At 41.4% G+C, this 103,441-nt stretch overlaps 2 protein-coding genes across 8 annotated transcripts; both read right to left on the bottom strand.

The window, feature by feature from the left end:
* Positions 1 to 2,661: 2,661 nt before the first annotated feature.
* CEP192 (centrosomal protein 192) lies at positions 2,662 to 74,779 on the bottom strand. 6 transcript variants are annotated; one of them, XR_010662904.1, is made up of 45 exons: positions 74,707 to 74,779; positions 74,267 to 74,437; positions 69,692 to 69,859; positions 68,478 to 68,603; positions 66,260 to 66,435; positions 64,203 to 64,252; positions 63,267 to 63,387; positions 61,662 to 61,810; positions 58,332 to 58,692; positions 57,755 to 57,898; positions 56,737 to 56,801; positions 55,960 to 56,169; positions 53,973 to 54,099; positions 52,674 to 52,792; positions 49,248 to 50,079; positions 49,025 to 49,151; positions 43,499 to 43,670; positions 41,742 to 42,648; positions 41,266 to 41,414; positions 38,969 to 39,199; positions 34,460 to 34,585; positions 34,128 to 34,271; positions 33,970 to 34,027; positions 33,414 to 33,553; positions 33,179 to 33,271; positions 32,609 to 32,727; positions 31,793 to 31,969; positions 30,431 to 30,521; positions 30,107 to 30,283; positions 27,440 to 27,700; positions 27,092 to 27,207; positions 25,480 to 25,589; positions 22,600 to 22,750; positions 20,122 to 20,297; positions 19,450 to 19,573; positions 17,984 to 18,089; positions 17,378 to 17,582; positions 16,543 to 16,622; positions 15,628 to 15,723; positions 11,970 to 12,089; positions 11,465 to 11,586; positions 9,923 to 10,052; positions 9,407 to 9,465; positions 5,006 to 5,091; positions 2,967 to 3,097 (listed from the first exon to the last, which is right to left on the bottom strand). XR_010662904.1 is itself a non-coding variant. In XM_065932621.1 (44 exons), exons 2-44 carry the CDS (start codon positions 74,374 to 74,376, stop codon positions 2,956 to 2,958), a joined length of 7,467 nt encoding a protein of 2,488 aa, XP_065788693.1. In that variant the 5' UTR covers positions 74,377 to 74,437; positions 74,707 to 74,779; the 3' UTR covers positions 2,662 to 2,955. The 6 variants fall into 6 exon arrangements, 4 of the variants coding, with proteins under 4 accessions (XP_065788693.1, XP_065788694.1, XP_065788695.1 ...); XR_010662905.1 differs by lacking the exon at positions 2,967 to 3,097 and adding an exon at positions 3,104 to 4,866; XM_065932621.1 differs by lacking the exon at positions 5,006 to 5,091 and having other exon boundaries at positions 2,662 to 3,097.
* A 2,955-nt stretch (positions 74,780 to 77,734) lies between these two features.
* Positions 77,735 to 99,816, bottom strand: SEH1L (SEH1 like nucleoporin). Of its 2 annotated transcripts, none has more exons than XM_065932626.1 (9): positions 99,573 to 99,816; positions 96,802 to 96,852; positions 93,978 to 94,124; positions 91,712 to 91,923; positions 85,396 to 85,494; positions 83,425 to 83,565; positions 82,567 to 82,724; positions 81,196 to 81,343; positions 77,735 to 78,533 (listed from the first exon to the last, which is right to left on the bottom strand). In XM_065932626.1, the coding sequence occupies exons 1-9, from the start codon at positions 99,681 to 99,683 to the stop codon at positions 78,335 to 78,337; spliced, it is 1,266 nt and encodes a 421-aa protein (XP_065788698.1). In that variant the 5' UTR covers positions 99,684 to 99,816; the 3' UTR covers positions 77,735 to 78,334. The 2 variants fall into 2 exon arrangements, with proteins under 2 accessions (XP_065788698.1, XP_065788699.1); XM_065932627.1 differs by having other exon boundaries at positions 78,390 to 80,135.
* Between the last annotated feature and the right edge of the window lie 3,625 nt (positions 99,817 to 103,441).

Genomic DNA, 103,441 nt, shown 5'->3' with positions numbered 1-103,441 from the left:
CAGGGAAGTTACGTTAACCTCTTTAAAACATTTTTTTATTACAAAAATAGTTACTAGTTGAACACGGTAGAAAGTTCAGACAGTCCCATGAAAGGCAGCTCCCCCTCCCCACCTCGAGACAGGGTCGTAAGGAGAGGAGGGGCCTCACAGGTGCCACTGCCCAACAGTAGCGCCCAGGTGGCCCAGGCATCACCCCCCACCCTCCTCCCCCACCAGCCCTGTGGAAAGTGCCTGAGGCAGGTCCATCCTCCTCACTGGAGGCACCTGGAGGAAGGAGGGAAGGGAAGAAGTGGCTCCAGGATGTGCCTGCTGGGGTGTGCTCTGCTCCCTGAGTCAGAGTCAGGTTACCTGTCAGACCCACCTAGTGGAGTGGGAAAAGTGTGTGCACAGATACTGTTTTGGCAAAAATGTAAAGAAACAGGAGCTGTTAACAGAAGTCTGGCAGGACAGCAGTTGGGAATGTCCACCAGGTCACACTGACTGCCCTGCCGTCCCATTGACCGTGCTGCCACGCTCCACCCGAAACAACAGCTACACAGGGGTCTTAGGGTCACTGTCTGTAGTAGGAAAAGACTGCAATGGTCAATGTGTCCATCAACAAGAAACTTCCAGTTTGTCCTCTGTATTTTGACTTTGGTTATGCTTTCTCCAGTGTGGGAGATGTAGGTTTGATCCCTGGGTCAGGAAGATCCCCTGAAATGGCAACCCACTCCAGGATTCTTGTCTGGGAAATCCCATGGCCAGAGAAGCCTAGCAGGCTACATGTAAATATTACAAACATTTCTTCATACGTTTATTCCTAGAGGATTCCTCATGGATCTTTTCTTCCACTACTATTTTCTTATATAGAAAGACTACTGATTTTATGGATCAGTTGTGTATCCAGTTACATTACCAAATTTGCTTTATAATTTTTAAAGGAAACTCTTGGAGCCCCAGGTGGACAGCTACATCACTGTCCTGTCTCACCTCCTCCCCCTCCACTTGCCAGGGTCGTGCCTCGCACAGTCGGGGGCTGAGGGTCCCTGCCTGCTCCCGGCTCAGCCCTTCCAGCACTTCGCCATTTGCACAACCTGCTTCTGACTTGAGATAAACGTAATTATTGTATACATTTACCATGGACTCTTGATACTTCTATGCAAAGATAAGATACACTCATCCATTTGTTCAGACCATGAACCCTCCTCTTCCCCCCTCCCCGCCTGCACTTCACACACTGAGACTTCAAAGAACCAGCCTTCAGTACAGGTGCCTGTCAGTCAGATGGGCCACCTCAAAACTGAGCACCCGGATGGCAGGAAGAGAAGGTTCCCTGGGAGGGGAGGGAATGGAAGCACTACCCCTGACCCCCAAGGACAGGCCTGTGGAAGAACAAATGAGAGGGATCAGGCCTGGCCTCAATGCATGCAGGCCTCTGAGAGTTTAGGAAGCTGCTGCAGAATCAGCCTCCGGGACCCAAAGGACCAGGGTGACACTGACAGCCATGGCAGCCCCGGGGTTTGGCATGGCAGGTCTGTGGTGCTCCCTGTGAGTCAGCTCAGATGATGGGAGTCCCTGCCCAGATTCAAGGCCTAAGGGAGTAAGTCTCACATGCGGCCAAGTCCACAACATGACACGTCCCCAGGTCAACTCAAAATAATTTCGTTGGTCAACCCAAGGGCAGGGAGAACTTCCTGAGTGCTGACCTGTGGGGAGACCCAGAAGGAGGCCTGGGCCAGCCCTGCTCAAAGTGGGTACACAAGCACCTCCACATGCCCATGGACATCTTCTGGGGGCAGCAACGAACACACAATACAGGACGTCTATAAGACACAACTGGCTCCTCCTCCACCTGCTGTCAGAGCCCTGCTGCTCTGAGTCCACCACTGCTCTCAGGGCTCACAGTGCAGATGAAAACTCACAGGGTCCCTTGGTCCCAGACCACTTCCTGGGGATGAAATTAAAAACCTAAAGAAGAAACAAAACCAGGAAGTATCTGTGTTAAGACTGAAGGGGAGGTTTTAACCAAAAGGATGGGCAGTTGCTGGCCTGCCTCTGCTCTCACCTGTGGACAACAACCCACATGGCTGGCAGGTAAGATGTCCTGAGCTTGCACACAGGAATGCGTGCACTGTCTCAGGTGTAAATGATGGGGTCAGAGCCCTCCCGGTGGCAGCTCTGCACACACTCCATGATCCTCCTGCTCTGTCAGAAACATCAGCCATGACACCCACGCTGCTGCACAACACCTACCAGCAATGGCCACAACTACTGCAACCAGGGAAGTCACAGTACGGGGGCAGATCCCTTCCCCTGGGTCCCAACGGTATCTGATGGCTGTGCCCTTCTACACCAGGTTCTGAAGTCATCCTGTTCACCTTTAACTTCAATAAATGCTCTCCTAAAATACACCATCAACCTCTCCCATGTGTCTGCACTGATAAGGACACTGCCCCACTCTGGAGAAATGCAGTTTCTTTGGAAGGAAGCTTTCCTTTCTATTCTGGGCAACTAGCTAAAAGACAAAGGAACCAAGAAGGAATTGCTTAAGGCAAACAAAACTTTGTGATGGAGGAGAAGATTCACAGAACAGAAACCCAGGAGCTTGGAAATAATCAGCAGAATAAAGTGATATTCTAATTTCTACATGACATCATATAAAAAAGACAAGTTCACTGGAAATTAAGTTTATTTCTGGATATACCAACTAAAACACAGGCCAAATTTATTCAGATTATCATCATCAATGCAAAAATAGAACTCTCTTCTCCCCTATAAAAGTTAAATACAAGACTGTAGGCTAGATACATGATTATTTTAGTCAAGTCTTCAGTATTAGCTTCTCAAAGCAACAAATCTACAGTTATACACATCCAATTTATCATACAAAATATATACAAACGCGTAACTGTAGTGTAGAAAAAATGAAATTACCAAAATGTAACTTAGGTCAATTTACTTTACACACACTGGATTCTAGCTGATGTTTCCAAGAGCTTCCCCAATGAGTCGGATGGCGACACTCTTGCCTTCATCTGTTTGAACAACGAGCAAAGCGTCAAACTTGCCCACGGACCTGGGCTTGAACTGCACGGGCATGTTGATGTAGTGCTGGGCTCTGCAAAGAAAAAGGGGTGTCAACACGACATCAGGGCACACAGAGGCCCCTAGTCACACGATGCCTGGTAGAGAGCAAGCCTGGTCAAGGAAACGGGAGCTGCAAGGCTTGGAGCCTGGTGCCATGTCTGCGGGAGCAGGAGGCAGCCAAGCCCAGGTTGCACGTGCCAGCGGCCTCCCCATGGCTGCAACCAACGTCTACTGGGGCTGGCAGGTTTGCTCCAAAATTCTTAGGAAACCTACTAAGTTTCCTTGAAAATTTATGATTGGATTCTACTTGAGGCACGTACAAGTATTATGTTGGCTGGTTTGTTTCTGCTCACAAAATGAGGTTCCAAAAGCTTCAAAAATACACCTTTATTCCTGAGAGGAATGAGATGCAGGCCCTTCCCACAGCCTGTTTCATGCCACCGACCTTTCGTCTTAATGGTTTTTAAGTGAAACATCACAGCTTTCAGACTCTCCCCAGAGGGCAGGTCCCTCTGATCTCAGCCACATGTGTGCGGGCTCAGTAGAGGGACCAGACTGCACTTCTGTTTCCAGCATGTTTCCTGACCCGGCACAGTGGGCTAGAAATTCAGAAAACAGGCCAAGTATTTCAAAGCCCTTTTCCTGGATGTAACAAAATATACATATTGAAAGTCTGGGTCATTTTCCACCAATGCATTTACCTCATTTTTCCACATCAAACAAAGCTGCTTTTGAAGAACTGGTACCTATTGATGGCACTGACAAATGACAACTTTCTCTTTCATGTTAGCATCTTAATCCTCAGAATAATGTAGTACAATCTGCCAACCTAAGAGGTTTCGTACTTTATGACTTACTAAAAAGCATTAAAATATCCAAAAATAAATCTTTAGATGATTCCATTATTAACAAAGTTCAACACGGAATACAGAACTCTATATTTAACTGAGAAAGAATTTTTAAAAACATACTATGACAAATATGTATCACCTGCTTTAAGTTAACACACTGAATAAACTGGGATGCAACCTAGGAAAAACCAGGGTCCCCACAGCTCCAGCGCCAGCAGTGTGGTGACCAAGGGGGCTTTACACCCACACATACATACACACAAACACACATGGGAACATGTAACAGGAAAGCATGCTGACACAATGTGGAGATCCTCAGCTGAGGACAACTTTTGCAGCAGAGGCATGAGAGCCAGTGCCCGACGTGCAGAGGGAGGGCTGGCAGAGCTCCCACTCGAGGAGAGGGGCTTCTTAGCCCCAGGGCAGGCAGCCCCCTGGGAAAAACAAAGTGACCACCAGGGACTGGGAGGGTCTTCCCTGGAGCCACACACATACAGTCCACCTGCTGAGTCCAGCACTGTCTCTGCACCAGCCCCTACAGCTCATAAGCCCCTCCAGTGGCCTCACCCCTGGGAGGAGTACAAGCCCCTACCCTTACACCGGGAGTAGCCCCACCCGTTTTTGAGAGGATTCTCAGGGAGCTATGGGAAGAAGGCTCTACTTCTCCAAAGTCGAAAGAAGTCATCCTTACGTATGAAGAGGCCAGCTTGCCGCCTTCCTCTATGTAAAATCTAAGCCTATGCACATGTCACGAGGGAAGACTTTTCTACAACATAAAGAGTTTACTGGTTGAACAGATAAGAGTTACTGCTTTGCACTCACAGTTTTCTTATTCAAATTTCACAAAGTTTATACCGAGTTGCTAATTATTAAAGTTGATGCTGGAATCTGTAACATTACATATTTATCCTAAGTCCCATAATGAAATGTATCAGAATAACTTCAGTACCTGCCACCAATAAAGTATAAAATTACGTTATTTAAATCTTTTTTCAAAGTATAAAAAGTTAAAGACATTTTAAAGTCATAACATGTTCAAGAGTATAAAGCAAACATAATGTATCTTATGAGGCAATTTGAAACGCTACCTTATGTATACTGTCCAAGTTTTGCTTCATTAAAAAATATTTTCTCATGTTTCTAAGTTCTCTCAGATGCTGTGACATGACCTAGGCTGCATAGAAAAGCAGTGAGTATTTCATTTAGGAAAGCTAAAAACGTTCTAGCACTGGAATGGCAAGTCATCATGTTCAACTGTATAAAAATGTCTACTTTGAGATGGCAAGAATGAACACATCTTAGATTTTAAAACTGTTTTTTAGACAAATTGAAACTAAGCAAAATGCCATCTCACTGATAAAAAGTTACATGTTAAGAATGCTTTAAGTACCACCCCCATCACATCTACAGCACTGCAGGCAGCTGTGCGTGAGGAGGAGGAGGAGGAAGAACTCAGGGACAGGAGGACAGGCAGCCAGGCAACCAGGAAGGATGCTACCAGGGTCAGATGAGGAAGCTGACGGTGGCAATGTGAAAATACTTTGACCTGTTCACTGCCAAAACTACATTTGCATTTAGGTCATGTGGTCTCCTGTAAGGTCTCCCGGCTCCCAGGCAACCACAAACTGCCCGTGGACCTCACTCAGCTAGCCTTCTCACAGACTGGCCAGGAACAGAGACTGCTGCGTGTGATGCTACTAGTATCGAACAGAAACAGGTCTTTTCTCTGCAAAGGATCAAGAAGAAGCTGATTTACAAATTTCAGCTATAATAGTTTAAATTTTTAAAAAGTCTGTGAAAACAAATTAAGTGAAAAATGTGAAACTATAGTGTATTCAGGAATGAAAGCTGGAAAAGGAAAGTTCATCTCCAGGTTGACTGCACCATCCTTCAGTCATAAAATCGGCAACAGTAACATAAGGCCTTTTCCCTGGTAGCTCAGCTGGTAAAGAATCTGCCTGCAATGCAGGAGACCCAGGTTCAATCCCTGGGTCGGGAAGATACCCCGGAGAAGGAAACAGCAACCCCCTGCAGTATTCCTGCCTGGAGAATCCCATGGACAGAGTAGCCTGGCGAGCTACAGTCCACAGGGTTGCAAACAGCCAGATACAACTGAGCGACTAACACACTGACATAAGGCCAAACAATTTAACAAGTTACTGTAAGTCCTGAGTCTTTATCAAAACTCACAAAGTGATTCACTTCAAGTGAATCCAAATTTTGTTTCTTAAAAAGCTGTCAGCTCTTCAAATAAATTTTTTTAAAATCTGAAGGTGTCTTAACTTTTTAAAAAAACAAGTATTTTTTTTTAAAGGTAAGTGCTCCTTGAAACAAAGATCTGAAGCCCCTCCAGTAAGCTCTGACAGGTGTATGCTGGTTTACACAAAAGTGTTCCATGACCCCTATGCTTCATACTTAAAGACACAATGCCTGTGAAACACTGATCAAGCTCAGGGATGTGAACCAAGCAGACAGCAAACAGGAAGCAGAGTTATTCACTAAGGCCATTATGATAAGGTTCAAATTCAGAAAACAGCAGTGTTCAGGACTAATCACTCACTCAGATCAATTTGTCCTCAGTTACTAAAAAGGGCCCCAACTGGGAATTCAAATGACTATCTGTTAACATCGAACTGCTCCTGCAGCTCAGCCTCAGCCCGGCAGAGCCAGCCTGGCTCTAAGCACCCTGGAATGTCACCAGTCTCAGGCCCCCGGGGAGGGACCCACAGACCAATAAGAGAGAAGAGCTCAGTGCAGAGAAGCGGGAAAGTTTGGACTAGGAGTGTTTAAGGCCGCCATCGTCCACGTTCTCGTTGAAGAGACTGGCTGGGAAAGCGCTAACAGAACTGTGATGCTCTGTCAATACCTGTGGGTCCTGCTGGGGCTTCTCGGGACCCCCAGGACTGCCTCTCACGTATCCTGTAACAAGTCCAGGCTGCCGGCACCTTTACAAATTAGGACACTGAGGCTGAGAGAGGTCCAGGTGTATTCACTGCTGACTCTGCACAACCTGTGCCTTTGGGCTGGGCTCCTAAGAGGCAGGTTTCCTAGCACAGAGGATGGGGGAACCGGGTTGAGTAGGGGAAGAAAGGATGAGGGGTAGAAGGAATGATTCATCTTCCAACAACAAGAGGAAGCGTAAGCTTCTGAGTCAGGACTGCTGGGCTAGTAACTCAGCCAGTCCTTGATTGCCTGCAAGGGGCCTAGTTTTCACAGAATAGAACATGCTTCTAGGACCACTTCCTGATGCTAAAGTGAAAGAGTTTATAATAAGGTTTAATTAAAGATTCAAACATGAAGATAAAATTATTTTTTAGTTTTAAGTGCAATGCAACCCTAATGTTAAAATTGTGAATATCAGTGACAACCCAGTTTGAAATTTCAGCCTGTAAGGTGTCATATGGAAAAATAAAATTAGCAAGACCCCAAAACAATTAGCAAAATTGATAGTACATACCTATCAATAATTACTTTACATGTAAATGGATTAAATGCTCCAATCAAGAGAGTGGCTGAATGGATACAAACACAAGACCAGCATATAGGCTGGTTACAGGAGACTCACTTTAGATCTAAAGACATACACAGACTGAAAGTGAGAGGACTGGAAACAATGTTACACGGAAGTAACCCAAGTGCCATCAACAGGTGAACAGATGAAGATAAGGTGCAGACACAGTGGGATACACCCAGCTGTAAAGGAGAATGAAATCTTACCATCTGCAACAACATGAATGAACTGAGAGTATTATGCTAAACTGAAATAAGTCAGAGAGACAAAACATTGAATGACCTCACTTACATGTGGAATCTAGAAAACGAAACAAATGAATAAACATAACAAAACAGAAACAGAGTCATGGATAAAAAGAACAAACAGGTGGCTGCCAGAGAGGATGGGGTACAGGAGGAAAGAAACAGGTGAGGGAGAGGACAAGGCACAAACATCCAGTTCCAAAATAAATGACACCAGGTATGAGATGTCAGCTAGGGACACAGTCAGTAACTATGCAATGTCTTTGTGTGGTAATGTACCATCCTAGACTTAGTGTGGTGAAATCAGTTTGAAATGTACAGAAACAAAAACAGAATACAGTAACTAAGAGTGTTGTAAGTCAATTACATTTCCCCCTCAAAAAAAAAAAAAAAAAAAAAACCCAATGGTAAAAAAAGTATTAAAAGCAGCCAGAGAAAAAGACACATCAGGCAGAGGAATGAACACAAGGATGACAGTAGACTTCTTGTTAGAAACAAGGTAAGCCAGACAGTAGTGCAACAGGTTTATAAAATGGGAATGGGGGATAATACTGTCAGAATTATGTACTAAGCAAGACTGCCTCTTGGAAATGAAGGCAAGGGACTTCCCTGGCCGTCCAGTGATTAAGACTTCGCCTTTTCACACAGGTGGTGCAGATGAGATCCCTGGTTGGGAAGTTAAGATCCCACATGCCTTGTGGCCAAAAAGCCAAAACGGCCAAAACATAAAATAGAAGCAATATTGTAACAAATTCAATACAGATTTTTTTAAAATGATGGTAAGATAAAAATATTTTCAGACATTTAAAAAATGCATAGAAAAGAACAGATTTGTGGTTGGAAAAGTGGTGGGTGGGACTGATAAAAAGTACATCAAAAGTCAGAAAGTACAACTTCCACTTGTAGGATAAATATGCACCAGGGATGTGATATACAACATGAAAAATACACTGAACATGTTGTTCTATTTATGAAAGTTGTTGAGAGAATAAACCCTAATAGTTCATGTTGCAGGAAAAAAAAGCATTTTATTCTGTTTAATTTTGTATCTATATGAGATGAGAGTGTTCACAAAACTTACTGTGATAATCATTTCATGATGTATGTAAGTCAAATCATTATGCTACACACCTCAAATTTATACAGTGCTGTGTGTCAATTACATCAATAAAACTGGAAGAATATATATAAATACCTTAAAAATGAATAAAAACAAACAGTAAAAAAATAAAATAAGCAAGGATGGCAAGAAAATGAGACCCTGATTTAAGAACAATATAGGATTATTTCAAGAATTACACTGGAAAACAGGATAATGAAAGTTTTTCCAATTAATCTGGGAAGATTTTTGTCCAAATTAGTAAAAACTTAAATCCTTGATTCTCAGTGTGATGAAAGCAACACCTGATGCAGAAATTATTATAAAGTTAATCATAAGACAACGAAGGTTCTATTTAAGTATGCGGCTGTCAAAATACTGGGTAACAGGAGTCACACCCTAAGTCCAAACACTGCGCAAATCTGAGTTGTTACTCGCCACATACACCCAGTCAGACTGTTTCCCCTGCAGGCTCCTCATCCCCTTCACCATGTGCTTAGTGCTCTGGGTGTTGGTGATGAAGATGAGGGGCTGTAACTGAGGGAGACCTCACAGTCCTAGCCCCCAAGAGCAATCTCGGGGTCCTGAACACAGAGAGCTGCATCAGGATGAGAACACTTTATGATAAACTCACCTCAAAGAATATTTTGAATGTTTGACGTAGAAAGGCTCTCTGGGACTTAAAAACTTGAGCTGGAATTTAATATGAAACATTTTATGAAGTTATACAAGTTAGATATCTGTGCATATTTAAATCAACACACCATGCATTTGCTTATGTATACCCACGAGATGGGAAGTTAAAACAATAAATGCTCCTGAAAACACTTAAGGGAATTTTAGTGAGTTTACTATAGTTCTGACTGGAGTAAATGTTATCCAGAAATATGCTCATAGGATCATACAGAAGAAAACAAGAGCAGAAACTAAAAAATGAAAATATGAAAACAAATACTAGATAATTTTCAGACAAAGGATCATAAACTTCCCATGAGTTTCTCTTCAAACACAGTATTAAGGTATTTTAAAAATTAACTATTATACCTTAAATACCCATCTATAAAACAATCTTCTAATTCTTAGGAAAATGTTTATCAAATAGAAGAATACATTTATTTTTCCACAACCCACAGCAGTATTTCCAACTTACCGAGTGTGTAATAAAAGAATTATTTCGCAAATTGACTTTCAACGTCCTTGACTCCCCAACTCTCGTTGGCAGAAATTGATACACGTCTTCTGGGGCATAAACTCCACGGTGGGTCAGGTCAAGTTGCCTGCTATGGAGACAGGTTTGAAAGTTAACTATTTGCAATCTACAGAAACTTAAACTATTTGTATATAATAAATTATACAAAGTGTGGCTTTAACTTGTGTTTTCTCCCACATTTCAGTTAAAGTAGTTTTGTGAAGGTGACTGGCTGATCAGTATTAACACTGCTGGTGCCAGGAAGCATCCAGGCATTCCTGGCAGCAGCTGATACGGGCAGAAGAACCTCCTCTCTTGGAGAGGTACTTAACATGCTTTTCTTAAAAGCATCTGCCTCCAGAACTAAGTCAAACCTAAGTATGAGTTAACTAAGGACTATAAGAAACATTTTCATGTAAGTCAGAAAGAGAAAGATGAATACTATATGATATCACTTGTATGTGAAATCTAAAATATGACACAAATGAACAAACCTACGAAAGAGGAACAGACCCACAGACATAGAGAACAAACTTGTGGTTGCCAAGGGGGCGAGGTTTGGGGGAGGGATGGACTGGGAAGTTGGGATTAGCACATGTAAGCGTTTATATATAGAATGGATAGACAACAGGTCCTACTGTATAGCACAGAGAATTATATTCAATATCCTGTGTAAACCATATGGAAAAAAAATGTATATAACATTGTTTTGCTGTACAGCAGAAATAAACACAAAGCTATACATCAACTATACTTCAATAAAAAATTATTAAAAAAACACATCCCTGAAAAAAAATTTTTTCATTAGGTAAAACATTTACATATTATCATTAAAGCTCTGCAAGCCACTGATGTAACATACATTTTATAAAGTTTTTAAGAATCTACTTTCATACACTCTTTTTGGGAATGTAAAATGGAAAGGCTACTTTGGGAACATTTTTCCATTTAAGGTTAAGGTTAAAAAAATTCCTACCACATGACTTCGTAATTCTACTCTAAGACATTTTTACCCAAAAGAAATCAAAGAATATGTCCACAAAAACACACATATAACAATGTTCATTGCATCTTCATTCACAAGGGCTCCAAGTTGGAAGACACCAAATACCAAAGGATAAAGAAACAATAGTGACATGCCCCTGTGATGGGGCGTGTGAATCTACACGCAAAGGTACCCACCACAAGTGGACTCACCAACACCAATGATCCCGACATCACCACCTAAGTGAAAGAAGCCAGGCAAAACCTGAGTGCAGGTGTGCATGAAATCCACAAAACTAAGGCAACATACAGAACAGAACAAACCCCGGGTAGGGGTAGGGGTGGGTGTAGAAGCCACGTGAGAACTCCGATGAGAGGAACTGGGAGTCAAGTCTCTACCTTGACTGCAGCGCGGTGACGCATGTCAAGCACAGGTAAGCCACTGGGCATTTTGTCGAATGTGATTATACCTCAATAAAGTGCTGGGAAAAACTCATGAGAATGAGAGAAATAACATACCCAGGTATGAGGGCAGAAGCCTCAGATACAGCCTGTCTTCGGAGTTTAAGTAAATTATCTATTTTAATGAGGCTATTTGTGGAAATGCGTGAAATTCCAGGCTCACTTTCTGCTCTGACACTCTGTATAAAAAAAAAATCACAGGATGGAGGAGGAGAAATAAATACATGGACATTAACTCAACTGAATTTTACTACTTCCTAATTCTTAAAAAGGACACTTCTGATTTTTTAATTCCTTTAATTACAAATGCTTTATCTTGTACTGTTTCTCTGTGTCTCACACACACACAAGACATTACCTAATTAAGGCAAACAAAGATTTCACATAGCCAATAAATAGACACATAAGAAAACTAAGGTGATAAGCAGCTACAGTAGAATTAATGGGATTATAATAAAACCAGGAACATACTTAGCTTTCTCAGGCCAGTTTTTCAGGCCAGTTTCACCTGGTGTCTTCAAAACACACCCAGTAATTTACTTAAATTCAGTGTAACACTCACATGTCCAGAGAGCTGGAATCTTAAGGTGTGCTTCAGGTGAGGTTCTTTAAGAGGGTGACATTCAACATCCCAAAACTGGGCATAGTCCCCTCTATCTCTGGGCAAAAACATGATGGAGACCTACAAACAACGCATCCAGGAGAGAAATTTAGACTCTGAACCTTACACACATGCACTCAGGTTACCAATTTGAAGTGTGGTATGAAAAAATTAAAGGGAAAAACTGTCTTTGTATTGATTAATTTTGCACTAATGGAAAAAGAATTTGAACATTTTTAGTGGACTTGTTACTGTACCTGTACCAGATCCAAGTACATTTTTCAAGTCAGGGAGCCCGATTCCTCCAGCTCTATCTTTCTTTCTCAAGACTGTTTTGGCTATCTGGAGTGTTTAGTGTCGCCAAACAAATTTAAAATTTTTTTTCTAGTTTTGTGAAAAATGCCAATGAATTTTGATAGGGATTGCACCTAATCTACAGATTGCCTTGGGTAGTACAGTCATTTTAACAATACTGATTCTTTCAATCCAAGAACACAGTATGTCTTTCTGTTTGCATCAGCTTCAATTTCTTTCATCAGCATCTCACTCTTTTCAGAGGACAGGTCTTTTGCCTCTTAAGCAGGTTTATTCCTAAGTATTTTATTGTTTTTGACTCACTGGTGAATGGGATTATTTCCTCAGTTTTCCTTTCTGATAGTTTGTTCTCAGTGTACAGAAATGCAACAGATTTCTGTATGTTAATTTGGTATCCTACAACTTTACCAAATTCATTAATAAGCTCTGGCTTTCTGGTGGTGTCTTTAGGATTTCTTGTGTATAGCAAGATGTTCCAGTAAAACCCAAACGAACTTTTTGGCCAACCCAATATCCTGTCAAACAGAAACAGTGAGTTTTACTTCTTTTCCAATTTGGATCTCTTTTATTTCTTTTTCTTCTCTGATTCCCATCATTAGGACTTCCAAAACTATGCTGAATAAAAGTAGAGAGTGGTCATCCTTGTCTTGTTCCCAACCTAAGAAAGAATGCTTTCAGTTTTTCAGTGTTGAGTATGATGTCACCTGTGAGTTTGTCATATGTGAACTTTATTATGTTGAGGTATGTTTCCTCTATGCCCACTTTCTGAAGAGTTTTTAATTATAAATGGATGTTGAATTTTGTTAAAACCTTTTTCTGCATCTACTGAGATAATCATACAGTTTTTATTCTTCAATTTGTTGATGTGGTATATCACATCAACAAATTATGATTTGCAGTCATTGAAAAACCCTTGCATCCCTGGGATAAATCCCACTTGATGGTGGTGTTTGATCCTTCCAATGTATTGTTGGATTCAGTTTGCTAGTGTTCTTTTTTTTTTTGACAATTTTTACACCTACATTCAGAGATACTTGTCTGTAATTTTCACTTTTTGTGTGTGATTATCTTTGCCTGGTTTTGGTAACAGAGTGATGGTGGCCTCATAGCATGAGTTAGAAAGTGTTTCTTCCTCTGTATATTTTGGAACAGTTTTATAAGGATAAGTGCTAACTCTTCTCTAAATGTTTGGTAGAAATTCACTACACTACAAGTCTACAGTAATCAAAATAGCATGGTACTGGTTCCAAAACAGACACATAGATACTGGAACAGGACAAAGAGACCAAAAATAAATCCCCATTTATGGACAATTAATCTGCAACAAGAGAGATAAGAACATAAAATGGAGGGAAAAAGTCTCTTAGTAAGTGGTTCTGGGAAAACTGGACAGCTATTAGTACATGCAAAAGAATAAAATTGGAATATTCTCTAATACCATATAAAAAATAAACTCAAAATGGATTAAAGACCAGAAACCATAAAACTCTTAGACACAGGCAGAATACTCTCTGACATTGATTATAGCAGTTTTTTTTTTTAAATCTGTCTCCTAAAGTAAAGGAAATAAAAGCAAAGTTAAACAAATGGGACCTAACTAAACTCATAAGCTTTTGCACAGCAAAGGAAACAATCAACAAAATGAAAAGACAACCTACTGAATGGAAGAAAATATTTTCAAATGATATGACCAGTAAGGAGTTAATATCCAACATATATAAATAGCTCACAGAACTCAAAAAATCAGGCCAATTAAAAAATGAGGAGAAGAACTAAATATACATTCGTCCAAAGAGGAAATGCAAATGGCCAACAGGTATGTGAAAACATGCACAACATTGCAAACCAGCAGGGAAATGAAAATCAAAACCACAAAAAGCTATCACCTCACAACTGTCAGGATGGCCATCACCAAGAAGAATACAAATAACAAATGTTGGTGAGAATGTGGAGAAAAGAGAACCCTTGTACACTGTTGGTGGGAATGTAAGTTAGGGCAGCCACTGTGGAAAACAATATAGAAATTTCTCAAAAAACAAAACTGAACTACCAAATGACCCAGCAGGGCTTCCCAGGTGGTTCAGTGGCAAATAATCTGCCTACCAATGCAAGAGACATGGGTTCAATGTCTGGGTGGGGAAGATCCCCTGGAGAAGGAAATGGCAACCCACTCTGGTCTTCTTGCCTGGGAAATCCCATGGACAGAGGAGTCTGGATGGCTACAGTACATGGAGTTGCAAAAGAGTCAGACAACTTAGTGACTAAACAACAACAATAACCCAGCAATTCCAGTCCTGAGTATTATTCAAAAATAAATACATAAATAAAACACTACTTTGAAAAGACAGATGCACCCTAATGTTCACAGAAGCACTATTTACAGTTGCCTAGATATGGAAGTAACCTAAGTGGCCATCAACAAATGAATGGATAAAGAAGGTATGGTATGTGTGTACACGTCCACACATACACACACACACACACACAATGGAATATTAGTCAGGAAAAAGAATAAAATCATGCCATTTGCAGCAACATAGCTGGATTTGGGGGGCATTGTGCTAAGTGAAAAAAGTCAGAGAGAGAAAGACAAATACTGTATAATATCAGTTACAAATATGGACTCTAAGAAATGCAAGTAAAAAATAAGCAGACTCACAGATGTATGGAACAAACTAGCAGTCACTGGTGGGAAAAGGTGAGGGGCAATATAGGAGTAGAGGATTAAGAGGTACTAACTATTCAGGCATAAAATAAAGTATTGATAGAAGGATGTATTATACAACATGAGGAATATAGCCAATATTGTATAAAAACTACAAATGGATTATCTTTAAAAATTGTGAATCATTATATTACATACCTATAACTTACATAACATTGTATCATAATCCAAATAAAAGAAATAGAAATACATATGTTAAAATAGTGCAAATCCTTTAAAAAAGTTATTTTAGAGTGCAAGATCAGTGCTGATAGAGCTTTTTGACTGGCTGGTTGACAAAACCACTGTCTGGATCAGTCCCCTGGAAGCATGTTCCCAGCACAGGCAACCGGGAGCCAGGTGACAAGCTCACACCAGAATGAATGAGCACCAATCACACACCAAGCATGGTGTTGTTACCTAGCCAGCATCCTGCCACAGGAGCACAGTGCAGATTTGTGCCACTGCCAGTTTCGCAGGAGCCTGGCCATGAGCAGCACCATCCAGGTGGAGTGAACTCTTCTGGGTGGAAATGAGGCACTCCTGGCCAGTTGACACTGTGTTCCCACCAGACGGCTGTGAAAAGACGTCAGAACTCACCTTTTGGACACGATGGCCTTCCAGTACACCAGAAATAGGAGAACATCTGAATGCTGCATAAGTAGCTCTAAAAACATCTCCACTCTCATCAACTCCCTACAAAGACACCATTTAAACAATCAAATTTAAAAAGCAAAAAAGTCAACAGATCAGTTCCACAGTGACACCATTGCTTTCACGATCATCAAGGACAAACCTGTTTCCTGGAGACCAGGAGCACCCAGGCTCTGCTCACACCAGGCCTCATTGGACACAAACCCTCCTCCCACCCAAGCCGCAGTGCTCTATAAGAGGCTGCGCCCTTGTCGGAGGACTGCTGCTTCCTCAAGAACCCTGCTGAGTGTGCGTTCCAAGCACTTCATTTCCTGTCAGAGGGTCCAGCACTATCTTTTGCACACATATTGTTAACATTATGGCTCAGAACCATGATGGTCACACCAAGAAGAGAGCAGAAAGGCCATACCACATGTGACAACATGTGACCATGCATGCAGCTTATGCGGTGTCCACTGGCAGACACCACATGTGGGCACACAGGCTAAGACTCCTTGGCAAGTAAAGTTCAGCCCTGCCTCTAACACACAGCAGCACTCAGAACCAGGAGAAGGAAATGCACACACGTCTGGGATAAAATCTGTATATATTTTCAGGATAAAATTATATCAGATAAAAAAATGAGCTGAAGGAGACAGCACTAAACAGACCAAGCACGTACTTTCACATACATTCTCTAGCCTGACTCTTAAAACCACCGTGTGAACAAGACTGGGCAGGTTAGTTCCACCCACAGAAATAATAAAGTAAATGAAGCAGATTAACAAAAACCCAGTAATCTCAACCTATGGTCCTAATCCAGATTTTTAAACATCCTACATAAACATTAAAATGAGTATATTCAAGGCAATTATCACTGACCTTGACGTAAGGTGGGGCTAAAGATGACAGGTGCCACCTTACTTCCGTGTCACCATGATTCTCAAGTTCGAGGTAATTTCCTATAAGGAACACATTTCACAACTCAAACTCTTTGAGGGGTAAGTAAATAAACAAGCAGATCCCTATGATAATATGTGATAAATACTGTGACTACCTTACAATAGAGAAGAAATACAATCAGATCCCTTTGAATCCAACAAAAAGGACACTATTTTCTAACTGTTCTGTTAGGTTCTAACAGAACCCAACTTTCTAGGTTCTGTTTGACAGATGCTCTGTCTTGTATTTCGACATTTTTTAAGTCCTGTTTGACAGATACCCTATCTTGTATTAAACCAAAGGGAAAAGTTACTAAGGGACTAAATCATGTTCTTCATCACGTACTGAGGAAGCTCAGAGGAGCTTCATATAGCACTTCACTATTCTCAGGCCCTAGATGGAGGGCCGGGGTGGGGGGTGTTGGGGGGGAGGTGGAGCAGGCAGGGAGACTCAGAACCTGCAGTCACAGCCTAAGGGATGAGGCCTGGCTCCACCACCTTCCTCTCCTCTCTGGCCACTAACTTAGCAGCAGCTCTAGTCAAAGATCTAGTGAGAGTTGGAAAAGGATGGCTCTGACAAACAGTCTAAGCCTCCTAGAATAGAGAGAGTTACTAAAGGCCTAGTTTCAGATTCCCTGAATAGAGCTGGTCACTGAAACAATTTCCAAGAACTGCTGATTTTCTCTTGAAGTTAACACTGTCTCGAACTACAGTTAACTAGGAGCCGTTAGATCCCACATATCAACATTTGAAGACGTAACTTTGTGATACAATACCTGAGGTCTCACCAGGTTCTGTTGGAGGAAAAGTAACTGTCTTGTTTCTTAGCTCAACTTTCGTGGAAGGTGGTTTTGTTGCTGGTTTTACCAGATTAACTACAGGCTCGGTTTCCTGGGAAAGAATTCCAAGTGGGCTGGAGGTCAAATGAGTGAAAAGCTCTTCTTGGGTCAAGTCTTCTCGAATTTGAACCCTCACAATTTTCTGTAATGAGACAAAGTGAAGTTATTGTTTTTTTTTTTATTCCTATTTTTTAATCATGGTAGACAAAAGTAATGCCAAACAACTGAAACACTGATGAATTTAGAAAGTAAAGTCTATTCAGATCCCAAAGTATTTGACTTGATCTTTTTTCCCAACTCCCCTCTTTTTCAAAGCAGAATTTTCAAGTTAATGGTAGCTTCCAGGCCCTACTCTCCACTGCTGCACCAGGAAACTTTCTCAGCTCACCAGTGGAAAAATCTGCACTAAGTGCTCTAGTTATATAAGCTGTTTGGGCTGAAAGGACCTCAATTGATTTCTGGAATGTAAGTGCCATCAACAGGATTACAACACTTAAACTGCAAAAAAAATATTGATTAAAAAAAAAATTTTTTTTTAAGTACCTTCTGTCCATTGTCACAGTGTATATAGATCAAGCCACTCCACGGGAACATTGAATGTTTTGTGGATAAGGAAGAGTTGGGACTCACAAGAATTTGCATCTTACTCCTTTAAAAGAAGAATTGAATACTGAGAACCAAGAATAGTGTAGACTGTAACAGCAGTAACCACAAGAGTTAAAACACTGCACCATCAATGACCACCAAGAGTTTCCCCATTGTTCAGAAAGAGCAGAGAACAGAGGTGAGCTCCCATGTGCATCTGATTTTACCTCAATCCCAGCTTGGTGACTGACAAAAAGCTGAGTGGTGTAAAGCCAAGAACTTGAGGGCAAAGCTCATGCGAAAACAGACCACACCACAGAAATGCATCTATACGGTAATTTTGACTAAATATTTCTAGAGAAAGACCACTACCGTGAATACTCTGAGCTGTCACTGTCACACAGAGTAACTGGAATGAGGGTGGGGAGAAGAGTGCTTCTCTGCTCCCGCAGTGAGTCAGGTTTCTGTGCCCACTGTGCTCAAGAGCTAAGGGATGACAAAGACTGAAATGTGGAGTGTGACCAGATCTGTCACTTAAGAGACACTACCAGTTACAGGAAAGATCTATACCCACATCCAATACAGCTGAGCTAATAGCTCAACATGAAGGGCCATGCACAAGTTGCTGTGGGCAACCTGCCCTGTCACCTCCAGTTTTTCACCCATTAAGAAGCAAATACTTAACTCACTGCTTTGGTCTCAGAAGCCTTTCTCTGGAGTGTCCCTAACCTTACCTCAACCCAGTCTTGGCCAAATAAACTCTTTTGTAGTGCATACGCCATAATTTTGCAAAAGCAAATAGATTCCAAGTTGCTCTCTTGCAAAGCTGCTATTGCAAAATGTGAAGTAACTCTCAGGTGTGCATGTTCTGTGCCAGTCGGCACTGTTCCCACGAAGTGGAGAGCTGAGGCTTACCCCACCAATAACCGTGTTGCACAGAGAGGGCAGCTGCTCATCACCACTCGGCCCCCAAAGGCTTCTTTTTAATCCTTTGTGGAAAACGGTAAGCTAGACTCTAGCTAAGTCAGGAAGCCATGTCTGTAAAATGTCCTTAGACAAAACCAGCAGAGTAAGCTGCCAGGCGCAAGGTGACAAGCCAGGACCACTGGCTTTGGGGACCACCACCCTCACCCCGTGCACAGATGTATCCCATGCTGTAACTCTGTAGGCATAGCTGTGTCAGGAGATTCCACTCTAGGAATTCTCTCCTGCCTCTCTCAGCTCTTGACCCTCTTAGGCTGATACTGTAACTGGCTGTGGATGGGCCCCACCGCTAAGCAGTATGAGTCTTGAACTCAGTGTGTTCCCACAGAACCACGCACGGTGCTCTGTAGAGTCAGCACACTGCAAAATCCTACTGAGTAAGTTTAAATGGCCTATGAAGCATGTGAATAACACCCAGTGGACAAGGAGGTCATACTTACTCTGGTGCGATAAACCCATGTTGTGGAGTCACTGTAAGGCAGTGTGCTGGCCAGTACAGCTCAAATTTCAGCAATCTAATAGAATTATTTAAAATCTGGAAACGCCCAGTTTTTGCCGTATCACCTATGACAGCAGATAAAACGTTACTTACATTTAGCATTAATAATAAAAAACAAGATTAATAAATAGCAAAAACAAATCCTACATAAATAATACTATAATATCAACTTATTTTGCTTTCTCAACTGCCCCTAACAGAAATTTCAAATTCCTGGTAAAGCAAGATCTTCATTCAGTCTTGGGAACTACAAAGATACTGAATAAGATCAATACTGAGCAAAGACAAAAAAGGAAACCTGAAAAGTGTTACCCTTGTGTTATCTTGGGCAAAGACATAGGTACTAGGACTTCGTCCTACTCTGGACCAACAGTACCAATGCTAAGGGTAAGAGGCCAAGCGTCAACTGAGTTCTCAGGGTGGGAGGGAGGGGTGGCAGGAGGAAGGGTCTGTTCATGGGAGCTTGGCCTGGGGTCCGTGGCCTCATGTCAGGACAACACTCTGGTCTTCCCTACAAGAAGCTCTTCCCTACAAGAGCTTTGTGCTTTGTGCACAAAGCAGGACAGCCTGGATCCAAGACAGAGTTTCGTCCTGCCGTTGGGGACACACTCACATGAAGGAGCAACCAAGACCAGGTGCTCAGGGTGGACAGACCACACTTCCTTCGAGGCCGAGTTATCCTGAGGTGGGTGAACAGCTTGTGAAAGAAGGGGAGAACCCTGAGGACCCTTCACTGGCAAAACATCCAAAGAAATGTTACCACCATGTGTCTCACAACTGCCAGATTCACTAGAGAGAGAGAAAAGAGATTAAAAATGATAAAAAGCAGATTGTGTCATATTTTTGTATTAATTACCCATAAATCTGAAAACAGATAAAGCTACAAGTGGCATTATAAACTGTATATTTTTCAGCAAATAAAAATCCTTAACATTGGGTATTCTTAAAGTAATGTATAAAAAATAAAGTTCAGTATAGGTTAAATATTGTGTGTGTGTGTGTGTGTGTGTGCAAATGTTTAGTCACTCAGTCATGTCCAACTTTTTGCAACCCCATGGACTGCAACTGTAGCCCACCAGGCTCCTCTGTCAATTGGACTTCCCAGGCAAGAATCCTGGAGTGGGCTGCTCTTTCCTTCTCCATATAATCTTCCAGACCTAGGGAATTAAACCCCCATCTCTGGTGTCTCCTGAATTGGCAGGCAAATTCTTTACCAATGAGTCACCAGGGAAGCCAGGTTAAATATTACTAATCTTCAATTAGAATACACAACAATTTCTTCCCTGCTGTAACTTCTGCATGCAATCTGAAGTATCTTAAAAGATTCACTACAAAAATGCCCAATATTGAGAATTTAAGAAAAACAACAAAACTCTTCATGCATCTTTAAGTGAATAATAATAAGCAGCTTCACAATGCTAATAACACTAACGACTATAAGCACATTGCCGCCCGTGTCCGGGTTTCCAGGTTGTAGAGGAAGTGAAGGATGAGTCTGTGGATAAATAGGTGCCCACAGGTGCTATGAGTACAGGCACAGGACCGGGGAGCAGCTCAGGGAACCACACAGTGACAAGGGAACTGGTCCTGAATCCGAGTCCACCCTGAAACACGTGAGTAAGAGGGAAAAGGACACTCCTTCCTCAGAGTGGAAAGATAACTACAGAACAGAGAAAGAAAGGTGAAATCAGAAAATCACCAGTCAGCAGCCAAGACAGGAATAACATGGGTCAGTCAGGAAGCCATTCATCCTCACTGGGCAAACGAAGTCTGGCAAGGTACAAGATCATCTACCATCTCTAAGTCACTTGCTGTAACACTCCTTCAAGATATTTATTAACTAACCTTACAATAGAGAAACTTGGCAAACACCATTTCAACAAAGTGATAAGAATCTTCCCAGTAGTGGGACAGCCAGCATTGCTCAGCACCACTGACGCTGCGCTGAGAAACAAACAGCATCACTCTGGGTGTCCTGAAGTTGACACTGAAATTAAGACTATTTCATTAAGTAACTGGCCTGCACTCTGTAAGAACAGCAAGGTCCCTGGCCTATGGCCTACTTTACCCCTTTTACCAGGAAAGCACAGGAGAAATAAAGAAAGATGGCTTGGTCAAATCACCTGTCATCTTGAAAATGCCAGATCCCACAGCAAACGCACTCAGGTCCTTACCTACAAAAGGCCTGACACAGGCAGCACCTGGTCTGTCTCCCATCGTCCGTGGTAAAGAAATATGAAACTTACTAATTTATGTGGTACAGTTGTTTGAAAAGATTCACACAGGTTACATAATTATCAAAGTATGAAATACTTTTCATGATCAAACTAGTTTCCTCCTGTGTCACATATCAATCCAGAACTTATGGATGTGGTGTTAAACCTGAGCTAGAGGGGAGAGCTGATGCTGCAAAGGGGACCAGGGGCAGTCCCAGGTTCTCCTTGTTTCACCCCAAGTCAGCACCAAAGCTTCACTCTGGATAATGCCTTTGACTCTGTAGCTCTTACTTGCTAAACAACCTTGTGTTTTCTCAGTCATGAAAAGAAGACCAAGGAACTATCTTTACTGAAAGGGAGCAAAGGGACAAGATAACCAAACACGTGTAATCTCAGATTCTGGACCAAAGAGGAAGTGGAAAGAGGCAGTGTCCTTTCTGTTGTTTGCCTTAGCTACACAGGGCACCACTGGGGAACTGGCAGGTACATGGGGAATCCACGGACCAGACGGTGGTCCTGGATCACGTCAGCGTCCTAACCTCGACAGGTCTGCCACGGCTATGAGGAGGCTAATTTGCAGCAAAATTCAGGGCTGACTGGTCACCATGTCTGCGACTCAATCCTAAATACAGTGCCACATATACATAAAGGAAAATAATAAAATGTTATCAACTGGGGAATTTCTGTACAGACAGTGTGTGGAAGTTCTCTGTACTATTTTTAAACTTTTCTGTAAGTTTGGAATTATTTCAATTTAAAAATAAAGCTGAAATAAACATTTCGAGACAAAAACCACAAAGTACAAGGGAAAGGATCAGCTCTACTATGAATTAAATAATCTTGAAATCTGGTGAAAGATGTTTTGTTAGTTTTACCTTTTGAATTCCAAGCTAGGTTTGGTAGAAGGTGGAAGAAATTCTCTGCTGGAAATGGAATCTCTAAATTCTCCAATTACTGAAAGTATGATTTTACGCATGTTTCCATAAAAGAGCTGGATGTCACTGGGCCGCTGGGGAAGGTCATACACTGAAACAGAAAATAACATGTGAAATACATGAATCTTCACACAATCACACCATTTACATATATTCTTGTACTTTCTTAGTTGGGGTCAGGTGACATTCAGATTTTGATCCTACAGATCAGCATCGATGACTTGCAGCCCAGGTTCTGTCCTGGACTTGGGTGACAACGGCACCAGCGCTTCATGGTGAGCTGTGGCCACCTCCTTCCCCGCTCTGAACTGCAGCCTTCCCCTCCTGTAACATGAACAACAGGCGTCCTGCCCCCTGACATAAATTACCCTGCTCGGTTTCTGCAGCACTCAGAGGCAGCACCGCCTCATTCCAAGAAGCGGCATCTGCAGCGTGGATCTGAGAGACCGCCTCGGAGACACTTAACCTCAGCAAATCCAGAAACCAGGCAGTGTCAGCGTAACTGCATGTATTGAGACTGATCAGACAGTTTATCTAGAGATAAACCCGTCTGAATGAATGCATACATACAAGAAATTTCAGAGAACATGCCTGTATTCTACATATAAATTATTAAGAATTATACATTTTTAAAATGAAACTTCAGAAATAACACAGGAAGTACAAATTAAAATTTATATTAAGATATCTCGACTATAAAAGCCTAATTGTGAAATTATTTGCCGCAATCATTACACATTTTGCAAAAGATCACTATGAATGCTTATCACAGTAATATGCTCAAACAAATGTTTTTCAAAATAATCATGTAAAAATTTCAACTGCAACATTCTCATGGGGATCCACTATACTAATTAACACAAAACCAAGTGGGCTGCGTTTCCCCCTCCACCTGGCAGCGCGCACAGCACCTCCAGGAGGCCAGTACACCCTGGGGTATAGCCTGGTGACCAAGGACCCACCTGAAGCCCCCACTCAGCCCCACTGCAGGGGGGCTCAACAGGTTACCTGAGCGCTCGGCTGGGTTTGTCAGCATGACCCTTAACACATCCCCTTCCAAATGCTTGCACACCAGCTCCCTCTGCCATAACATACCTCCCCAGGCACCATGGTGCACATCTTCTCTTCCTCAACCACTCCCCGCTCTCTCAGCAAGGCACACTTCTTGAAGCCCCTGAGCCCTACAAAGGGTCTCTGTCAGAACTTTCCTGCCGCACTTCCCCACCTGTCCTTGGTCTTTTAGCCCCCAGAGGCCAGATTGCCCACACGTTCCACTCCTGTGACCGTGCCCTGTACTCCCCACCCACCAAGTCCATCCAATCAGTCCTGTGGCTGAGCTGAGAGCTGCAGACACACAAGGCCCCATTCTCATCGGGGCTCACTGCTGCTGCACCATGGCATCCAGGGCACAGTCAGGTTAACCCTGCCACATGGCTTCTTCCATCCTCTGAGGAGGGACACGCAAGGTGAAGCTTGGAGGAGCTGAGTTGAGAGAGGTGGGCGATGAAGTGAGGTTCAGCTCCAAATTTGAGACTCTTCCCAGCCGTTTTCAATCTTTCCACTCTTTGTAACTAACCCACCCTTGAAGCAGATGATCTAGACTCCCAATCTGCCCGAAAGGTCATAAACTACTCTCTGTCAGCTCTACACAGGAATAAATACCCTTTTCCTTTATCATTTCCCACTTCAGAAGAAGCATGCACTTCATCATTAAAAAACTAGAAAATAAAAGTTTGGGGAAAAGACAATATTGCCTGAAATTCTACCAGCAGAATATAACCATTCTCAGTATTTTGGTGTGTATACTCCTGCAATTTTACCCACTTAACTATAAATATTATTTTTACCATATGTAGATCTTACATCTGAAATTTAAAGATAACTTTTTTCCTAATAAATGAGGAGCTTTTCATGTCATTTAATACAGAATCATACTGTTTGAATGGCTTCAAAATATTCTTTTGCAAGATTAAACAATCCTCTACTCTTGGACATTTAGGTTACTTCTAACTGCTTCCTATAATGAACACTGTAATGAAATCTGTACACGTATTTTTACACAATTTGCTTGTCTCCATTCTTATATTTTGCATGAGTAATAAAGACCACTAAACATTTGAACTGTTCAGCTCAAACAGGTTTAAATATCTAGATTAGAATCACTCAACCACAATCACATCCTCCAAAAACTGCACACCCAGCACAAGAGCAGGGAAATCTCAAAATAAGCATAAGTGTGAAATCATGAAACCTTAAGCAGTAATAATTTGAGTTTAATCATGACCATTCTCTGCCCACAAGTCCACCCAAACACTAAGTGCAATAACATATTAATATCTAACATTTACAAGACAAAGCTCTTCTCATCTGAACTCACAAAAGTTCACAAGAACTCTGTGCAGACAATACAAATATTATTCCTCTCATCTTACAGCTAAAGAAACTGAATTTCAGTGATGTAATCTGTCCAAAGTCATATGGCAGAGCTGTGACAAATTCAGCCTGATACCACATCTAAACCAACACTCTTCTTCCTTATATCACATCACCGGACCCAGAAGATCTAAAAATATATTGAGGGACTCCCCCGATAGTCTGATGGTTAAGAATCCACCTTGCAACGCAGGGGATGCAGGTTCAATCCCTGGTTAGGGAACGAAGATTCCACGTGCTGTAGAGCAACTAATCCCACATGCTCTGGAGTCATAACTAGAGAACCCGTATGCTGCAAGAAAAGATCATACACACTGCAACTAAGACCCAATGTAGCCAAATAACAAAATAAATGTAAAATAAAATAAAATACACTGAAATTCCCACCTTCAGTTACAAGCAGCTCGTCCTGAAATGATTCTGCAAAGTCTATGCTGTGCAGCACGCTCTGACTGGGCAGGACCCGCTCTCTCACCTCCGGCATGTGCAGCACGGCTCTGTCAGGAGAGATTTTATTCAAAGGCATTTTACAGACAAAAAACCTTCATTAGATTTTATTCATGCATCTGGCAATGACTGGCAAATCCCACTGACATCATGGTGCATTAGTACATAGATATTATGCATTAATTCACAATATACGTAATTTAAGAAAACTTGTTTTGGAAGTTCCCTTAAAAGCTATACATGGTGGTATATATACATCATCATTTTCAGTTAAACATGTTAAAACAACAACTCTCTAACAGAAGGGCAGAAAGAAGATAAAATTAGATTCTTTCCAAGTCATGCATTTACAGTATTTGTGATAATTTGGTCAGTTAGCAATTTGTCTCAGGAAAAAATACACCAAGAATATGATACAAATAATGCATCAAATGAAAACATTTAAATTGCCATGTAATTCTGTCAGTCTGACCTGTTCTAGAGACTTTTGAGGTGACAGAACTGAAAAGTGAATTTCTCTACAAAACTGAGAAGTTCACAAACAAAAGAAATCTCATTACTATAAATTAATGGCAGAAAGGATTTATAGAGCAGTACACTGATTTCTATATTCCAACAGAGAGAAAGGAAAAAAACCAAAAAACTGTGATCTAATTTCTCCAAATGTCAGTTTCTATTTCTAAAATACTCAACTGAGAGACAAAACCACATTCCAAGTCGAACCCTTCACATCTGGTCTGTGCTATTATTACGTACGAACTCATCACTAAACTCTTTTTAAACATTCTAACAGTCCTCCACAGACTGACAGTACAGTTTCCTGAACTGTGTATCAGGAGAAAACACAGCACAACACAAAGCACTGGAAGAAGGCAAGACTGGCCTACACACACACCACCCTCCCGGGAGGCAGTGACTTCTCATGAACGATGAATTGGCATGACCTCCACTCACCTCATACTCAGCTTTAGGCGAGGAAAAAGATTTTGTGACATAAGAACTCTGATTTCAATTCATAAATAAGTCTAAATCATACTTAGACCTAAATAAAAATTTGACAACACGCCAGCATATAAAACTACATTTAAATTGGTGTACTAAATTTTTTTAGAAGCACAAGCTTTAAGTAATTAAACACCCTACAGTGTCTAAAACACAGCTTGATCCATTCAAATAATTCTCAACACTTCCAGAAATGTTCCATGTCAGGTGTGTTTACACAATATACTTTCTTCCAGTAGTTTTTAAATCTTTTCTGAAACTGATCTGCCATCATTATCAAGATGGTCCAAGGATGAAGTCCTATCTGAACAAAGGAGCAGAGGCCACTCTCTAGAAAAGGACACTGCAAGGAAACCTGGAGATGAGCTATTTCTACCTGTATCTCTCCTACAGGTAGCTTATTGGTCACACAAATTTTACCAAAACTGTTCACCTGCCAATTCACTAATAAGTAGTAAAACATCTGCCATAAATTACAAATCCCAACCAGTGTTAAGCCTTCATTACTTCCATGAATGCTTCCCGTCATGGTCTAAGGTAAGTAACCCACCTTCGATACTGCTGACGTGAAATTTCATCTCCACCAAAAAAGTATATAGTTGACAGTTCTGTGGTGGTTTTACAACTGCTTTCTCTGTTTGATGGATTATATATTATAGTAACATCCTGATGCCAAGAAAAAAATCAGGAGTGAATATTAAATATTTCACTCTGAACAAATGTCACAGGAACACAAACAGTGGCTGCAGACACTGATGCACATAAACAGCACCTCCAACATCAGATAAGAGCCTATATTCCTTTCAAATAAGATGTTAGCTTTAGCCATAAAATATATAATTTTTACTTTAACCTAAAAATGAGCTCATATTTTTAGTGCAGATACTTTCATACTTACTTCCTGTGTTCTTTCCTTGAGCACAAATTTGTCTGGAGAAATCCTTAATACTTTAGGATCCAGCAAAACTTTTTTCTGAGAATCCTTAAAACCTACAGCTTTAACAAAAGCTGCTCGAGAGCCAGTATTACGGACAGAAATAATAACTCTACTTTCCTGGCCAGGTACTAAGTCATTCAATGTTACCATGTAACTGTCAGATAATTTCTTAACATCTTCCAAAATGAGGTTACTTGTGCCTCCATATCCAGACAAAGGTATCTAAAAACAGAATACAAACATCTGGAATTATTTTTACGTAAGCAGAAAACAGAAGATCAAATTACAGGCAGAGAAGACAATGAAAACAGATTTACTGAAATTAAAATTATTCGTCTTTGTGTACTTTGCCTAATAGTTACCCCACTGTCAATCAAACCCTATCTATAGTAAAGACTCTGCTTTAAGAGAAAAACAAACCAAGGAGCTGCAAAATTATTTACCTTCCCATATCCCAAGAATAATTATTTTTCACTGTTACAGAAACCAAGCTTAGATGACAAAGGAACAATAAGGTTAGTATTGATATGCTTGCTTAAGAAGTGTTCAGCATGAAAGACACTGATATTCAAATTTGTCTTTAAATGCATAAAAAAGATAAATTGATAGATGGTTGAATATGTGATAGAAGAAATACAGCACATGGTTATATTAGGGTGTAGAATCTAAGAATCTAAGTGGCAGGGTATGTGAATGTCTGCCAAGTAATTCTTTCAAATTTCCAGTAATTTTAAATTTCCAACATGAAAAGTTTTGGGGGGAGAAAAATCTATGAGCATATAATCTTGTTAACTTTTGGTCCAGCAGAGTCAGGAGTGTGCCAAAGAGAAGCCAGAATTCAAATGGACCTCAGGGGACACCCAGCCTGGCCATGGAAGTGCAGAGTGGAGGCTCCAGGGTAGACCGGGCACCCTGAGCCATGGAGCCCCCAGGGGTACAGCACCACCAAGGAACAGGAGTCACTCCTATACATAGGAGTGCAGGAAACAGGTACCCTGCAAGGATACAAACTTTTCAAACTCTTTAAATGCACTCCATTAAATATGCTCTTTCATTCCTAATTATTAAAATAAGTTCCAAAGAATCCTTTGCAAACTTGAAAACATCAGTAGCTTATTTCAAGTTGTTATGTATTAAATACAATAACAACATTTTGAAAAATTAAACTCAGGCTGATGAAAACTCAGTATTCCATGCCTTGTAGTAAAGATTAACAGCATTTAAAGGGCTTCAGATCTGAACTCCTGCAAAGTCTACCTCATCCACAGTGAGCTCTGTTGGTTCCAAGGGCCAAAAATATTTCTAATTTTTCTTTTCCCATAGAAACTTACCAGTGAATCTTATACAAGAAGCTAGAAAACAACAAGAATCAGCTTTTGAAAACACTCAATACCAGTATTCTTCCTATACTTTCAAAGTCTAAGAAGTCACAAATGACTACTGACTAAAAGGTTAAAAGATGAAGAAAGATTAAATAAAAGGAAATCTGAGTAATGCTCACAGACCCAAAGATTCAACCAGAAATCTGCTCTAGAGCAGGCTTCTCAGGGACTTCACTGGTGGTCCCGTGGTTAGGACTCTGTGCTGCCACTGCTGGGGGACCAGGTTTGATCACTGGTCAGGGAACTAAGATCCCTCAAGCCTACATAGCCAAAATTAAAATAAAATAAAAACCCAACTAAAGCAGGCTCCTCAGCCTAGGCACAGTGGACCCTGGGCTGGGGCCATCTGATGTGGGGCGCCCTGTACACTGGGGGATGTCTGGCCACACCCCTGGCCTCCACCCATCAGGTACTAAAAGTCTAACTGCAAAAACCACAAATGTCTCCAGAAACCACCCAGTGTGCCCTGGTGGCTGAGACCCACCACTCTGCAGGCTGTTCGGCACATCACAGCTCATGGGGCCACATGAAGAGCTCCACAGAGCATGTGTCCACCTCCAGCATTAAATACAGTTAAATTTGCCAAAAGTATCTATTCTTTTTAAAAAAACCTTTAGGTGGTGTTAATCTTGTGACTTTTCTATATTTCCTCTGTGACACCAGGGCAAAGACCAGCTTTGCAGTCCCAGCTCTACTGCCAAGTAGCTGCTCGGTTCTGAGCTGCTTTCACAGAGCTTGGGTTTCATCCAACTACCTTGTCCCTCTTTCCTCTCCTCCAGGGTTTATCACTTTTCTCTCTTAACGCCCTGAATCTAGCTAAAGAAGTAACTTGAAACCTTCTGAAATTTTGCTGGAAGAAACAACACAGAAAAGTCCTATCTGTGTATCCCTTGTGTACAGAACAGAGTCTAACATGTAATGTCAGGAGACACCCTGCTGAACTGAAAGAGGAAAATTTACTTGAAAAATCAACAACTTCAATCTGGACTTAACCAAACAATGGGTTCCTGAGAAGTTCAAATTGAAATGAAACAGACAAGACACATTTTACAGGATCACTACAGTGGCTGCTTTTAAAATGGACAATTCTACAAGGTATACAATTACTCTCTAATTTGTCCGTAAATCTAGGTAACCAATCACATATTTTGACTTAAAAAAGAGTATATGTTATTTACCAATATTTAACCAATAGTTACAATACATTATAAACTCCATGGGAGAAAAAAAAGCAGAATTATTTTACCGTGAACTTAACACCTGGTTGTGATCGAACTCCAAGTTGTTTAATTTCAAGTTTGGCCAACATACAAGACAGGCGAGTAGGTGCAAATAACACGGAGATATAAATGTCTTCTTTTGGACGAATCCTGACCTCACAGTTACTGGTCAATCGCTCTTCTGAGCCAAAAGTGTGCTGCAGCTACAATTCAAAAACAACCTCTGCGTAAAACAGAGCAGCAGCACAAACAAAACATGCCAGTAACACAGACTCTTCAAGGACGAACAACACAAGACAGCCTGAACGTAAAAGAACCTGACACAGAACAGAGCCGTGTACTCCACAAACCTGAAAGCAGTCCTGGTCTTGTCCTCTGACAAGCAGGCGTAAATGCTGGGTTGTAGACGCAGAATTGTTTCTTAAAGCTAGTTTCTGAAGCCTAGAAACAATGGCACATTTTAAATGTGGTTTTCTTCCATGGATGCTGCTACAACCATAAAAGCAAAGCCAGTTAAAACAGACTAAAATGCATTGAGGCAGATGGACTGCCTGAGCCAAGTGGCGCTCCACAGTCCTCGAACTCCGCATTTCTGAGAACGTGCACTCAAGACTCACCACATTGGAGAGGATTTTCAGTTTAATCTCTCTCCTGTTACAGCTCCTTAGCTGCCCTTATTATCCACACCCTATGTGTAGGAATTACCTGTTTTACAAAATAGTCATCAGAAAATACAGATGAACTATTTCATTTAGTCAAGACCATGCTTAGCTCCAAAACCTACCTTTCATGGAAACAAGGGTCCTAAGCACGTTGTACAGATTTTTTACTTTAAGAGGCTCATCTGTACAAAGTGGTCTTTTAAACACCATACTGCAATTAACCTAACTTTTAAAAAACTTACAATGCAAGTAGCACTGCAGCTGGCTGGCAATATGAAAATCCTCCAGCCTCTGCAAATACATGCATTCTCTCTTCACTGGAGAAGAGAAAATATGTGAATAAGTATCTATTTTACACAAATTTTGAAAATTAACAGTTAAATTATCTAAGCTGTGGTCTATGCCTTGTGTACCTTGTATTAAAAAGGAAATGCTGCTGCGTTTAATTAACCTCAGAGTAAAATCAAAGACCTTTTGTTATTAGCACACCCAAGAAAAGTCTTCCACAGGTACTCTGCCTGGGAAAGACTTGCAGAAAAAAATTTTCTCATAAAAACAAAGTCAATTAAAACCAAGTGCAGTGTTCAGAGACAGACTGGCTGCATGGGCACAGGAGCCGCTGGGGAGAGCGGTCCTAAATCCCAGGACCACGCAGGACAGTGCAGGAGTCTAGGTGAGAGTGCTCTCACTAGAGCTGCCCACAGAAAACCACCCTTCACTAGTTGGATTGTAAAGGCCTCTAAGAGGCGACGTCTCCGTTCCTTCTTCCCACTGGCCCCCAGTGCTTTCCAGAGAAGGAACCAAGATATTTGTAGCTGCCTAAGTTTGGTCATCAGCAAAGAATTCACCAAAGAGCTGAAGAAAACTGAAACCTAATATTTTTGGCTTGTATTTTAAAAACATGAAAAATTTAACTAAAAGATATGAATTCATGGTAGGATGAATATTGAATATAAGATAGTTTTATTTCAGTTCTAAGAATGTGAATATGGTCGTCATGGAGACAGCGAAGAATAGCAGTCGGTGATGACAGCTGCTGTGCATACTCACTGTGTTCTACCAAGGGGGACACCTCCCCAGGCCAGAAACTGCTTGTTGGATAAAATCGAAGGAATATCTGAGCTGAGAGATTCAGGCGCCAGAGGCCTATTTCCCGAAGAAACTATTTCACCTTTTAACATCACTTCATACTGAGGGCCAAATGGCTGCACGAATATTTTCAAGATCCTAGCAAAGAAAACCATTTAAGTTCAGTGTTCAGAACTCAATTCTTTTGGCAACTACTGTCCTACACGCTTCCTTCGTCCAAGAGCCTGAGCTGAGTGCTGAAGGCACAATGCGCACCCTTCCTCAGAGCTCATGTTCCAGAGGAGGAAGCCAGTGGGGAAGAAGACAGGTACGTGCCTCAGTGCAGATGAGAGGAGTTCACAGGCAAGGAATCCAGGTAGGGCTGAGGAAAGCCTCTGGGTGGAGACTCTACCCGGCGGGAGGGGCCTGGGCTAAGCTACGTATACCAGGCAAGTTCATAAGCCGGTGACAAGGATACTCTGACCACTGTATGGTGATATTCACTCAGGATTTGGGGAAGGAGTGTGAAAATATCTTTAACAACTGACAAGGTCAATGGATGGTATCCTTGGAGAGGAGAGGTTAGTGAGAAACAGTAATACTTTCAAATATATTTGAAAATAGTGATTTCTTACTTTCTAGTCAGTTGGTTTACAAGGAGATTTTCAGTGAACAGAAAGAAGGTCTGAGACAAAAGGAAAGAGCTGTGCTGTCTGCCACACGAAGTGAAGCATGTTCTCTGTCCTCCTACCCATAGACTAGAGAACAAACTTGCCATGGTGAACAGCTTTACATTACCTTTCCTCACAGCCCGTGGGATCCTTTGGAGAAAATGAAACTGTAACTTCATGCTCTTCTCCAGGTTTAAGGAATAGTTTCTCTGGATCCACTGAAAACTGACTTCCTTGATCTGGGATCTAAATGTTGACATAATAAGTCACAGCTTTCACACATTCATGCCCTTATCTCCCACTGATGACCATACATCTTCCCTCCTCCTGGTCCAAAGGAGCCCCGCCCATCCTTACTTCCTGACTGTGAACACCCCCTCACACACCCAAACATATCATAAGTGACATCTACACATGTGGGTCCTGTCCTCCACCCCACCAGCTACAGGGTAACACGTCCTCAGGAACTAATCTGGGGCTTGGTTCTTAAATGTACAATGTGAGGCATCCCAGCCGAAGTTCTTTGTCATCTGCCTTATGCTAGGGCAACACTAGCTCTGATTCTTCCTCCTGACCCCCACCCCCCTACCTCCCCAGCCCTAGACAAGGTGGGAGGACAGCAACCTTCAGAACCTGAGGGGTCACTGATCATCTCAGTCCAAGAGAATAAGCTACCATCTCCGATACAAATTCTTACCTTGATATCCAGGTGTACATCAATATTCCCAGCATTTTTCAGAGGTAAGTACTGCCTTGCCGAGGAAGTCACACTGGCAAACAAGTGCAGAGTCTAGGGGACGGAATAAAGCAGGCATTTTTTACACTTGATCTTAGCCAAAAGGCCGATAAGCGATGGGCATTTTTTAAATATTATATTTAGCATGGAATCAACGTGGACATATGGTAACAGCAAAGGGAGGAGCCCAGGGTACCTGGAGGTCTTTCGGGGCATGGATGCGGGCAATTCCTGTTCTTGCTCGAAGACTGATGCTTTTAATGACTGGTGTGGGGTTTGGACTATCAACTTCTATATCGACTCTTGCCAAAAATTCTTCTGCTGAGTCTAGAAGCTCTATAAAAGGTCATTCTTTTAGTTCAGACAGTTATTTAATTCTAAATGCCACACATGGACCAACACTATGCCCTTGGGGGTACAAAAAAATCTTAAGCGAAATGACTTTTTAAAGAACTCAGAAAGAAACAGAAAAGAGTGGAGGAGAAAAAGGAAGAAAATACCTGATAGATTAGATATTATCAGTTAAGAGAAAAGATCCCAAAAGGTTTTCAGTGTTACTTGCTTGGGTTACCCACATTTGGAGGAGTTTGACACAAAAGAGCAAGCTGTCTGCTCAATTTTAAAACATCATAGAACATCTGACAAATTACAGGGAACATCTGACACATTCATTGATGGAAGAAATAAGCCTCAACTTACTAGTTTATTTAGCTACAGAGTAAAGCAAATACCATAAAATGTAAACATGATACCTGTGATCTGTTTCTTTGGACTATGGAAAAGAACCCAAATTACCAGAAATTCTGGATCCTGTAAAATAAAAAAATGTTTGCATATATAGCGAAAGAAAAGTAGTTTGAAGCTTGACTTCCTCCTTAACTCTAAACCAGCCCCTCCAACTCCCAGTTACCTGTCCGTCGTCACTAGCAGGCATCATGTGGTTGATCACCGATGGGGCGGCCAGCTGTGCGATCGCGTGGGCGTAAGGCAATGCTCTCAGAGCTGCGTGGATGGGCTCCTTGGAAAAGGTGAAGCAGCGCCAGGCCACAGCATTCTGTCAGAAACAGGAGGGGCTACTTTAGCAGAGCCAATGATGTCATGCTGGTGGGAGGCTACATCTGTTCACAGAGCCTTAACAAAAACAGTGACATTCTAGACAGAAGTCAGTCAAGGATGCTACCAGCTGTACGTACACCTGTCCACAAAGCTCTGTGAAAGGTCCCTCATGAGCAGCGTACTTACAGCACTGATAATCAGTCTGATGGGGATGTTGGCATGTGTTTTGTTCACCAGTTTCAGAGGCAGAGCTTTCCAGCTTCCATAAGTCAAGTCACCAAAATCAAGAACATCTTTCTTTTCTGTTTCTACCTAATTATGGGGGATAAAGAGATTTATAGAAATATATTACTAAATATGACAGTTTATATCACTGACCTTCTAACCACAAATAGTCAGTATTAAAGGTAAGCTTACCTGAAATTCCAAGGGCTACTTTACAACTGCTACTTTCTACCAAAAAAATTCTTTTTTTTTAATGTAGTCCATGTACCCAAATATACTACATAACTGTGGCTGCTTTGAGAAGACTGCTAGTCAAGCCCTCAGGCCCTTCACTACCATGGATGCAGTCCTGCCTTCATGTGCCCACAAAGCCAAGTCTACATGTACATCCACACTGAACCCACAGCACTCCTCAAATCTCTGGTGATGCTGTCACTGGACATGGTTCCAAGAGAAGCCCTCCTTCAAAGAACACAGGAGGCTGTCCTGGTTGATTCTGTGATACTCCAGACTTCTCACCTAATCACTTACCACACTGCTTCTTAGAGTGCAATCTAAAAGGTGAATGTATAACATCCAACATTTACAAAGCACCGGGAATAATTCCTGGATCTGCTTAAATTTCTCAGTCTCCCCCACTTTTTTAAAAAACTAGTTCTATCAAGTGACTTTATTGAGCATTCCACATGGTCACCCATTCACATGGTCACAGGAAAGCTAACCCTGACCCTCAAGAAGTGAATCTGAAGCAATTTTCCAAGGATTACTTTTCTGGGGGGAGCAAAATCAAGCCTTGTTTCATGTGTGGGAGATAGGTTCTTGGCTAACTAGGTTATACTGAAAATTTCAGCACAACCAAAGGGGAAAAAAAAATCCATAGTTTTGAAGAACCAAGAAATAGGAGAAAATAATCACAAAGCATAACTACTGCCAGGGATTTATACTCCAGAATACAAAGAACATCTACAAAAATTGATAAAGACGTTCAAAACAAAAATGGGCAAGAAATATGAACAGGCAGTTCAGAGAAGAGGAAGCCAGGACAGATAACAGACACAAGAACTGATGCTCAATGCCACAGTCACATAAGCCTGAGAATCACAACTGGAACTTCACCTCCACATAGGAAGCAAACAGTTCACAATCTAACAACAACCATCAGCAACAACAGGCACTCACATCTTTTTCCTCAGGGAACACACATCAGCAAGCGGCCACAGAGAGCCAGAATAAAAGCATACATACATAAAATGTCATGTTCATTACAGCCACCTGGGACAGCCTCTAACAAGTCAGGAAGGTTACTGAGCTGTCTCACAGATGCAGCCTCTGTGTGAAGTCCCTGAACCACCACTCGTGGGGACACTGCTCCCCATCATATCCTGCTGCACCTTCAGGTCCAACTACTCCTCCTGGAAGGCTCTGCCCCATTGGGCTAACGCTGAATCATCCCTTACACTGAGGTCCCCAGGCTCATCTGTGCGCTGGACTCAGAGCTCAAATGACACCCCGGAACAGTGAAATCGCAGTCTCTAGGGCTGGGACACAGCCATCACTGTTTCTTCCAAGTGAGTCATGTGACTCCAAAGAGCAGACCAATCCACTAAGCGTGACTTACATGAGCCTGTCAAAATAAGACAGCCTCAAACACTACTTAGTATCTGTTTCTGCTACAAAAATGTAGTCTGAATGTAAAACCAGAATTTACAACTCTTGGAGAAAAACAGGCAGAACACTCAGTGACATAAATCAAAGCAAGATCCTCTGTGACCCACATCCTAGTGCAGTGGAAATAAAAACAAAAGGAAACAAGTGGGACCTAATGAAACTTAAAAGCTTTTGCACAGCAAAGGAAACTTTAAGCAAGGTGAAAAGACAACCCTCAGAATGGGAGAAAATAGTAGTAAATGAAACAACTGACAAAGGATTAATTTCCAAAATACACAAGCAACTCATGCAACTCAATACCAGAAAAACAAACTACCCAATCAAAAAGTGGGAAAAAGACCTAAATGGGCATTTCTCCAAAGACATACAGATGGCTAACAAACACATGAAAAGATGCTCACATTAATACAGAAATGCAAATCAAAACTACAATGAGGTATCACCTCACACCGATCAGAAAGGTCATCATCAAAACGTCTACCAACAATAAATGCTGGAGAGGGTGTGGAGAAAAGCTCTTGCACTGTTGGTGGGAATGTAAATTGATACAGCCACTATGGAAGATAGTATGAAGATTCCTTAAAAAACTAGGAATAAAACCACCATATGACTCAGCAATCCCACTCCCAGGCATATACCCTGAGGAAACCAAAATTGAAAAAGACACATGTATCCCACTGTTCATTGCAGCACTATTTATAATAGCTAGAACATGGAAGCAACCTCAATGTCCATCAACAGATGAATGGAGAAAGAAGTTGTGGTACATATACACAATGGAATAATACTCAGCCATAAAAAGGAACGCATTGAAGTCAGTTCTGATGAGGTGGATGAAACTAGAACCTATTATACAGTGTGAAGTAAGTCAGAAAGAGAAAGATAAATATCGTATTCTAACACATATATATGGAATCTAGAAAAATAGTACTGAAGAATTTATTTACAGGGCAGCAATGGAGAAACAGATGGAAAACAGACTTATGGACACGGGGAGAGGGGAGGAGAGGATGAGACGTATGCAAAGAGTAACATGGAAACTTACATCACCATAGGTAAAATAGATAGCCAACAGGAATTTGCTGCATGGCTCAGGAGACTCTAACAGGGGCTCTGTATCAACCTAGAAGGGTGGGGTAGGGAGGGAGATGGGAAGGAGGTTCAAAAGGGAGGGCACATGTGTATACCTATGACTGACTCATGTTTGACAGAAACATGAGTTTCTGTGGGGTTTGACAGAAAACAACATTCTGTAAAGCAATTATCCCTCAATAAAAAATAAATTAATTTTTTAAAATGTAGTCTGTTTAAGGACAGGTTCAAAAGCCTGGTCAGTGGAATGCATTGAAACACAGAAAGTCAATGACACTGTCTCAAATAGGGGTAATTTGGTAAAGTCATCACAACTGAGGGAAAGTAGGTGCTACGGACACCCAGTGAGTAGAGACCAGAGCTCTGCTAGGCTCCCTACATTGTACATGACAGCCTCCACCATGTAACAACCACCCAGTCAGACATGGCAATGGTGTCAAAGCTGAGAGTCCCTACCCTGAAACAAGCATGGCACAGCTAATTGAAAAATTCATAAAATGCCACTTAAGCACAATGTAAAGCACTACGAGTTATAATAACAGAACTTCCACAAACTCTACTTCCTCCTCCATACCATGGACAAGTAAACTGCTAAGCCCAGGCAGTAAGCACAGCCCCAGGGAGAACAAAAAAAAGCATGTGCACGCAGGAAAGGAGGCCCAGAAGGTGTCCTCATCAGCCTCCTCTGGGAACCCCACCCGTACCTCACCTCGAAACAGAAGCACAGTTAGAGCTTCTCTGAGTCAAAGAACAAAATGGGTGCGGGGGAGCAGTTCAGAGCCCCAGTGAAGGTGGCTAAACTCACCTCAAGTTCCACCACAGGCCCTTCAGTCTCCAATCACCAGGAAGAGTGTTCTGCTTGTTCTGCTCTATACCCAGCCCACCCCCTCGCTGGTTCCCGAATCGTGTTCAGTGTGCTAGTTCTAATTCTACTCACAACCAATAAGAATAAGACACTGCGTGTGCAGTCACACATGTTAACTAATGCTACAACCTGTAATCATCCAATGAGGTTTAGAAATCACTGCTACTTGGCCACGTCCTCCCCCTCCCATGATTCTGATTTAGCTGGTGTGGGTGGGACCAGGCACTGGGGTACACCTAAAACCCCCAGTTATTTCAATGTCCAGGGTAAAGAGCCACTGTCCTAAGGAGACTCCTATCCAGAAGGCACTCCATTGTCCCAACTGGGTTAGACATAATTTCTTTCACCTCCAGGAAAGAAGAGATTGTAGAATAGGAATGCTTTCAGGTACGGAAAAAAACAGAGGACAGAATCTGAACGTGGTGCTTTACCCCCACACATCAAACTACAGGATGGAAACCAGCTGGAAAACTGGGTTTAATGTTATACTTTGTTTAACTCTTCTTAGCAAGTACACCTGTGCTTCTGTAAAACAACAGAAATAATCTTAAGTGTCTTGTTTTTGGCAGTGCTCTGCAGCTTGTGGGACCTGAGTTCCCTGACCAGGGACTGAACCCATGCCCTTGACAGTGGTAGTACAGAGTCCTAACCACTGGACCACCAGGGAACTCCCAGAAATAATTTTAAATTTTGGAATAAGAAGATATTAACAGCCAATGTTTATCTTGATTATAACTTTCTGACACAGTCATCCACAAATTCATTTTACCCAGATATTACTTCTAAAGTTTACACAGCCTCATTAAAATATCAGGTGTGACAAAGACCCACTCATAGACAGTCACCTCGATCATGGGGGTCTCAGCAATAGCCGTGAGGACAACCCTGCTTGCCAGGGCTTCCGCCTGTGCCACGGTCTCTGCGTCGGCTGAGAATGGCCAGGAAGCAACACTGAATATACATCGGAAGATCCCGGGGTCAGACGGTATGAAGAGCACTTTAATCTCTTCTGTGGCATGAGGTCTTATGATGACTCTGTTCTTGAAAACTAAACAAGGATAAGCTGAAAAATCCACCTTAAAAAGAAGAGACATGTGGTCTGTTAAGAAATAACTTCACATTGAAAATCAGGAGGAAAAAACAATGAGCTTAAGATCTGTTTTCACAGTCAAATTACCAAATCTACACATGTTAAAGCTTCAAAAGCACCCATGCCTCATAATTAGATATCTGGAAAAATAAAATCAGTCATATTTATCAGGACTTTTTTTTTCTTTTTTTGGTCACATCGCATGGCTTGTGGGACCTTTTCCAACCAAGGACTAAACCTGGGCTGAGGCAATGAAAATGTCAAATACTAACCACAGGACTGCCAGGGAACTCCCATAAGGACTTCTGAAGAGAAGTTATTTTAACCTCCACTTTCTTTGAAAGGGTGCTGGAAATGGCAGCACTTTCAGCCCTGGACATCACCCTAGGACCCGCCTCCCACCCTGGACATCCCCTGGGACCTGGTCTCTGCAGCTGTGTGCAGACTCATCTCCAGGGTTCCTCGTCAGGCCTCCAAGTTTACTATTCTGACTCATTCAAACCCCTCCCTCCTCACCCTAAATGAGAATCTTCTTTACTCCCACTTCCAGAGACAACATTACCTCCTATGTACCCCTCCAATATCACCACCTCTCACCCTCAACCCTTTCCTCAGCCACTTGTTTTCCTCTGCCCTCAGGATCAGAGGGGAAGAGTCAGGAAAAAGGAGAGAGAGGGTAAAGCCTTATTAATCAGGTAAATCAAGGTCATCACTAGGAGCTAAGAGGAAAGAGTAAACCCGCCCACCAACATCTGTATGTGAGGAGCTGCTGACAGTGCTTCCCATCCTCCCCACTTGCTGAAGCCCACAGGGTCTAGAGTCTAGAAGTCAGTGGCTGTGACTGATCATGTGAGAGACTCCTACTCTCATGTTGAAACGGTGTTTCCAGGTATTTCCAATGGTCATGTAAAGGACTTCCCTGGTGGTCCACTGGTTGAGTGCCTGCCTTGCAATATGGGGGATGTGGGTTTGATCCCTGGTCAGGGAACTAGGCTCCCATATGCCTCAAAGTAACTAAACCCATGTGCTGAAACTGAGGCCACATGATGCAATGAAGATTCCAAGTTAGGAGACCTGACACAATCAAGTAAATAAATAGATATTAAAAAAAGAAGATCATGTAAGAACACAATCAGATAAGTTCACTTACCAAAAGCAGGTATAGGTCCCAACAGTAACTTGTTTCTTTTGGGGGTTTTGTTTTGGTTTTTTGGATAAATGTAGCAATTTATATTCAATCACACTGAGCAAAACCAGCAGAGACCAGAAACTCAGAGCTCCAGTCAGGGTTTTAAATGACAGCACAAAAAGCATATTTACATGATTTTATAAACAAGTGACAATAAAGTATTATGGTTAATAAATAAACAGTATTACTTTGCCAACAAAGGTCCGTCTAGTCAAGGCTATGGTTTTTCCAGTGGTCATGTGTGGATGTGAGAGTTGGACTATAAAGAAAGCTGAGCGCCGAAGAATTGACGCTTTTGAACTGTGGTGTTGGAAAAGACTCTTGAGAGTCCCTTGGACTGCAAGGAGATCCAACCAGTCCATCCTAAAGGAGATCAAGCCTGAGTGTTCATTGGAAGGACTGATGTTGAAGCTGAAACTCCAATACTTTGGCCACCTGATGCGGAGAGCTGACTCATTGGAAAAGACCCTAATGCTGGGAAAGATTGAGGGCAAGAGGAGAAGGGGATGATAGAGGATGAGATGGTTGGAAGGAATCATCGACTTGATGGACATGGATTTGGATGGACTCCAGGAGTTGGTGATGCACAGGGAGGCCTAGAGTGCTATAGTTCATGGGGTCGCAAAGAGTCGGACGTGACTGAGCGACTGAACTGAACACCTGGTAATATCGGAAACAAACTCAGGTTTCACTTTCACTAGAAGTACCACAACAAAAGGAGAACCAAGATAAAGACACTTTCCAACACCTCTGTGTCAAGCGCAGGGTGGGGTCAAGCTCCCATCATCAAAGGAGAGGTAGGGAAAGAAGTCCAGCATCAACAAGGTGACCACTCAATCAGGAGAAAGACACAGGGAACTCACCTTCTCACCGTCAACACTGACACTGAGAACCCCGATGCTGACCTGCAGCCAGCGGTCAGTGGGGTTCAGGACACTGAGGTAGGTTTGTGAAGCAATGCCAACACAGCAAGCATGAGGAAACTTCAATTCCTCGGGCACATTTACTCTCCCTGGAAAGAGAAAAAGCAGAGTCAAAACCACACCCAACCTAATTAAAATAACAAAAGAACTCCAAGTTCAGAGCCTGAGACAGAACCAGAGAGACAAAGACGGGAGTTTGACCTGCGTTTTTACATTTTTCTAGGGCTACTCCGGGACCCTTGCACAGAAATATGGTCATGTTCCAAATTCAGGATAAAGAAAAGAGATCACATGAAATTCACTCTAATCCTTACTTCCTTGAAACAAACCAGTTTTAAGGTCCCAACTGAGACAATAATTCAACCTTCAAACAACAGCAACCAACAACAAGCAGCATCAGAGTAAAAGGGTCTTACCAAGTCCTGACACCACTGTTGAATCCCATGGCTCAATTCCACAGTCTGGATGGAGAGACTGCACAGGAAGCACTTTGGCCGCATTCAGAAGGTTCTGACTGAAGGCGTCAGAGTACAGGTTACAAAGGGAAGAGGAGGCCATCAGCCCTGAGCCAATATCCTGTCCCAGGCAGAGGCCTGCAGTCACCAAGCGCTGGACACGTTCTCCCACAACAGCAGGGTGACAACTTCCCGGGAGCCCACAGGAGAGCCCACAGGCGGTGGCGCCACAGGCCCGGCAGCGAGGCAGGGTGGCACTGTTGGCTGCAGGCAGTGCCCCAGCGTGCGGCTGGGCACACGGAGCCACGGGGAGGGGATAGCACACTGAGGTTGCAGGGTCTGTGGGGGGCATGTGCTGCCTCATGGGTGTAGGGCCACGGCCCTCAGTGCTGGGGACAGATGTCTGGTAAGGACCCTGGCCACTGAATTCGCTATCAGTCGCTGATGTGTCTCTAGGAGTCACATGCCCACCATCGAGCACAGGTGCCTGGCGGGACAGGGGGAGGCACGGTATGCCCGGTGTGGCCGGGTAGAGGCTGGATTCACTCGGCAGAGCCAGGCCGACCTGCTCCAGGTCACCACGGTCTGAGGTCAAACCCGTCACACTGGTCTGTGACTGATCTTCACTCTTGGAGGAAGGCAGTCTACTGGAGCTAAAGTCCAGTTTTACATCTTCAGGTCTGCTGCTCAGAGAAGTCGTTTCAGTCACTTTTCCTGTGTCCAAGTTCTTCTGGATAATATACAATAATGCTCCTTTTTCTCTACTCTGAAAAGGACTTTTTTCTCTCAACTTATCCGCAGCCGGCTCCTGAGCTGGAACTGGACTGGCCTGGATAATTGTGGTGCTCAGCTCACTGGTGATACCACTCTGTGTGACAGAAAATGTTTAGAAATTATCCAAAGATAAAATGAATATTACACAAAAAAATTTTTTAATGCAAACCATGCTCTCAAAGAGCAGCGATCTACATAACACCACAACTCTAAAAAAAAATAGAGCCATAAGAGTAGTAGTTGCTGTAGCTGTGAAAAGCAGGATTAAGAGTTAGAAAATCTGCATTCATTGTTTTTTGGCATCCCACTCCAGTATTCTTGCCATGGGAGAATCCCATGGACAGAGAAGCCTGGCAGTCTACAGTCCATGGGGACAGAAGAGTCAAACACGACTTAGCGACTAAGCCACCACCACCACATTCCCTGTTTTTACCAATTACAGAACCAGAAACAAGTAGTTTTGTTTAGTAATTAAGTGTCTTCAGACACCAAATTTTACATCTACGACATCATGGTTTGGCCTCCCTTCTTCTCTCCACATATACAATTCAGTGTGGCCATGAATCAAATGCAGGGTGTGTTCTGTGATTCCCTCTTCCCCCACACCTGACTTCAGGTAGGCCCCATTGAGCTCTGCGGGACACACTATCAGCTGAGGCCGTCCGTTGCCTCCTGAAGCTCCCACAGTGCACTTCACTGCACAACATGTCTTTGTGTGCTCCACCAGACAGAGCTTTTTGAGGGCAGACACTAAATATGTGTACCTGCAATGCCAACCCAGCACAAGTAGCTGTTTGAGCACAACGTGTGTGCATGCACGCACGCACACTTACTTTAAGGAAAAAGAGGAACCAAAATTAGTCAGGCCTGAATTCAAGTCTGAGTCCTACATCCGGAAGACTTCAGAGGTAAGTGTGAGTAAAGAAGTGACAGAAGCTGCTTACCTCGCAGTCGTCAAGGCCATGACGTGAGGCCATGGAGGGATTGATGCTCTCCTGCTCAGACACGTACGTCAGCCTGCTGACACTGGCCTCCGGACACGTCAGCTGGGATGACTCCCTCTCAGAGGGGCGCTTCTGTGGATGAGTTGCTGAACCAAAAGACTCCAGGGCACACCTGGAAGAGAGAACACCTGTGTCTGGACTTGTCCACCCCTTCACTTAATATCATCTACATGGCAGAAAACCCTTCCTGCTTGCCTATAACCCCATCAACCTTCACTACTGTCTGACCCAGTTACCATATGCAACTCAACCCTGGATTCACTCTTCTTACCCTTGATTACACCTTCTTACCATTATCTAAATCTGTGAATTATAGTCCTATTGAATGAAGTATATGGTAAGCTACTGAAAAAAAAAATGTCATGGCAGTTTCATTAATAAATTCCATATACAATACCTTAACAGTGCTAGCTTTTCATTCAACAGTTAATGATGATGTGATAAAGACCAACAAACAGAGTACTCGTCAACTCCTGCCCCAAAGAGCAAAGCAAAAACAAGAATCTCGTGGACGAGTACACAGAAATGGGCAGAGCTGCACCATGGTTGAGAGACAAAGGGCACAGCTCCTGGGTGACCATCAAGCAGGCACAGCCAAACCCCTGTACTCAGGGACTATACATCAAGAGATGAGTCCTGCAGAAAATATCAGGGCTAACTATAGAGATTCACTAAAACGATATGTCAGACACCACTATCAGTACTAAAGCAGGGCATCTTAGATGTCATATAGGAGAAGGAGGCGATGGCAATTAGGGTACAGACATACAATAAAACACTGGGCAACTGTTTTAAATCATGCAGCTGAATACTACCAACTGGTTCAGAAAGATGTTCAGGATATATTAAGTTTAAAAAAGTTAGTAAGCAATAAATAGTAAGATCCCACATACATGTTCCACATTCCATCAATCCCCAGCACAGAGCCAGGCCAGCCTGACAGAGGAGGGACCAGGCTTCCTCTCAAGGAGGGGTAGGAGACACACTGGGTGGGAAACACCATCAAAGCCACCTCTGCAAACAGCTGCTGCACCCCTGCAAACTCTGCATTCAAGTCCATAATTAACTGGACTGAATTTTACTCCCACCCCCCTCCCCACCCCCCCCAACCCCCGCAAAGTTTGGAATACTCAGGTGGGCAATGGATACAGAGAGAAAATCCTATTTTGAATTCTGTATTTTTACAAGGACCAAATCAAGACAGCACTGACCCAACACTAGTGAATCTCTAACCAGTGGAAACAAAATACTAACCAACTTGCTTCAGGCCCACTTTAGCCCTGAAAGACATGCACCTGCGTAGGTTCTGTATGCACATGCACACACACGTGCACACACTCATACTCACACAGACAACATGGGGCAGCATGAAGAAGAGTTCTGGGTACTGTGGCGCATGCTGAGTCTAGCTCCTCTGGTCAAAAGGAACAGAAGCACTGAGGCTGTTATTACCTAAAGCAATGAGAACTGAACTGTAAGAATACACAGAAACAAAAGAAGAGAAATTCAGGATGCCAGACTGGTGCCAGCTACACAGAGACTCAAGGCAGCACTGGTCCTGCCAGAAGGTGACTGGACATTAAAGACCAGCAGCAGGAGTACTGGCAAGTGGCACGGTCTGGAGACAACACGCTCTCACCAGAAAGATGTGGGCACTCAATAGATCAATGTTTTGACCAACATTTCACTGTGAATGTTAAGAAACTTAAAGAAAATGAGTTGGAAGAAACAAGAAAAAAAAAGACTAAAAACATGAAAGCCATTTTACAATAAAAAAGTACATGTAGGATTTCAATAAAAAGAAATGAATACAAAATGAATATTCATACTGGCAGCCATGAAAAGCATAGTTGGTACAGCAGAAAATCAGTAATGCTGAGGAAACACTTGAATAGCTAGGCTACTCCATGATACAGGGAGAATGCAGAGATATGAAGATGAGGAGAAAGAAACAGGCACGAATGCCCCAAGAGGCAGTCCCAGCTCTGGGCATCTCAGGAGAAACAGGTCACAGGAAACAGAAAATGAATTCTCCTCAGGGGAGAAGAGTAAACGCAGTCATGAAATTAAAAGATGTCTGCTCCTTGGAAGGCAAGCTATGACCAATCTAGACAGCATATTAAAACGCAGAGACATTACTTTGCCAACAAAGTTTTGCCTAATCACTATGGTTTTTCCAGCAGTCATGTATGAATGTGAGAGTTGGACCATAAAGAAAGCTGGGCGCCGAAGAATTGATGCTTTTGAACCGTGGTGTTGAAGAAGACTCTCTTGAGAGTCCCTTGGACTGCAAGGAGATCCAACCAGACCATCCTAAAGGAAATCAATCCTGAATATTCATGGGAAGGACTGATGCTGAAGCTGAAGCTCCAATACTTTGGCCACCAGATGTGAAGAACTGACTCATTGGAAAAGACCCTGATGCTAGGAAAGATTGAAGGCAGGAGAAGGGGACGACAGAGGATGAGATGGTTGGATGGTATCACCGACTCTAAGGACATGAGTTTGAGCAAGCTGCAGGAGTTGGTGATGGACAAGGAAGTCTGGCATGTGGCAGTCCACGGGGTTGCAAAGAGTCACACATGACTAAGCGACTGAACTGAACAAAGGGAGAGACCACAGTGCACAGAGAGCACAACCCAGGAAAAGCAACTACAAGACGCAGACATGTACACTTACACTGATGACAAGAAAAGCACAGGGCCAACAGCAGGAAGATAAACTGGAGTCAGAAGTTCAGCCTTGGCAGGAAGGGCTGTCCTGCAGCAGAAAGGACAGGAGGACGTGGCATGCCCACCCACAGAGCGTGAGGCAGCAGCAAAGAGGACAAGTGACAGCAGAATGAACCTCAGAACCTGCTGTGACCACCTTCTTTCCCACCAAGCCTGCCATCTGGCCCTGGCTGAGCAGTGGGGATGCAGGTGGCTGACCCCTGGAGAGAAGGAAGCTCACCAATCCCATGGTCACTTTAGAAAGGGTCAGCAATGCCGTCGTCAAAGTATCTGACTACATGCCAGGTTCATGAGAAAGTTTAGCATCTCCCTAAAGCATGTTTCCTACACTTAAAGAGTGAGTTTATTTACTTAGGCACACAAAAACAGGTGGGTCCAAGTGTAAGAGCATCCAGCCCGGCATTTTGTCTCTGACCAAGCAGTAAAGGGCAGGGTGAAGGGAAAAAATTATAATAATATGTCTTTATATGGCACTTAGTTTTTATTAAATGCCAGCATATACAATTTTTTTTTTTGCATATACAATTTAAAAATATAAAAACCATAGAAAACAAGATAATATTGGAAGGTACACAGGACTTAAGAAACAATAAAGGGAATACTGAAAGGAATCTAGAAAGAAGAAATGTAAAATGCAAACAAAATGAAAAAGAAATTAAGAAAGAAGCATTACTATTGTGAGGGAAAAGCTCTGTCTCTCAAACTGTGGAGGTGGTTACACACATTCACACCTGTGATAAAATGGCACAATTCTAGCCGCACACCATGCCCAGGACAAGTTCCTGGTGGTGATTCCGTGCAAGAACTAGGGGAGCTGAGGAGGGACACAGGGTCTCTCTATACTAGCTTTGCAACTTCCTGTGGCTCTAACAAGTTCCTCAAGAAAGGGGGAAAAAAAGAAAAAAAAAAAAAAAAAGAAAGGATTAAAGAGAAAATAAATGTAGAAATCAAGCAAAATTTGGTCAGAACCATTATTTTAACAACTAAAAAAATAATAATAATAAACCTTTCTGATAAAAGGAAGCTTGACTCCAAATACTAAAAGGGCACTGCATGACAAGGCACTGCAAGGTGGCCATGAAGTCAACACAGAGACACAGCCTAACAAAGTCACTAGACTCAAAAGATCTTATTAGACTCGAAAGCATATTTAGCATAAAGATGTAAGCATAAAGCTTACAAAAAAATCACGTCACTTGTGAGGCAAAAACTGCTGTCATATAGAAAGTTTACTTAACTAAATGTACGGATTCTTTCTTTGATGGCTTTACAAAAGATCTTTTATATGTTTAAGGAAAGATTTTAGTAAGCTGGAAATTTTACCTAAGCAGCGAAATTATCATGAATATTCAATATTTTCAAACAAACTGAAATTACATTTGATATCCAAGTTACTTACTAAGTGCTGCCCAAGCTGTTCCTGGATTTTGCATATCTTGGGAAACAGTGTGGGTAAGCTGGACCTAAGAATTCACAAGAGCAAAAAGACCGAGAGGAAAAGCTTTCTAAAGACTAGGAACTGTACAATTCATGTCACAAAGGGCCATTCACTCTCTTTAATACATCCAGGGATCCAAGAAATGGAGACAAGAAAGACTAATAGTCCATGAGGGCAACAAACACAAATAGGTATTTGACATAAAGGAAAACACAAAAGATGCTCATCATTGCTCATGATTTAAAGTTACACTGAAATAGTATTTTTTTCACCTATCAGATTGTTGACAATAAAAAGTTTAATAACACTCTATTGGTGAGGTTGTGGAAAAGCAGGCTCTTCCCTAAACTGCTGGTGGAAAACTAGACCAACACAACCTCTAGGGAGGGGTTGCACTAATTTAAATAGGAACATGAACACATATACTCTTGGTCCCAACAATCTCATTTCTAAGAATTTATCCTGTAACACATCCACCTACACATCTATACATAAATAGAGATAGACACATCAGATAAAGCACCATATTTAGACTGTTCAAAGTTCCATGGACACACACACGTACCTATATATGTGTAAACTTTTGAAGCAATGTTGACTTACATCATTTTTGAAAAATTAAAAAGTTCCTATAACTTGAAGATTAAGTTAATCTACAGACTGTGTTCAAACATGCAAAATATTAGAATTTTTATCCTAACCTTTGAAAAAGTACCTACCAATCTCATTAGTATTAAGAGCATAAACTAACACTGTTAAGATAAAAAAATAAATCCAAAATTAAGTTATTTAAAATGCTGATAAGAAAACAGTGAAATGCACACCTCCATCACACCCAGATATAAGAGCAAGTCAGTAACACCCTTTCTAGAAAACAGGTTGCCAATCTGGAAAACCTGAAAATACTCTTATTCCTGACTTGGTAATTTTACTTCTAAGGAAATCAGTTACAACACAGAGAAAAATTTTATGAGTAAAGTTGTTCATCTCAGTATCATTAAAATGGAAAAAAAAAAATCCAGTATCCCCAATATCTACCAAAACCACCAAGTAAACCATGACAGATCCATTATGCAGTTTATAACATTAATTTTCTTTTAAATACGGGGAATTACTGTAAGTGAAATCAGCAGAGTATGAAAATTTGCAAAGAAAAACGACTTCAAAGAAACTCACAAAAATATAATTGTTAGCTTTGAGAGATGAACCTACAGAGACTAGTTTCCCTTCCATTTTATTCCAATTTTCCTATACTGAGCATGTACTTTTATTACAGGAAAAAAAAAAAGCACCTACCCTGATAAACTAGTTCCTGAAATTTCACTAGGAGAAGAATGACTCAGCGGAGAAGTGGAAGGTCGGAAGCTGTCCTCGCCGTTCTCTGAGCCATGTCCACCGCGCTCAGGAGAGGGACTTTTCAAATCTATCAGAAGGATGTATTTTCCAATGAGGACAGAAAAAGACAAAACAAAACACTCCATGCAATTTCTTGAGTGTGACCGATTACTCTGACACTTACCAACACTTTTAGGTGAGATTATGGAATGGTTTTCAAAACCCACGTGCTTTTCACTGTTACTTGTCTCACTAATGCACTCACTTTGCTTCTGGTAGTCTCTACTCTCCTGTAGGCCTTTACACTCTTCTGACAGCCACAGAGATGCTACTCTGGGGTTCCCAACGACAGAGCAACTATCAGAGGCTGGAATGGGTATGGAGGCAGCTTTTCCGCCATCACCGGAATCTGGGGATTTGTGGTCAATGGAATGTGTCTTCACACCAACCACTGTACCCTCTCTATTGCCCACATTTGTAAGAACTGAATTTGAAGAGCTAATTGTTCTCAACGATGCCTGATCCACGCTGTCTCCACTTTCACCATAAAAACTGGCTGCAGTGTCTACCTCTGGCTCCCTCACGCTTATGCTAGTAGCACTCCGGTCCACCACATGGATGTCGTGTGTAGTCCGTTCTTTGGACAAAGATAAATCCCAAATACCAGACACACCAGCTCTTGAAAAGTTGTCCAGTCCACCTTCATATTGACTAATTTCTGTTTTTTTAAGGTATCTCTCCATATCAAATGTGCTGGATCCATTACTTTTTTCCAGATCATTAGGTAAGAAATGAGACACGGCAGAATAGCGCCTTTGTTTACCATCCTCCTGACAAGTCTTCTCTCGGGTTTTATTTGAAAGTGCCTTGATCATGGTGGCAAGCTGGAGGGGGTCAGCGCTCACTGATGCTTCTGCAATGGCAGAAGCAATGGTGCTTATCCTCAGCACAGAGTCACTCTCACTGGGCAGCTCATCTGTATGTCTCTGAGGTTTGCTGCTGACAAGGAAAGTGTCCTAGAGATCAGAAAGTTCACATCAGTTCCATGCACATGCACATATTAATCTTTATTTGTAAGTGCTACATAAGATCTAACAGCAGCAAGAAATTAATGGTATACCAGTTGAATCTCCTAATGAAAAGAAAAAAAAAAATAGCTGCTATCATCTTTAACTGCAGAGTACTAGTTCACTTACAAGGTCTGATCATCAGCTGTTTAAAAAACATCTTCAGGAGTTAAACGCTAAAACTGAATCAGAGAGTAACTGTAAACCAAAAAATTAAACTACTGAAACTGAGAAGCCACTGAGTCACAGTGATTCCATGTATATTCTTGGTAATTTCAGTCAACTGTTAGAATTATTTATAAGCAAAACAGAAACAGAAGCCATGGGTAAAGCAATGAAATGGAACCAACAAAGCAACAAAAATCTATTTAATATTTTTTAAATACAAATTAAGACTTCAGCCTCCAAGAATAGTAGACTAAGTAATGCAACCCAACTCTGGCTGAGAGCAATCAGAACAACACAGCGTGTCCAAAAATAACTCTGAGAAGGTACTAGACAGCTAAAAAAATGGAATGAAAAACTATGGGGCCAAAATCCAAGAGGAAAGAGAATCCCAGAGAGGTGAGCCCAGTCCTGGGCTCTGCTATTCCTCAGGGTCTCTGCTGCAAGAGGGGGCTACTGCTAAGACATCAGGAAGCTTAAGAAGCTAAGAAAATAATAATTTTTAAAAAAGAAGCTAAGAAAAACTGCTGTTAAGGGAGTAAGAGTACAAAAATCAGGTTCAGAGTTTGCCAATGATAAGGGAGAGGTGGTGATCACAGTGAACATCCATGTTTTAGGACAAGACCACAGAGGGCTACACCCGAGGAGTAAAGGTGGCTTAGCTCCGAACACCTCGATCCCAGGAACTGAAAAAGCAACGTAAGACTGCTGGTGTTCCTCACTCAGAAGTAAGTAAAAATCCTGTCTGGAAGGTATCTCCCGTGGACTCAAATATTTCAGCAACTTTTCCTGTAAAAATGTACTCCTCACAATGCTCCAAAGTAATGTGTCCCACATTCCAGAAAAAGAGAACTGCAGAGCATGTATACGATGGACTCTCAGGGTCTAAAACACATCTAAAACATCAAATCTAACAAAACCTAAAATATACTTAAGGGAATAAAAAGTAACATTAAGGGACTTCCCTGTGGTCCAGTGGCTACACTCCCAGTGCAGGGGGCCCATGCCTGATCCCTGGTTGGGGAACTAGATCCTGTGTGCTGCAACTAAAAAGATCCCATCTGCCATAACCAAATACATACATACATATTTAAGAAAAGCAATAATGACACTGAGAACACAACAGAAGATGAGAAATTATCAAGAAAGAACTAAATGTAAATTCTATAATTAAAAAACACAATAACAAATTAAGAACCCAAAGGACAGGTTTCACAACTTGGACACAACTGAAAAAAGAATCAGACTTGGAACAGAAGTCTGAAAAAAATAATCCAGAATGCAAAAGAAAGTAACAGAGAACACAATAGAACAGAAAGAATATCAAAGAAAAAGATACTGAAAAGTCTAACATACTTGTTAACAAACATATAACAAACAAAAATATGTTTCAAGAATAAAGGTAAAATAAAGATATTTTCAGACTGACAAAACAGGATTCATTACCAGTAGTCCTTCACAAAACAAAATTGTAAGGGTATTCTTCAGGCAAAAGAAAATTAATCTTAAATGGAAGATCAGAGATACATATTGGTTGTATGTAATAATAGTAATCACCATCAACATCATCATAATCTCTTATGGGGTTTACAAAGGAAATAAATATAAACAATAGGCACTTACAAGACTGGAATAAAGTAAACTGAATGTTTTATGATACTTTTAACGTTAAGGAAGAAATAGGGAAAACCAAAAAACCCCATCATGAACATGAATTTGAGCAAACTATAGGAGATAGTGGACAGGGAAGCCTCAAGTGCTGCAGTCCATGGGGTCACAAAGAATTGGACATGACTTAGTGACTTGAACAAAACAACAACAAAACAGCCAACATACTTTTACTATAAAACTACACTACTTAACAGTGTCATACTGATATAAGAAAGATTTCAAATATCCATCAACAGTAGACAGGATATATCAATAGCAGAATATTCAGAGTAGAATACTATACAGCAATGAAAATTATCTACTTATCATAGTTGAATCTTACAAACATAAGTAAAAAAAAAAAGAAAAAATATATGCTATTACATGATTTCTTACACATAAAGTTCAAAAAGAGCTAGAAAGGTGACAGCGTTAGAGGTTAGACAGGAGGAAGGAGTCTTCAGAAGGGACAAAAACATGGCTCCTGGGCTGCTGACAATGTTCTTTCTTGACCTTGGGTGTATAAGCTTTGATAACTCACTAAGTTTATGTTTTATAAACTCTTTTGTACATTTATTATACACTGGCAATATTTAAATGATACTTGTAGTAAAATTTAGTAAAAAAAAAAAAAAAAAAGTTATACATTTTTACATGTGACCTTATCTTGATCTTGTAAAAAATTATGACATGGATTTTAGCTCTCCCTCATGAAAGGCTTAAAATACCTCTGCTTTTCCTTTATTGGCAGTTAATGTCACATCATTTTCATCCACTTGTGAAATACTCTCCAGTTCTTCAGCCTGAAGTGTAACTGATTCTTCACTTAGCTGTGCCTTTAAATCTCCTGTAGAAAATATATAATACTCAATTTACATCCATAAACTATGTCACAGAGACAATGCATGCAAAGTGTGAGGTGAAAGTCACCCAGTCGTGTCTAACTCTTTGCGACCCCGTGGACTAGACAGTCCATGGAATTCTCCAGACCAGAATACTGGAGTGGGTAGCCTTTCCCTTCTCCAGGGGATCTTCCCAACCAAGAGATCAAACCCAAGTTTCCCATATTGCAAGCGGATTCTTTACCAGCTGAGCCACAAGGGAAGCCCAATCCATGGATAATGACCACTAAATATAATTAACAAGGAAGAAATCTTTATATACCAAATATCAGTCAGCCTCATAAAAGCTGTTTAAATGTACAGTCACTAGGACAAAGAACCATACCATTGTTCATTTAGCTGGATTCTTCAAAGTCTAAATTTTGAAGTCTAAATTTTGAAGAAGATTGTGGATTTTAATCTCTTCCTTGCAAAATACTGACAACTTCATTTAATACTTTTCACTTTGAACCATTTCATGAATATGCAAGTTGAATTTTAAAATGAATAATTCTTTATAATAACAGAAAGTCAATTAATACTATGTACAGCCTCTTTATCCCACCACCCCACCACACTCCCCAGCCTCTGAAATATAAGCTCTTTAAGGACTAAAGCACATTTTATACCATTTCATAATATAATACACTAGGCATTATATTAGCAAAAAGCAGCTGTTTGATAACTGTATATTAATCATCAAAGTATGGCTTTTAATATTCAGAGATATTTATCATATTTATACTACCACAGCCCCAATCTGAAACTCTTCTTTAAAGTCTACCTAAATGATACATATAGTAAGTTATATGTAATGTATATGTATATGTATAATGTATATGTATATATATATGTATAATAAGTTATATTCATTAACTCAATAGTTTAACATGCCAAAGTTTAGCTGATCGATCACCTGAACAAATTATATTCCATTCACTTTGGTTTTTAACAGAAGGATTTAGGTGAATTTTGGCTGACTTGTTTCAGCTTTAAACTGAAAAGGCAATGTGAAGTTGTATAAAAATCAAATCAGTAACTAATACTCAAAAAATTCAAATACTTTCTTCCTCATAAGAACATGATCACACCACTAATTTACAGGTTAAACAAAAAGTTCACTAAAAATTTCATTTAATCCATTACCTGAAAAAAGACCATGGTTAAGATCAGCCACTTCTTTTCCCAAATTACTTCTTGATAGGTCTGATTTTCTTATTAGGGCAATAGGTTCTCTTTTCTCTGGTGATCTAATAAAATAACCAAACGATGGCTACAAAATAAACATGTGAATTATTTTCTTTATATTCAACTCCTCTGAGAAATTCTAGACTATTTTATCCTAATACTCGTAAACTAGTTAAACAGATTTCAACAAAGTAATTTTGATTTTTCATTTAATTGTAAGTTGCTAGAAATGAATATTACAAGTCCAGACAGGACCTTTTATTTCCTTACTGCTAGCTATCTGTAATCATCAGAATGAATACTGCCAAATAATTTGCCCTTACTACGAAATCCAAATGAAAACAACCCAGAAACGACACATTGTTCCTTCAGCAATTATTACTGAGCACCTACTATCTGTAAGGTACTGTTAGTAACATATCAGTAAGAAGAAAGATAAAATTTTCTGCCTTCCTGGAACTTACAGTACTTAGAAGGGTTTTTATTTTACACAATAAATAGGTCCCTGAAAACCTGTATTAAGATTAGGCATGTTCCTACTGCCTTGGATGAGCATTCAGAAGGTCTGCATTCAAGGACCTTGCTCAGGGGCAGGAAATTCCCCATCCAGCTTCTTTCCAGAGCTCTCACAGAACAGACCTGAAATGCAAATTCACTAAAGGCACTCAATTTTCAACTGATCTTCACTTGGGGATTTCTTCCCCTGATCCAGCAACCTGAACCAAGCAACATTTCACAACTAACACAAAGTGACAGAGGCATCTTTCCAGTACCTGGTGTTTTGTCCAGCTGTTCAGAAAGGAATTCTGTTACTCTTCAAATTCTCTCATAATGTCAAAACCAATCAGTCCAGGAAGAAATATCTGCCTAGGTATTTACTCTCATTTTTTAATTCACTGCACATTTAGGACCCACAGTTCAAATTTTTCTGTAAATCGGCAGTGTTCTAACTCACCAACTGTTTCAAATTACACTCTCAATGAAGTTCAGGTTTAGCATACACTCACTATGACAGCACCAAGTCCCAACATGGAATTCTCTGGAGGCACTCCCACACCCTAGACTCTTGTGTTTCCTACTGCCATCCTATTCCCTGGCCTTTGTGACACCTACTATGTGGCTCAGTCTCTGCCCACTGATCCTCCAGCTCCTCTCACATCTGGGTCTGAAAACTACTCCCTGCCTCCCTGTCCCCGTGAGATGCCCCCAAGCCCTGTGAGGGCCCCTCACGACCTGGCCCTTGTTTACTTCCACCAGCCATCCGCCAGCTGCCCCACTCACAGGAGCTGTCTGCCTGCTCTCTGCTCCTTGAATGTGCCACTGAAGCTCCACTTGGCATCTCCAGGCCTTCACTGTGAACACGCTGCCTCCTCCCCACCTGTCGGGCACCAGCACAGTGCCCCTCCTCAGACATCGCCCTGACCCTAGAAATGACATAGCTTCCCCTCCTGCCTCATACAAGTTACCAATAACACTGGCATTTAAAACTTTTTACACGTACATCCTATTAAACCAAAACACTACTATATTTCGAAACATGTTTTTAGACCAGAGGTTTAAAAATTAATGAATCTCTGAATTCTTCCCACAACCAAGGATGTAACAACAGCAACAAACATTAAGTACTTCATGCATGTGAAGCTGTGCTAAACACCGTAATGCACAGTAACCCACAAACCCTGTAAGACAGTATAGCATCCTAGAAATCGGAAAATTAAGGCACAGAGGAGTTACATACATTATTCCATGACACAGAACTAGTTAAAAGACAGAGCTAGGACTGGAGCAAGGGTACGACCACTAAAAATCGAAATGTTTTCCCATCACCCCACCACGCCCCTATTCTGTCTCTGCTTTAAAGACACTGTGATCTGGCTACACTGTCACTGCATTCAGTACATAAGGGCTGGTGCATTTAACCACTCCCAATATACATGGTACTCACTCTTTTCACATTGTAACCACCACCAAGGCAACCAAGAGCTTCAGACCTTTGAGCAAAGAACTCCCCTAAAGACAGACGTAAGTAACTGGCATCATCTCTGTCCACATCTGAGGCACTCAGTGATCTCCTCAGCAGACCACAGTTGACCGAAGTTCCCCATGATGTATCTCCAAGGGCAACCGACATGTTCTGGGCATCTATATTTTCTTCCTAGGAAGAAAGTTATCATTCCATTTCTACAACAAGCCTTCTGTTTTTCTAACACATAAAATACTAATATAACTAAGGAAATTTAAGTACTTAAATTTTTAAAAAGTTTGGACAAATTCAAGCTTAAGCAGCTAAGAAATGCAATGAAGTCCAGAAGAAATTTTTAATACTTAAGTTACAATACACATTGCTTTAATATACTGCTTAATCAAATACTGATTGTCATTGATACAAATCTTTAGAGAGGAATGTCTCTTCAAATAAAAACAAACAGCACTACTCAGTTGAAAACATGATTAAAACTATGGAAATATTTTTGAAGCCTATTCAGGCAATTTTAAGTGAATTAATAACCATTATTTCAGTAGGCCATTTATTTTTCAATTAATAATTAAGTATGTGAAGGAAAAGGCAGAAACTATCTAAACATAAGGAATATCAAGATATAATTCTATACTATGTATCTATGTATTCTCACTATGTATTCTCAGAAAGAAATGAACATTTTACCTACATTTAAATACAAGAAAAATCTGAACTGTTGTTTAATGTCAATAAAATACAAACCTGCATAAACTGATGTTCTTTATTAAATTCTTCTTCATCTCGTGCAATCAAATCCAATGCATCAGCTTAAAAAAAAAGTTTACATAATTATATTGTACTAATGCTCAATTAAATACTAGCATATAAATACAGCTTAGCTAATTAGGAAAATGAAACAGTAAAGAAATAAAATTGAAAGAAATATGTGAAAGCTTCCATCACAGAATTGATGACACATCTGCATTAAGCACGTAAGAGTATATGGTTCTGGAACTTTTCATAATGAATCCCCTACTGCAACTGATTTCATCAGGTACTAACTTGCCCTAACTTACTAACAGGGCTTTACAATGTAAGCTTTTTATAAGATTCACATTAATTTCAGCCTTGCAAATCTGGCACACGAGAGTTACAGCAGTTGTCCATGATATGCATGTAATTTCATCTGGAACCATCAGACTGACAAGCCCCTCTATAAATTCATCATGGTGTGAACTACCTATTCATCCCAACACCCAGGATTACCCCAGTTTTTGAAAGGAAAAATCCCACATCCCAATAAACCCCACAGCCTGGGCAAACAGGGACAAGTGATCACCCAGTGTCTATTCCTCAACGTTTCAACTAAGCAACTCAGTTCACCTTAGGAAACCAACGGACACACAGCCCTCCATCTCTAGGCCAAGGCCACAAGGCCAGGTGAGTGAGCAGAGGGCCAGGTGTAACACCACAGGGAAGGGGACAGAGAGACAGGACATCAAATGACCCTGCTTAAGGCATTAGAATTAACAAACCTGACTGAGGTTCCTAATGCTCTCAGGTGCTAAAGTGACTCACTATCCTAGATTAGGGAAGGTTCGGCTCAGTCCCAGTGATGAGCAAGGATGGACGTGAGCCTCTGTTCCTAGAGAAACAAGTGAGGAGCTAAGCACATCCTCCAAAAGGGATTTGATGTGGCCAACCAGGATGACAGACTAACCTCAGAAGACCGTTAGAAACAATGAAAATGGTTAAAAGCAGAGGCTATCAGAACACTTACAGCCAGATCGGAAGTCTTCGTTCAGTTCATTATTGAGAGACACACTGAAATCTTGTTCTTTATCAAAAGGTGTGTAATAGGCGAGATCAGTGACCCATCTGCCCTCCTCATCCTGATAGACCACACTCTGTGGTGGGTCCGCTTCTAGAAAAGAGAATTCCAGACACATCCAATGACACACAACAAACAAAATGATATGATATTCTTAAATGATTTCATTTAGCTGACTTATCTTAGTTATCAATGGTACTGAAATCTGCCCCAAATTAGGAAACCCATTTCCCCAAAAGAAAAGCCTCTCTCTCATGGTGAAATCGCCAGTCTTAGTCCCAGTAAAGTCCATCACAGAGGATGAGGGAGGAAGGAGAAGACGACAAACACTGACAAAGGCACTTTTCAACCAGATAAGTACACCATTTTTAAATCCACAGATTTAAAACACAGAACATGTATATATATTTTAATGCGAAAGATTACACAAGTTCCACTTGGAAATACAGTATATTCAAAATGTGTATTTTATATATTTCTTACTTTTATTTAAAAAGAAAAAAGAAAGAAACAAAGGCCCACTCACGGTCCTTGGTCTTTCCAACCAACTCGTAACATTCACAGGTTTGCCTTTCACTGGTGGGTGACCACAGAGCATCAGTGGAATTAAATGCATTGTCACTAACAGGCTTCAAAGATGCTACATCCGCATTTGTTTGAATGGACACTTGAGGCGTCTCAGTGTCTAAAAATCTATCCACAGGCAAAACAGTTTCTGAGTCTGACGCCAAATGCTTATTTTGATGAGGAGACCCTTCCTCCAGCTTTAGAGAATCCATCAAATCAAAATCATCTTTACTGGCATTTGTGTCATGAAAGTAAATGGGGTTAAGTTTCGCATTAGGAGTCCTAAGAGTCTTCACCAGAACTTCTGCTTTTCCACTTTCCTTTAAAAAGTAAATAACAGACCAGAAATAAGTTTTGTTTTTCAGAACTTCTTTCAAAAAAAAAAATTATGCAGATGACATAAAATATTTATTCTACAAAGGAATGGACAACACAGTATTCTTCTAGACTGTATGTGAACCAATCATAAAGAATTTACCAAAATCAATGGCAAATATACACCAACAGACTCAGATACCAAAAGTATGGCCAAGGTGCTCACTATAGTTCAGGATTTTAGAAGTATAACTCTTGTAACTGCCTTCCTACCCTATCTAAAAGAATAGGAAGCCCATCAGTGTGGCTAGACTAAAAGAATTAATATGATTAACAGACTCTGAAAACATAAATGAATGACATTTAATAGGAGTAAAACAGCAAATACTACAAATGACCGTCAGGAGTCCAAGAACAACTGCATCAGACATGGCAGATTAAGCCATGGCCTCGAAAACACACTCTCCAACAATCCTTCCCAAATGACACTCCTCACTCTTTCCTAGAATAACAGCTGCTGAAAGGGACTTGTGTGCCCACAACACACTTCTCAGATATTCAGCCACCGCTAACTATCAAGTGCCAGCAAAGCCTTTAACAGGCTTCACAGATAAGGCTTTTCAAAGTCAGGATACTACACAGAGATAGTTATATATAAAAGATGAGCTACTAACTTTGAAATAAGGTCATACATTTAAATTCTAGTGACATAATTTATTAACTTGGTGATTTTCCAACAATTTTTTATACAAAAAAAAAAAACAATCTCCACTTTATCTCAAAATAAACTCCAAATGACTTAAAAGATTTAGATACAAAAGCACTAGGAGAAAATACAAATGGACAGTTTTATATTCTTCAGTGAATAATAACTTCTTAGTGGAACACTTCTGTGGGTTAAACTCTATCTCTTGGAAAAGATGTGTCCAAGTCTTATCCCCAGGTGGTACCTGCAAACTGTGGCCTTATTCAGAAACAGGGTCTTTGCAAATGCAACTAAGCTGAAGATCTTGAGACGAGAACATCCTGGATTTGGGGTGGGCCTTCAACCCCACAAGCACTGTCCTTAAAAGAGAAAGGAGAAGGAGACCTCAGAGGGATCAGAAAGACAGGGACAGGCCAAGTGAAGATGGAGCAGACAATGGAACGATGCGGCCATGAACTAAGGACACCAGGGCCCCAGAGGCTGCAAGAGTCAGGAAAGAGACTCGGGAGGGGGCACTTGGCCCTGTCAACATTTTAGAACTGTGAGAAAGTACATTTCTGTTAAGTTACAAAATTTTGGTAATCTGTTCTGGCAGCCCTAGAAAACTATCACAAACACCTAAAAAACTACCAAAAGCCTGAAAATACACGAGGACCAGCAAAGGGAGACCCAGTGGGGTCACAGAAGTTGCCGTCTCCAAGGAGAGAAGCCGCAGGAGCCCACCCTGCTCACACCTGGATCTAGACTCCCCACCTCCAGAAAGAACTGTGAGGAGATATGCATCTGTTGTTCAAGTAAAAAAAAAAAAAAAAAAAGTGCACAATGATCAAAGTTATCTCAACATAGAAAGTTTATTAAAATATGAATATTCCAATGGGGAAAAAAAGGAGACAAAGAACTGACATTTAAAACTATTTAAAAAAAAACAAAAAACTGTTTTTCATATAGGATACTAGCAAAGACGAAAAAGAACCAGAATGCAGGAAACCAGCTCTCTCCTCCACAAAGCACCTGAAAACAATGCTGAAGAAAGAATGTTCTTGAGGTTAACAGGGCACAGCTACCACCTATGGGACTGTGACCGATGGTGGCAGGTGGAAGAGGACAGGACAGCACAGGGAGGAAACCTGGAGCAAAGCCACTGGTTGGCAACCCATTCCAGGTCAGGGCTTCTAACGGAGCAGAGCAGCCCCTCGTTGCAACTGAAAGTCACAAGGCTTTGTGTTTTTTTGTTGTTGTTTTTTAAAAAAAAAACAAAGGCAGGGGGTCATTATAGCTGCTCTGACAGCTTGTACACCTAAACACAAAAACAGAGGTCTCTGTCTATACTTAAACACTGTAACCCAGCAAAACTTGAGAGTAAGGAAATGTGAAACAGGAAAAAAATAAAAGCAATCCAAAGGTCTCAGGAGGTAGGGTTTCAGGAAGAGGCAAAGAAAGCACATGAAATCCCACAGACCACCTCCTGATAACAACAGAGGAGGAGGAGGAATCTAACCCCACATTCATCAAGATAGCAAAGAGCACCACCAACAGGAAACAAATGGAATGACAGGCCTTCCCAGAGGATGTAATCAGAGTGCATAGCGCTGCCCTATGTTTCAACTATTCACACAGGGTGAATGTTTAATCAGGAGGGGAAAGCAGTCACATATATCTAGCATACAGATCATTTTACAAAACAACAGGCCTAAACTTTACAAAAAGTTTAATGAAATGAAAGACCTCCATGTCACTGCAACCAAATACAAGTGTGATCCCTGATCAAAGCTTGGATCCAAAACCAAAAAATAAAGGACATCTGTAGACAGTGGATAAATGTGAACCTGGATTGCGTATTCATTTAAATCAAAACATCAAAGTTACACTAGCAAAAAGAAATTGTGATTATGTAGGAAAATGTCCTCATTCACAGGAAGTAAACACTGAAGTGTTAGGGTAAAATATCTGCAACTTACTTTCAAATGACTCAGTAAAAAAACTACTTTTTCGAAGGACAAAGAAAACACAAAGATAGCAAAAATGTTTACAACTGGTTGACCTGGACAGGAGCATACAGATGTTCAGTGCATCACTCATAATTTTTCTGCAGGTGAAAGAAAGGTAAGAAGCAGCAGGAAAGAACAGGAAGGGTATTTCTCATCAGTTTGTATCTGGGAAAATAGAGCCCAAGGAAAACCAAAAGTTTTATGTTAATAATTTTCTAATGAGTCCAGTAATAATTTTCTAATGTCAAATTTCTGAAAAATCATAAAGACTGGAACATACCTGACTAGGATCACTCGTAGGTAACTTAAAATAATTTTCTGGAGGTTCCTGTCCTTCTACGTCTTCATACATCATTCCTGGAATCGCCAGTTGCTCAAAATAAGCCTCCAAATGATCATCATAAAACTCTTCATCATCAATATCATCATCTATCAGTAAAATGGAGGAAAAGTAATCAATAAGGTTGATAAATCATTTGCATCAACAGTCCATGTGATTCTGTCTAAACATCTGACATGAAAAAAACCCATTGTTTTCATCTATAAATCACTAAAAGCACTCTAATATTTAACCAAACTAAATACTTAACCTTCACTGAGAAGACAACACAGAAGCAGCCACCAACAAACACAGGAAGTTAGGATAGGGCAAGTATGGCCATGGGAAAAACGCCATGTATTCAGAAAGCAGTGTGGCAAATGAGCAACTATCAACAAAGGACAAATGAGCCTGCCACAGGAGAAATAAAACTAAATTCCAGTGAATTAATGGTTAATGCTAATATGAAACCACAAACAGTATCTGATCTTAAAAATGAGGGGAAAAAAAAAAAGATGTAACAAAGCTGAGTACTGATAGATATGATAAAAAACTCAACTTCCACTAAACCCAGAAAGCTACAAACAGACAAATAAAACCAACGGTGGCAGTGCTTCTCAATGTTCTACACACAGCCTGGCAAGTGCAGGATGAAACTAGAACTGTCAACCACCTGTAACAGTATTGTGAGCCTTTTCAAGAGGGCAATTTTCCTACTGCCTCTGAGAATCTAGCATACTAAAATAAGAAACTATATAAATTCAGGTCAACAATTCCTCATCCACAATTTCATAATCTAAAAATATTTTTAAAATTTTAGCAGCAAAACCTGTTTTGATTTTACAGTTTGATTTTATAATTTATCCCACTTGGCTCACCAGTCTGGCCTCCAAAGCCATGGATAATTTGGTCTCTGCCTACTTTCTGGGTTTATTCCCAAGTTCATCTTTCCACAGGTGCTATAAACCTGCCACACAAAAGCACTGGCTACTCTCTCCAAATGTCGTCTTTATGCCCCCACCTTAGGGTCTCTGCTAAAGTCAATCTTTCTTCTTAAATGAACATTTATTCCAGTGTCTATGTTAAGGCCTATCAGAGGCCTCCTTTCTCAAAGAGGAAAAAATAATCTTTCATTGAAGCCTCACAGACACCTTCCTCAGTCAGAATTAACTTGTCACCCTCCTGTGACCCCCACAGTTTGTACCATTGAGACACACTTCACACAGAGGGGAGCCATGCATCTCTCTGCCCACTTGGCAGGACTTTCAGAGCACAGGGGCAAAATATTTCATTGAACCCCAGTGTCTTAGCATGGTGCTTTATCCATTTATACGGTAATGATACTCAACAGAGAGATGAGACTAAGCCTATCAGGAGTGCTATAAAGAAAAAAAAATTTAAACTCCCATCGCTTAACGGGAGTGGCCATTTGAGTGCTGGTGGATAAGTGATAAAGAAGGCAGAGAAACAGAAAGCTGCACAATCACTACGGCAACAAGGCAATAGAAACACATGGAGCAATAAGCTCAGGATGAGGAAAAGATGAGCCAAGTTTCGTGACGCTACCAGAAGAATCTTCCAAGCTGGCAAGTGATATCAGTTTCTCGTTTTCTAGGAAACTAGTAAGGCTTAAGTTACTGTTTGGATTCCTCTCTTCAAAATGTTTTCCCACATCAGGAACACCAATCTGTAAGAAATAAAATCCAATCATTTTACAGAAATAATGTTAAAAAAATTCTTATGAAAGTAAAATAAAAATTGCATTTCCTTTTTGTAAGATTTTTAAAGTACTGTGTTTACATTTATAAACATGAGACTGTTGGACACAAACTGTTTATCTGTTCAGCATCTGTCCTCCAAGGAGTCGGTCTCTTTTCAGTTCAGGGGGGCACGCAGTGTGATTCAGTCACACCTCTATATTTGTATATATACACGCACTGATGCCCAGAGGCACGCACACAAAGAAGTGGATGTAAGGTCCAGAGGCTCACAGAATGAAGTTTTACCCCAACCCACCACCTGGTACAGTGATTTACAGAGTGGTGGATGGACCCAAGTGAGCTCATTAAAACTGTGATTCTTTTTTTTGTTAGTTTTTAAACTCTACACTGAAAGAAAGATGACGCTCTTCTTTTTGGTCATGAATGTTAAAAGTATACACTCAGGCTGCCTACAAACAAATTCATCCTCCCTACCATTCAACAATAGAGTGCCAGCTCTGTGCTGGGGACTCAGAATGCAATAAACCAAACAAAGAGGAACCCTCACCCCATAGAGCCAGTACTCCAGAGGATCTGGCGTGAAGTCAGGCAGAGCAGCAGTGCAGACAGCCCTGGAGACCCAGGGAGTCCCAGGCCAGCCCTATTCCCCAGTTCCTGGTTACTTATAGCAGTTCACAAGTACAAGACTTCTACCTAATATTAACGGTACTCAGCATTCACACTTGTGAAACAAGAACTTTCACTCTCCTAACAATAGAAATTGGTAACATAAAAAAATTACCTCGTTCTCTTTATTCATCCAGGATTGTGAACAAAAATCAATAGGTGAGTCTGTTAAGAAAACAAAAACAAAAACTGACAGACCAAGGTATTTTATCAACTAAACACCTAACAACTCTCAAAAATATTAATAGCAAATTAACAAACTAAACAATTTTTCCCATTAAATAGAATAGAGCACTTTTAAATGATAGTATAGAAGCCCATCACTGGCAGTTAAATTAAAAATCTGTTAGGATAGAAAAGCTTAAAAAATTATACACATACCAAAAACACCTGAAGAGGAATTTTACCAAGTCTTCAAAGCTAACTTCTGCTTTACAGAGGATGTGGGAAAGACAGAATCAAGGAGAATGAAACCATGAGTGAGCAAACAGCAGGACAGCTCCAGGATGACAGGCCTAAAGACACCACAGCAAATGAAGCAAAACAAAATGGACCCTTCCTCGGACCCCAATTCAAGCAAGTCAACCAAGATAATCAGTAAAATATGGGCCAGGGTACCATATGCATCAATAATAGCGCTGTGGTTATCCAGGAAAATGTTCATACTTTGATTAGAGACGCAAACTAGTATACATAGGAATAAAATGATGTCTGGAATTCTTAAATATCAGAGGAAAAGGTAATATAAAACAGAAAAGATGAAGCAAGTGTGACAAAACTTTATCAAACTGTGAGAGAGTTACATGGGGAGGTGTTTTTTTTTTTAACTGATAAACTTTAAGTCATCCTTTTAAAGTATACAATTCAATGGTTTTTAATACAAAGCTGTGCAACCATTATCACTCTCTAACTCCACAATGTTTTCATCACATCAGAAAGAAATGCTGTACCCACTAACAGGCACTCCTCCTTCTCCCTGCCCCCCAGGCTCTAGCAACCACTAATCTTCTCTGTCTAGTGGATCTGCCTATCTGTACCAACAAGTAAATTGATTCGCAGTATGTGGCCTTCTGAGTCTGTCCTCTTTCACCCAGATGCTTTCAAGGGTCTTCCGATTATAGCACATACCAGTACTTCACTCAGTTTTAAGGCTGAATGATACTTTACTAAATGGACACACTATGTCTTATTTATCCATACATTAGCTGATCCATACATTAGCTGATGGTTATTTGCATCAGTAGCTTTTTAGCTACTGTGACTAGTCAAGTTATGGACACTCAGGTATATGAGTTTTTGTGTGGATACACACTGTCACTTCTCTTGGGTATATGTCTAGGACTAGACTTGCTGGGTTGTGTGGTGATGCTACGTTTCATGTTTTGAGGAACCGTCAAACTATCTTCCACAGACACAACACTTGACTTCCCAACAAGTAAGGTGGTTTCCACAAGAAAGGACACTTCAGCTTAATCAAAAAGGACAATGAAGAGACTGATTAAGAGATCTTCTCTTACAGAAGTATTATGACATTAATAAGTAAATGCCAAATCAAAGCATTTTTATAGTATCACAGTTTAAGATAAATACTGGTCCAAACCCAGAGAAACAAGAAAGGAAATTAAAACTGTGTGATATCACCTATATGTGGAATCTAAAAAAATACAACAAACCAGTGACTATAACAAAAAAGAAGCAGATTCACAGAAATAGAGAACAAACTAGTGGTTACCAGTAGGGAGAGAGAAGTGAGGGGGCATTATAGGAGCAGGGGATTAAGAGGAACAAATTAGTAGGTTAAAATAAGCTACAAAAGCATGCTGTACAACATGGGGAATATAGCCAACATTTTATAATAATTATAAATGAAGTATAAGCTTTAAAAATCGTGGATCACTATATTGTACACCTGTAACTTATGTAACTGTACATCAACTACATTTCAATTAAAAAATATATTTTTAAAAAGGAAATTAAAACACACACATTAAGAAATAATTTCTCAGGACTTTCCTGGTGGCCCAGTGGTTAAGACTCCACACTCCCAATGCAGGGGCCCAGGTCTGATCCCTGGTCAGGGAACTAGATCCCACATGCCACAACCAAGACCCATAGCAGCCAAATAAAAAAAAAAAAAAAAAAGAAAAGAAATAATTTCTCCCAGTGGCATACCTTCCTCTTGCCCCAGGGGTGAGGCTCTGTCAGAAGGACCCTGGCTCTGGAAGGGCTCTGCAGTTCTGGTCTGCTCCCCTTCTGCTCCTGCTCCATCGCTGGGAAAAGCGGACTCTCTGAAGACAGCATCCGACAAACACTGACTTTCTGTCTGGTTCTTTTTCTTAGCGACAGAACTTTTAAATTAGGGAACAGGATAATAATGAAATATTAGTTACCTTGCATATATCTGTAAAATACCCATTAATCGTTTATTTCACAAAAAGAAAAAGTAGACACAGTGGAAAGAAAAATTTCTGGGCCCAGCCATGTCTGGGGGACTACACCATCACTTTGGCCCAGCAATGTACATCTACCAAAACCAAATACACTGTTACTCTGCCTCTCAAGTGATAAAGTGAGGTGCTTTTTTTTTCTTCTTTCCCAGATCTGTGAATCTATCATATCTAGAGGAAAGCTCAGGTTTTAAAAAACAAGACAGACAAAGGATATTGGGATATTTGCCAAATAGTTACTTCTCTGAATTACAAATGCTTTTAAGTCATACTTCAGTCCCTGCCACTGTTCTTATCCCTGTCTTCCTTCTGTCTCTGTTGTTTCATATACGGATGAAAAGGTTCTTCCTTAAAGGCAATTTTCCACCCAACCTACTACAAAAGCTCCTGGTTCTCTCACTGTTCCCCAGGCCATTTCACCAGCAAAAGAAGGGGGAGGAATGGAAGTTCAGGAAAAAGTTGCTAATGTAACAAATTCATCATGTGACAAATGGATACCCAGGGCCAGGCTTTTATCAGGCCATGATGAATGAAAATAAAATAGCTTTTTGATCAATTCCAAGTTCTAACCCTCTGTCCTAGTTTCTCCACCTTTTTATTACAGCTGCAGTAGATAGCTGAATCAAAAAACAACCTGATTAAAAAATGGACAGAAGACCTGAATAGACATTTTCCCAAAGACATACAGATGGTCAACAGGTACATGAAAGATGCTCAACACTGATCATCACCAGGAAAATGCAACTCAAAACCACAAAGTGGTATAGCCCTTATACCTGTCAGAATGGTTAGCCTCAAAAAAGACAACAAACAGCAAGCGAAGAGAATGTGGAGAAAAGGGAACCCTCCTACACTGCTGTGGGACTGTAAACTGGTACAGCCACTGTGGAGAACAGCATGAAGGCTACTCGAATAGATGACCAGTCCAAGTTCAATGCATGAAGCCAGGCACCCAAAGCCAGTGCTCCTGGACAACCCAGTGAGGGAAGGTAGGTGGGAAGGTGTTTAGGATGGGTGGGGAACACATGTATACCTGTGGCCGATTCATGTTGATGTATGGCAAAAACCATCACAATATTGTAAAGTAATTATCCTTCAATTTAAATTAATCAATTTAAAAAAATTGAAAATAGAATTACTATATGATCCAGAAATTCCACTCTTGGGTATTTATGCAAAGAAAATAAAAACACTAACTGGAAAAGATACATACACCCCTATGTTCACTACAGCACTATTTACAATAGCCAAGATATGGAAGCAACCTAAGTGCCCATCGACAGATAAATGGATAAAGAAAATTTAGTTGTGTATAGTACTCGGCCATAAAAATGAAATCTTTTGATTCAAAGCAAATCTAGAATGAATATACAGAGTTAACAACTTTTATAAAGTATTTATGCATGCGTGCCAAGTCATTTCAGTTGTGTCCAACTCTCTGCGACCCTATGGACTATAACCCACCAGGTTCCTTCCTCTGTCCATGGGGATTCTCCAGGCAAGAATACTGGAGTGGGTTGCCACGCCCTCCTCCAAGGGATCTTCCCAACCCAGGTATTGAACCCATGTCTCCTGCGGCTCCTGCACTGCAGGCGGATTCTTTGTCGCTGAGCCACCAGGGAAGTCCCATGTACATGTATATGTGCATAGAAAATTGTCCAGATTAAATAAAAAGATAATCAACATCTATTTTCTAATTAGTAGGTTGATAGGTCTTTGCTGTCTTCCTTACACCTGCTTATACTTTATGATTTTTTCCCCAATGAGCATGTATTACTCTTAGAAAAAATTTTTGAAAGACTAAAAATGTTATTAATATCATATAAAGAAAACGGTTAAAAGTTCTTAGAATTGATCAGAGACACAATCAATGTTCATCTTCCATCAGACTGAGTGAGACTCGCTCTTAAACACAGTGAAAGCAAGATGAAGTAAGAACTCACTCATCATTGGAGAAGACAAGCCGTAACCTCTCTCTCGGCTCATCTTCACTTTGGCTACTGGGCGATGTCTCCGATGGAACCGAAAACTTCCCTTCCACTAAGTAAGAGGTCTGGACATCAGAATACCTACACATAAAAATTTTGTTGCAATTGTTAATAATTAAATTATACATACTTAAAATTCACATGACATAGGACTGTATGACTATAAAACCAACAGCCAGGGGTAAAAACAGATAGGGCCCACAGTGTTGAAAACCATCACTATACCTGCAAAGCACTGAAAAACTGTGTAGCAGCAGCAGCAGAACGTATATTTTCAACAAGAAAGTCATGGAAATCATAAAGCTAAAAGTTTTTAGAGAGTTAATCCAACCCCTCCGTTCCAAATATAAAGGTGATGCTCCATACAGAATGTTTAGCTTGGGCAGAGGATGGGAAAGAGGTTACAGTTTTTTTTTAATTAAAGATTGATCTGTAGCATGCAAAGCCTTTTAAAAAAAAATTTATTTATTTTAGTTGTACTGGGTCTTTGCTGCTACAGGGGCTTTTCTCTAGTTGCAGCAAGCAGGGACTACTCTAGTTGTGGTGCACCGGCTTCTCACTGAGGTGGCTTCTCTTGTGGAGTACAGGCTCTAGGGCGTGCAGGCTTCGGCAACTGCAGTGTGTGGGCTCAGCAGTTGCAGCTCTCAGGCTCTCTAGAGCACAGGCTCAACAGTTGTGGTACACAGGCCACACATGCTCCGTGGCATGTCAGATCTTCCTAGATCAGGGATTGAACCTGTATCTCCTGCATTGGCAGGCAGATTCTTTATCACTGAGCCACCAGGAAAACCCAGAAGTTAGATTTTTAAGCACAGGCAAACTTCACATATTACACAAAATGGGTGAGCTATACACATCACATTTGGGGATGCAGCTCAAATCACCAGCTGCTGGGGGGCTGAACTAATACAAAGCCAAAACATCATGAACAGAAAAACCACTGGTAGCTCAAATCCTACCAGTGCTCAATCCCAAACCTACCCACCCACCACTGATAAGGTGAAGGAATAGGAAAGAGGGTTTTATCTTCTGTGTTGACTTTACATAAACAGTCATCTCCCTCAGATAAAGCAAAAGCTCAAGTTTGGCTGAGAAATTTCACAGAAGTAATCAATGTATCACAGGCTTTAAGGATCTATAAAAAAATCATCTATTAAAACAATTCGTACCTGTTTTCAGAACTGGATCTATTTCTAGCAAGTGTGGAAACAGCAACAGGCAGGCCAAGATTTGAAGAAAGAGTGACATTTTCCAAAATCCCACTATTACCAAGTAATGAACTGGTTAAAAAGCTTGGAAATGACTCCTCGGCTATACCTCGAAATTCTTCCATCTCACTGCAACAATAAAAGTATTCTTATATATCAAATATTACTATAAAATTTTTTCAAATGACTAAAATAGAAATCTCATAAATCTTAGAAAACTGATAAAATTCTTTTTTGGAACAGCACTAAGGGGATACTATAGCTGAGACTATAAACCTCAAACTATCTTCTAACAATTAACAAAACAGTGAGATACAACAGCCTAATTACTCTTGAATTTTGAATTTACTAATAAAGAATCAAAGAAGACATGACATCAATGGCACATACAGATGATTTCAGGACATTACTTAAAAGTATACCAGTTGAATACACATCCTAACATGGAATAGAAAAAATAGAACTAGTAAAATCTAGCCCCTGATTTCAGAGATTAAGGATGAGTAAACGGTTTCAAAAGAGAGTCCATTCAAAGAAAAATGTTCAAGTTAAATAAAGTATATCTGGCACATGGACAAGACAGAAATGGTAAAAGTGGCACACAAAGGCTAGGTCTGGGGAACCCTGGCACACTCTGTATGATGGAGAACCTTCACTGCACACTGGCCACGGGCTCCATGGACCTTGAGCTCAGTACTCGGGAGATGTCACTTAATTTCAAAAATATTTCAGAGTGCGTCTCATGTAAGGGTTGTGTGAAATTCAGTGAAGAAAATAATTAAATCAGGAAAGACAAAATGAGAGGATACTGGCCTTATACTTTGAGGAATGAGAAGGACTTTTATAGGCAAAGTATGAAATAAAGGAGCTTGTAAAGAAGACAAACATAAGCAGTGATGGGAGAGATTTAAGATTTATTGCCTACCTGCTACCTTAACTCACTTATCCTCAATTTACTAAAAAAACAAACTCAGAGACTAAACTAGCTGAATTTATCCAAGATTGTGCAATTAGTAAGATTCATGCCCAGGACTAATTCCAAACCGTCCTAAATACTAAGTGTATGGTGACCATAGGAGATGCTCCACTGTATTCAGGCAACAGGTAAGCAAAACCATGGAGCAGGTCCCACAAGCATTAAATGGTGCATTACGAAGTCTGGCCTAATCCCATCAGCTGAAAGGAGAGGAAGAATGAGGGCTTAGAGCCTGGAAGGATATTCTAAGCAGTGCCACTACTGGTAAGATGGACAATAATGCAGGACTGTGCTAGGTTCAGTGACAAATCACTCATCTGTGAGTTTAGGTATTACAGATTAATCCAGTAACTCAACAAAGTAGGAAAAGTCTTAAGATCAATAGAAACCTACTAAACTTGCCTAAGCATAGATGAAGTTATCCACACTCAAGGCAGAAGCCTACCCCTCCCACTTCAACACCAGTCCCTCCTCCTCAACACTGTCCCATCTCTTGGTGCAGTGCCCCCACCCAAAGAAGCCTTCCTCAACCTCAGCCCAGCTATCCCCTGGAGCTACCGCCACCTCTGTCCACGCTCCCTCTGCCTCTCAGATCTCCAGCAGGAGTCACTACTGTCCACCCGGCTCCAGTCCTCACTGGAGCCCACTCCCAGTTGGCTTTCATCCCAGGGCCTCACCAAACACTTGTCAATATCACCACTGACCTCTGTATTGTCTACTCCATAATCCCACGGTCAAGTTTCAGTCCTCGTCTTGGACCTGACAGAATGAAACTCATGTTCCTTCCTCACATAAATACTTTTTTCACCTGGCTTCCAAAGCACCTCTGTCTGATCCCCAGATTCACCACCAGACGCTGCTTCTCCTCCTTGCCGGGGCCCTCCTCCTCTCCTGGACCTGCACACAGCAAGTCTCCAGGGCTGGGTCCAGGTACCCCCATCTATCCAGCCTCACTAGATGACTGCCCTCACTTTGGAAGTTTTATATCCCAGCCTGGGCCCCTCCCCTGAGCCTCAGATGTTCAACTACCTACCTGACATTTTCACATGGATATCCAAAGACACCTGAAACCTCAACCTTGACTCCACTTCATGGCAACCCCTCAAGACATCTTCAATCTTCAATCCCGCTCTTCAATCTTCCCCAAAGAGAAAACGACAACTCCGTTCTCCCATTGCTAAGACCAAACCTTCAGGGTTCCCACTACCACACACACACCCTACGTGCAATCCCTCAAGCAAACCCCAGTGGCTAACCAGAACCTGCCACTGCCCAAGACTCCCACTGCCACTGTCATGGTCAACTCACACACTCTCCAAGATCCTCTCTGCAACAGCCTTTTGTCTCCACGCCTCTATCTTCCTTCCCAGACTAAAGCTCCACACACACGACATCCAAAAAAGCCAAACACTGTCACAGCTTAGTCAGACCCTCCTCAGCTTCCCATCTAAGAAAGTCAGTTATGCTGGCAATAGGGGACTGAGTGATCTGTGACCTCCATCCCAGTCATCCTCACTTCGCCACCACCACGAAGGCTCCTGCTCCTTCTCTTCTTTCAGGTCTTTATGTAAAGGCCCATGTCCCCACCAGCCAGTACAGTCAGGCACGGCATGTCGGTTTCCTGGCACTGCTTACTTTTCTCTTTACAGCTCGCCCGCTTAACTACCCTCTCCCACATCAGAATGTAAGCTCCATGAGGGCAGAGACTGGGCCTGTGTCACAGTGAATTCCTATCTAAAACAGTGCCCTAAAAAGTAGACCCTCAATAAATTTGCTGAAGAAAGGAAGGCTTTCAAACTGAGTTAATACAAGCACATTCATCACTACCTATCTCATAAGCACCCACCACCTCTCAGATCACACCTCAGTGTTTTCTTCTTTTTGACAGATCTAATCCCTCATCTTGATTTCTAAAAAGACATTCAAACTCTCCCACATTAGGATGCAGTAAGTGGAAAACCTGTCCCATCCTTCCTCTGCACTTTAGCCCCGTGCCCACAGCCAAGCATCTCATCTGACAGCCTCCCCTTCTGTGTTAGGGACACCCAGGACCCTGACCTCAGCTACATAATGCAGTGCACACCTTACACACACGAATCTCAAACTCAACTGCCTTCAACAACACACACTGTCAAACAAGAGGCCTCTAAGAACTGAGATCAACTAGAAACTAGACTCCACTTGAACCAATTTAAATGCAGTGAAAACACCACAGCCAATCAAAACACATTTGTGAACCTTATTTCTGAGGAAAACACAGGGCTTGTCTAAAACAAACCCAGAATCACTCTCCATCTTTCTGACTCTGCTATGACCACTCTACCCCAACAGAAAGGACTCCTGACCAGTCTCAACACTTCAGTTCTCACCATCCTACAATTAATCCTCTGCACGGCAATCAAAGGGACCATCAAACATAAGCCAGGTACAATATCCTTCCTGAAAACTTCAATGAGCCACCTCATCTTCCACATGTCCCAGCCTCCTGCACCTGTTCCTCTAACACTCAAGCCCATCCCTGCCCTGGGGCCTAGGATATTCCTCAAGATGTCTGCACAGCTAGCTCCTTTCCAACATTCACCTCAATTCAAATGTCACTTTCTAAAAGAGGCGACTCCTTATCATTAAGTGAAACCTAGCCCCATGGTCCATCACAGTCATTTTACTTTCTGCTAGACTGATGACTGCCTTTTTGTACTTGTCTGTCTTCCACTAAAAAGATTTCTCCTAAGAGCAGAAGCCTTGCCTATCCATCCACCACACTTTAAAATCCTGACCAAGTTGTCCAGGTAGGCTCCTCACATCTAGTCTTGTAGCTACTAAGTTACACATTTACAAACATATATAACACATTAATACATACATTAGCTCTTTAAGAGTGATCTCAGCTTAGAAGGAAACAAATACAAGAAAACTGAGATATTAAGCAAAGGTCATTCATGCAACAATCATTAGCAAACAGAAACCATGAAAGATAACTCTATTTGGCTGCATGAAGCAAAGCAACAGTAAATAAGGTGGTTGCCCTCAGGAAGCTGACAATCCACTCCATTATGATACAGTGTTAAGTGTAGAAGAAGAGTTTCGCTGCCAGTGCAAGAGAAACACCAACCAGGGGAAGATTCCTCTAGATATAATCTAGTGCCCAATCTCTTTTCCAGAACAGGATTACACTTATTCTAAACCATCCTAAAGCCTTCCTAGAAGAGAAGATCTCCTAATTTCCATCTGGACTACATTACCAAACCTCCTGCCTCACCTTAAACCAAAACAGTAGGATGTTGTCTTTCTTTTCACTACATTTGAACTAACCAGCCACCTCTGGGATTTCTCTGGGTACTTCCCTAAAGCAATAACTTCAAAACTTCTTGCTCAAGTTTACTAATACTTAATTGTTTTCAGACCTAGACACATAAAATATCATGGGCTGCAGCTGTGGACCAGAAATCTACAAGCAAAAAAATATTAGCTGTGGGGAAAAAGCAGTCAAACTTCCCCAAAGTTCTAAGATACTCTTTATCATTAGGTAGGCATTTTAGAATAGCAGTTTCAAAGCTTACCGTAAAGTTTGCCCTAAAAACTGAAGTCCGGAGAAAAAGTTGATCTTGGAGCAGGAAAAGCTCCAGTAGAGTGACCTCAAAATGGCAACAGCAAGTGAAAACACAGTCATGAAAACAGCTGTCCTCCAGGCGACTGCCTCGAAAGGGACCTCATGCTTCAGGGAACAAAGTCTGCCGTCGGGAGAAAACAAAAGTAGAGCGACCTCAAACACTGTCTCCTTTCCCGTTTTTCCGTAAAACGACTCGCACGAAGCCGGGAGTCACGGGGACACGACAGCACCCGCCGGACCGCAGTCACCCGCTCCTGGCCCGGTCAGTGAGCCGGGGCCGTCGTGTGGAGAGAGGGGGGCGGAACCAGGCCCCGAACAAGATAACCTCGTTTCGGAGGCCCGGCTCTTACGGCAGCCCGAATTGCCCTCCCCGACCCAACTACCCCTCACCAAGCGCGGGACGCCAGCCGCTGCAGCCCAGGCGGCTAAAGGTCCGCTGAGGAAGGGGTCAGGCGTCGGTGGGGGGGTGGGGGGTGGTTCCGACAGCGCGCGTGCGCGCGTCCCCTCACGGCTGCCAGCCGTACCGCGCGCCCCTCGGATTTACGTCGGTTCGCGGCACGGGCCGAGGGGCGGGGACTCCAAGCCGGCTTTGGATTGGGTGGCGCGAAGGGGCGAGCCCGCTGATTCGGTGAGGGCAAGCGTCCGGATTTGAAGCGGGAATCCGCGCCCGGCCGAGAGGCGCGGCGCCTGCCTTACTTGCAGCCAGAGCACCGGCACTGTGTGCAGAGGCCTACTTCGGGTGGACAGGACAACTGACACACCCCGAATTCGGGTCGGAAGTGTTGGCATTGTCCGTACGGGAGCAGACACTGACATGTGTGGTCACCTTGCCGCACGTTTACACCTAGAGCGCTCCTGTTCTCTTAAGTCTTAAATTGAGCGCGCCCTACACCGAGTCGTCTGTGTGGCGCAGTAAAGGTTGGTCCCGGGTGGAGAGGGACGAGATGAGACGGTCGGTCCCTAATTGCCTTCCTCCGTCTCCGTTCTGCTTAGGTCACGAATCCCATCACCAAAGCCTACTCAGCATAAGACCCTACTATTTTACAGAAACCACTCCTTTCACTTTCCTTTATCCCAGAATTTATTGCATACAGTTCCTCTTAACAAATTTAACTCAACTTCATCCATTTAACGGTTGTTGAATGCTGACAGGCGCGGCACACTTGGGACTTTAACAGCCTCTACTCCTAATTTTAGCCTGGTGGGGAAAAGACCCGCTTACAACTTGATCTTCTACCTCCTCTAAAGTACTGCCCAGTGATCATGGATGCCCTTTTCACTTTTTTTGTCTCCATCTTTGGAAACGCTGATTCTCTCTGTGCAGAGAATAAAACACCCACCCTTCCTTGATTCTATATATCACACAAAGACCACTCTCTCTCCTACACTTAATTGCCTCCTTGTACACCTATTGTCACTCATGCCATGTTTTCTGGCTTGGCCCTGAACACTACTTGCACACTTGTTTTAGTTTATCAGGACTGGCCTGTCAAATTCAGTGATGTCTCCACAGTTCTCTTGCCATCTCTCCTTGAAACTTTCTATCCTTGGCATTCAACTACCCCTAATTCTACCTGTGTCCACACTCAATGAACAAAGTTTAAATGGAGAAAAATCTCAAAGAGTTTCTCAATCTTGGAAAAATAAGCCAAAGATTTAGCTCTAAGAGCTGAAAAGATGCTACCTGAGAGTAAAAAGCAACCCTTTGTCTACGCCACACACTAGCAGTGAGCTGCTGGACTGTGTCCATGTGACAGACTGTCACCCACCCTGAATCCCTTGGACCCAACTCACTGTCCTCCCATCATAAAGATCAAGTGACCAGAGCCCTCCCCCATGCCACCGAGCAACCTGACCATAACAATGAGCTATACTCAAAGTATGTACAGGAAAAGAGCCTAGACTCTGATGCCAAAATGACTAAATCTCAGTGCTCTCACTCCTAGCTGTGCAGCCTGCCAGTGGTCTCATCTGTAAAATGGGGATCATCAGAGCACTTGCCTCAGAGGACCGCTGTGAGGATGAAGTCACTTAACTTGCATCCAGAAGAGCACTGGCACATGGAAAGCACTCAAGCAACATTAGCTGTTATCTGACCAACTGAAAAGGAAGAGTAGACCCCCCAGTGAATTTCAAAGCTGTAATTCCAGTTTGAGCTTGAAGCGGCCCCATGGCAGGGATTCAGTTAGGAAAGGTGGATGTCTCACACACCCTTTACCAACTGCTCTGAGTGCTAACACCTCAACACCAAGATCCAGCACCTTCTACAGTGTGAACACAAGGTATGTGTGCAGATTCATCTCCCACTAGCTCCCCAAACACACCTAATTCAGTGGATTAACACTTAATCCTCTTGCCTTTTCTATTTGGGCCATCACCCTGGACTCCGCCCTCCTCCACTTTAAATATTCCAACCTGTCGAAATTTCACATCCCTTCCAAATCCTGCTGACTCACATAAATCCCTTTCTTTAATGTCTCCTGTACCATTCAACCTTTACTGTGAAGCTAAGTCTTTATTATTCTTTGTAAATTCTGTAAATGCCTTCTCCCACTAGAATGAATGTGTACAGACTACCTCTTTTTTTTAACACATCCCAAAGTGTTAGCACACACAGTGTCTTGCACACAGAAGATGCCCAATATTCACTAAATTACCCCAGACTGCTTCCCTGGTGGCTCAGATGGTAAAGAATCCACCTTCAATGCAGGAAACCTGGGTTCAATCCCAGGGTCAGGAAGATCTCCTGGAGAAGGGAATGGCAACCCACTCCAGCATCCATGCCTGGAGAATCACTTGGATAGAGGAGCATGGGATGCCCAATTCATGGGTTGCAAAGAGTTGGACATGACTGAGCGACTAACACTTTAACTTTTCATCCCAGGTACCTCTATAATGATTGAAATCTAACTTGAATTCTTTATTTTTTTTTAACTTGAATTCTTAATTCTGAGTTAGATCCAGACTTAAAGTGAGACCTCTTGCTTTGAAACTAGATAAGTCGATTAGTCTAAAGTAAGTCCTTTAACAGAAGGAAGACCTCACCTTAAATTAAAGCATAATGAACCCTATTTATCCTTGCATGTCAAAAAGCTCTTGGGGTTTGAGAGGAGAATGTCTATTGATAGGAAAGTGTCTTTGAAAATTAGATTTTAAGTTATACATTTATAACAGCTCTACCATCAATGTGTGATTAGCTGACAGGCACATGAAATGCTGTTCAAATAATCTAAGTAGACATCTACTGGATCTAGATGTTAGTCTACACACTAACTTTCTACCTTCTAAATTAATGCCATGATCATCCCTCAGTTTCTGATTGTTTGGATTTTTTTTTAGCAATGTGATATTTTAGGAGATATAAGATTTACAAACCATCAAATAGAATACATTCTATTTTTATAAGGCAACAGATTCATATCTTTAAAAATATATTTTATTAAATAATCTACTTGGAAAATAATTACAAAAGCTTTAAACAGTAATTCCAAGTAGAGACAGGCAGTTTTCTTTAAAAGAAAAAAAAGACCAAACAGTTTTTATTATGTTTTGCTGCTTTATACACAGGAATGATTTATTTTACAAACTAGTCAGCTGCAACATTTAGCCTGAAAAATCAAAAACAGTTCTTAATATGTCTCAAAGGCAAGGTGAACTTTATAATGATATGCTTTCACATTAACCAGTATGACAAACCATAAGAAACTTAACACCATTTAACAGTTCAAAATAAAATGTACAGAACAGGCACTTTGAAGTCAAGCATTTGTGTGTAACTCACAGTTAATGTTGTGTGTACATGTCTCATTATTTCATCAAAGGTTATCAACCAATGAAACAAATATTCCTTTGATGCAAAAGCACGAACACATTTAGGTTCCAAACACCATGTTCTGGTTGTAATACATGCAAGACACACCCTTAATTAGAAAAATCTTCTGAAAGAAAAACAAAAAGCCAGGAATGAAAGCATTTACAAGCACTTGAATAAGGCCTTTAAGTGTTAAATCAGTGTTTTTTAAACCCCTTCATTCTCAGGTAAGGGATTAAGAGGCCGAGAGAGAGATCGTCTGCGAGGGTGAGGATACTGGAGACTGGCAGTGTCAGCATCGCAAGAGTGCTCTACCAGAGGAGGAGGAGGAGGAGGAGGAAGGAGCTGGGCATAACTGGACCATCTCGATCCAGCCCGTGGGGAATCCAGAGGGGGAAAGAAATACCTGAAACAATGAAGACAGGAACAAAACACCAAAACAAAACAAAAACAACAGAGAAAAAAAAAAACAGAAGAAAAAGAGAAAAGTAGTAAATACAAAGAGAACCAAAGAGGGGAAAACACATGCTAGAAAAAAAAGCTTTAGTATATTCATGCCAAAACTAACAGAACATAACAGCAAAATCAAGACCCTTACTCAAATCAGGCTTGCTTAAGCAAGTATAGAAACTTGAAAAAGAAATAGAATCTGTTTAACTTAAAAATGTTAAAAAAAAAAAATCTTCAGTATGAATGTTACAAAAGAACACATTAATTTTATAATTTAAAACATTTTCTAATCTCTCAGAAACACTGATGCTGTCCTGAAATTTACATATCACGTAAGCTTTTCTTTAAGCAACGCTTCCCCTGTAGCAACAGCAGTTTTAGTGCACACATGACACTCGGGACCAATTCAGAGAGAAGTTCACATAGTATGGCCAGCTACTGCAACATACTTTCCAAGAAACACAGTCTTAGAATACACTTAAATGTTTTTCTGCAAAAACCTTTGATTAGTACAAAATGTTGATAAATAAAAGGGCTCAAAAATATGTCCTACTGTTAGCCTACTATTTATAACTTACCCGTAATACTTTAGCATTTTCTCAAAAAAAGATTTATAGCTCTGTCATCAGAGGGTATGAACTAAATGAAGCAGCCAACAAAATTAAGAAATCCTGGGACATGGAACCTGGAGGTTTAACATGCATGCACAATTTTAGCAAAGCTTTTATCTGCTTCTTATAGAATGTTTTAGAATGTTTCCAAATTTTGACTTGACGGACACCTTAAGCCATGAAATCACACCATAAAAATATACAAGCACATATTAGAAATATTTACCTCTTCAGTGAATATAAACTGAAAACTTACAACAATGTTTTCATTTTACTACCAAATTATAAATGAAGCAATACCAAATGCTGTTTGGCTACAAACTGTACAGTCAAGTTACTGTCACTACTATTTCTCTCACTCTTTCACTAATAATAGTTTAAACATTTCAAAGAAATAACAGTTATACTGAATAGTATCATGTATAAACCAATTCTACAAAAAGTAAACAAATTAGCACTCAAAACAATCTTTATGAAAAATAATTATTCAATCCTCAAATTGAAATTATAAAAATTCATTTTAGCCTACTGTTTTAGAAAATAAAAGACAGAAGTCTATATACATTCTCCAGATGGAATAGTGATATTTTCCCTCCTCCCAACTACTGAGGATGGTAACAATCTTTTAATTTTAAAACCCGAGAGTTTCAGAAACATTTCAAAAAATTGTTTTGGTGACAGTGTTTCAACAAAAAGCCTCTCCATTTATATTTCAAAAATTTTAAATAAGTGTCAATAAACTGGCTAGTACAAAAAAAATGATATACAGTGTATTTTTAAAGGCCTTTTGGATTGCGTTTAGTAGTAAGCAGGCTGCTGGTGTATCTTGGGAGAGGTCAAACGGCGCTGGGGAAGGGGAAAAGGAGCTCGATTTCCATTCCTGTGTGCATGCAACAAGCAGCAAAACAGCAAAGTTACTCCAGTTAGCTGGTACTCAGCTGTGCTTTCTGTTAAAGGACATAATACAAATGGAGAAGGGAAAATGCATCACAGATCTAACACAGATGGTTATTGGCACAATAAGAACACAGATCAAAACTTCAAAGCTCTTTACAAAAGAAAATATGCAGTACAGGCAGCAACCAAACACTAGATTTAAGAGAAAAAAAATAAACAAAACACTAGTATCCTTTGCTTCATGAAATAATCTTTATATTCTTATATCTCCTATGGTACCTGAAGTTGTTTTTATACAAATACTTAAAAATCAAAAAGCAGGACTTCTTTATAAAAATATAACAATATAAAAATGGGAAATTTAAAATGCAATTCTTTTAAACTGACAAAAGAACCATTATAGTATAGTTTGTTAAGGCTGTGCTTTAAATTTTCCTTAATAGTATTCCAAATTATTCACAAAGACATATTAAAATAATTTTACCTTACAATAAAGGTAAAAATAAATTTACCTTACAATAATTTTACCTTACCTTACCTTTAATTTTACCTTCATATTTGAAATTTGAACATGAAAACAAAGGATGACTCTAATGACATCAAACATGCTTTGCGAATCTAAAATATACTAAAAATTCTAAAAAAAAATCAATTCAATTTACCATTTCCTCTTATAATCTTCATGAAAGTTTTAAACACACACACCAAAAACACTTAACTCACTCTTCTACAAAGCCTTAGTTCATGTGCTTTATTTACAATTTCAGTTTAACCTGACTCAAAGGCTACCCTCCCAGCACTAGTGACACTGACTCCTCTGGATTACAAACCCCAGCGCTGTCCCACACTTCCTCTTCATCTCGCTACTTCCCAGTTACACACATCTCTGGTAGACCACTAAGTATCACAATATCATAACCCACCTGTAAATATTATGATCAAGTAATAAATCAAATACAGAGATACTAAAGTGCTTTCTCTTCTAGTTTCACAATTATGTGCCAATTTCTTGATTCAATCTAAACACCCACAAAATAACACACCTTCAGTACAGCTACCTGAATGATTTAAAAAGAAGATAATTGCTAGTTTTCTCACAAAACAGCCTACCTGCCAGAAGATCCATTTAGTGAATTCTGAAGACTTGGGATATTTGAACCTATGGACGGATTTGAGTTTCCCTGCTGAGAACTCCCATTGACAGGGCTCCCATTACCTTTCAGAATGCCAGTACACTTCCAGTTGTCCATATAGTTAGCTGGAAGGAAAGTGGTCAACACATCAACATGACTAACAACTATGTTCCAGTGCACAAATCTACAATGAAAGAAATAAGAGAGACCTACGGGCTATGCATTGCTTAGGATTAACAGCAGAGACATTTTTTAAATGAAACACATATATCTCAATTTTAGCAATTGTTTTTTGAAGTTTTTTAAAGAATTACTAATTTAAAAAACAAAACTTTCACCACTCCTTACAAGATACATATTGACAGATGTAAGCTACCACATTATCACATTAATATCAAAATAAATTGTCTTCATTACAATGAATTTCAGGTATGATGTGTGGGTAACAGAGTCACATTCTCACTTAAGCAGGTATATGTCATGTGGGCAGCTAATGTCCCTGTGGATATAGGTAACAGAACCTCTGGGGTCTGCGTGGCTTATCCAGCTTGGTCTAATGGTTTGGACGCAACCCTGGTGACTGAAGACACGGAGCCCAGGAAATCCAAGTAGGGAGGCTGCGGGGTGGGGCGGGGCTGTCCTGACTGACGCCCAGAGGGACAGGGCAGCAGAGCCCGAGGCCCAGCTGGTTCTACCACAGCCGAACGCTGACCCCAGGAGACTCAGTCAAACCGCATTTTGGGAACGGCCACTTCTCAGGAGAATTGAACTGGGCTGTAATCCCATCCTCAGAAAGGGATGCTGCCAACTAGAGTGGAGCACAGATCATGGCACCCCTGCCCAGTGGATAAACATCCATGGAGCAGAGCAGACCACAATACCCACAGTCAGTGTCAAACGTCCATACCACCATCTCTCTGCTTGGCATTCGTAAAACTTTTAGAATCAGTGGCCTCAAGATTCTCTAACTTTTGGGAACTGTAGAGAAGTGAGGAAGACCCTAGATTTTCTTCTAAGGGCTAGCTGGCTAAAGCAGTTGTTGAATCAAGAGGTGACTGTATCCTGAGTCTGTAGAGAACTCATACAAGTTACACCCATAGCAAATGGTATCTTTGGAGGTAGTGTATATTCTGTCACAATTAGTTCTACTTTATTCCACATGGAAATGTAATTTAATTAGTCAATCACTGCTATAAACTAGGTAAAATGATAGAGATTCAAAACAATATGAGACATTAATTTAAAAGTAACCATAGACATTTTTTTCAAAATATTTCAGAGTTTACATTTCTAAGGGAAAATTCTAAAGTAGCAAGATACAGCAACAATTTTTCCACTGACATATTACCTTTCCACAACCTCACACAGCCATCGTCTCCTGAAGATGCCAGCACTGTTCCTGTTATATTCCAACTCACTCGCCAGACCTGAGAATTATGATTATCAAACTGAGCCACGATATGGATTTCAAATTTTGTTGGCCCACCAGAGGAAGTAAGTTCTTTCCTGTTAATTAAAAAAGAAAAAAAAATTCCTAAGGAATTCTGAGTATGGACACACACATACACTCATACACTCTCGTTCTAAATAATAACAATGGTCTCACATACATGCCACCAGAAGGTCATATCCAAATCCACCCCCGACCTCTGTAACAGCTTACTGAGAGTTGGGCCAAGTCACTTTCATTTGATTCCCCAGTACCTGGCATGATCCTACCACATAAAAGATACTCAGAGACTAAAGAGGATTTTATTCCCCACAAAATGCTGAAGAATGAGAGAGATGAAAATGATTACTTTTTAAAAAGAAAAGTAGTAGGAAGAATAAGAAAAGGGAAGAAAGAAGAGAAAAAAAGAAAAACCGAGGTTCCGAATTCCAAAAATTAAAGCTAAACAGATTATTCACAAGAATGTCTCAGCACTAATTTTCCCTAAGTAGACTGCCACCTCTCATTCCTTCAAACATGTATAGCGTCCAATTATATTCAGAGGATCTATTTTTAGTATCTGCCTAAATAAAACACAACTAAGAAAACATATATCTCTCTCTGCTCAACTCCCCATTCCCTAAAGTCATATATTTATAGATAAAATGTTCATTAAGAATCTATTCTTCAGATCATTCTTGCCTCTACACTCTCCTCCACAAATGAAAACAAGCAAAAGGTAAGAGAATTTTCAAATTAGTTGTTTCAAAAACTCACCTCACAGGCTTTAATGTAAAAATTCTCACGTCTTTGGTTGCTATGGCGAGAATGTGGAAAGATCGTCCCAAGTTCGGAGCAAAGGCAATATCGTGGACAGGGTCTGTGACCGTCAGGAGAGTTTCAGCTTTTGCATATTTCCTAATGAAAAAGAAATTTACCTCAAAATTATTACAAACGAAAATTTTAAAAAGCCACGTCTAGGTATCTCCATTATTCCATCTTGCTCATATGTAGTAGTGTCCACCTCTGCTGTGTGGAGTACGTCCCAGCACCAACCTCCAGGAACTGAGACTGTGATCTAAGGAAAGGGGCTTTTGCAGATATAATTAAGGATCTCAGGGTGACAGAGAACAGACATTAGAGGAGAAGCCATGGCAGAGACTGTAGTTATGCTGCTCAGCCAAGGAACTCCTGGAGCCTCCAAAAGCTGGAAGAGGCAAGGAAAGAGTACGAAGGCAGCAAGCCCTGACAATTCCTTGATCTCAGATTTCCAGCCTCCAGGAGTATGAGAATAAACTTCTGCTTTAAGCCACCAGTTTGTAGTAATTTGTTTCGGCAGCCCTAGGAAAGTAATATAACCTCCCAGGTTTCTTCCTTCAATTCTCTTAAGTTTAGCTTAAAACAGAGTTAACGAAAAATTAGAATGAGATCTTGCTTTGTTAGCTATTAGTATCTTTTTTAAGAAAAAGGGTACCTGAATTTCCTAAGATTCGAGTGTAAAGAAAAAAGTAAAGCTAATAACAGCAAGAATTTTTTAAATGATGATAAATGAAGCTAGACCAGAGCTACCCTGGTGGCTAAGTCTTAAAGAATCCACATGCCAATGCAGGATACAGGGGTTCAATCTCTGATCCAGGAAAAGTCTCATATGCCACAGAACAACTGAGACCCATGCGTCACAACTACTGAGCCTGCACTCCAGAGCCTGAGAGCCACCACTGCTGAAGCCTGCTTACCCTACAGCTCGGACTCCGCAAAAAGAGAAACACCACTGCATTGAGAAGTCTACGCACTGCAACTAGACAGCAGCCCTGCTGCAACTAGAGGTTGCAACTAGAGAAAAGCTTGAGCAGCAACAAAGACCCAGCACAACCAAAAACAATAAAAAAATAAATTAAGCAAAAAAAATCTCTAAAAAAAGGGAAGCTATACCAAAGTCTATTTCCACATCTCGGAAGAGTTAAACAACCATCTGATCCTGTTACCCTTCAATTTGGAAGTCTTTTAAAGGTTTCAGAATACCCTTAAGATAAAGACTGGACACTAAGCAGGAGGTCTTGAAGACATAAGCCCTGCGGGTTTCCCACCACATGGTCTCCCTTTGACCCATTATGTTCCAACCACAGTGACATTACACTGGCTCACTCTCTCCACATGGAAAGTTGCACTCTGTCTGGCCAACTTCTACTCATTCTACAGTCTTCTCTTGAATGAATCTTCCAGTTTATAAAATTCATCACCATTTTGCTTTTTTTGTTTTCCCTGCATGATGGTACATACTGGGAGACCAATTACCTTTTCCTTTACATCACTCTAGAGAAGGAAATGGCAACCCACTCCACTACTCTGGCCTGGAAAATCCCATTGGCGGAAGAGCCTGGTAGGCTACGGTCCAAGGGGTAGCTAAGAGTAGGACACAACCGAGCAACTTCACTTTATTTTTCACTTTTCTGCACTGGAGAAAGAAATGGCAACCCACTCCAGTATTCTTGCCTGGAGAATCCCAGGGATAGAGGAGCCTGGTGGGCTGCCATCTATAGGGTTGCACAGAGTCAGACACTACTGAAGCGACTTAGCAACAGCAGCTACATCACTCCATTTAGTTATTACCAGAACAGAGAACTTAGCATACCACAGGAAATCAGTAAATATGACAAACAGTGCATAATTGAATTAACAAATAAAGAAATAACATTTTAAAAAGTTAAATGCAGTTCACAACAGTAACTTAACCAAAGCAGTACTGACCTGGTGTTTTCATTGTATTCGAAAATCTGAACCTTGGCCATTGCATTTGGACTACTGTCATCACTTCCTACAGCAATCATGGGAGCATGAGCACGAGAGCTGGAAAGGAAGAGAAAAACATATTTTCCCAATTATAACAATTTGATCACATGGACCACAGCCTTGTCTAACTCAATGAAACTAAACCATGCCGTGTGGGGCCACTTGGATGTAATCTCAAAAATGACGGAATGATCTCTCTTTATTTTCAAGGCAAACAATTCAATATCACAGTAATCTAAGTCTATGCCCTGACCAGTAATGCTGAAGAAGCTGAAGTTGAATGGTTCTATGAAGACCTACAAGACCTTCTAGAACTAACACCCAAAAAAGATGTCCTTTTCATTATAGGGGATGGAATGCAAAAGTAGGAAGTCAAGAAACACCTCGAGTAACAGGCAAATTTGGCCTTGGAGTACAGAATGAAGCAGGGCAAAGGCTAATAAGAGTTCTGCCAAGAGAATGCACTGGTCATAGCAAACACCCTCTTCCAACTACACAAAAGACGACTCTACACATGGACATCACCAGATGGTTGACACCAAAATCAGACTAATTATATTTTTTGCAGTCAAAGATGTTGAAGCTCTATACAGTCAGCAAAACAAGACCAGGAGCTGACTGTGGCTCAGTTCATGAACTCCTTACTGCCAAATTCAGACTTAAATTGAAGAAAGTAGAGAGAACCATTAGACCATTCAGGTATGACCTAAATCAAATCCCTTAAGACTATACAGTGGAAAAAAAAAAAAAAGACTATACAGTGGAAGTTAGAAATAGACTTAAGGGACTAGATCTGATAGACAGAGTGCCTGATGAACTATGGATGGAGGTTCGTGACACTGTACAGGAGATAGGAATCAAGACCATCCCCAAGGAAAAGAAATGCAAAAAAGCAAAAATGGCTCTCTGAGGAGGCCTTACAAATAGCTGTGAACAGAAAGGAAGCGAAAAGCAAAGGAGAAAAGGAAAGATAGACCCATTTGAATGTAGAGTTCCAAAGAATAGCAAGGAGAGATAAGAAAGCCTTCCTCAGTGATCAATGCAAAGAAATAGAGGAAAACAATAGAATGGGAAAGACTAGAGAGATCTCTTCAAGAACATTAGAGATACCAAGGGAACATTTCATGCAAAGGTGGGTTCAATAAAGGACAGAAATGGTAGGGACCTAACAGAAGCAGAAGATATTAAGAAGAGGTGGCAAGAATACACAGAAGAACTGCACAAAAAAGATCTTCACAACCCAGATAATCATGATGGTGTGATCACTCACCTAGAGCCAGACAAGCTGGAATGTGAAGTCAAGTGGGCCTTAGGAAGGCCCACTACAAAGATCACTACAAAGATCACTACAAAGCTAGTGGAGTTGATGGAGTTCCAGTTGAGCTATTTCAAATCCTGAAAGATGACGCTGTGAAAGTGCTGCACTCAATATGCCAGCAAATTTCGAAAACTCAACAGTGGCCACAGGACTGGAAAAGGTCAGTTCTCACTCCAATCCCACAGAAAAGCAATGCCAAAGAATGCTCAAACTACCACACAATTGCACTCACCTCACACACTAGTAAAGTGATGCTTAAAATTCTCCAAGCCAGGCTGCAGCAATACGTGAACCGTGAATATCCAGATGTTCAAGCTGGTTTTAGAAAAGGCAGAGGAACCAGAGATCAAACTGCCAGCATCCGCTTGATCATCAAAAAAGCAAGAGAGTTCCAGAAAAACATCTATTTCTGCTTTACTGACTACATCAAAGTCTTTGACTGTGTGGATCACAATAAACTGTAGAAAATTCTGAAAGAGATGGGAATATCAGACCAACTGGCCTGCCTCTTGAGAAACCTGTATACAGGTCCAGAAGCCAACCGTTAGAACTGGACATGGAACAACAGACTGGTTCCAAATAGGAAAAGGAGTACATCAAGGCTGTATATTGTCACCCTGCTTATTTAACTTATATGCGGAGTACATCGTGAGAAACGCTGGGCTGGATGAAGCACAAGCTGGAATCAAGATTGCTGGGAGAAATATCAATAACCTTAGATATGCAGATGACACCACCCTTATGGCAGAGAGTGAAGAACTAAAGAGCCTCTTGATGAAAGTGAAAGAAGAGAGTGAAAAAGTTGGCTTAAAGCTCAACATTCAGAAAACTAAGATCACAGCATCTGGTCCCATCACTTCATGGCAAATAGATGGGGAAACAGTGGAAACAGTGGCTGACTTTATTTTTCTGGGCTCCAAAATCACTGCAGATGGTGATTGCAGCCATGAAATTAAAAGACGCTTACTCCTTGGAAGGAAAGTTATGACCAACCTAGATAGCATATTAAAAAGCAGAGACATTACTTTGTCAACAAAGGTCTGTCTAGCCAAGGCTATGGTTTTTCCAGTAGTCATGTATGGATGTGAGAGTTCGACTATAGAGAAAGCTGAGAACTGAAGAACTGATGCTTTTGAACTGTGGTGCTGGTGAAGACTCTTGAGAGTCCCTTGGACTGCAAGGAAATCGAACCAGTCCATCCTAAAGGAGATCAGTCCTGGGTGTTCATTGGAAGGACTGATGTTGAAGCTGAAATTCCAATACTTTGGCCACCTGATGTGAAAAGCTGACTCATTTGAAAAGACCCTGGTGCTGGGAAAGATTGAGGGCAGGAGGAGAAGGGGACAACAAGAGGATGAGATGGTTGGATGGCATCACTGACTCAGTGGACATGGGTTTGGTTGGACTCCAGCAGTTGGAGATGGACAGGGAGGCCTGGTGTGCTGCGTTTTCTTATGGCTGAGATAGAAAGTAGTCCTTTTCCCCAAAGAAAAGGCTTCAAGCATTCAATTGATTAAAAAAACAAAACAAAACACACCTAACAGATCTTAGAATTTTTCTTCCTAAGAAAGTCTGGTCATTAACTATTACATGAAAAGTAACTTTATGGTGACCAAATCCATGGCAAAAAAACTTTTTTACATGCTTTGCACAAAAAGAATCCCATCCCAATGGAGGAGGAAAGTAGAAAAGACCACCCTTAGGAAGGCATGCCTGTCATTCTTTAATTCTCCACACTCATTCGTAGCCAACTACATTTTTAAAAAGGCAAAAGATAAGCAATAAGAGAATGAACTCTGAGGTGAACTCTAGGTTAATTTTTTTTTTTCCATTTCTATGTCTAATTACCTAGATACTGATTTCCCTTGCTTCCCACATTCAGATTAACTAATACCTCTATGAAAGTGACATAGAGGTGCTGTTTAACCTTTGGTCTTGATGCTGTGATCTGCCAATCTCATAAAGCTGAAAACAAAATGTAATTGAAAAAAAAACATTTAGGTCTTTATTACTTAAGCTTCTGATAACGAGATCAAATCACCTAATATAAGAAAAACACCAAGTAAACTGTGAAGTGCTATAGTGACAAAATAAAATTACAAGTTATATACTATAATTCTTGGCTATTCGAAGGGCTGTAAATTATAGATGTTTCTATATATCACAAAATTTCTTCTTTCAGTGTCCCACAGATTATTCTTTCACAATGTTAAATATCTGAGCAAGGACAAGTACATTTATGATAATATATTCTAAAATCACTGAAAATATAAATAGTTTGTTAAATATTCTAAAAAATAAATTATCCAGATAACAACCTGAATTGAGGATTACCTCATTTGTATATTCAGAAAAAAAAAAATCACACTTAAACCATCTTCCAAATATGGCTCATAACTAAACAGTGAGCAAAGCCATCCAACTCTCTGAATAAGGGAGACTGACCACCTGCAACTCCTTTCTATACCTCTATGAAATGATGAAAGAATACACTGTAAGAGTGCAGAAATCAGAATATGCCATCAGAAATCAAGAAATCTGGAAGAATTCCAGGAAGCAGAAGGACATAAGACAGCAAAAAAGCTAAGTGAAAAAGAGCTCAACCACTACCATTAAAGAGGAAATTCTAGAAGCTACAACCTCTAATCAATAAACAAATAAACAGCAAATCAATCAACCAACAAATTGTAATGAGTCATGGGGCACTCATGAACAAAAACAAGAGTGGCTTTGTATTATTGTAGCAGGGAGATGGATATATGAGGGTCTACTGTATTATTACTATATTTGAAATCTTTCCTAAAAAAGAAAAAATACCTTGAAACATCCTGGTTAAATTTTAGAATTCCACTATCTTAAACCATACAAAGTAATTTCAGGAGGTTTAATGACTTAAGAGTGAAAGTACAAGTGGCTCAGCTGTGTCCAACTCTCTGTGACCCCCGTGGACTATACTGCTCATGGAATTCTCCAGGCCAGAGTACTGGAGTGGGTAGCCTTTCCCTTCTCCAGGGGATCTTCCCAACCCAGGGCTCGAACCCAGGTCTCTGCATTGTAAGGCAGATTTTTTATCAGCTGAGCCAGAAGGGAAGGCAAAACCAAAAACCTTTCAGAATACACTTGATAACATCAAGGTGAGGAAGAATTTCTCAAATTAAAAAAAAAAAAAAAAAAAAGCACAACATAAAAGATTTAAATGTGGCCATATTAAAATTCAGAACTTTCTGCAATCAAAAGTCATCATACTGTCAAAATGGACAAACCACAAACTCACAGAATATACTTGCATCTCAAAGAAGTAGTAAAACAAAATCCTAAAACTTTCCAGAAATAGGCTGCCTACAAAAGATCCAGTATCAGACTGACCGCACACTTCTCACCAACTAAGATTCAAGAATCCTTTAAAATCTCTGAAAGTCTTACATTTTGAACTTAGCCAAAGTTTTAGAGCTAGCCAAACTACAATTAAGCATGGAGTAAAACTAAGACATTTTCAGGTGTTCTAGAATTTCTAGTTTGCCATCAACCCCCTATGGAGGAAAAAAAAAAAGTTACTTTAAGAGTTGCGTGACCAAAGGAAAACAAAAAACCCAAAGACAACTCATGATATGAAAACTGTGACACATAAATATAACCCGAAGTAATCAATAATGAGAAAAGAGCATCTGTCAAAGTCAATGCCACATAATTCTGTGAACTACAGCTATGAAAATAGATTAATTTGTGTCTAGAATGAATACTATCTAGTCTGACAAATTCAATTGCTACTTAGTATTTTGAATCAACTTACAATCAAAAGATAAAAGTACTTTTATGTGTACTACATGGTTACAAACCATAAAGACAAATATTATAAATCTTGTCACTATATAGTCAAGCAAAGTAACAAAACATTAGGAAATGAGAGTGTGAATGTGTGACAGAAGCAAAAAAGAGCTAATTTCTTCTTTCTTAAAAAGAGAGCTGAGTCAACATACAGTCTGAAAATTGATAAATCACTAAGCGGAGAAGTATTTGAATTACGACAATTACATAGAACTGAAGAACAACAAATAAAATATCTTGTCACACTTTCACAAGTAGAAAGCTTTCTTAATGTGCTAAAGTCATCTTTCACAGAGTGAGTATAAATTCTGTTTAAAGATAACATGGCAAGAACCAGAGGCATAAGGAAACCACTTAAAATAAAACAGTGACAGTCTTAGAATCACACCCTGCACAGCAAGGAAAGGAGTAAAATAGGACTAGATGCACTAGGACACAGGAAAACATCCACAATGCGGGGACCTCCTTGCTGGTCAAGTAGTTAAGAATCTACCGTCAAGAGCAGGTGACGTGGGTTTGATCCTCAGTCGTGAAACTAAGATCTCACATGCCATGTGGCAACTAAGCCTGGGCACCACAAGTACTGAGCGCACACACCTCAACTACAGAGCCCCTGTGCTCTGGAGCCCACACATAACAACCGGAGAGAAGCCCACACACTGCAATGAAAGATCTCCTGTGCTGCAACTAAGATCCAACACAATCAAAAAAAATTTTAAACTAGAAATTAGGAGAAAAAAAAAGCCCACAATGTATTTGTAAGTGTAAAAAGCAAACTGCAAAAAAGGAAAATGTTAGGTCTATACATGTCTGTGTTTTAGGTCCACGTGTACATGATAGCATATACCTAGGTGTGCCTCTGTGTGTGTGTATATACTTATGTGTGTGTGCGTGTGTTTATAAAGGCAGTAAATATTTACTTGTATATGCAAGGGAAAAGTTCAAAAAGTATACCAGAATGTTTACAGTGGCTAGCTTCTTCTGTGGAGTAGAAACAGAGGGATAAGAGACATGACAGGGTGGAGAAAAGAGAATTTAAAAATAGATAAGCAAGACCACTTAAGAAAGGCATTTTTAAAAAATAAAGCATTTGATGCTAAGTGTAATGATAACTAGGCTTATATCACCTACCTTGAAGGGTTCCAAGAAATACAACTACAGCTGAGCTTGCATGAGATCTCATGCTGCAGAGACCACTGGCTGAGATTCATGACATCTGGAGCTTCATAGATTCTAACTATCCCATCTGCTGAACATGTTGCTAACATGAGACCCATATGCTTAGGAGCAAATTTCACATCGGTAACGGACGTTCTGCTGTCCACCAGCGTTGTCCTCTTGACCTGAAAAAAAAAAAAAAAAAATGTAAATTACACACAAAAAGAAAGGATGCCAGGGTGAAAAAGCACAGGCTCTGAATCACAGAGATCTGCTGCCACTTCCTCAGAAAACTGTACAACCTTGAAAAGACACTCAAAAATTGGGGAGGCCTCGATTTCCTCCAAAGGACTTGGAAAAACACCCTGTACACAAGCTCACAATCAGTGACCTATAATCAGCTGCTCCTTTAATGCAGAAGAAAGAAGACCTTGTGAAGCCTAACTTTATTAGATAAATTATTTCTTCTTAAGCAGCGTGTACGTGCTAAATCAGTCTGACTCTTTGCGATCCTATGAATTGTAACCCGCCAGGCTCCTGTGTCCATGGGATTCTCTAAGCAAGAATACTGAAATGGGTTTGCCATGTCCTTTTCCAAGGGATCTTCCCAATTATGGATTGAACGCAAGTCTCTTACATCTCCTGCATTAGCAGGTGGGTTCTTTACTACTAGCGCCACCTTGGGAAGTCCTTAGGCAGAGAGGAGAAAAGCAGAAAATGTTAGAATTTTCATATGGGCAGTTTTGTCATGCAAAGCAGGTTGGAAACAGTCTTAAGATCCTTTAACAGCAAAAGGGAGGGAGTTCAACTTCTCCTGTCAAGTGTAAGTGCTGGTTAACCCTGCTTGGACCAATAGTATCCACTTCTAAAAGAAGGCATGCAGCAGAGACCAAGAGAATGGTAGGAAGCTGGTGTTCTGGAAATTAGGGAACCCCAGTATGGCAGATACCAGCTACTGCCTGACTCCTACATGAGCTGACTTTTGACTGAAACTGTCAACAAAATTTAGAAATCAACAGCTTACTGTCGATAGTTTGGGGACCCAACTCCTATAAGTTGGGTTTAGGAGTGGTAGCAATTACAGGATTATAATATAAATAATTAATATAACACAAATGCTGAAACACTAAATACAAATCATTAAGTTTGAAGAAAAAAATCCTTCATACTGCCACCACTCTCCAAATACGGTCACTTGATTTTCAACAAGGATGCCAAAGACCATTCTATAGGGAAAAGGCAATCTTCTCAATGAAAGGTGCTCAGAGAACTGGACACTGAAGTGCAAAAGAATAACAATAGATACCTGCCTTATGTCACATACAAACATTAACTCTATGAGTCAAAGGCCTAAACATAAACACTGAACTATAAAACTCTTAAAAGAAAATTCTGGCCAAAGTCTCCATGACAATGGATTTGGCAATGACTTATGATACCAGAAACACAAGGAAACAGAAGAAAAAATAAACTATACTTCATGAAATCCTTGCATACAACCCTTGCACACTCTATCAAGAGACGAGAGGCAACTTAACAGAATGAGAAAGAAGATTTGGAAATCACGTATCAGTTAAGGAAATAAAGTACATAAAGAATTCCTACCTACAACTCAACAACAACAAAAAATGGACAAAGGACTTGATTAGACATTTCCCTAAAGAAGTAAAAGGGTTCTGGTAACAATTTCAATTCCGGAGAGTGGGGTTGGGGACTAATCCTCACACCCACGGACAATTCTGACACCAGAAGGGTGTCCAAGGAGAATTCAACTCAGTTTTGACACTAACTACCTGGAGATAGCATCAGATTCAGGAGTTCAGAGTTCAGTACCACCAGACTGTCATTCTTCAGGTACCAGTCCAAAACCCAGGTGTTACCTGTGCTTCTCACTGCCTACTGTAACTCACGAACAGTCACATGGAAGAGACCCACGGGGTACGGTCAGGGACAGGTGCGGAGTCCCCACGCTCCTGCCAGCATCAGGTCCCTGTATCTCCACCAGCCCAGGAGCCTCCAAACGCCATCCTTTAGGGTTTTTATGGAGGCCTCATTACATAGGCATGAATAACTAACTCACTGGCTACTGGTGATCAGTCAATCCATAGCCATCTCCCCTCCCTGTAGGTCAGAGGGGTGGGACTGAAAGTCTCACTTCCCCAAGGTGTCCTTACAAAGATCACAGCTTTTCGGGTGCTCTTGCCTCCACCCACCCACCCACTGCTAACAAACATCTCACCCAGTGGCTCTGTCCGCGCAGTTTATCATTTGATTCTCCTACTATTTCTTCCCAGACAGCAGCTGTTCGGTCAAAAGAACAGGAAGCCAAAACCTGACCAAACTCAGGATGGGCCCATGTCACACGCCACACAGATCCACTATGTGTCTGAGGAATCAAAAAAAGAAAAAAACGGAAAAAGACGAGTTTACTCATTTTGCACACAAATAAGATGTCACTTGAAGAAATAGAATACAGATATTTTTACCTCAAAAAGTGGAAAAAACAAAAAAAAAGTGGAAAAAGCTACTCAATTTAAAATTTAAAAATTTAACTTCTAGGGTATTTCCTGGTGGTCCAGTGGTTAGAACGCCACACTTCCACCACAGGGGGCACAGGCTCAATCTCTGGTTGGGAAACTAAGACCCTGCATGCCATGCAGCATGGCCAAAATAAAACAAGCTAAATTCTAGAACTTTTAACTTTTAGAAGATACACATATTTAGGATTACAGCTCTTCTGGAGTTCAAGTTCTTCTAACATTTTACGAATTAAAAAAAAAAAAAAACCCTTCTGGATAAAGTTGACCTTTTTCAGTGCTACTAACAGAGACCTAGTTCAGAGTTTAACCTAACAAAGCTTTTAAACAGAGATTCTATCAGTCCATTTTTTTTTAGTCCATTATTTTTTTTCACTTGCAAATTGCTTCTACAGGGAACATCCACCTAGTAAAATAAGTAAGATTAATCAAAATTATATGCTTCAAAAGTCTGACAGTATAAGAAACCGTAGCAACAAAATACTTAAAATGATTCTAATGTCTGGCTAGGAAAAGAGGCAATGAGAGGACAAATACAGAGAAGCCCAAATCTCCGTATTCTGAGCACTATCTTTATATATGAAAAACATCAAATTACTATTATTCAACTCTTTATGTTGGCCGAGAAAAAAAAGGCAGAAAAGTCTTAAAAGCGTTTCGTATCAATAAAATTGTCTGTGCTTTCCAATAAAACTACTGTATGACCACAAGCACCAGTCCACCCATGATGCTCACAAAATCTGTTTTAGGCTTCCGTGTATCTAACACATTTTGTACACTCAATCTCAGAACACTTTCATAATTCAGTAATTTCTATATAGTAACAATGTCATCATCCAATGGTAAACTCTGCATCCTTTTTTTTGGCTGCTGGCATGTGGAATTTTCATTCCCTGACCAGGGATTGAAACTGTGCCCCCCTGCAGTGGAACCAGAGTCTTAACCACTGGATGGCCAGGGAAGTCCCTGCATCCTTATTTTTATTCTCTGTTCTGTCCAATCTTTTTTTTTTTTTTTTGGTCCAATCTTTTTATTTCACTTTTCTTACTTATATAGGCTATTAAGTCAAAGATGCACTAGCGCAGCGAGATCCCGCTAAATGTTAGCTTCCTGGTAAAGTATGATCTAACTAAATAAGGACTGCACAAAGAATTCATCACAATAAAAAGCAAACAAATATCAATTAGTAAGCAAAATAGGGTGTATCTGTTGTCATATTTGTTTTGTTGCTGTATTTATGTTTAAAAACATACCAAAGTACTAATGAAACCTGTTCGTTATAAAGCAAAAATACGAGCCTCCTTTTGAAGTGATAAAAATAAGTTTTAGAACTAGAGGAAGCAATTGTACAATACTGTGGATGCGATAAATGCATTAACATTTATTTGTTTACTTGAAATAACTTTATGTTGACTCTCACCACAATTTAAAAAATGGGAGGGGAGGACAAAAGATTTCAATAGACACTTCACCAGAGAAAGTAAATAAATGACAAACATGCACATGAAAATGCTATCAACACCCGTAGCTATTAAAGGCATACAAACCGAGATCCAATGAGACACACTTTACACCCACTAAGATGGCTACTAATATAATCAAAAAGACAGACTGGAACCCTCATACATTGCTGGTGGGAACATACAATGGTTTAGGCACTTTGGAAAATGGTCTGGCAGTTTTCAAAAAAGTTAAAACTATACACAGTCCAGCAATTCTACTCCTAGATGTCTAAAAGAATAAAAAATGCCCACACAAAGACTTGTATGGCACGTTCATAGCACCATTCATAATCATCAAAAATTAAAAACAAATGTCCATCAAATAGTGAATGAGTAAGTAAATGTGGCTTTATTTATACAATGGACTACTACTCAGTTTTACAAAGGATCAAACCACTGATACATACCACAACAAGGATGAACCTCAAAAACAAGCTAAGGAAAGCAAGTAGAAACAAATAACTACATACTGTAGAATTCCATTTATATGAAATGTCTAGAGAAAGTAAAACTTTATAAACAGAAAACAGTTCACTGGCTACCTGGGGCATAAGAAGGGAAAGACAATTAACTCCCAAGCTGGCACAAGGGAAATTTCACGGTTGATGGTAAGTGTCCCAAAACTAGATTGTGGCAGAGCTGCACAACTGTGTAAACTTACTAACACTCACTGAACTGTACAGTTAAAATTGGTGATTCTCAAGATACGTATAACTCTACTTGAGTAAAGCTACTTTTTAAAGCAAAAAATAAAACTATGTACAACACATCACAACTATTAAAAAATATGTAAAGGAAAAAGGTTAAGAAAGACATCCTGAGATGCTAAAAACAATTAGGTTAAAATGCTACAGAATTTCAAACTCTTACTTTCAAATTTTCTGAAGTGCACTTGCTACTTTAATAGTGAAAAAAAGTAAAAGGTGTAAATTTTATAATTCTCAAAACTGAACAGAAAGTCACTAATGCTACCCAATAGTAAATGTTTCAATTTTTTAAAATCACCATAAAAATAAATACTAACCTTCCAGCTAGCAGTGCAATGCCATTCCCCACTTTCACTTTTATCCCAGACCTGTAAGAAAAAAGATATTTTATACCAAGAATTCCTACAAATTAATTGAGGACAAAGGAGGGAAACATAAATTCACAAAAGATAAAATCAGTAAGTAAACATTCATTCATTCAACCAAATATTTACTGAGGACTGAGGACATGTCAGTCAAGGAACCTTCGCTCCAACAGTTAATGGAGATGATAACAGTGCCACTCAAGTCGGGCACTTACAGTGCTGCTGCCCTAGAAAGTCACTGGACCAACACTGACCATTCCTGCCCAGGGGAAACAGATGCAATTCACAGGAGCCTCTGGTCACAACATATTTATCAACCAACCTATAAATAACCTTGTTTTACCTGTGTATGTTTGCAGACACCTTATTTTGTATACGTTACTGATTCACTAACACTGAACACTCGAAAAGGCCCTGATGCTGGGAAAAGACTGAAGGCAGGAGAAGGGGATGACGGGACGAGACAGTTGGATGGCATCACCGACTCAATGGACATGAGTTTGAGCAAGCCCCAGGAGTTGGTGAAGGACAGGGAAGCCTGGCACACTGCATTTCATGGGGTCACAGTCAGATGCAACTGAGTGACTGGACTGAACTGAACTCACACCAACACTGTAACTCACGCCTGAATGAAGCTCCCCTAACACACATTTTCTCCGGAAGGCACTCGCAGCCTTCTTGCTGTGGGACATTATGCGGCACTACACTTGAGGACCACTTCAGCCAGTGAAATTCACCAACAAAAAGAATGAAAATGTGAAAAATGTGGCACCAAACAGACACTCAGAAGGACGCTTCCAGAGCATCACCTGTCCAACCTCAACTGGGAACACAACCTGGACAACTCCAATTTTTCTGCCACCTGGTCATGTCAACAAATAACCATGAGCGTTGCTTTGGGGGTTACAGATAAACTTTATAAAATAAGTAAATTCACAAATACAAAACTTGCAAATAACAAAACAACCTATATATAACAACCAAGACAAAACGCTGATCCTTCATACCAACAAAAAATAGACATTACAATAACAGGACAGTTTAACCAGTTTTTTTTAAATGTAATGATATGTCCCCCAAATAAGTCAATTTATAGAAATGTAATGATAAAACAGTATTGTGGCTCCTCAAAAAACTTCAAAGAGGACTTCCCCGGTGGATAGAATTCGCCTACCAACGCCAAGCCCACTTTCTAGAGCTGATGACCAGCAACTACTGAAGCCTGCGTGACCTAGAGCCCATCCTCCGCATGGAGAAGCGCCGCTAATGAGAAGCCTCGAGTACCGCAACGAAGAGTAGCCCCGCTCTCCTCAACTAGAGAAAGCCCAAGAACAGCAACACATATATAAAAATTATTAAAAATTTTTAAATAAAAATAGAATTGCCATGTGATTCAGCAATTCCACTTCTGTGTTTGCACCCAAAAGAGTTGAAAGCAGGGTCCCAAAGCTATATTTGTTCACCCACATTCACAGCAGTACTGTTCGCAACTAAAATGTAGAAGGAACCAAACTCCACCAACAGATAAGTGATATGTAAAATGTGGTATATGCAGATACATATACTTAGCCTCTTTAAAAGTTTTTAAATTATTTAAACGCTTCCTTTCTCGGGAAGGAAATTATGACCAATGCTACAATACGTATGAACTTCAAAACATTAAGCTAAGTGAAATCAGCCAGTCACAAAAAAAGACAACTCCTGTATGATCCCACTTGTATGAGGCCGCTGGAGTAGCCAAATTCAGAGACATAAAGGACAAGGGCGGGGACCAGGAGTGGACGCTTCAGGGATAGGTGAGTCATGCTTAATGCGGACAGTGCAAAGTGAGGATGGCGGTGACCGATGCAAAGATACAAACATATTTAATAAAAACGGTTAAGGTGGTAAATTTTGTTACCTGTAGTTCACTGCAATAACGAAAATACTAAAGAAAAACCTGCAATGATAATGCCCGACACGAACAACTATCACACTGATACTCTTCACCGGCAGCTGTAAAACAGTACAACCTTCAAAAAGACATATCTACCCAGTACTCTCAAGCGCTTTCAAAATACTCATTAATTTCTCTACTGGAATGAGCCTAAGAAAAACTTCCAAAAAACATAAAAAGTTGGATTAACGAAGATCTTTTCACTGCAACACCCCGACAGACAAAAACTCCTCACACGGGACAATCCTCTAGAACACAGCTCTAAGCGGATAAGGAAACCTACTCGATTGACTAACGCCAATTATCGCTACGGTCACGTGGCCGCTGCGGGCAGAGGGGCGGGGAGAAAACCCGGGCCTCGCCACAGACCCGTCAGCGAGGGGGCTCGGCTGTGAGAACATGGAGGGAGAGAGCCCAATCCGACGGGCGCCCGCGGAGAGCGGGGGGCCAGCGCCCCCGGTCCTGGGTCCCGGCGACCTGGACCCCGCCAAGGCGCTCAAGACCCAGCCCGGAGCCCAGGGCAAGTCGGGCCGACGGGCGCGCCCTGCTTCCCCCTCAGCGGGAGCGCGCCCGCCGCCGTGACGCACGCACGCAGTCAGACAACCGCGGCGAGGCGGCCCGGGCGGCAGTGACCCCACAATACCCGAGAGGAGGGCGCCCGCCTGCCAGGCAGCCGGGCCTCGTGCCCAGCAAGGCGCCTCAAGTCTGGTGCGTGCCCTCTCCACGCGCCCGCTGTTCGGACAGCGGGCCGCGCAAGTTCCCGCCCGCTTCCGGGCTTGGCCCGCACCTTGACGCTCTGGTCGCTGGAGCAGGTGGCCATCCGCCGCCCGTGGAAGTCGAAAGACACATCATGGATGAGATCCTTGTGGTCCGCCGCGATACTGCGCGCCACGAACATGGCTGCGCCGGGCACCTCCCGCCTCCGACACGGCGGCGCGGCGGCGCGCGGACCGCAGCCCACCCGGACCCGGCGCCGGGGCGCGCACGGCGGTGCTTCCCGCGTGCTGCTCGCGCGCCTCGGGCTGCGCCCGACCCGCCCCCTGGCCCGTCATACCCCGCGGGACCCCGCCCCCGGCCCGTCATACCCCGCGGGACCCCGCCCCCGGCCCGTCACACCCGGCAAGGCCCCGCCCCCGGCCCGTCGTACCCGGGGAGGCCCGGCCGCAGGTCAAATACCGCGCGGCGGGGACCGTGGTACTCTGTCGCCTGGCTGAGGCGCAGTCTGTGCCCTGAAGTGAAGTGAAAGTCGCTCAGTCGTGTCCGACTCTTTGCGACCCCATACAGTCCATGGAATTCTCCAGGCCAGAATACTGGAGTGGGTAGCCTTTCTCTTTTTCAGGGGATTTTCCCAATCCAGGGATCGAACCCAGGTGTCCCCGCATTGTGGGCGGATTCTTTACCAACTGAGCCATAAGGGAAACCGTCTGTGCCCTAAAGGGACTTAAAGAGCTCTCTGTCGAAGTGTGGAGATTAGGGGAATGTGAAGGTTAAGACTATCGTCTGCAAGCCTCGGCCCTCAGTCAGTCTCATCGCGCTGGGGCGTGTGACCCCGGGAGTGGGCGCAGAGAGTGACGGTGCGTACGCAGCGTGTGTTCAGAGCTGTGCGGTGTGGCGGGGGCGTGGCCCCGGCAGTCGCCGTTCCCCCCACGATCTGCAGAAATGGCCTGACCTTGCTGGAAACGCCTTCACTTGCCTTTCCCCTCCCACTAAAAATGGTAAGATTTTATTGGTACTTTAAGAGGACACACACGTGTGACAATGTGGACTGTAGCCCGGTACGTCGAGGGCAAACCCCCAAATCCGTGAGTTGCAGGTACAATGACTAAGAACTACTGTAACTACTCTAAGGTCAAAGACACTCATTGCCAGAGAAAGGACTCACAAAAGTCATAAAAGCAGAGTGACAGCCTTACAATCAACGTCACACTTGGCCCAGTTTACAGACCCAAAAACCCTTGAATAAAGAGGAGGCCAGATCACCTTGAGGAAAGACCCTACTGTGCTGCCAAAAATACACTCTGAATCTTCCAGGCTTCCCTCGGGGGACCTGGGGCCTTTTACCACGGTGATTATGCTTTGGGGAAAAGGAAATAATTAGACTTTTCAAGAATTCTGAACACGCAGCTCCAAACTGACCCTGATTTCAGGAGACCCAAAACATCACTGTGATCCACCAGTCAGAGCAGGCCTTGAGGAGGTCAGCTGACCAGAGGATTTCTGGCTCAGGTGTGTCCCACAGTGGGTCCTCAAACCCATTCTGTGGTTATTTCTCTGGTTCTGGAATGTGGTTGGGGTAGGCATACTCAGCAACAGGCAGACTCCTTGAGCTGGTTCCCTGACCTGTGGAAGGAGGGCTATATGCTGGGAAAGGTCAAATGGATGCCACCGGAGCTGCCCCTGCAGGAGGAGAGTAGGGAGCCGGAAACAATACTGCAGAGCCTAGTGCTACCAACAATAGCTTGAAGGATGCAGGTCTGGTGGCACCCACCACATCCCAGTGCTGCTTACCTCTGGCCTGTGCAGAAGGCAGGTGGGTCTTGGAGAATAATGGTGGGTTATTGTATACTTATGCAGGCATTCACTGCAACTGCCCTTGCTATTACAGATGTCATTTCATTGCTCAAGCTGATTAACACATCCCATGGGAGCTGGTTCACAGCTGTTGGATCTGACAGATGCATTTCCCTCAATACTTGCTAATTAAGATTTCCACCACAAACAGTTTGCTTTTAGCAGGCTTGGCCATCAATGCACTTTCACCGTTGTCCTGGTCTGCTTGTGTACCACAGTAAGATACCACAGACTGGGTGGCTTAAACAACAGATATGTGTTCTCTCACAGGCCTGGAGTCTGGAAGTCCCGGATCGAGCTGCCAGCAGACTTCGTTTCAAGGTGAGCGTGCTCTTCCTGACTGGCAGACATCCACCTTCTTGCTATGTCCTCACATGGCCTTTCTCTGTGTGCAGGGAGAGCTCTCGGATGTTTCACTGGTGTCTGATGTGGCTCCAATTCTCGAGAACGTACACATCCCCTGGCACCTGGTTTGCGGATGCTGATCTGACAGATGCCGTTCTCTCCCTCCCCTGTTAGTAAAGACCCCCAGGAGCAGATGACTTTCATCTGGAAAGGTCAACACCACACCGTCACTGATCTATCTCAGGCGTGTGTCACTCTTAAGTCCTGTGCCATAATTTAGTCCACAGGGGTCTCAATTGCTGTTCTCTTCTATGAGCTATCACACTCACCTGTTCATGACACTGTACTGATTGGATCTAAGGGAAAACTGTGCATAGGACAGTTGTATCATGCTAGGCAGATGCAGAGCATTGGATTGGTCTCATCCATTCCATTTAAAGCCGCAAGAGCAAAGACCGAGGTTTCCCACAGAAGAGGGAAGTCTGCCTCAAGACTGTAGCACAGAAATCCTGCCCGAGCCTTCAGCTGGACAGCTGGTCCGATAGACCTCAGCTTGCCAGCACCCACAGTCACATGAGCTGATTCCTCAAAATAGACCTCTTTAAATATCAACCATATATAAATATATATTAGCATTCTCTGTGCATTTACATAGGGACTTATTCTATATAAATTACTCTATATTATTATTTTACATGAAAGGGATTTATTTTAAGGGATTTAAAGAATATACTACGGGTTCTGTTTCTCTGCAACACCCTGATTCACTTAGTTTCACCTGTTTTTGTACTTTCATAAATTGTACAATATGTACTTTTTCCTTTTAGCTAGTTGAGCTCTGCATTCCATTTGCTGAGCTTCACCCTCGCATGGTCCCCCACCCCACTGGGTGGGCTGTGGGGTACATCACCTGTCCACAGAGCCTCCAGAGACAGCGACCTGTAGGTGGCACTAAAACATCTCACGCAGAACTTTGAAATGCGCAGCAACTGTGCAGATTCCTAGCTGTGGGCAAGGCAACGTCTGAAAATTTCCATGATTTCTAACGGAGCAGACAGCATATCATCAAATTGGAAATGAAATCTTCACGTTTCTAAATTCAGTGCTTGTTGACTCAGTACACTTGAGCTCAGAACTCCAAGACTGAGCGTGCAGCTGCCCTGAATCCAGACCCTGGGAGGGGACCCGACTGGAAAGGGTTGTGCAGGCTCTTGGGTTCGGTGGGGCTTGGGCTGGCAGGAACCTGTTATTAGCCACAACAATCGCAGCAGTCAGAGCACCTGCAACTTCCTGCATCACTCCCAGAGCCCAGACACCGCTGGGGACAACACCACACAAGGAGTCCTAGTTCAGAAGGATCTCTGAGTTGGGGCACCCCAAATATCTGATGATGAGCAGGAGTTCACTTTTTCTCTACCTTCTAAAGCTGTGGGCACGCTGCCTTTTCTCTGAAGAAAGGCTGCTCGTTGGACAGATGTTCTTGAAACGATTAAGCAGAAAAAAGAGAAGCCAGTGCCTTGTATGCAAGACACACAGAAGAGTGAGATCCATGGAAGATCCAAGAGGAAGAGTGTGGGGGCGTGAGGGCCCCTCCTGAGAGAGAAAGAGGGGGTACCTCCAGACTGACAGGTGACCGCCTGGGAAGAGAGGGGCTGGCTGGGCAAGGCGTCTGTGACCCCTTCCTGAGCATCAGAGAGGCACCCTTCTCCCTCCCTGTCCCCGCAGCACCTTAGGGAGAAA

The sequence above is a fragment of the Muntiacus reevesi genome, chromosome 4 (assembly GCF_963930625.1).
Source record: "Muntiacus reevesi chromosome 4, mMunRee1.1, whole genome shotgun sequence".
Taxonomy (NCBI): domain Eukaryota; kingdom Metazoa; phylum Chordata; class Mammalia; order Artiodactyla; family Cervidae; genus Muntiacus; species Muntiacus reevesi.
The sequence above is the reverse complement of the archived record's forward strand: the minus strand, read 5'-3'. Positions and strand labels throughout refer to the sequence as shown.

Bases quoted from the DNA above. Each gene is read 5' to 3' on its own strand.
- SEH1L (XM_065932626.1), bottom strand. From the start codon at position 99,683: ATGTTCGTGGCGCGCAGTATCGCGGCGGACCACAAGGATCTCATCCAT. The intron at 94,125-96,801 runs GTTAGTATTTAT...TTGATTCCTCAG, and splicing joins ATTGCACTGCTAGCTGGAAG to ACACATAGTGGATCTGTGTG. The intron at 85,495-91,711 runs GTAGGTGATATA...CTTCCTTTCCAG, and splicing joins ATTTCTTGGAACCCTTCAAG to CTCTCGTGCTCATGCTCCCA.
- CEP192 (XM_065932621.1), bottom strand. From the start codon at position 74,376: ATGACTGTGTTTTCACTTGCTGTTGCCATTTTGAGGTCACTCTACTGG. The intron at 57,899-58,331 runs GTGAGTGGGCCT...TCTCTTTTCTAG, and splicing joins GGTTGGAAAGACCAAGGACC to AAGCGGACCCACCACAGAGT. The intron at 11,587-11,969 runs GTGAGTGTTACA...TTTTTTATACAG, and splicing joins GATTCCAGCTCTCTGGACAT to AGTGTCAGAGCAGAAAGTGA.